The 144,179-nt window shown below is 35.1% G+C and overlaps 4 protein-coding genes across 14 annotated transcripts in view; 2 read left to right on the forward strand and 2 right to left on the reverse strand.

Annotated features, from left to right (window-relative positions):
- Positions 1-66, reverse strand: part of LOC131159285 (large ribosomal subunit protein uL15-like) — an 840-nt gene extending 774 nt beyond the window's left edge. Inside the window, exon 1 of the mRNA XM_058114039.1 lies at positions 1-66. This exon is cut by the window's left edge and continues 774 nt beyond it. Within this exon, the coding sequence (XP_057970022.1) occupies positions 1-10 (10 nt within the window). The 5' untranslated portion in view covers positions 11-66.
- A 44,632-nt stretch (positions 67-44,698) lies between these two features.
- On the forward strand, positions 44,699-77,803 carry LOC131159286 (uncharacterized). 8 transcript variants are annotated; one of them, XM_058114041.1, is made up of 12 exons: positions 44,699-45,149; positions 45,639-45,745; positions 56,016-57,323; positions 58,286-58,371; positions 58,504-58,985; positions 59,098-59,604; positions 59,734-60,562; positions 60,708-60,938; positions 61,165-61,289; positions 62,377-62,828; positions 75,338-75,382; positions 76,568-77,803. In XM_058114041.1, the coding sequence occupies exons 2-12, from the start codon at positions 45,698-45,700 to the stop codon at positions 77,492-77,494; spliced, it is 5,040 nt and encodes a 1,679-aa protein (XP_057970024.1). In that variant the 5' UTR covers positions 44,699-45,149; positions 45,639-45,697; the 3' UTR covers positions 77,495-77,803. The 8 variants fall into 8 exon arrangements, with proteins under 8 accessions (XP_057970024.1, XP_057970028.1, XP_057970025.1 ...); XM_058114042.1 differs by having other exon boundaries at positions 44,700-45,149; positions 59,773-60,562; XM_058114040.1 differs by having other exon boundaries at positions 44,718-45,153.
- A 9,122-nt stretch (positions 77,804-86,925) lies between these two features.
- Positions 86,926-113,323, forward strand: LOC131159287 (uncharacterized). Of its 4 annotated transcripts, none has more exons than XM_058114049.1 (6): positions 86,978-86,999; positions 87,042-87,098; positions 97,476-97,611; positions 107,555-107,648; positions 112,779-112,859; positions 112,966-113,323. In XM_058114049.1, the coding sequence occupies exons 2-6, from the start codon at positions 87,065-87,067 to the stop codon at positions 113,104-113,106; spliced, it is 486 nt and encodes a 161-aa protein (XP_057970032.1). In that variant the 5' UTR covers positions 86,978-86,999; positions 87,042-87,064; the 3' UTR covers positions 113,107-113,323. The 4 variants fall into 4 exon arrangements, with proteins under 4 accessions (XP_057970033.1, XP_057970035.1, XP_057970032.1 ...); XM_058114051.1 differs by having other exon boundaries at positions 112,969-113,323; XM_058114050.1 differs by having other exon boundaries at positions 86,926-87,098.
- Positions 113,324-116,728: 3,405 nt separating this feature from the next.
- Positions 116,729-117,616, reverse strand: LOC131159289 (putative gamma-glutamylcyclotransferase At3g02910). Its single transcript, XM_058114053.1, has one exon. It carries the CDS (start codon positions 117,519-117,521, stop codon positions 116,994-116,996), a length of 528 nt encoding a protein of 175 aa, XP_057970036.1. The 5' UTR covers positions 117,522-117,616; the 3' UTR covers positions 116,729-116,993.
- Between the last annotated feature and the right edge of the window lie 26,563 nt (positions 117,617-144,179).

Consider the following 144,179-nt stretch of genomic DNA (forward strand, 5'->3'; position numbering starts at 1 on the left):
TTGTTCGCATTTCGCTTCGGTGTCAGAACCTCACACAGCTCAAGCTTCGTGCTTGCCGCGGCGAAGACCCCCACCATGTTCATGGGTTATTGGGTTTAGCAGCCAAACAAACCGGGTGACCCGATCCGAATCCGGGTTGACTCGTTTATAAGCACGGTTACGGGTTGACCTATTTATAAACGGGTTGGCTTGTATAAACTAAAATCCATTTTAGTCGGGCAGGTCATGAGTCACCTGTCGGGTTTTGACCAATTTTGTCATCCCTAGTTTTGATGTTTGGGATGATTTTTATAGTTTATATGTAAATTCCATGTGTCCTGCTTATAATCACAGTATTCCTCCACCACAAGTAAGAGTTATCAATAAAATTGAGATTTTGTCAAAAAAAATAAAATAAATAACAATGAAAACAAGTACCCTAATCAATATATAATATTTTATTTTAATTTTTTTCCTTAATATTTCAACAAATATAGGAGTGAAGTCGACTTTGGTGACTCTTAGGTCCTAGGTTCTATTCACTACTAATTGTTTGCCTAATGAATTATTAGAGATGCGTCAATAGGCAAGTGGTAATATTTTCATCTCTCCAATTTGGTGTCGTTTGGGTAAGTCTAAAGGGCTCACCCCATTTTTTTTAAAAAAATAAAAAATTAAATAAAATCTACATTCATAATAACATTTTAATCACATTGATCAAACAAAGTTTATAAATATTTGGACATAACATTTTGAGTTAAATGAATGCAATTGACGTAACAATTTTGAAAAAGTAGCACCCTATCTCAAAAAAAGTTGGACATAACATTTGAGTTAAATGAATGCAACGAAAATAACAATTTTGAAAGTTAGCACCTATCTCAAAAAAGTTCAAAAGAAAATTTATTATGACATTTTCATTTTTCTTGTTGTAATTATTACAATTATTATAATTATCATGTAATTAATTTTAGTTTTGTATTTTTTGAACCATATGCATTCTTCTAGAAGCTACATTAATTGACAGATCAAACACACATATCATATTGGTCTAAGAACCCAAACCGAATCGTGGTTCCTCTATGTAAAATTTGGAACTCGCACAAGATGTCATATTAAAATCAATTTGGATTAAGAATTTTATTTTTAAGAAAGAAAATTCATTATGTTTTCTCTCCATATCATATACTATTAAAAGTAAAAAAATATTTTAATATGCTTAAAAAAATTTTAAAAATAAATGTTTTTGGTTTGTGATATTAATTTTTTGTCATTGATTTGATTTATTATTTATTAACTTTCACAATTTCTTTGATAATTATACATGAAAAAGTTGATTCTTTTGTGTTTTTTTTTTTTTCTTTTTCCTAATATTTTCTAAGTTCCAAATAGACCTTAATGTTTAGATCTAAAGGACTCTAAGGTCAATATTCTGCACCAAACCATACCTCTGACTATTGTGAGTACAAATAGTAACATTCTTATGATGGTGAATTCCAAATCTTTTTTTGTAGGAATCATCTAATCCCGAGCAAGTGTTTGGGCCATTTTTTTAACTTACTTAGTTATAAATTTGGAAGATAAACATGGCATACAGCTCCATGATTTCCAATTTCGAGCATTACGAACCACAAAAAGATTCTTGACCTATTAAATTAAAATGCATATTATTTTGTTTGACGTACAACTTTTTATAACTAGGACAAAAAAGAAATTGACTTATGATCTAAAAATTACAGTTCAAAAAGCTCAAAAGAAATGTGAAATTCTATACGAAATTATTGAAAAAAAAAAAATTCATTTACAAGAGACATTGAGAGGTTAGATTAATATAGTTAAAGAAAAAATATCAAAACCCAAGAAGTGTTAATCTAAGAAATGCCACAAACAAACAGCACTGAAAAAGAACAAAAGAAAAAAATTATTTTGAGTGTCATTAAAAATATGTAAGAAACCCATAATCATTCGTTGTCAAGCAATTACAAAAGAAGAAGGCGCAAGAAACCACTAGTGATGGTTTTGAGCCAAGGTTCAATGTGTTGGGTGTCCCTTCTTGTGAGGCCCTTGACTTGAAAGCTGCACCATTCTTTAATGTTATTGGCTTCCCAAAGAAAAGAAACAGTTGCAACACAATTTTTGAATTTAGGCACCAAGGTCTCACGCGCAAGGTCTCACGCGCAGTGGCTGACCCTTCATCTCCTTTTTCTTTATTTCCATTTTTCCTGCTTGCTGCCATTTTTGGACTCTCTATTTTTCAATACTAGCTCCCAACGCCTACAACAGCCAACACCTACAGCCAGCACCTGCAGGACGCCCATATCTGCACCGGTTATCTTCTCTAATGCAGCAGCCTGTTGCTACCTTTATCTTCGTGTGTCTCCGGCTGCATATTATTAACAGCATATTAAGTTATTCTGGTTGTGCTCATTTTGGTTGGTTCTTTGGAGCTTTGTTCAGAATATATGGTGAGACATTTTCATCTTACTACATTTGTTTATACACTCTTGTGTATTTGTAAGGCATATGCCTTTTGTATCCACTTTGTACAACATATTTGGTGATAGTGGATTTGGACCGCCGTGCCCCGTGGACGTACCTCAACATTTGAGAGAACCAAGCTAAATTTCTTGTGTCTCAATTTTTTTATTATTTGCATTACTCCATTGATTTACTTGTGGGAATTTGTTCTTATATATTATATTTTTTCCCAAAAGTGGTATCAGAGCCGTGTTATTTGTACGCATTAAATTTGTGTAAATCATGGATGGTAATGTTGGGCGTATGATTAGCTTCAATGGAAGCAATTGGGTAACTTAGAAAACAAAAATGCAAGATCTTTTATTTTGCAAAGATTTGGATGGGCCTATTGAGGGTGATAGTCGAAAGCCTAAAGACATGAGTGATGATGAGTGGAATAAGCTTAGTAGGAAAACCGTTGGTGTTATCCGGCAATAGATTGATGATAGTGTTTTTCATTATGTTTCTACTGAAACTTCGGCACATGAATTGTGGAAAAAATTAGAGGGTCTTTATGATAGAAAATTGGCTACAAATAAAGCCTTTCTTTTCTGAAAATTGGTGAATTTGAAATATAAAGATGGTGGTCTTATTACCAAACATTTGAATGAGATGAAAAATATTATCAATCAGCTTGCTACTATGAAAATAGTTTTTGATGATGAATTGCAGGTCTTAATGTTTCTTAACTCTTTGCTAGAAAGTTGGGAGACTTTGGTTGTGACTATTAGTAATTCGGCTCCCGATGGAATTGTTACTATGAACCAAGTAACTAGCAGCTTGTTGAATGAAGAAATTAGAAGAAAATTAGTTGGCTCTTCTCATTCAGAGGCACTTGTGACAGAAAACCGAGGGAAAGGCCGAAGTAAAAATAGATATTCTCACCATAATGATAAATCAAGAGGTTGGTCCAGCTCAGTTTCGAAAAAAGATATTGAGTGCAACTATTGTCATAAAAAGGGGCATAAGAAGCGGGAGTGTAGAAAATTGAAATTTAAGGAGCAAAACAAAGAAAAAAATTTTGAGAAAAAACATGAAGACACAACTTCAGTTGCATCTGATGGTGATCTTATGGTTGTTTGTGATGAAAGTTGCATTAATTTGACAAGTCAAGAGACTGATTGGGTTATTAATTCCGGTGCATCATTCCATGTCACTTCTCGGGGAGATTTCTTCACTTCTTATTCTAAAGGAAATTATGGAGTTGTTCGGATGGGAAATGAAGGTTTGTCAAAAATTGTTGGCATGGGAAATGTTTGTTTGGAAACAAATTTGGGATGGAAATTGGTGCTTAAAGATGTGAGACATGTACCCGCTATTCAACTAAATTTGATATCTACCAGAAAGCTTGATGATGAAGGGTTTGACAACCATTTTGGTGATAGAAAATGAAAGCTCACAAAGGGTAATTTGGTGGTGGTTAAAGGCAAGAAAACTGGTACACTTTATATGATGCAAGGTAAAATTGATAATGGTGTTGTGAATGCAATTGAAAGTCACTCTTCCACCGATTTGTGGCATAAGCGGCTTGGGCACATGAGTGAAAAAGGAATGCAGTTTTTGTTCAAATAGAAGCTCCTACCCGGAATGAAAGGTACCTCTTTTAAAGCTTATGTTCATTGTTTGGCTAGTAAGCAACATAGAGCTCCTTTTTCGTACAAAGTTTGTTACTAAAAAATCTAATGTTTTAGATTTGATACATTCAGATGTATGTGGTCCTTTGAAAGTTAAATCTCATGGTGGTGCACTTTATTTTGTTACCTTTATTAATGATTGTTCAAGAAAAGTTTAAGCTTACACTTTGAAGACTAAAGATCAAGTCTTAGATGTGTTTAAGCATTTTTAGGTTAAAGTTGAAAGGGAGACAGGAAAGAAAATGAAATGTGTGCGCTCGGATAATGGTGGAGAGTACATTGGCCCATTTGATGCATATTGTTACAACCAAGGAATTAGACATCAAAAGACCGTCAAGAAAACCCCTAAACAAAATGGTATTGCTGAAAGGATGAACTGCACTATACTGGAGAGAACGAGATGTATGCTCTCTCATGCGAAGTTTCCAAAATCATTTTGGGGTGAAGCAATGAGGACGGCGGTGGACTTGATTAATTTGTCTCCTTCAACTCCTTTACTTGGTGAAGTTCCTGAAAAAATTTGGAAAGGTAAGGATGTTACTTATGATCACTTGAAAGTGTTTGGTTGTCGTGCATTTGTTCACATTCCAAAAGATGAAAGATCCAAACTTGATGACAAGACAATGAAATATCCAAACTTGATGACAAGACAATGCAATGTATTTTTCTTGGCTAAGGGCATGATGAATTTTGGATACAGATTGTGGGATCCGGTTGATAAGAAAATTGTTAGAAGCCGAGATGTTGTATTTTTTGAAGATCAAACGATTGAAGATTTTGGCACAGTTGAGCAACCACAATCTAATGGGAATGATTTTGTTGACTTAGATTTACCTTCTCCACCTTTGGCACATGATGAAAATATGGAAGATGTTCTTCCACCTCTTGAAGATGTTTTTATATGATGAAATTCCTAATGATGTTGAAGATGAAAATGAGGGGGAGCAACAAGTTCAAGAGCAAGCTCAATTGAGAAGGTCTTCAAGAGAGCCAAGACCTTCATCTAAATGTCCATCAAGTGACTATGTTACTCTAATGGATCAAGGGGAACCCGAAAGCTATCAAGAAGTCATGAACCATTAAAATAAAGTTGAATGGATGGAGGCTATGCAAGAGGAAATGAATTCCATAGTTGACAATCACACTTATGATTTGGTTAAACTTCCTCTGGAAAGAAAGTTTTGAAAAATAAATGGGTGTTTAGGCTGAAAAATGATGGAAAGAATCTTCGGTACAAGGCTAGGCTTGTGGTAAAAGGCTTTGTTCAAAAAAAAGGAATTGACTTTGATGAAATATTCTCACCGATTGTAAAGATGTCATCTATTCGGGTTGTTCTTGGCATTGCAACATACTTGAATTTAGAAGTTGAGCAACTAGATGTGAAAATCGCTTTCTTACATGATGACTTGGAAAATGAAATTTGCATGGAACAACCGAAAGGCTTCAAAGAAAAAGGAAAAGAGAATTTAGTGTACAAATTAAAGAAAAGTTTGTATGGGTTGAAGCAAGCACCAGGAGATGGTACAAGAAATTGGATTCTTTCATGATTGATCATGGTTACTCAAAAACCTCTTCGGATGATTGTGTGTTTGTGAAAAAATTTTCGGATGACACTTATATTATTCTCTTACTTTATGTTGATGATATGCTCATTGTAGGACATGACTTCTCCAAGATTGAAAAATTGAAGTTGGAGTTGAGCAAGTCTTTTGCTATGAAAGACTTGGGACTAACAAAACAAATTCTTGGCATGAGAATTGTTCGTGATCGTGAAAAAGGGCAAATTTGGTTGTCTCAAGAAAGTTACATTGAAAAAGTGCTTGAAAAGTTCAATATAGATAAAGCAAAACCCGTTGGTTGCTCACTTGCTAGTCACTTCAAGTTTAGTTCAAAACAAAGTCCTACAAGTAAGAATGATTAGGAAGAGATGAAGAAAATTCCTTATACTTCGGCCGTTGGTTCCTTAATGTATGCAATGGTTTGCACAAGACCGGATTTAGCTTATGTTGCTGGAGTTGTTAGTCGGTTTCTCTCTAATCCAGGAAAGGAGCATTGGTTAGCGGTAAAATGGATTCTCCGATACCTTAGAGACACTTCAAAGGTGTGCTTGTGTTTTGGAAATGGTAAATCTACGCTCCATGGATTCACGAATGCTGACATGGTCGATGATGTAGATTCTAGAAAATCCACTTCAGGTTATTTGATGACTTTTGTAGGGGGAGCTGTGGCATGACAATCTTAATTATAGAAATGTGTTGCTCTATCTACTACGGAAGCCGAGTTTATTGCCATTACTGAAACTTGCAAAGAATTGCTTTGGTTAAAGAGATTCTTGAAAGAGTTGGGGATGGAATAGGAAAGGTATGTTCTTTGTTGTGATAGCCAAAGTGCAATTCATTTGAGTAAGAATTCTATCTTCCATTCAAAGTCAAAACATATTGATGTTAGATATCATTGGATTCGGGATGTGTTAAATAAGAAATTGTTGCAACTTGACAAAATTCACACTGATGATAATGGTTCGGATATGATGACAAAAGCATTGACTAGAGACAAGTATGTGAAGTGTCGAGTTTTGGTCGGATTGGTGGAGTCGTTCCCATAAGTCGAGAGGGGAAGATTTGTTGGGTATCCCTTCTTATGGGGCCCTTAACTTGAAAACTGCACCATTCTTTAATGTTGTAGGCTTCCCAGAGAAAAGAAACAGCTGCAGCACATTTTTTGAATTTAGGCACCAAGGTCTTACGCGCAGTGGCTGACCCTTCATCTCCTTTTTCTTTATTTCCATTTTTCCTGCTTGCTGCCATTTTTTGGACTCTCTGTTTTTCAATACTAGCTCCCAACGCCTATAGCAGCCAACACTTGCAGCCAGCACCTGCAGCATGCCCATACCTGCGCCGATCATCTTCTCCACTGCAGCAACCTGTTGCTACCTTTATCTTCGTGTGTCTCCGGCTGCATATTATTAACAGCATATTGAGTTATTCTAGTTGTGCTCATTTTGGTTGGTTCTTTGGAGCTTTGTTCAGAATATTTGGTGAGGCATTTTTAACTTGCTACATTTGTTTATACACTCTTGTGTATTTGTAAGGCATATGTCTTTTGTATCCACTTTGTACAACATATTTGGTGATAGTGGATTTGAACCACCGTGCCCCGTGGACGTACCTCAACATTTGAGGGAACCACGTTAAATTTCTTGTGTCTCAATTTTTTTATTGTTTGCATTACTCCATTGATTTACTTGTGGGAATTTGTTCGTATATATTATATTTTTTCCCAATACAATGCTAGAAGATTAATTATTAGTGGAGCATCTTAGATGTGTTGCAAATATATAATCATCAATATTCGTGTTTAGAGGTTAGAATTAAGTGTGGTTAATTAAAATATACATAATGAAAGAAACTTTCACTTGGAAAATTATTCTTCTAGTGATGCTTTAGTACTAAGGATCGCCAACACTTTATTTATTAACAATGCATATATAAAAAAAATACTCAAAAAAATGACTAATAGTGACTCTTTTATAGCTATGATACTTAAGACATATGAGAGTTGTCAAAGTCGGTTTAAATGTAGGTCAGATAATTACTAATACTCTAACACGTTACTTATATTTGTATTTATTTTATTTTTTAATTGATAATGTACTCGTTATACATTCATTCATGTTTAGAATTTTTTTCGTTAATCTAAAGTGCACCCATCCTTAAAGTCATCCATAATTCTAAAAACACATGCATATTCATGTAGAATATTAAAGAAATCACATAAAAGCGAAGTTTGATGTGTATTACAAACCAAAATCACTAAGAAAAAAAAAAAGCATATCCACCATGTATGAATTGTGTTAGAATCAACAAGCACCATTAAAACATTCCAGTTGGGCACATCACAAGGTCAAGGGTTAAGAAGATCAAGGAAGCAATGCAAGAATTTGTGCAATCCACTTAAGTCGAGTTTGCAAATTTATCGAATAAGACCCCAACATTCAGGATGGAGTTGAAAGAAGAAGAATTGGCTTTGATCCATGTGATACAAGCTATAGGGGGGGCATAGCCTAGTGGTTCTGTGTAGACTTTTTATTTCAATAAGTATAGGCGTGTGAGCCTATTTTATGTTTATTAGTCATAGGCTTTTAGGTTACGTTATTTGAATTTGAATGGAGGGGTTTATAAATAGACTTGTAGCCATATTTTATTTTAAAAATTAATGTTTACACAAAATAAACAAAACAAGTTAACTTCAATATGGCTTATTCCAAGAAAGAAATATTGATGTCATCATACTAATTGAGAAATTTGCAAGTAAATAGCTAAAGATCAATGTTATTAATGTGATTTTAATTTATGAAGTTTGGATAAAGTTGTAAGAAAATTTTTATAAATATATTGCAACCAAAGATCTTCAATTATCATGAACTTCACATCAATTACTTTATGCGGAAAATAAATAAATCATAAACTGTAAACTTTATATACCGAAATTGGCCATATCAAACCTATCAAGAAGAACACCTAGAGAATCTGAATAAATTGTTTCTCCCACTTCTCCTCTTTCTCTTTCCTTCATTCACCAGATCTATAAGATCTCCTGATGATTAGAGAAGTAGAGGCAGAGAGAGGACAATTCCTTTCTTCCTATCTTTTCTTTAATGCTAACACCACCATGTAGCTAACCCCTTAAAGCATAACTTGATGTATAGCATACCTTTATAGCTACACCCATAATAGTAGCTAATATATTTTATATATGTATATATATATATATATATTATATACATATATATCTATAATATTTATGTATAGGAATCCCTTCAAACTTCCACCATTAATTTCTCATATTAAATAAGCTAACCTTTTAGTTAACTTATACAACCATTAATTCATATCCATATCATATGGGACACATTCCCTATATGTGAGACCCACATCATTCATGTGGGACATATCCTTTGGGATATAAATCCTACATTCTCCCACTTGGCCCTTATGAATGATATTAATATGGATTAACAAATATCCATAATGTGCACAAAACATTAGCTTATTTATACTTTTCAATGAGATTAACATAATATCATAATCAAGCAACCCATTAGTACAAGTCATGGCGGTAAATATCATTAGAGCGACATCTTCCCTTCCATGTACCACAAAACTAATAAACCACTTAACTATGATCTATAATAGGAAGTTACCATACTGTCCCTTTAATGTCTTTGTCAAAGACCATTTCTGTTTAACAGTGAACCATCTCTATAATCACGTGATTTATGGTAAACAAAAATAATGTTCAGAAACACTTTTATTGATATCATTATACATATTATAGAACAAAACATAAAGATCCACTATTGTACATCAAGGATTACAACAAAGACCCATGTGATCAGCATGTTCTTTAAATGCCTTTGGTGTCAATCCTTTCGTTAAAGGATCTGCTATCATGAGCTCAGTCCTTATATGTTCTATAAGTACTATCTGTTTCCGAACTTCCTCCTTAACGGCCAAATACTTGAGCTCCATATGCTTAGCGCCATTAGAGTATTTGTCGTTTTTGGAGAAAAAGACTGCTGCGGAATTATCACAATAAATTCTCAACGGCTTGGCTATACTGTCGACAATCCCAAGTCCTAAGATAAAGTTCTGCAACCACAAAGCCTGAATCATGGCCTCAAGGCACGCCAAAAATTCAGCTTCCATAGTAGATGCTGCTATAATAGTCTGTTTGGCGCTCTTCCAAGATATTGCTCCTCCAGCTAACAGGAACAAATAGTCATACGTTGACTTACGACTATCAACGCATCCAGCAAAATCTGAGTCAGAGTAGCCAATCGCCTCCAACTGATCTGTTCTCCTATATGTGAGCATACAGTGTCTGGTTCCTTTTAAGTACCTCAAGACTTTCTTTGTAGCTTTCCAATGCTCCATTCCGGGATTACTTTGGTACCTCCCAAGCATCCCAACTGCAAAACTAATATCTGGTCTCCTACAAGTCTGCACATACATCAAACTCCCATCAATAGATGTAAAAGGAATATTTTCCATATTTTTCTCTTTGAATTCATTCTGCGGACAATCTTTTAGACTAAACTTGTCCCCTTTACAAATAGGAGCAAGAGTTGGTTTACAATCAGCCATAATAATTCATTTTCTAGAACTTTATTAATATATCCTTTCTGAGACAACCCTAACAATCCAAGTGATCTGTCTTGGAATATTTCAATTCCAATCACATAAGTTGCCTCACCCATATCTTTCATTTCAAAGTTCATAGAAAGAAATCTCTTTGTATCATTCAATAAGTCAAGATCATTACTGGCGAGTAAAATATCATCAACATATAGAATCAGAAAGATAAACTTGCTCCCACTGACCTTTAGATATATACACTGATCAACAGTGTTTTTTTTAAAACCAAAGATCGTGATGGTATCATGAAACTTAAAATACCATTGCCTGGAAGCTTGTTTAAGTCCATATATTGATTTCTTTAATTTGCAAACCATGTGCTCTTTTCGTTTAATCATTAAACCTTCAGGAAGATCCATATATACCTCTTCATCTAAATTCTCATTTAAAAAAAAGCAGTTTTCACATCCATTTGGTGTAACTCTAAATCAAAATGAGTCACCAAAGCCATAATGATTCTAAGAGAGTCCTTTTTAGACATAGGAGAAAACGTCTCTTTATAATCAACACCTTCCCTCTGAGTGAAACCCTTTGCTACAAGACTAGCTTTACATCGTTCAATGTTGCCATTACAGTCGTTTTTGGTCTTAAAGACTCATTTACACCCAACTGTTTTAAATCCTTCATGCAAATCAACTATGTCCCAGACTTTCTTCTGTTCCATAGATTTCAACTTATCATTTATGGCATTGATCCACTTTTCAGAATCATCACTTTCAATGGCTTGTGAAAACGTAACTAGATCCTTACTAGTTCCTAAATCATAATCAGCCTCTTGCAGATATACTGAATAATCATCAGAAATAGCTGGTTTCCTTGCTCTTTGAGATCTCCTTAATGCTATTTCTTGTGATTGTTCTGCAATTGGCTCGATGGTGACATTTTCATTACCAAGTGATACATCATTAGACTGTGGTTCAGTGTTATCATGCCTTTCAACAACTAAAGGAACAACAATGTCTATTAAAGGTCTAGATATCGGTAAAGGAATCTAAATTTCTTTAATGACCACATTTCGCGATATATCACTCCCACTGATTTCACCATTTTCAAGGAACTTTGCATTACCAGATTCAACTATTCTCATGCTATGATTAGGACAGTAAAACCTATGTCCTTTAGACTTTTTTGGGTATCCAATAAAATACCCACTCACAGTCCTTGAATCCAATTTCCTTTCATTTGGATTATAGACTCTAATCTCTGTTGGACAACCCCAAACATGAAAGTGCCTTAAACTCGGTTTCCTTCCCGTCCACAGTTCAAAAGGAGTTTTGTGAATTGCCTTACTAGGAATCCGATTTAGCACATACACTGTTGTTTTAAGGGTTTCCATCCATAATGAAATGGGTACTGAGAAATTACTCAACATACTCCTAACCATTTCTATAAGAGTACGATTCCGCCTTTCAGCCACACCATTCTACTGAGGCATACCAGGCATTGTGTATTGAGCACAAATACCATGTTGTTCTAGGAATTTAGCAAATGGTCCTGGACATTGTTTTATGCCATCATACCTACCATAATACTCACCACCTCTGTCAAATCTAATGATTTTCACTTTCCTATCTAATTGTCGCTCCACTTCAGCAACATATGCCTTTAAAGAATCTATTGCTTGAGACTTTTCATGCAACAAGTAGATATAGCCACATTGTGAAAAATCATCAATAAAGGTGATAAAATACTTTTCTCCACCTAAAGATGGTGAGTCAAAAGGCCCACATACATCAGTATGAACAACTTCTAGTAGATTCTTACTTCTTGTGGTTCCTTTCTTTGTATGTTTAGTTTGCTTTCCTTTAATACAATTAATACATACATCGAAATCAGTAAAATCAAGGTTCGTGAGAACCCCATCCTTTACCAATTTCTCCATTCTTTCCCTAGATATATGACCCAGTATTTTATGCCACAAGAAAGAGGAATTCTCATTTATTCTACTACGCTTAGTTCCAATATTATGATGCAGAGTGAGGAGTGTTTCAACAAACTTTTCATTAAGATTAAATTTATACAACCCCTCATACAAAATACCAGAGCCAACACATAAGTCACCTTTCATAATACGGAAACTTTTATGTTCAAAATACAAACCATAACCGTCATTGTCTAATCTAGACATGGAAATTAAGTTACTAGAAATATTTGGAACATACAAAGTATCAAACAGGTCTAAACAATGACCCGATTGAAGATACAACCAAACAGTCCCAACACCCATAACTGGCACTTGATTTCCATTCCCCAAGACTATCATGTGTTCATTTTCCTTTACACTCTAGATCGTAAGGTATCCCTGCATCGAATTGAAAACATGAACAGTAGAACTAGAGTCAATCCACCAAGTGTTAGAAGGAACTTGTGTCATGTTTGGTTCGAAACATACATAAGCTAAAGGCTTACCTTTCTTTTCGAACCATGCTTTACGTTTCGGGCAATTTTTCTTTAAATGCCCATAGCCATGACAAAAGTAACACTTGGGACCATAATGTTCCTGCCTACGAGCCTCACCACCATACGAAGTACTCGCCACCTTCAATGAATCTTTCTTTTTCTTTAAACCTTTCTTTATTTTCTTTCCTTTACTTCCAGCTGCGTGACTTATGACATTTACTGAATGTTGTCCCTGTTGTTTGAGTCTTGCCTCTTCTTGAACTAACATGCTTGCCAATTCATTCACATTCCATTTTTCTTTAATTGTGTTATAGTGAATCTGAAAAGGCCCGTACTGAGGAGGCAAAGAGTTCAAAATAAATTGAACAAGGAGGTTTTTTTTATTAACATTTATTCCCAAAGTATTAAGTCTAGCAGCCAGATTAGACATTTCTAGGACATGTTCATTCATTCCTTTGCTACCATCAAATTTCATTGTGGTTAGTTCAGCCATCAACCTTCCTGCAAGGGACTTATCAGCTGAATGAAATCTATCTTCCATTGCCTTAAGATATTCATTTGTGTTATCTGGTTGAGGGAGTGTTGATTTAATATTATTTTCTATACACATTCGCATAAACATCATACTTAATCTGTTCGACCTTTCCTATGACTTATACAAAACTTGCTGTTCCGAACTACTGGTTTCAATAATAGCAGCCGGTTTATCCATTCGCAGAGCTAAGTCTAGATCTAGAACACCAAAGTGAAACTGAATTTGTTCATTCCAGTCAGAGAAATTTGTCCCATTAAAGATTGGAACAGAAGAAGTCAGAGAATGCAATGAAACAGGAACAGACACTGCAATAACATAAAATGCTCACTACATTAAAGCTTTGAGTTTAGAACATTTCATTAGTAAATTGTGTTCAATCTTTGGATCAACTTATGCAATATACTAATCCTTACACTTACTGGTAATTTTCATTCATCAAGACATAATTGATAACCTTTATAAAGTTTGATTGGTCTGTCACCTTTGGGCAAGCATCCCAATCTCACCATCATTCATTAATTATCCTGATTAAATCAATGACTATTTGAAAGTTAGTGCACCTTTGGGCCAACCATAATATTCAAATAATCATTCTGTAATAATTTTTGCAAGATTATATCTTAATACAATGTTTATAATTTTTCTTAACGAAATCACTTTGGTGATAACAAGCTAATCATAATATAAACATTTAATGACTTCATACTCAGCAAAATTAATCCAAGTTCAAAGCAGATAATTAATTTCTCACAATGACAATTTTACTTGGATTAATATTTTATTTTATTTTATGTAAAATCTGGCAGCCCATGAATTAAAAAACACTGCAGCCCGTATATTAAAAAAAAACTTACAGCCACTGCCAGCCCATGTATTAAAAACAGGCAGCCCATGTATTAAAAACAGCAACCCATGTATTAAAAAAAAAAAAACTGCAACCCGTACATTTAAAAACTGGCAGCCCATATATTCAAAAACTGACAGTCCATACATTTAAAAACTGGCAACCCATACATTAAAAATAGTAGCCAATGTATTAAAAAACTGCAGCCCATGTATTAAAAACTGCAGCCCAATATTCATCTCAAAATACCAATCCATAATATACAACAGATAATCAATTCCCCAATATAAAAATTTTACTAACTTACTTTCATGTAAAATTCCCTAACTTATGCATGTATAATATGTAAAGACCCGAAAAATTTTAAAAAAAATTAAAATAATTTGAAAAAATAAATAAATAAAAAAAATAACAGACAAATAAATAAAAGGAATGACGTGGGAAAAGAAAAAAAATAAAATTGAAATTAAAGAAATTAAATTAAATTAAGATAAATTAAATAATTAAATAATTAGTTGTTAAATTAAATATTATTGTATTGGATTTAAAAATAATAATAATTAAAATAAGATATATATGTAAAGTTAAGAATCTGACAGAAGAGAAGAAAGAAAGAAGAAAGAAGAAGGAAGAAGAAGGAAGAAAGAAGAAGAAGGAAGAAAGAAGAAGAAACAAGAAAGAGAAGAGTCAGAGCTGCACGCCCCCTCCCCCCTCTGAAAATATTTCTTGCAAGTGCGCCAGCCACCTTCATCTCCGTCTCTCTTCTTCTCTCAATTATTCGGCGAGTTTGTGACGGATCGGGAAACGGAAGGTGCCGTTAGAATCCTGGTTCCGCTGCCGACATTTCTACCTGAGCATATTTTTCATGGGAACGGCTTAGGCACTGCTCATGGAGAAAGGTAATTTTTTTCCATTTTCTCAATTTCGCCGTTAATATGTGGTTAAATCGATGAACGGACACCACCACGGGGTCTTAGTCATCGTCACCGTCATTTTGATGTAGGTAATTTGTCAATTGGAGTTTTCTAGACCCTACTCCAAAGTGAGAGTGAGATTTGAAAATTTGGCTAAATTTAAGAGATAATTATTTATTGGGTATTTAAAGGTCTAGGAAGTATTAAATTAATATTTTATTCAGGAATAATTTATTGGAATTAGGAATTTAATTTTAGGGTCCAGGTGAGCGCCGCAGGTATTTTTCGGAGTCCTTGTTGGCGTAGTTCAAGAAACCAGGTAAGGGGAAAAATATATATTAAATCAAATTGTTATGAATTTAATGAAAAAATAAATTGTGTTATATGTACGTGTATATGTTTCAGTATGGGTAAAATGCCAACTGTTTAAATTATATTTTTTTTTCGAGTTTAGGGCTATTTATTAGCTATGTATGTGTGAAAATGAACTGATGAAAGTAAAAAAATATTTTCAGAATATTTATGTAAGACATAAAAGGTATTTTTAGTATATAAACATTAAATATTGGTTGGCTTATTTTACAGGCAATGTATGAATTTTACTATTAAATTGTGTGGTATGAGAATCTGTGCAAATATATGTTAAATATATGAGATGCAGGCTAAGTAAGTAAAACCATGAAAATAAAATATGATATGGACAATGTTGCCTATGTGTGTTAATGCAGCCATGTAAACAGTTGAAAAATACTGGGTAAACAGCTAAAATATGCTGGGTAAAACAGTTAAGAGTAGCTGGGTAAATGTGTCACAACTAAAAGTGGCTGGGTAAATGTGAAACAGGTGAAAGTAGTTGGGTAAATGTATAACAGTTGAAAGATGCTGGGTAAAACAGCTGAAAGATGCTGGATAATCTGTAACGCCCCGAACCCTTAAACCCGGGTCCGGTGCGTTATACCTAATCATATCCTCATAAATCATATTCCATAACATACGTAACGGAAAATATAATCATAATCTCCATATAACATAATACCAGAGTTTACTAATTCTAACTATAATCTATAATAAATCATCCAACACCTGCATTTCCATAATTACATATATCTCCAAAACATTTCAGTATGTTCACAACTTTCTTTTCTCCATATAACTTAAAATATAAGGACGTAAAACATAAATATTTGCATCTCATAATTAACATAGAAATATACCATTTTCTTTTACTATTTTCCAATAATGTTATAGAACCTCGAGCTCTCTAAGCTCGATCTCGATGAAATCCTGAAAAAAAAAAAAAAGATAAATTCATATTCGGGTGAGACACATCTCAGTAAGGGAAGAAACCATATATTAAAGTAGTGTGTGGCCAACATGAGTTTATATATATAACATAATATTTAACATTTGAAAATCCTTAACATAATTTTCGAAATCATTCCCTGATCCTAATCAAACACATGCAAATGTTTAACCCACGAGATTTCCCGTGGATAGGGGTGATTACCCACCCATACAAGTAGCACCCCTCTACTCTGATACTTAGGCAACCCAAAGGTCGCAGTTAAAGCATATCAGGGCACTCACCTTACTCAGTAAGCCCTTAAGTGATAAATTAATCTCGTACTCACACCGTTCAACAATAACTTACCGGCAAAAGCCCTAAGGATAGGGAAATCTATTCGTCCATACAACTAGGTTCCTTCTGCCCTAGTACGTTATGCGGCTACTGTCACATCTGTAGCTACTAGTGCACTCGCCTTACTCAGCAAGCCCTCAGGAGAAAGGTACTCCTTGCCCAATCGTAACATTATCTATGTACATACATACTTCTTATATCATAATACATCATTCTTTCTATCATTATTTAATCATACACATCTGTTTATATTCATGGCTTAACATTGCATTTCATTTCACTTTAAGTGACTCTTTTCCATTTTACATTGTTCATATTGCACATTTCATTTTCATTTCACTCATTTCCCTTTTCATTTCATTTCATTTCATACCCAACATCTTTCGGCTGTTTTACCCAGCATCTTTCAGTTGTTATACATTTACCCAGCCACTTTCAGCTGTTTCACATTTACCCAGCCACTTTCAGCTGTGACACATTTACCTAGCCACTTTTAACTGTTTTACCAAGCATCTTTCAGTTGTTTACCCAGCATTTTTCAGTTGTTTACATGGTTGCATTAACACACACAGGCAACATTATTTATATCATATTTTATTTTCATGGTTTTACTTACTTAGCCTGCATCTTATACATTTAACATATATTTGCACAGATTCTCATGCCACACAATTTAATATTAAAATTCATACACTACCTGTAAAATAAGCCAACCAATATTTAATGTTTATATACTAAAAATACCTTTCATGTCTTACATAAATATTTTGAAAATATTTTTCCACTTTCATCAGTTCATTTTCACACATACATATCTAATAAATAGCCCTAAACTCGAAAAAAAAATATAATTTAAACAGTTGGCATTTTACCCATACTGAAACATATACACGTACATATAACACAGTTTATTTTTCCATTAAATTCATAACAATTCTGATTTAATATATATTTTTCCCCTCACCTAATTTCTTGAACTACGCCAACAGGGACTCCGAAAAATACCTGCGGCACTCACCCGGACCCTGAAATTAAATTCCTAATTCCAATAAATTATTCATGAATAAAATATTAATTTAATACTTCCTAGGCCTTTAAATACCCAATAAATAATTATCTCCTTAAATTTAGCAAAATTTTCAAATCTCACTCTCGCTTTGGAGTAGGGCCTAGGAAACTCCAATTGACAAATTACCTACGTCAAAATGATGGTGACGACGACTAGGACCCCGTGGTGGTGTCCGTTCGTCGATTTAACCACATATTAACGGTAAAATTGAGAAAATGAGGAAAATTTTCCTTTCCCCAGGAGCAGTACCTAAGCCGTTCCCATGAAAAATATGCTCTTGTAGAAATGTCGGCAGCGGAACCAGGATTCCAACGGCACCTTCCGTTTCCCGATCCGTCGCAAACTCGTCGAGTAATTGAGAGAAGAAGAGAGACGGAGATGAAGGTGGCTGGCGCGCTTGTAGGAAATATTTTCAGAGGGGGGCGGCGTGCAGCTCTGACTCTTCTCTTTCTTCTTTCTTCTTTCTTCTTTCTTCTTTCTTCTTCTTTCTTCTCTTCTAATCTCTTCTGTCAGATTCTTAAATTTACATATATAAATATATATATATATATATATATCTTATTTTAATTATTATTATTTTTAAATCCAATACAATAATATTTAATTTAACAACTAATTATTTAATTATTTAATTTATCTTAATTTAATTTAATTTCTTTAATTTTAATTTTATTTTATTTTTCTTTTCCCACATCATTCCTTTTATTTATTTATCTATTTTTTTTAAATTATTTTAATTTTTTTAAATTTTTCGGGTCTTTACATAATATGTGAGTATTATATTATTAATAAAATTATTTGCATGCATATCATTCAGTAGCCCTACTTTAATATTACTATATAGGGGAAAACCGTCAACGATCCACATGAAAGAAAATTTTCAAATCAACAAAAACCCCATAAATCCATTAAAGGAATCATTTATCATATGAATTCTTCAGTTTGATTCCAAAAAATATCATGAACACAAATTTTCACACGAACCTATAACAAGATTGTAAGGGGTTAAAAGAAACGATCTTTATCATGAAAGAAAGATCATGATAATTTCAAACTTGGCTCTGGTACCACGTGTAAGAAAATTTTTATAAATATATTGCAACCAAGGATCTTCAATTATCATGAACTTCACATCAATTACTTTATACGGAAATAAATAAATTGTAAACTATAAACTTTACATACCGGAATCAGCCATATCGAACCTATCGAGAAGAACACCCGGAGAATCCGAATAAATCGTTTCTCCCACTTCTCCTCTTTCTCTTTCCTTCCTTCACCAGATCTATGAGATCTCCTGATGATTAGAGAAGTAGAGGCAGAGAAAGGACAATTCTTTTCTTCCTATCTTTTCTTTAATGCTAATACCACCATGTAGCTAACCCCTTAGAGCTTAACTTGATGTATAGCATACCTTTATAGCTACACCCATAACCCATAATAGTAGCAAATATATATTTTATATATGTATATGTATATATATATATATATATATATATATATATATATATATTATATACATATATATCTATAATATTTATGTATAGGAATCTCTTCAAACTTCCACCATTAATTTCTCATATTAAATAAGCTAACATTTTAGTTAACTTATACAACCATTAATTCATATTCTTATCATATGGGACATATTCCCTATATGTGGGATCCACATCATTCATGTGGGACATATCCTTTGGGATATAAATCCTACATAAGTTATATTAATGTATAAGGAAAACATTATTTTAAAAAGTAATGAAGAGAAGGTATAAATTAAGTATTATAGTTACCTTTCTAGAGCCAACTCTTGAACCACTTTGAATTTTTGGAGTATTGTCTGGTCACACACCTGTTTAGACTTTAAGGAAATGTGTTTCATGCTATTTGGAACTCATATGCTTAATTTAGACACTTTAATAGCACAATGTAAAGTTGTTTAAATTACATTTTCAACCTTAGTTAACTAATAACTCATGTTATTTTTTTTAAAAGCATATTTTTTTTTGGTTTGTTGCTAGCTCTTAGAAGTTTATTTAGCCCCCATTGGATTTTAGAACTCCTTTATTTAAACAATGAATGTCCATTTTTAGTACTAATTGATTTTGCAGATAAAACTATTATTGAAGTGAAGTATAAAGGTTAAGTTATATAACAAAATTAGACAAAAAAATTATTTCATAAAATGGAAAAAATATTGGAAAATAAACTTTACATTGAAAAGAACAAAAAAATATAGAAAATAAAAATTAAAAAAAATTCAGATTCTCCAATTCCATGTTGGTACCTGCACACACGCCCAAATGAAACAATTATGAAATCAGCAATAAAGATTGAATGATCTATTTTTAATTTGATTGAGTTGTTTTTTTAAAAAAATTGATTGATCAAGTTTAAATGTTGATTTATGTTGATCAATGCTCCCAAACATATAAATGGAAGTTTTTTTAGAGGGATATGACACACATGGAAGAATAAACAATTAGAAAATCAGTAATAAAGATGGATTGATTTGTCTTTTATTTTGATTGATCAGTTTTTTTTTTTAAATTGATTGATCAAGTTTAAATTTCAATTTATGCTGATCAATGTTCCTAAGCCTATAAATAGAAGTTTTTTTTTTATAGGGATAGGACACACATAAAAGAATAAGTTGTTAGGAGATCAACAATAAAATTGAGTGATCTGTTTTTTTAATTTGACTGATTTGTTGTTTGATTTGGTTGATCAAGATTAAATATTGATTTATCAATCAAATTTAATACTAATCAATGCTCTCGAGCCTATAAATTGAGACTTTTTGAGAGACACATTCCCACATTCAAAGAGACACATTCACAGGGAGAAATTGTATAGGCAATTGTGAGAAAATTAGAGAGTTCAAATTGAGGGTGAGCTAAAGAGTTTGGGAATTGGAGATACTATGAAAGAAAAGGAAGAATTCAGAGAAGCCCAGGCACTAGTAGTTGGAGTTCGTAAGTTAGAATTGTTAGAGCTAGAGCCAGAAGACAGCCAGGAAAGCTGGAGCTGAGTTGGAGACATGATCCATTCCTGGAGCTAAGTTGGAAAACGTGTTGCAATTAATCTCACGCGGTGAAATTAATCTCATGATTGCAACTTCCCATTTATGTTTAATTGTGATTAAATAGTGAGCCCTATAAATAGAGGGCTGAGAATACAAGAGATATAGAGTGCAAAAATAGTGAGAAGCTCAAAGAGAGCAGAGTGGAAGAAGGGAGGAAGAGAGGGAGAGAGAGAGAGAGAGAGAGAATTGTAATTTTTTTGGCGAGATAGTGAATATTTAGTGTGTGCTTCATGGACGTAGGTCGATATTGACCGAACCACGTTAAATCTTTGGTGTCACTTTGATCTGGATGCTCACAGGTTTCTAACAAGTGGTATCAGAGCCCGATTGGAGCAGGAAAGCCAGATTGAAAGTCATCCCGAAATCAGAGCTTTGTTCGGTGGATCGAAACCAAGTTTCGAGGCCACCATCGCATTCAGCTCACCAAGACAAAGAGAACCATGCAAGCTGGAGCTCGAATGGAGTTCAATCAAAGGCTCACGCGCCCTCACACGCCTTGCTGGAGTAAGACGCCCCTCCACGCACCAGCTATGCACCAGCGACCAGCTCCCTCATGTGCCGCAAGCGTTGCACACGTCATCCTCGCCCGGTCAGTCTCGACCCGACCTAACTCAGACGCTGACTCAAACTGGATCAACCCAAGACCCAGTCCGCGAGAACCAGATCCGATACGCAGGTACAGACCTGGGCACGTCAGCATTGCTGAGTCAGCTGCTGTCAGAGTGCCGCGTCAGTCGCCACGCCAGCAAATGGATCCCATTGCCACGTCAGTGGGTGGACCCCATGCCACGTCAGCAGGTGGGCCCCATTGGCACGTTAGCACTGCCACATAATCGTGCCACGCTAGCACTGCCACGTTATCGTGCCACGTCAGCCGCCACGTCAGTAGAATTGACCAAGTTTGACAAGGTTTGACCAAACTTTGACTAAGCTTTTCAGAATCATTTTGGGTCCATTTTTTGAGTGACTTGAACCATTTATAGGGTTTTCGATCGTTCCAGATCCAATCGTGTTATCCATTTGAGCTAATTCCATCTCTAGATCAGCGAATTGAGATGTCGAATGAAAAGAGCTCAAAATCGAAATGTTCAACGGAAACAATTTCAGTTTTTGGAAGATGCAAATAGAAGATTATTTGTTTGGGAAGGAATTGCACTTACCGTTGAAGGGTAAGCCAACATTCATGAACGAGGACAAGTGGGAGTTGCTAGATCGAAAAGCCCTTGAAGCCATCAGAATGACGTTGTCAAAATCTGTGGCATTCAATATCAAGCATATAACATCCACCAAGTCTCTGATGGATGCGCTCTCTAATATGTACGAGCAGTCTTCAGCCGCAAACAAGGTACATCTCATGAAAAGACTATTTACGATGAGCATGTCTGCAGGTGAAAGTTTCAACAGGCATTTGAATAACTTCAATGAGTTGTCTGATCAACTCGCCTCAGTCAGGATAATGTTTGATAATGAGATTCGGGCTCTATTGATTCTCAGTCAGTTGCCTGAAAGTTGAAATAGTGTCGTTATTGCCATCAGTAACTCCACAGGAAAACCAAAGCTTGTATACGATGAGGTCGTTAGCATGATTTTGACGGAGGAAATAAGAATGTAGTCGAACCATGACTCCACTTCGAGTTCAACCTTGAACATGGAGAGTTGAGGCAGAGGAAACAGGTATGGACAATCAAACAACCGCGGTAGATCTAGGCCTAGGTGGTCTAAATCCAAAAATCCCTGAGGTACTTAGGACATAGGTTCCCAGAGCACAAAAGTTATTGAGTGCTGGAACTGTGGAAAAACTGGTCATTACAAGAACCAGTGTAGGAGTCAAAAGAAAGAATTTGAGACGAGGGCAAAGATAGAAGCAAATATTGCTTCTGAAAATGATAAGATGTTGATCTTCTCTTTGGAAAACAAGTAGGAGTCTTGGGTCTTAGACTCCAGAGCCTCATTTCATGCCACATGCTGCAGAGATTACCTAAAGGAGTACACACCAAGTAATTTTGGTAAGGTGTACCTTGGCAACGATCAACCTTGCGACGTAACCAGCAAGGGAGTTGTGAAGATCAATATAAACGGGTCAGTATGGAAGCTGAAGGATGTTGTGTATATTCCAGACTTGAGAAAGAATTTGATCTTAGTTGGTCAGTTGGCAGATGAGGGTACACGACAAAATTCATAGGAAATGAATGGAAAGTTTCAAAGGGTGTACTAACGATTGTGCGAGGTAAGAAAATTGGAACATTTTTTCTAACCTCAAATGCCTCCATGTCTATTTCAGTACGGATTGACATATGTGAGGATTGTATAGTCAGAAAACAGAAGAGGGTTAGTTTCCAAATAAACACCCGTGCCCCAAAGAAGAAAGGACTAGAACTGGTCCACTCATAATGTATCAGGACACAACAGTAGAATACCAAGATTCCTCAGGCAGAGGAACATGTGGAGCAGATTGTTGCACCACCACCTCCTACTCCAGCACCAGAGCTTAGGAGATCTTCTCGGCAGCACGTACCAAACAGGAGGTATGTGAACCATTTACTTATTACAGATGGAGGAGAACCTAAATGCTATGTTGAATCATGTCAGGCAGGAGAAGCGAGCAAGTGGGAGCTTGCGATGAAGGATGAGAGGAAGTCTCTCACCTCCAACAGAAAGTTGGAACTAGCTGAGTTGCCCAAAGGCCTTCACAACAAGTGGGTGTATAGAATCGAAGAGGAGCATGATGGCTCCATAAGGTACAAGCCTCAGTTGGTAGTCAAAGACTTCGAGCAAAAGGAAGGGATTGACTACACCGGCATTTTTACACCAGTTGTGAAGATGACAGCCATCAAATTAGTCCGCAGGAATTGAGCAGACAGGAAGATGGTAACTATAGAGAAGGTGAAGTTATATTCAACTTCAGTTGGCCTTCATGCCTGAAGACATATGTTTTGAGCACATCATTTATTTATGATACTGGTTGAGGAGGCGTCTCTGTCTCCAAGTGGTAGATTGTTAGAGCTGGAGCCAGAAGACAACCAGGAGAGCTAGAGCTGACTTGGAGACGCGATCCATTCATGGAGCTGAGTTGGAAAACGCGTTGCAATTAATCTCACGCAGTGAAATTAATCCCATGATTGTAACTTCCCATTTATGTTTAATGGTGATTAAATAGTGAGCCCTATAAATAGAGGGCTGAGAATACAAGAAATATAAAGTGCAAAAATAGTGAGAAGCTCAAAAAGAGCAGAGAGGAAGAAGGGAGGAAGAGGGAGAGAGAGAGAGAGAGAGAGAGAGAGAGAGAGAGAGAGAGAGAATTGTAATTTTTCTGGCGAGATAGTGAATATTTGGTGTGTGCTCCGTGGACGTAGGTCGATATTGACCGAATCACGTTAAATCTTTGGTGTCACTTTGATCTAGATGCTTACAGGTTCCTAACAAGAATTTTAAGATTTGAGGACTGCAGAGAACCAAAATCAAAGAAGAATTGAAGGACTAACATTAAACCTGAAGACAGAAGGAGTTGAAGACTAAGGTTGGTTTCATTTTTGTTTTTGTGCTTAATTTTGCTTTTAGATTATACAAATTTTGGAAGATCCAGTGATTTGAGATGCAGAATTTTGTTATGAAATTGAGCCATTATTTTGACTCATCGACCCAAGGTCCAAATCATTGGATTGGATCCGACCTGTTGACCCATAACACAAGACCCATTGGACTAGATCGACCCATCGACCCAAAACTCAGGTCTAAGTTGGATTTGGGTCCATTGACTTGTTGACCCAATATTTAGCCTTGTATCCTAAAATAAATTACGCCTAGCTCAATTAGTTTTTTCCAATCCAATTAATTAGTTTAAGCCCAGAATCCCAAAATGAATTGGGCTAACCCAATTGATTTTTCCTTAGCTCAATTCCCAAATCAAGTCCAAGCCAAAAGCCTAAATTGAAAGCTATTCGACCCAATTATTTGAACCAAATTAATTCAAAACCAAAATTTTAATTTATTGATTGTTTGACTTATAAGAAAATTTGGGGAAAGCTTTCTCGAGAAAATACATGAAGCTGACGTCACCCTGCTACAGTGAAATTTTTTTTTTTTAAATAAAATAAAGTGAACCATGTGTCACCACTGTGGATGGCCACGTGGTCCACCAAGCCCAACCGGATCAAACCCGGTTCAGACCAGTTGAACCGGTCTATTTTCTAAACCACTGGTTTTATTTATTTTATTTTTACTTCGATTTTTAATTTTTAAAAATTGGAAAAAATATCAAGAAAACTATTTTAAAATTTAGTAAAAATAAATGAAAAATATTTGAGTTATTTTTACTTAAATAAAAAATAAAAAAAAGACAAAAAAATGAGAAAAAGCCTTTAAAAATCCTATAAAATTTTATAAAGATATTAAAAAATTTCAAAAATACTTTATAAAATTTTGAAAAAAATAATTTTAAAAGCTCTTTTGATTACTTTATTTGATTTTTGTGTATGTGCGTCCCAATGAATTAATAAAAAGTAAAAAAAATATTTCAAACCTCACCTATTAGTTCCAAAAGGGGTTTGTCTAACAAGATCCCTTCATTTAGAGGTCTTATTAGATATTCTTAAAGCGCACTGTTATTTTTATTTTTCATTTAAATTTTTATTTATTTATTTATTTAAGGAGTTAATTAAAGACCATTAAATTCAATTTATGGATAATGCATAATTAATTAGGTGTCGTTCGTCGAACGGGTGTGTAGGGGGTGCTAGTACGTTCCCCTCACATAATTAAATTCTCAATCTCAACTATGGTAAAAGCATATTTGGACTATTGCATCCTTAGCCTAATATTAGTCTAAAGACCAATCAAGAAGTATCAATTAGGTGATCTAATCGCACTTAGGTAAATAACAAGTTAGTGGTGATTTCATTAAATTTTTAATATTATTATTTCTTACCATTTCGGGGCCTTCTTTGAGATGTTGTAATAGTTTCTTTACAAAAGTTTGGGTTTAGATTATATCTCACCTATTTATTTATATCCCATAAATAGGTTAAAATTCATCACACATTGTTTACACGCCATATATCATATTTAAAAATTTACTACTTTGACTTGTTAGATGTTATAGGCTTCCATGCATCCATTTGGACTCCACCAAAGACTTTAAAACTCATCCCATAATTAAGGTAGGGTTGGACAAAGTTTGGTAGTTAAGTTCCAATATAATGCGTTATTTAAATTAAGCGTTGAACTTTTTTCTGCAAGTGCCTAACTCTTCAATTGTTTAAATTCTTTCAAGTGTTGTGGGCTTGCATACATTTATTTGGATTGTAGGAGATTTTAGAATTTAGGTAACTCTATTTGTAATTGATATGCCTAAGTTGGGCCATTCGGTACTAGAATGAAGAGTTGTTTAAATTACATTTTCAACTTTAATTAACTATTAATTAGTTTTTAATAGCTATATACTCATACTTGGTTTAGCCACAAATATTCATTTTAAGAACTTGGTTTCTTGAAGAAAGCTATTAAAATGAAGCATTAATATTAAGTTACTACTGTGTCGCCTACTCATTAAATAGCTGAATTTTTTAGGTATTGTAAATCTCACACATTTATTTAGATCCCTCGAAAGTGTTAAAATTCATCTCATATAATCTAGACTTTATATAACATACACTTTGGTTTCTGAATAAAAGTTCTTAAACTACACTTTCAATCTTAACTATTGAGTGTCTAATTTTTAAACGTAGATGCCTATTTGAACCTCCCTAAGGTCATAGAACTCGTTACGCATCATTTGAACCTACGTGCGTATTTTGTGCTACTATAACACCTAAATATCAGCTTGCTTAGGAGTCCGGTTCTTGCTAGCTGTATGTATGTCTGTATGTATGCATGTATGGATGTATAGACCACACAAAGATATTAAAAACTCATCCCATTCCATTTGAATTTCATATTTCTTGATTTGGCCACTTTGGTTCCCAAATGAAGAAGTTTCTTAAACTACCAATACAACCTTAATTGCTAAGTGACTAATTTTTAAACCACTTAAGTTTTTCTGTATATGGTTAGCTTTCATCCCGTAGAGATGTCGAACTTGCACCATAATGTTCGATTCTCAAATGCTTATTTTGGGTACCTAGTTTCTTAAAGAAAGAGTTGTAAAAACAAAGTTACTATTATTTTTTAATCCATAGAGTTTTTGCGTTATCTACTCCTACAATTATTTGGATCTCATCTGTCCAATTTAAATTTTTGGTTCTCAAATAAAATTTTAATTAAATTATTTTTTCAACATTAGGTACTCTAAGTAGGCCTGGCAAAACGGGCGGGCGGGTCGGGTTTGGGCGGGTTGTCAACGGGCCGGGTCATAAACGGGCGGGTCATAAACGGGTTAACATTAAATGGGTCACACACATCTCAACCCTAACCCGCCCGTTTAATAAACGGGCGAGTCACGGGTTACCCGTTTAATAAATAATTATATATTTTAATTTTTAAAATTTATTTTTTATTTTTAAAAATACTTATTTTATTTATTGAATCTTAAAAAAAAAAAAAAAAGATGAAGTGGGAAAAGAAAGATCCAGATCGGGTCTGATTGAGTGAGAGAACCGAGAGAGGGAGAGTGATTGTTGATGCTGTGACTTGCTGTCACGCCGAACTGAGAGCGAGAGGGAGAGTCGAGATCGTGAGAGGGAGGGGGACGGGCTGTATAGGCACTCAGGCAGACAGCGTGCGGCGTGGGTGACGGCGTGCGGCATAGGTGACAGTGACGACGTGCGGTGTGGGCAACAGCAACGGCGTGTGGCGTAGGTGACGACGATGGCGTGCAGTGTGGGTGACGGCGATGGCTGGGCTGCTAGATGCCTAGAAACCGAGAGGAGAGGACCGAGATGAGAGGTTGAGAGAGAGTGAGAGAGGCTGAGAGAGTGAGAGCTGAGAGGCTGAGAAGAACCAGAGGAGAGTGAAGCGCAGAAGGCTGAAGGCTACGGGATTTTTGGTTAGGGTTGGAGTCGGTGGACAGTGACAGTGAGTGATAACTGTGAATCTGTGATATATATGACATAAAGGAACCAAATTAACGGGTCACCCGCCGGGTGACCCGCCCAAACCCGGTTGAACCCGGTTATAAACGGGTCAACCCGTGACCCGCCCAATTATTAAACGGATCGACTTCTTTAAACCCAAACCCGTTTTAAATAAATGGGTCCGGGTGACCTGACGGGTTATGACCCGTTTTGCCAGGCCTAACTCTAAGTGTCTAATGTTTAAATTATTTAAATTTCTTAATTATATTTAGTTCCCAACAGTTCATTTAGATCCTTTAAAGATGTCAAAACCTATCTTACACTAGGGGTGTGCAAACGGTCAATTCGACCAAATTCGGTTAATTTACTGAATTAACTGAAATTTTTGGTTAACAATAATCTCAATCATACCCGATCAAACCAACTTTTCGGGTAATTCGGTTAACCGAATCTGACCGAAATAATTCAAAATAAATTTTAAAAACAAAATGTGATTGCAAATTTTAAAATTAATTACAAAATTAATGTTTACCCCTTTTTTTAATTGTAAGAGTTGAATTAGGAGAATGACATTGATTTAATAAATAAATTAAGAAAATCGAACAATTATATAATATATAATATATATCAGTTATATTTAATATACTAATTTTTATTTAATTTTTAATTACTTAGTAATTCGGTTAACTGAATTAAAATTTCCTATACCCGAACCAAAAATTGAATACCCAAAATTATTCAAATATGTAACTGAACTGAACCGAAACTCTATATTAACCGAATCAAACTGACCGAACTCGGTCAGTTAATTTGGTTAAACCTGAATTACGCTCACCCCTATCTTACACGATTTAGGCCACATATTTTGCTTGTGATTATTTATTTATTTTTTTCAATCGGTTTTACTTTGCATTTGCGAGTTGGCAAAGGAATAAGAACCTCTCCTGATGTTTCAAAATCCTAAAAATTTCTCTTGGTATTTAAAATATCCCACAGATTTCCCTTAATATTTGAATTTTAAGACACTTATACCCTTCAAAAAATATTTATTCTTTTTTTTTTCGTTAAATATAAAGAAAGATACATATCTTTTTGGTAAATTTAAGGGATGTTTATGAAAATTTTAAAACTTTAACAAAGACTCCTGAAGTTTTGAAAGCCTTAGAAAAGGTCTTTATCTTTTATCAAATCTTAGAATGAGCAAATGTCTTTTACCCTTTTATATTATATTTTATTTAAATTCACTCAAATTTAAATCTAAATACTCTTCCAAAAATAAAGTCAGAGAACACAACACACTACTTTACTCGCCCCATTACAAACATACCTTAGATATATCAAACACGCTACGCAATACCATCAATTAATAACAACATACATACGTACACATAATTTATTTGAATTATTGTTTGGCTCATTGTGATTATCGCATGATTCCAACATAGACTTAATTAGTTAAATAAAATATTATTTGTCAATGGCATGAACTAAGCTCTTATTGCATGGATTATCTTTTTTAATCATCCATACCAATTGTTGGTTTTGTAAATTTTTTATTTAGGCAGTTGAAAATTTTTATATTTTGGCCATACAATGAGGCAATGAAGGATTACGATACTTTTATTATTGTTGGTTTAAATCAGAATATTTTACGATGAGATGTGGCATAAGAATGTTATAAAAATCATTAGTCATATTCCAATTACTCTAATTAATTACACTAGTATGAATGTTGATGATGGTATTGAATGCTTAAACACTTAGAGGTTGTTTGGTGTCATTGCTAAAAATTATAGAAACAAAAACTAGAAACGAAAATAAAAAATCAGAAATAAAAACTAAAAATTAGAAACCAGCAACCTATTTGATTAATATTTATAAAACTAATACAAGTTAAAAACTTAGCTAAAAATGCTCATTTTCATCTTTAAATCAAATACTATTATAAAAATATGATTAAAATAATAAAATTACAAATATATATATATTAAAAAATACAATGATAAAAATAAAATTTATTATAATTATTTTACTTAATTATTCTACTTTTAAATTTTACTTTACAATAAAAATTTAATTGGGAATGACAATTGAAAAATAGTAAAAATATTTTGTAATTGGTTTTATTATTATTATTTAAAATTTATGTATATTTTCTTTTAATTATATTTAAATTCATATGATCATTTAATTTTAATTTTACTTTAAAAGTATATAAAATGAATAACGTAATAAAAAAAACTATTTATGAATGCTAAATTTTTTAGCAACTGGTTGCCAAAATAATTGGAAACCATAAAATTTAGCTTTCAATTTTTTAGGGTCTGTTTGTTATCATTATTGTATTTTGTTTTTTGTTTCTGTTTCCACACAATAAAGAAAACAAATTATAAAAACGCGTTTGTTTATGTTTTCATTTTTTTGATATGTTGTCAATTTTCTACTATTTGTCAAAAAAATTGAAAATCAGATTTTATGGTTTTCAATTGTTTTGAAAACTTGTCATAAATTTTAATATCCAGAAATAGTTTTTTTTATTAAATTATTCGTTTAAATTAAAATAAAAATTAAATAATCATATTAGATATATCATGTTAAATTACCATTTTACCTAAAAGTTTAAGCTTTTAATTAGGTTGTGGGCCAACAATGTATATTAAACTCTAACACGCCCCCGCATAAACCATTCGACAACACGTCGAAAGATAAACACACAATAAATAACACTCGTTACAGGGAACACAATAATTTTTTTTAAACATCACAGAATAAATACAGGTAACAAGACTAAAACCTAAGACTCCTGGAAACTGACTCTAATACCATGTTAGATCAAGAAGAATGAGAGAAAATTACATTATATATTATCAGTGTAGAAAGAATATTTATACATAAAGAGACTATACAAATAAATAAAGAATCACTGTACAATCTAATCAAATCCCCACAATCATTCCTATAATCAAGGCTAATCAAATCCCCTATCTAATCAAATCTCCACGATCGTTCCTATAATTAAGACTAATCAAACCCCTACAATTATTCATATAATTAAGACTAACAACAAATCACATGAATTTAAATATAATTAAAAATATACATAAATTTTAAAAAATAATAATAAAGCCAATTATAAAACACTTATACTATTTTCAACTGTCATGTCCAATAAAATTTTTATTATAAAGTAAATTTTGAAAGTTGAACAATTAAGTTAAATAATTATAATTAATTTTATTTTTGTTATAATAATTTTTTTAATATGTAGTACTTGTAGGTTAAATATTTTAATCATATTTTTATAATATTATTTGATTAAATATGACAATAAGAATTCTTTACTTAAGTTTTTAATTTGCATTAGTTTTATAAATGTGAACCAAACAAGCTGGTGTCTAGTTTTTGGTTTTTGGTTTTCGTTTTTCTAATTTTTGACAGTGATACCAGATGACCCCTTAACAAACAGCTAAAAACCGCAACACAAATAGAAAATTAACAACATAACAAATGCATTTTTATAATCTGTTTATTCACTATGGAGAAATAGATACAAAAACAAAAAACAACAATCATATCGATCAGACCCTTAAAAATTGATAAATGTACGTTTACTTATTATTTCTAGAAACCTTAAATTTAGATTTGTACTATATTTAGATAAAATATAATAGAAAATTTTATTGAAGTTTGTTCAAATCTAAATTCAAGGTCTAAAATTTATGCTCCCAAATGTAGTGTTAATCTTCTTTACTCAATAATTAGTATTATTAGTGGGTTGACCATAATAAAAATAAGAATGTGGAGGAAATGGTTGCAATATTTTTATGTCTCATCGGTATGACAAAAAAAATGAAAAACTAAATAAGTATTGTTATAAAAGATGCAGAAAATAAATAGAAAATTAAATAAGACGAGATAGAGATTTTACGTGGTTTGGATATATCTACTCCATAGACGGATTAGATCAAAGCTTCACTATTTCAGGAAGAATTACAATATAATATGGATTTTACCTTATACAAAATATCTCTTCTTATTTCTTTTATATCTCTCCTCTTTCTTTCTACTTCTTTCTTTCTCTTCTATTCTTTTTTTCTACTCTTCTTTTCTTACTACACTGGCTATGTGTGATGAGGTATTTATAGCGTCCACAAGCTAGCTAATGCTGACTTTATTAGTGCAAACATATGTGGTAGGTTCATATAAGGACATAATTAGTGCATACATATGAGGTGGGTTCATAGAGACATTAATTAGTCCAGACATATGAGGTAGGTTCATGGGGACATGAAGAGGTGAACAATATATGGATGAATGACAGTCACCCTCATCCATTCATAATACTCCTCTTGGCTGTCACTCAAATATTAACTTCTTCTGTTAAAATCTTTAAGATGTCTCATTCCGTTGAGATGAACTAATTTCTTGAATGTTGTAATAGGCAAAGCTTTGGTGAACAAATCTGCTAGATTATCACTTGATCAAATCTGTTAAACATCTATATCATCATTCTTTTGGAGTTCATGTGTATAGAAGAATTTTAAAGAGATATGTTTTGTTCTGTCACCCTTTACGTATCTTCCTTTTAGTTGAACTATACATACAACATTGTTTTCATATAAAATTGTTATAATATCCTTGATTGATTAAAGATCATAATTTTATTTGATATGAAAAATCATTGATCTGAGCCGCACTCATTCTCTACTAGCTTCTTGGATAGCTAGTATTTCCAAGTAATTGAAGGATGTTGCTGCAATCGTCTACTTTACTGATTTCCAAGATATAACAGTTTTTCTGTAAAGAAATACATATCCAATTTGAGATTTAGTATTGTGAATATCAGATAGACATCCAGTATCTGCATATCCTATTAGTTGAGATTTGGAATCAAATGAGTAGAATAGACTCAAATAAAATAATCTCTTAAATAGCGCAGAATGTGCTTAATTTATTTCCAATGTCGCAGAGTAGGAGCAGATCTATATCTTGCTAGTAGATTTACAACAAATGTAGTGTCAAATCTTGTATAATTAGCTAGATACACTAGAGAGCCAGTAGCATTTAAATATTATACTTCAAGGCCAAGTAATTTCTCCCCCTCATCATGAGGTCGAAATGAATTTTTCTTAACATCAAGTGATCGTACTATCATTGGAGATCCTAAATGATGAACTTTATCATATAAAATTGTCTTAATACCTTTTCAATATATTTCGATTGATGAGCAAGAATTTTGTCGTTTACATGTTAAATCTGGTAGGCCAAGATAATATTTTGTCTTTCTTAAAACTTTCATCTCAAATTTTGCCATTAAATAATTAGTAGCTTTAGTGATTTCTTCAAGAGTCCCAACCAAATTCAAATCATCAACATAAACAACAATAATCGCAAACCCAGATTATGACCTTTTAATAAAAATGCATAGACAAATTGGATCATTTATGAATCCCTTTTTCACAAGGTACTCACTTAATCGATTGTATCACATGTGTCCAAATTGCTTTAATCCATATAAAGAACATTGGAGTTTAATTGAATATAAATTTTTGAATTTTGCTTCACGCAATTTAAATCCTTCCAGGATTTTCATATATATATACATATTTATATATTTCATGATCCAATGATCCATATAGGTATGTTGTTATTACATCCATAAGACGCATGCTTAGTCGTTCAACGACTGCTACGCCAATTAAAAATCTAAAAGTGATTCCGTCCATTATGGCAGAATATGTTTCCTCATAATCAATTTTGGGTTTCTGCAAGAAACCTCGTGTCACAAATCTTACTTTATATCGAATAATTTCATTATTTTAATTTAATTTGTGTGACGCCCCGAACCCTTAAATCCAAGTCCAGCGCGTTATACCTGATAATATCTTGATAGATTATAATCGATAACATACGTAGCAGAAAACATACATCATAATCTCCATATAATATAATACCAGAGTTTAATAATTCTAACTACCAGTCATAATAAATTAATCATCCACCAGTAATCAAATATATACATGTTTCCAAAACATTATCCACAAATACCAATATGTTTCACAATCATCCATAACTTATAAAACTTAAAACATAAATCATAAAACATAAAATATACATATCAAAATTAACATAAAAATATGTCATTTTCTCTTTCTAGTTACCAAAAATGTTATAAAATCTCGAACTCTCTAAGCTCGATCTCTTTGAAATCCTGAAAAAATACATTTATATTTAGGTGAGACACATCTCTGTAAGGGAAGAAAGAATATATTTAACTTAGCGTGTGGCCATCATGAGATTTTACATATCATTTTATAATATTTGCAAATCATTAATATAATTTATTGAAACCATTTTCTGATCCTAATCAAACACATACAAATGTTTAACCCATGAGATTACCCAAGGATAGAGGCGATTACTCGCTCATACAAGTAGCACCCCTCTACTATGATATTTAGATAACCTTAAGGTCACAATTAAAATATACCAGAGCACTCACCTTACTCAGTAAATTCTCAAGTGTAAGATTAATCTCGTACTCACACAGTTCAAATAAAAGTTTATCGGCAAAAGCCCTAAGGATAGGGAAATCTACCCACCCATATAAGTAGGTCCCTTCTGCCTTAGTACATTATGCGGTTACTGCCACATCTATAGCAACTAGTGCACTCGCTTTACTCAGCAAGCGCTCAGGCGAAAGGTACGCCTCGCCCAATCGTAACATGTTCTACGTACATACATACTTCTAATATCATAATACATCATTCTTTCTATCATTATTCAATCATGCACATCTGTTCATATTTATGGCTTAACATTGCTTTGCATTTCACTTAAGTGACTCTTTCCCATTTTACATTGTTCACATTTCATATTTTGTTTCATTTCATTCATTTCCCTTTTCATTTCATTTCATTTCATACCTAGTATCCTTTAGCTGTTTTACCCAACATATTTCAGCTATTGCACATTTACCCAGCCACTTTCAGCTGTTACATATCTACCTAACCACTTTCAATTGTTACACATTTACTCAGCCACTTTCAGCTGTTACACATTTACCCAGCCACTTTCAGCTGTTACACATTTACCCAACCGCTTTTAGCAGTTACACATTTACCCAGCGGCTTTCAACTGTTACACATTTACCCAGCCACTTTCAGCTGTTACATATTTACCCAACCACTTTCAGCTGTTACACATTTACCTAATCATTTTTAATTGTTACACATTTACCCAGCCACTTTTAGCTGTTTTACCCATCATATTTCAACTATTTACCCAGAATATTTCAACTGTTTACATGGTTGCATTAACACACACAAGTAACATAGTTCATGTCATGTTTTATTCACAATACATTACTTACTTAACCTGTATCTCATACATTTAACATATATTTTCACACAACATTCTACTTACCTATGCCATACAATTTAGTAATAAAATTCATACATTGCCTATAAAATAAGCCAACCAACATTTAATGTTTATATATTAAAAATACCTTTCATTTCTTATATAAATACTCTGAAAATATTTTTCCACTTTCATCAGTTCATTTTCACATATACATATCTAATAAACAGTCATAAACTCGAAAAAAAAAATACAATTTAAACAGTTGACTTTTTACCCATACTGAAACATATACATGTACATATAACACAATTCATTTTTTCATTAAATTCATAAAAATTCTGATTTAATATATATTTTTTCCCTTACCTGATTTATTGAACTATGCCAATAGGGACCCCAAAAAGATGCCTGCGGCGTGTTCTCGGATCCTGAAATTAAATTTCTAGTTCCAATAAATTATTTCTGAATAAAATATTATTTAAATATTTCTTATGGTCATAATTTTTAAATAAATAATAATACCCGTAAATATACTCAAATTGACAAATTTCCTAAATCTCACTCTCGCTTTGGAGTATGGTTTAAAAAATCCTAATTAAAAATTTATTCACGTCAAAATAACGGCAATCGCGACTAAGACCACGTGGTGGTACCCGATCGCCGATTTAACCACATATTAACAGCAAAATTGAGAAAATAAAGAAAAATTACCTTTCCCCAGGAGTGGTACCTACGCCGCTCCCATGATAAATCTACTCTAGTAGAAATGTCTATGGTGGAGTTAGGAATCCAATGATACCTTCCATTTTTTTATCGGCGCTAATTAGGCCTACAAACTTGAAGAGAGAGAGAGAGGCGGAGAAGTGACGTGAGGTGAGGGTGGGCGTATGGAGAGAGGCGGAGAGAAAGAGGCAACTAATTTGAAATTGGATTGAATCAAATTTGATTTGGTGAAGCTTCCTAAAAAAGCTTTACCCAATATGTCAACGTGAAGAAGTTTTAGCCAATATGTCAATATACATATATATATATATATATATATATATATATATATATATATCTTTATTTAATTTTTTTTCTTTAATATTTTATTTATTTATTTATTTTAATAATATTTAATTAATTCATTAATTAATTAATAATTACTTTTTTTATACTATTTATTTTTATTTGTTTATTTAATACATTAATTTAATAGTATTTAATCACTTAATTAATTAATAATCTTAATTAGTTATTTTTTTGTAATAATTTTTTTTTCCGGGTTATAACATTCTTCCCCTCCTTTAAGATTTTGTCCTCGAAATTCGTTACCTAATCTTTCATTTCCATAATTCTACGATTTATTATACATCATACCATTCAATAAATATGTTTTACAAATAAATTTTTGCATCATAAATAATTAAATAAAATCATCATCATTTTCAACATAAATTCATACTTGCCCTCTTAGCTTTATCTACCTCATCCAAGACCATCGTATACACGTGCTCGTCCACCTTTATCTAGTGGTATCTTCTTATTTCCTCGATACCATAACCTCTAAAATCAACTAACTTCACCATCGAGTTCAAATCCCAAGTTCGAATTTCTCTGTTCGGAAACATCACCATCAATGGATTTACTATGATTTTCTATAGTTAGCAACTTATTCAGAAAAACACAGAAGACCATCAAGGAATTTCTGCCCCCAAACTTACTAAATATAACTTAGAATTCCTAACGGTATTTTAATCTACCCATTCCTATCCTTATCGCAACTCAATTCTATATTCTGGTATAAATCATTCCTAACCTAATACTCTAATATTTCCATATCCAGACGATGTGAATCTAATCACACGTTCGGCTAGACATTGCTCTGATACCATAATGTGAAGCCCCGAACCCTTAGATCCGGGTCCAGCGCATTATACCTAATAATATCTTGATAGATCATAATCGATAACATACGCAGCAAAAAACATACATCATAATCTCTATATAACATAATACCAAAGTTTACTAATTTTAACTACCAACCATAATAAATTAATCATCCACCAATATTCAAATATATACATGTCTTCAAAACATTATCCACAAATACCAGTATGTTTTACAACCATCCATAACTTATAAAACTTAAAACATAAATCATAAAACATAAAATATACATATCAAAATTAACATAAAAATATACCATTTTCTCTTTCTATTTACTAAAAATGTTATAAAATCTCAAACTCTCTAAGTTCGATCTCGAGGAAATCCTAAAAAAATACATTTATATTCGGGTGAGACACATCTCAGTAAGGGAAGAAATAATATATTAAATTCAACATGTGACCATCATGAGATTATACATATCATTTTATAATATTTGCACATCATTAACAGAATTTTCTGAAACCATTTTTTGATCCTAATCTAATACATACAAATGTTTAACCTACGAGATTACCAAAAAATATGGGCGATTACCCGCTCATACAAGTAGCACCCCTTTGCTCTGATACTTAGGTAACCCTAAGGTCACAATTAAAATATACCAGAGCACTCACCTTACTCAGTAAGTCCTCAAGTGTAAAATTAATCTCGTACTCACACAGTTCATACAAAAGTTTACAGGCAAAGGCCCTAAGGATAGGGAAATCTACCCGCCCATACAAGTAGGCTCCCTCTGCCCTAATACGTTATGCGACTACTGTCACATCTATAGCTACTAGTGCACTCGCCTTACTCAGCAAACCCTCAGGCGAAAGGTACGCCTCGCCCAATCGTTACATGTTCTACGTACATACATACTTTTACTATCATAATACATCATTCTTTCTATCATTATTCAATCATACACATCTGTTCATATTTATGGCTTAACATTGCACTGCATTTCACTTTAAGTGACTCTTTCTCATTTTACATTGTTCACATTTTACATTTCATTTCATTTCATTCATTTCCCTTTTCATTTCATTTCATACTCAACATTCTTCAGCTGTTTTATCCAGCATATTTCAGCTGTTACACATTTACTCAGCCACTTTCAGTTGTTACACATTTACCCAATCACTTTCAACTGTTACACATTTACCTAGTCACTTTCAGCTGTTACACATTTATTCAGCCACTTTCAACTGTTACATATTTACCCAGCCACTTTTAACAGTTACACATTTACCCAACCACTTTCAACTGTTACACATTTACCCAGCCACTTTCAGTTGTTTTACCCAACATATTTCAGCTGTTTATTCAGCATATTTCAGCTGTTTACATGGTTACATTAACACATACAAGTAACATAGTCCATGTCAAGTTTTATTCACGATGCATTACTTACTTAACTTGTATCTCATATATTTAACATATATTTCCACACAGCATTCTATTTACTCATGCCACACAATTTAGTAATAAAATTCATACACTGCTTGTAAAATAAGCCAACCAACATTTAATGTTTATATACTAAAAATATCTTTCATTTCTTACATAAATACTCTGAAAATATTTTTCCACTTTCATCAATTTATTTTCACATATACATATCTAATAAACAACCCTAAACTCGAAAAAATACAATTTAAACAGTTGACATTTTACCCATACTGAAACATATACACGTACATATAACATAATTTATTTTTCCATTAAATTCATAAAAATTTTGATTTAATATATATTTTTTCCCTTACCTGATTTCTTGAACTACGCCAATAGGGATCCCAAAAAGATGCCTGCGGCCCTCACTCGGACCCTGAAATTAAATTTCTAATTTCAATAAATTATTCATAAATAAAATATTATTTAAATATTTCCTAGGGTTAAAATTCTTAAATAAATAATAATACCCGTAAATATACTCAAATTGTCAAATTTATTAAATCTCACTCTCGTTTTGAAGTAGGGCCTTAAAAATCCCAATTGAAAATTTATTCACTTCAAAATAATGGCAATCGCGACTAGGACCATGTGGTGGTACCCGATCGTCGATTTAACCGCATATTAACAGCGAAATTGAGAAAATAAGAAAAAATTATCTTTTCCTAAAAGTGGTATCTACGCTGCTCTCACGACAAATCCGCTTTAGTAGAAATGTTGGTGGTGGAGTTAGGAATCCAATGACACCTTCTATTTTTCGATCGGTGCTCGTTAGACTGACGAACTTGAGAAAAGAGAGAGAGAGAAGCGGAGAAGTGACGTGAGGTGAGGGTGGGTGTATGGAGAGAAGCAGAGGGAAAGATGAGAGGTGCAGGTTGACGATCCAATTTGAAATTGGATTGAATCAAATCTGATTTGTTGAAGCTTCTGAAGAAGCTTTACCCAATATGTTAACCTGAAGAAGTTTTAGCCAATAAGTCAATATATATATGTTTATTTCATTTTTTTTTCTTTACTATTTTACTTATTTATTTATTTACTTTAATAATATTTAATTAATTCATTAATAATTATTTTTTTTCATACTATTTATTTTTATTTGTTTATTTAATACATTAATTTAATAGTATTTAATCACTTAATTAATTAATAATTTTAATTAATTATTATTTTTTTAATAATTTTTTTTTCAGGTTATTACAATTTGTGCACAAATACACTTTTGTATCCAACGAGTTTGACATATTCTGGTGTCTGGACTATAAGTTCAAAAACTTCTCTTTTTGATAGAGAGTTTAATTCTGATGTGATAACTTCTTTTCATTTTGGCCAATCACTTCTATATCCTCATTACTTCTAATAATGTTATCATAACTTCTGGTAATGTCATCAATACTTTTAGTCATGTCAGTAGCTACTGCATATGCAAATGTGTTGTTGACAATAATTTGATTCTATCTCACATTTCTTCTGTGTAATGAATTAGATCTTTTAGGTACCAGTTCCTTTTTAAGGGATGTCTCTTCAGGAGATTCCTCTTCAGGAGGTTCTATAATATGGATTTTATTTTCAAGAGAAATGTGTTTGTGAATGTCGAATGAATTGTCCACCACTGTAGCCTCTTTTGGAGTATTTACAAATTTCAATTTTCTCATTCCAGGAGTTTTATCTTTTGCACCGATAGCCTTCTATGCTTAACTTTCAGTTTAGGTTCTTTAGCCGACTGTTGACTTTCAGGAACATCAATACATGTTGAAATATTTACAGTAGATATATGAGATTTTAATATGACTTTGGTATCTGTAAAATAATATGATAATTGATTTGCAACCCCTTGCAAATGTATAATCTTCTAAACTTCAAGTTCACTTTGATTTGTGTGAGAATTTAAATGAGATAAACTCATGGCATTCCATGTGATTTCGTGTTGTACTTTAGACACTAATTTTTCTTCCTTTAATGTAACGAATATTGTTTCATTAAAATGACAATTAATTTCTTTTGAGAACAAGTAGTACACATGAAATTAGTTGATAAAATAATCTTCTAGTTCTTTAGTTGATGACAATGTGAATTTTCAATGATTCTTCGCATCGTTACATCTCTAAGATGTCTAAGATGATTATGTCAAAGTGTAAATAACTTTGAGTAATTGCACTTTTGTTGTAAGACATTATATGATTCAGCTGTTTCAATCTTTGTATAATATAATCCAAAAGATAAAATTGATAGTTTTTCTAAAATTTGTTTCTTCCCATAAACAATATAAGTAATATAAAGAAATTATTTATTGCCTTCATTTATAGTTTCAATGTGATATCCATTGAGTCTTAAATCTTTAAAGTTCAACAGATTTATTATGGATCTGTTGGAATACAAAGTTTAATCAATTTGTACTCTTCAGGAATATGACTCCAATTTACAATATTAAATTGAATAATATTTTACCATCTCTTTCGAATATTAAATATACTACCTCATATGGAGGTTAAATGTTTCACCTCTTTAGGAGGTCGATTTAAACATCTTTTCGGCAGGTTAAAAATATACCCTATTCATGATGTAAATATTTACCATCTCTTTTGGAGATTAATCATTTTTAGGAGGTATATCTTTTCGGGAGATTAAATATGTAGACGAAAGATTGAAATATATTGCCTCTTTATGAGGTTTGTCTATTCGGGAGATTAAATATGTAGACAAAAGATTTAAATATACTGTCTCTTTAGGAGGACTGTCTCTTTGAGAGGTTTAAATATATAGCCTCTTCAGGAGGACTATCTTACCATCTATCTTGGAGATTGATACTCTTTAAATTTTAAAAAACATATTCTCTTATGGAGAATATTATATTTTTGTGGAGTAAAATTGACAAGAAATAAATAAATTAAATAAGAATTAAAAAAATAACTCAGTTGGTTAGAGTTTCATACTGATAGCGTGTTATAAAAGATGCAAAAAATTAAATAAGACGAGACAAAATTTTTACGTTGTTCGGATAAACCTATTCTACGGGCGGATTGAATCAAATCTTCACTATTTCAGGAGGAATAACAATATGATATGAATCCAAACTTATACAAAATATCTCTCAATATTTCTTTTATAGCTGTCATCTTTCTTTCTATTTCTTTATTTCCCTTCTTTTCTTTTTTCTACTCTTCTTTTCTTACTACACTGGTTATGTGGGAGGAGATATTTATAACCTTCACAAGCTAGCTAATACTAACTTTCTTAGTGCAAATATATGAGGTAGGTTCATATGAGGACATAATTAGTGCATACATATGTGGCAGGTTCATAGGGACATTAATTAGTGCAGACATATGAAACAGGTTTATGGGAACACGGAGAGGTGGACAAGATATGGATGAATGACACCACCCTCATCCATTAATAACAAGTATGTCTTTCAATGGAGAGATGACAATTAGTAGACATTTTAATGGTGCTATGAGGGCGTACAAATGTATGGAGGCCTTTATTGAAGGTAGAATCAATTGATGAATTGAAAATTGAAGAGATGAAAATTATTTAAGGTAGATGATTTTATGTTAATCCAGAGATGAAAAATGAAAATTACTTAAGGTAAATGATTTTAAGTTAATCATTTATTGATTTTTTGGGGTTGCGGGGGGTGTTTACATTGTTATAGTCATATCCCCTAAGTTAAATTGCTGATAGAATCTTTTGTTAGTTGACCTTTAGATAATTATTAATATATGTAAAAAGAAATATATATTTTATTTTCTATAAAAATGATATTTTAAAATTACATCATTTTAATAAATTCAGTAGTAAAAAATGACTAACATAATGTCATGAAAACTGAATAATTAAATAAAAAATCTAATTGATCCTCAAACTTGTCTAACCGATCCGATCACTTTAAGTTATCCAATTGATATTAACACAAGAAAATAATTTTATTATTATTTTAAATTTTTTTAAAAATATATTTGAAAAATAAAAATTAATAATACATTATAAATAAATCTAGTAATTATAGTATTAGAAAATATTTGTTAGATGTAATTTTCATAAAAATTGAATTACTAGACACTTCAAAAAACAAAAAAAGCATAGTTCGATATTTTTAAATTCAAGTAACCTATCAACCATATTGTTTAAAGAACATAAGCTAAAATTTCAAAATTCAATTTTCATAAGAATGTCGGTTTTTCTGTGTATATGATTGGTAAACAGATAATTAAAATTCAAGTTTATATTAATTGGTTGACCTTTGATCGAGTCAATTCACTAACTTTTTTTGATTTTATCCAAATGTGTTATTAAATACAGGATTCAATGAGACCTAAAAAGTGAGTTGCAATTTGACCAACATATTGATTTGAAATAATTTTTAAACAATATTTTATTTTAAAAATATATTTAAGCATTTAATTTACAATTTAAAACATAGCAAAAATAAATTGTAAACTATTAAAATCATGAAATAATTTTTAAACAATATTTTATTTTAAAAATATATTTAAGCATTTAATTTACAATTTAAAACATAGCAAAAATAAATTGTAAACTATTAAAATCATGCTTTTGTACACTACCAACTAATCTTGGGATGCGTGCAATTGCGAATAAATGATAAAAAATAAAATTGATGAATAAATGTGCATCTTGAAAGTCATCTAGTGGATGTATTTTCTTTATGAAAGGAGCTAAGAATGCATATTCATTTATACAAAAAATATTTTAATTGATTCTTATAATTTTATTTTATTTTTAATTCAAAATTATTAAAAATAAGTTTCGTAGTTTTGGAAGCCCGAGACCACCTCTTTTTCTGATTTTACATATATAATTCATGGTCTATGGACGTCTTAATTTTTTTATTAAATTCTTTTTCATTTAATCGAAGTAATAAAATTTTTCATTTAGTAAAAGAATTTGCTTAACTATTTTGTTCCATCTATCTTATTGGTCAGACGTGTTTAAACATCTTTTTGTTTAAATATTAGACTCAATAATTTTTTTCCTAGAAATTATGAGTGTGAGACTTTCATATCAAAGATCAAATTGAATTACCTAAAAAACCATAAGATGTTCAAAATAATATGACCAAATTTTACTTCATTATCATTTTCTTTTATTTTTTTCCAATTTCAAAAATTTCTTTTAGAACACGGACGACCCATTTTGTGATTTTAGCTAAATTTTCTAACATCACATTTAAATACCTACCCCTATAAATCATGTTTTTTTTTTAAAATCTTATGAAGGAATTGACTAGACCACTTGCTTAACATAATCTAATAATGGTAATTTAAGTTAATAAGATTGCTGTTTTTTTCAACTTGACTCTAATAAACCAGACCACACGAGTGCTACATTATGAAACAGAAAAAGATTAAATATATTACACAATAAATTTGAAAAGTACTTATTTATTAATGTAATCAATACTTGACACACTTGTTACATTGTCAAGAAACTTTGGTTATATTTTTTTGATTAAAAAATAGATAAATAAATCATTAAAAAAAGGATAAAAATAAAAAATAATATTTGAAAAATTATTTCCTTTGATAAATGAAAAATAAAAATAAAAATAAAAAAAGTAAAATTTAAAATTGTTATTATATTCTAAACTTTTTGCAAGAGTCATTTTTTCCTATTGTCTTTTTGACTTTTTCTATTTCTCACATCGAAAATAATATTAAAGAAATTTAAGAATAAAAAAAGAATTCTCTCAATTTGATTGAGACTGATTATCCCTAACTAAAAAATAAATTATATTAAATGAGATTAATGAATGGTATATCTCAAATTATCTTTGAGGCTAATGTAAAAAGAAGATTAGTGGATTAAAAAATTCAAAGCTTTTCTTGCCAAAGCGGTCCATGGCTGCCACTGTTGGAGACGCGTGTCGTCTTCCCATTCGATTTCTTGTATCCGTTTGCTCTTCCTACGAAAGAATTGCCGAGCTGCTGATGGCGAAGCATCCCTCACTGAGGGCGGCACGCACGCCCAGGGCGCACGATAGCGGGAGAGGCGTAACCTGACCCGACCGACGTGCGTGGGTACACGTGCCAGGATCTCCGCGCGTGCGACATTCGACGCACGTGCGACGGCCCCTCCCTCGCCCCAACCCCAGTTGGCCTATATTCCTCCGCTGCTCTTGCAACACGCGAACGTAACCAAACAGCCCCTCCAGAAGGCCCCAAACTACGAACTTGCCACGGGCTTCCCATTTTAGAGAGAGAAAATCTAGAGAGAGAATGGGAGAAAAAACCTAGAGAGAGAAAAACTAGAGAGAGAAAATAGGGAGATTTTAAGCTAGCAGAGCACAGATCCTCTTGCGATTCACAGCACTGCGCTCCCTCTTTTCATGTTGAATTCTCATTTGGATTTTGGACCTTCCAGTTTCTGGTAGCATTTGCAACTGCAATCTGTTTGTTTTTACCTATCGGTTCTAATTTTAGAGAGAGAAACTAGAGAGGTAGGGGGGGATTTTTTTCCTCTCTCTTGCATGGGTTGATGACTCGATATTGATCGACCGATCGTCCGGGAGATGGTGAAGCGGAAGGAGCGAACCCTAAAGGAGCTGTACAATGTGACGCAGATGATTTCGGAGCCGGAGGCATGTAATTTGTTGCCCTATTTGTTGTTAAATTTGTTTTTATAATTTATGGTTTGAATTGTTCTGGTTTATGTTGATTGGATGTGCTTTGAATTCGAAGTCTCAATTTTGATTTCGAAATGCTATTGGATTGGTGTGAATTTATAGGGGAGTTACGGTCTCGGGTTGGTTTTGTGTGAATTGGGGGTAATTTAGTCTTTATTGAGTTTGTTTGATTGTGTTTGGGTTTTGAATAAATCTAGCTATGCTGGGCCTCAATCTGCCCTTCGATTCTTCGTGCAGGGGCGTATACAGACACGCGCACATCTGAGAAGTGATTTAATTCTCTCTCTCTCTCTCTCTCTCTCACTCTCAGTGGGTTCTGTTGCATCTGCTGGTGTTAGGCAGCATGCCTTTGGATGGGATGCTTTTTGTTTATGCAGTTGATAGTTTAATTTGGTTGCTAGTTGATCTGATTTTTTTTTTTAATGTTTTGCTCTTCTGGAACAGCATTATTTATATCGATTTAGGATGCTTTTTAGACCACTCCAGTCTTGAGAAGCTGTCACATGCAAGGGCCTGTAGATGAAACAGATTGCAATAATTGGATGAATACGGTGAGATAATAGGGTCATTTGTGTATTATCGTTCACATATAAGTTTTGTTTTGTTTTTTGTTTTTTGTTTTTTTGTTTTTAATTCATTCTTTAAGCTTACACTTATCTTCGTATTTACTGGTTTTCATTTTTTTACTGATTGCACATTTGGAACTTTATGATGTTGTGTAATTTGTAGCCAACTTATGGTATGTCCAAATAAAGTACCAGAATATTGGATTCTTTAGATGAAGAAACTCATATATATGCAAATACTTAGATTCATAAATGACTTTTATTCGACATTTTTACAATGTATGTTGACCAAACAAGGTCATATGAAATACTTAAAAGCAGATGTGGAGGGAATGGATGGACTAATTTTTTTTTTTTTTTTGGGGGGGGGGGGGTGGGGTGTTTAATAATGGTTAGCTTTGAAAAAAAAAGTAGTTGTGAAGTTTGAAGAGCTAGAGATAGGAAGAAGACACTTGAGCTGGCAATTGCCCCTGGTCTTATGATGGCTATCAAATTTTTTAAGGAAGATGCATTGAGTGATTACTGTGGTTTGATGAAAGAGGAGGTGCATCGATTTTATGTACTTTATAATAGCTTATTGGTTATACAATTTGGCATTGAGAGGTGGAAACTTGTGATCGAAAATTGAAAGGGCCAGTGCAGTCAGTCGATTAGCAATCCCAATAAGTAGTCATGTATTTTGCCATGTGTGACTATGTTTCTTGGTGGGGGTCGTGCAACAGGCTAGGCTGAGCAGGCCAAGTTCAATCAATCCCTAAACCAATCATGGGATGGGGTGGGGTGGGGATATTATCCAAATCCAACCATAATAGTTGGTTGTAAATAACTTGCTTGAAAATTTTGGCTTTGGACAATTGACTAAAACTTAAATGTACTTATGTTTGTACTCCTGAGTTAATGTAGCACTGTGATCATTATCTAGCTACCTGTCTTAGTGTCACGGACCCCCAAAATGGGACTCAAGTAAGGGCCGTGTGGCACTCGTTGAGAGCTCTCCCTTGACAAGTTAGCCAAGTCTCACATGTTCAAGCCTGCAATCACGAGCACCTGGTGAGTCTCAATACTCAAGAAAACCAAGGAACAATTGGATATCACACGAGCAATAGACTATAACAATCAGAGGCATCACAATCCAAGGCAACAAAACACCACAATGAAAAGGACTACTTGTATTATTCGACTACAAGAGAATAATTATACAAACGATAACACAGATAATCATATATTCATTCCAAATCCCTGGAGAATGCAATTATAGCAGTATCTCACTCCCCCTTTTTCCCATTACATTGTCATTCCCGAACATCCTCCCCCACTCATTTTATCGACATCCTCGTTGATGTGTTGTAGAAGGGCTTCGCACTCGGCTGATGTCGAAGTAGATGTCGTTGACTACGAATTTCTGAAATCTTCAATCTTCTGTATGGCATGCTGAAGGTTTTCTGCCTTTTCTTAACTATTCTCTTCTTCCTCCAGCCGCAGCTACTGAACCAGAAATTGTTGTTGTTGACGACCTTTTGCATTGACGACTCTGTCTACAATGATCTCCTAGACTTCCTTGTTGACAGGCTGCCTTTTGAAAATTGTTGATCTCCTTGACTTTTGTCGGTGCGGATCTGCTGCATCTGTGTGGAATGACTTTAAATTGCTTACATGAAACACGGGATGGACTGGACGTCTGTGGCTTTTCATCCACTCAGGTTGCTTAAGCCGATAAGATGCATGTCCCACCTTCGTGATCACTCTGATTGGACCTTCGTAACGGCGTAACAGTCTTTTATCCTTGCCGCGAAGGAATCGAAATGTCTCCGGCGGCACTTTTACAAGAACCAGATCTCCAACTTCTAATTGTTGTGGTCGTCTCCTTTTGTCAGCCCATTTTTTCATACGTTTCGATGCTTTTTCTAACTGAGCTCGAGTGACTTCGATGTTTTGCAACCAATTTTTCGTGAATTGGTATGCTTTCGGGCAATTTCCTTTGTATGGACCATCTAGAGTGTGCGGGAGAGTCGGTTGTTGACTTGTCACAATCTCAAAAGGACTTTTATTAGTCACAGAAGATTTCATAGAGTTAAAACAAAATTGTGCCGTGTCCAGTAAAGTAACCCAATTCTTCTGATTGGAGTGAACAAAATGTCTCAAGTATTCTTCCAGCATCCCATTAAAACGTTTGGTCTGACCATTTGTCTGTGGGTGATAGCTGGTGGACAGATTAAGGTTTGAATCCATCAAACGAAAGAGTTCACCCCAAAATCCCCCTGTGAATCTAACATCCCTATCACTGATTAGGCTTTCTGGAATACCCCAATAATTCACCACATGCTTGAAGAATAGCTGAGCTGTCTTCTCTGCTGAACATGGCTTTGAGACTGGTACGAAAGTAGCATACTTAGAGAATTGGTCAATCACCACCAAAATTGTGCCGTACTCCTCTACTTTTGGCAATGAGGAAATGAAGTCCAAAGAGACACTCTCCCATGGCTTGGCAACCACTAGCAATGGCTCCAATAAACCTGAGGTCTTCTTTTTTTCTACCTTGTCTTGTTGACAGATCAAGCAAGTTTTTATAACTCATCACATTATCTTACATATTCGGCCAATAGTACCCCTGTGTAATCAATGCCTGAGTTCTTTGCCATCCCGGATGACCAGCCCACAACGTATCATGGCACTCCTTTAGTAAGGTTTTCCTCAAGTTTCCAGCTTTGGACACATAGGCTCTCCTGCCTTTAGTCATTATCAGTCCATCTGCTACCTAGAATTGTCGTGTCTTCCCTTCTTCTATTAGTTTGCTTAGTGACTGCGCTTGCTGGTCTGTACTTAAATGTTCCCTGATGAGATTCTTCAAAGGTAACGCCACCCTACTAGTTGATAGACGACTGATGAGTTTCAATGCTGCCAATTCGGTTTTTCTACTTAAAGCATTAGCCACTTCATTCGTCTTCCCTACCTTATATTCAAAATCAAAATTAAATTCAGCTAGCTTCTCCTGCTAACGGGCTTGTTTTGACGTTAGTTCAGGTTGTGACAAAAAGTGAATAACTACCACATTATCGGTTTTCACCACAAATTTGGACCCCAAGAGATAGTGCCTCCACACCCGAAGACAGTGTACCACTGCAAGAAACTCCTTTTCCTGTGCTGTATAGTTCCGTTCGGCACCCGATAATTTTCTACTTTCAAAAGCAACTGGATACCCTTCCTGCAAGAGAACTCCCCCTAATGCAAAGTCTGAAGCATCTACTTGCACTTCAAACGGTTTTGTCACATCAGGAAGGATTAGCACAGGATCTCCTACAATCTTTTCCTTTAATTCAACGAATGGTGATTGACACTCTTCTGACCACCCCCATGGTACCCCCTTCCTCAGTAAATTTGTTAACAATACAACTCTTCTGGAGTACCCCTCTATAAACTTTCGATAGTAGTTGGCTAGACCCAAGAAAGATCGCAGTTCTCTAACGGATGTAGGTGCTTGCCACTCCTTGATAGTTTTTACTTTAGCTGAATCCATCCGTATCTGGCCCTCCTCAATGATATGCCCCAAGAATTTAATACGCTTTTGAGCGAAAGCACACTTCTCCCCTTTTACACATAACTGATTTTCTTTGAGTTTTTGAAAAATTTTCCGAAGATGATTTTTATGTTCTTCTAAGGATGCGCTGAAAACCATTATGTCATCAAGGTAAACAACCACAAACTGATCAAGGTAGTCCTGAAAAACCTGATTCATTAGAGAACAAAAGGTAGCGGGTGCATTTGTTAGCCCAAAAGGCATGACAAGGAATTCAAATGCTCCATACCGAGTGACACAAGTGGTCTTCGGTTCATCTCCCTCAACAATGCGCACTTGATGATATCCCGACCTCAAGTCCAGTTTCGTGAAATATCTAGCTGTACTTAACTGGTCAAAAATATCAGCAATCAGTGGAATGGGATACTTGTTGCACACCGTTACCTTATTAAGAGCCCGATAATCTACACTCAAGCGCAAACTACCATCTTGTTTCTTTTGAAATAACACTGGGGCCCCAAAAGGTGTTTTTGAAGGACGGATGAACCCTGCTGCAATAAGATCATTCAGTTGCCTTCTAAGTTCAGTTAACTCTGACGGCGCCATTCGATAGGGGCACGTGCTGGCGGCTTTACTCCTGGCAAAAGTTCAATTTCGTGGTCAATCTGTCGTCAAGGTGGTAAAACCCTCGGTAGCTGTTCCGGGATCACCTCCTTGAACTCTTCTAAAACTTCCTTAATCTCAAGTGGATATTTCCCTACCTCTGCATCTTCTGAGACTATCGGTAGAACCAAGAAAGAAGATTCTCCCCTTTTTACTCCCTTTTTGAATTGGAGGGCTGAAAGCAACTTCCTCTCATCGAAATTGTTGTAGGCTGCGGGGACCGCACAAGGTGCACTTCCCATTATCACAAGACAATCCGCAGCTGGGATCGGCATTGAGCATGTCACTTTAAGAAAATCCATCCCCAATTCCACATCAAAGTCGTCAAGGGGTGCCACAGTGAAATCAATTGTTCCAGACCATGATCTCATTTGACATGCCACTTTAGGTGCCACCCCCACCGTGGTTAACGCTTGAGAATTCACTGCTTTTAACTTGCCCACATCCTTATCTACTTGCAATTCTAACCGTTGAGCTTCAGAATCAGCAATGAAATTATGGGTGGCCCCTGTATCAATCATGGCCTTGATTTTCTTTCCATTCAAAAGTAGATCAACGTACATTAGTCCCTTCTCCTGAGACTTGTTGTTAATTACTTGACGCTCTAATGCCTCCAAAAATCTCAATGCTCCCACCATATTCGGTTGTTCTTCTAGGGTTGCTATCGAGGTTTTGATTTCCCCTCGAAGGGCCTTTATAGCATTCAAAGCCTTACGTTCAAAGCACTTCGCCACTCGATGTGGTCCCATGCAAAGAAAACAAGCGATTGGTTGACGCTCTCCACTTCCTGTTCGTCCGCCCCTCCACTCCTTAACCATGGACGCTCTTTTATCTTTCCAAGAACTATTTGTCTCCCTATCCCTTCCCCCATTTGTGGGCTTATACACTTTATTGGGTCTGGAATCATTATTGGCGGACGTAGGGAAATTTTGCTTCCCAGAATTATCTGAAAAATCATCCAATTGTTCGGCAGCAGCGAGGGCAGAAGAGAGATCACCAGCACCCTGCCGACGCAATTCATTCCTTGGCCATGTCTTCAAACCTCGAAGAAAATGAAATAGTTTGTCTGATTCGGTCATGTCTATAATGTCCAACATCAAGGTTTGGTATTCTCGTACATAGCTCCTTATTAAACCGGTCTGTTGCAATTCCATTACTTTGCACTTTGCTATGTACTCCACATTTTCGGGATAGAATTGAGTCTTCAATGCCTGTTTCAACCCCTCCCATGTGTTGATAACACATCTATTGTGCTGAATATCATTCCATTTAGTTATCCACCACACTTTTGCATCCCCTACCAGGTATACCGTTGCCAGATTTACCCGGTCAACTTCTAAATCCACTCGTAAGCACGTGAAGTAGTGCTCCATATCAAAGAAGAAATTATCCAGCTCCTTGGCATCTCGCGTATCCCCAAAACTTTTAGGTTCCGGTACCTTCAATCGAAAACTCTCAATTGGATCTGCAACTGGCCTTTGGGCTATCTGTGCCACTGCATTCACTTTCACAGTGATCTCTTATAAATCCCTCTGGACTTGGACCACCACAATTTGGACATTGCCCATCTCCTTCAAATCTTCCTTCAAAGCAGTAATGGGCTCCTTAACATCTTCTGCAAGGAAATCAAAATTATTCGGTAGCTCCCGTAAGGAGGCCTCAAGCTCTATTGGCTCTCCCCGTTGGGACGAAAGAGATGGCAATATGCCCTCAATATGTTCTAGCCTACTCTCAAAGGCTTCCAACTGCTCGATACTCTTCTGGAAGGCCTCAAGCTCTCTTGGCCGTTTCTCCATGGATTTCACACGTGGAATGAATTTTTCAAGTTCCTCAAGTCTCTCTACAACTTTTGATACCCCATAGAGATTTTCTCTAGGGTTTTCTTCAGCGGCCTCAAGCTCTGTTGGCATGCTTTTCTCTTTTATCAATGTTGCCACCAACCCTTGGAGTTCACCACACGTTCTCTCCAGGGTTACAAGTTTTGTCTCAAGTGTCTCAATGCGTTACACTTTTCCTGACTTGTTTCTCATATTACCACTCATGGTGCTCGCACACACTGTGCTCTGATACCAACTGTCACGAACCCCCAAAATGGGACTCAAGTAAGGGCCGTGTGGCACTCGTTGAGAGCTCTCCCTCGACAAGTCAGCCGAGTCTCACATGTTCAAGCTTGCAATCACGAGCACCTGGTGAGTCTCAATACTCAAGAAAACCAAGGAACAATAGGATATCACACGAGCAATATATTCTTATACACCGAATAAGACTATAACAATCAGAGACATCACAATCCAAGCCAACAAAACACTACAATGAAAAGGACTACTTGTATTATTCAACTACAAGAGAATAATCATAAAAACGATAACACAGATAATCATATATTCATTCAAAATCCCTGGAGAATACAATTATAGCAGTATCTCACTCCTCCTTGTCCCCATTACATTGTCACTCCCTAACACTTAGCTTAATTCTGTCAAAAGTGATACTGCACCCATCACCAAACTGTAATATACAATCTCTAGGTTCTTTTGCGCTGAATTGATTATTTTCATTTTTCTAGAATTTTTTGGGGGTTTAATTAATGGTGAGATCCCAACCTACACTTCAAAACCTTGGGTTGGACAGGCAAGCCCAATGGTTACAGTAAATTTATGAAGTTGTATGAAAATATTTGTTTTAATTTTATCCATATTTTTTTCCTTGAATATCTTTATCTTATGGATGATTGAATCCTGATACTGTTTCTCTTCAGCATCCCTTGTTCATTAGTCTTAATTAACCCCTTTTTTCCTCATTACAATAGTATATTTTATAGGGATGAAACAACTACTTGCCTGGGGGAACCTTGCAATTCTAGAGAAAACCTCTGTGACAACGGTAGCCTATAATACATAGTTCTTCTTATGTCTGGTTAGTTCTTTAACACATCGTAAATGGGAAATCTCTGTAAACACTGCTTAGTCATGCTTTTTATTTTGAGTTGTATTTAAAGGTGAGGGATAAAAATTCAAGTAATTGTGTCTGCAATGATATTTTTTTTTACCAATTGAGCAAAGGCATTTGAGTAAGTGAAGGAATATCTTGCTGTAATGTGCTTGATTTTCTGGTCTTTTTGGGTGCTGTGAAAGGAAAGAAATGAGAGGATTTTTTGACAACAGTTTATACTGGGGCGTTCGATTTGTGGTAGAGTTGTTTTCCTTTTCTCTTTTAGCTTTGGCAATAAGTGTTTCTATGCATATTTACTTTAATATGTCAAGTGCTTGAATGGTGATGGTATAATTTTGTTTTTCTTTCCTTTTGAAAGGGACTTTTTTATTTTTTTTGAAATAACAAACCACCTCACCCCACGTGGAAAAAAAATATTTTATTTATAATATGCAGTCAGCTAGGATCTCCTTAATGGGTGGAAACAAAATAGATATTCTTGGAAATAGCCCAAGTCTTTATACTCCTGAACCATTCTATATTTAAAAGCTTTTTCACTTGACCACAAAGCCTATCGAGGTGTATTTCTCAGATTTACCCCTTCTTTGTTCCTGACCTTGATTTTGTCTTGGGTAATGGCTCTTGAATTCATTTTTGGGAGGACATTGGGTGGGTAATGTTGAATTCTTTTCCTTGTCATTGTTGCTTGCGTGCAGGGCATAATGAGGTTATTTCCTCCTTTTTGATTCCTGGTTGTCATTTGTTTTCTGGGAATTCCATTTCTTGAGAAGTGTAGAACTCTTGATGGTGGGGAGGTCGAGGAGTTGTCTTCCTTGTTGATGGTATTGGGGAATTGTTGTCCTTCAGGGCGGATAGTTGTTCTTGGTCTTTGGATTAGTTGGGAGTTTTTTCTTGCAAATCCTTCTTTCGTTATTTGATTAATTGTAATATTTCCTTTCCACTCCATAAAATTATTTGGAAGTCCAAAACTCCCTCAAAGATCAAGGCTTTTATATGGTTGATTGTTCTTAATAGACACGCCTAGGAGGGCTTCAGAGGCACTTTCTCCTGATATCTTTTCTCTTTGAGAAGTTTTGAAACAGCGTCCCATTTGTTCCTGCACTGCCTTGGAATATATGGAAAAACTTTTTCGTCTTTGGAGAAAATTGGGTTTGTTTGGAGTTGGTGGAGGATATGCTGGTCTCCTCATTTTCAGGTTTTGGTAAAAGGAAGGATGCACATGCCCTGTGGACTTGTGCAGTTTTCGCAGTTCTGTAGGGTTTATGGCTGGAATAAAATGCTCGTATCTTTATGGGAAAAAGCTGAATTTATTTTGCTTCACTTTGGTGTGCTTCTGCTGGTTGTTTAAGGGAGTGAGATTTTCTGATATTCAATGGGACTGGCTTGCATTGTTATTCTGATTGTTGTTTCTTGATTTATTGTTTTATTTTTAAATTTAATTTAATTTTTCTTCCTTTTTCTGAGGAGGATTTCTCATTTTCCTTCTTGTATATTCTTCCTATTCTATTGAGTTTGTCTTCTTTTGCTATAAAAAAATAGTTATGATAACCATGCATCTGCTGTAATTTGGCTATAATGTGCTCAATTTTTTTAGATGACAACATCAGTGACGTTTTTATTTGATTAATTTTTCCTAAGAAAACCTTCAATAGCCATTTGAGAGCCATTGGGTCTATGATGCCTCATGCAGTCTTGCATTCCTCGTGTTTCCTTTTTGAGTTTTCATTGTGGATGAAGATTACATATGTTTTTTCCTTGAGGTAGTGGTAATCTTGGTTAGACTTATCCATATTTCCATATGTGGCCTGGTGGAATTTGGGTGTTTAACTGAGAAATTTGGTGGAGACGAAGAAATGGATTTGTTTTGAGTTGGCTTATGTGTTGAAATGATTTAAATACACAGTGGATGATTGAGTTGGTGTTGGATGAGATTCAGGAACAATATGGATATCATGTTTCTGAATCCTGTGATGATCTTGGGGACCTATCGTATGTTCATCCAGCACTGTTGCAAGGATTGGAGGGGGTGGAGGTGGGGTTCTATTTTTTATAATAAGGGGTTGGGTAATAAAATGCAGTGCAATGATGGTATTTTACCTACAACAGAGGAGGTGATTTCTAGGAAGGATTTTGAAGCCCAAGAGACATTGGATAAATTGGATTTGAAAATGAGTGATGCTGGTGGAACTGAAGTGTGTTTTGTTGGGGGTATGTTCAAAGCGAAGAAGGGTCAAAGGGCGCTAGCAAATCTGAAGCGCTCAGTGAATTACGATGGGGAGGGATTGAAAAGGGGTTTCCTTGGTTAATTGTTATTTTTGTTTTATTTTTTACCTTTTTTTTTAAAATTATTTTTTTGTTTTTTTGCTGTCTTTATGTTTATTTTTTGCGGTGGGCTTCTTGTTCCTTTTGTTTGTAAATTCTCTCTCTCAACCTAATATACCTTCTTTTATTGTCAAAAAAAAAAAAAAAATCAGTAAATGTACCAGAATAAAGCAGGCTATTTAATAATGTAAAACAAGCTTAGATATTGTTGATAAAAAATGTGATGATATGAAACTTGTTTGAGAGAGTTGGGATGCAACTATCCAGGGATTAACATGAGACTGGACTTCCATAAAACCATCTTAGCTTCATGCCAAGTAGGCTTAAGACAAATGAGATACTTGATTGTTGAAAACTTAAAATCTAGTGAGGCAATAATATGGTGAGCATTTTCTTATGAGGATAGGATAGAAGTATTGTGGGAGATATTTCAGGTAGAATTGGCTTAGGCTGCTAATTTTTGGGAATTTTCTTGCAGGGCATTAAGTGACGGCATATTAATTACATGATTTCACAACAAGAATTTGTATGTCAAACAGGGTTTTTACTAGTTTTATTGTGTCAAGAAGTATGTAATTATTTAATACTGTTATGCAGCATGCATGGAGTGCTACATCTGACTTTGATTTTTATTTATATTCGTCTTATATTGACATTTTCTATCTTCTTTTGAGATCATGCTTCCTTTTTATTACATAGCATTGTGACGATGAGGGATAAATGTGTATTTGTGGAAGGTCTGGATTGTTTTCTTGATCCTTCTTTCTTGCTTAACCAAAATTTCCCCTACTTTATGATTAGTAGGTGCAATCTCGTGTTGAAAGAGAATTAAATTGGTCTTCCATGACTGGAAAAGTTCAGGCAAGAGTAGAGTCTGGGACTTGTAACGTGTGTTCCGCTCCTTGCTCATCTTGTATGCATTTCAACCGAGCTCGCATGGGGTCGAATACTGATGAGTCATCTGATGAAATTTGTCGTGGAAATGCTGCTAGTCAGTTTTCAGTGAATGAGGTTAATCGTTTACCTTCTTTCATGAGAAGGGCTTGTGACAGCCTACAGCATGCTACCAGTGAAACAAGCAACCCTTTCAGTGTCAATTCAAGTCATGATTCTTTCTCTGAAAATGCAGAAAGTAAAGCAAACTTTAGGTTTTTGGATATGTCTGAGGCATCTGAAGATGTTGAGATGCTTCCAAAATTGTCTGCTGGTGGAGCAGTTGTGGAAGATCAGCTTCCTCTGAAACCAGATTGCATTTCTGATCAGAGAACCTTCTCAAACAAATATGAGGATTCAAAAGGAGAAGAAGGGCATGACGATAACATTTCATGCATTAGTGGCACTAATGACACAAATAAATCAGTTGGTTATGTTAGCAGGAATGATGACAGAAAGAATGTAGCATGTAGTTCAGCTTCAGTTAGTTGTTTAGGTCTGGAAAGATTTGGAAAAGTTATTCAGTCCCAAACTGCTTCAGGCAGTCTAGATATTCAGTGTGACATTGGAGATAGCCACAATATGTGTAGGAGGCAGACTGGTTATGCAGAAGATTCAATGCGGGAACTGCCTATTAATTTATCAACTAAACTAATATCCCGGAAATTGGATTCATCAGTGATTCCTTCGCCAAAATATACAGATGCTGGTATGAGCTCCTCAAGGGTATTAAGTCCTTGCTTTCATTCCCGAAGTGGCAACTCTCCTTCCAGCAGCCCTAGTATGAAGGATTTGGAAGAGGATCCAATTTCTCATCATCAAGAAAAACTGCCTGAATGCGCTGTAAATCCTTTGAATTCATCATTGACAGAAGGGGTGGCATCTGAGAGCATTTTTAGACATAAATCTGCTGCAAATAATTGTGCTGAAATTGTTCAAGATAGAGAATGTACCCTTACTGGAGGCGGTTCTGACACTCCAATAAAAAATTATTCTAAGCCAGTGTCAGATACTAAAAAGAATAGTGGGGAACCATTGGATGAAGCTTTGAAGTGTTCTGATCAAAATGAACATGTTGAAAAGCTCAATGAGTCAGTTGAGTTATCTAATATGAAGGATCCTACTTTACAAGCTGCATCTGGGGATGAGAGTGATGAGTCGGACATTGTGGAGCATGATGTAAGTAAAGATGTTTTCACTGTTTACCATTAGAAGTGTATGTTTGGCTTTGTAGTTTGTTATGATTTGGATTTGTTTCTTTTTATTAACACACACACACACACACACACACATGCAACATGCTTATGTTTCATGTATTATGGTTAGCCAAAGGATTCATTGGCCCAGTTTAAGTAAGTTGTGCATTTTATAAGCTTGCCCTTGCCTAATTTACAGTATCTAGCTTATTTTCTAGGATGGTTTTTGAATACATGAAACTGTGGAACGATCAAAGGAACAATTTTTACCAATGTCACCCACTGGGTGTCCACTTCCAAGTTCTTTGAGGGCATACCCCCTTCTCTTGATTTTAAGGGATTGAAAGGAGATTTCCTTGGTGAAGTCTAGTCATGGTTTGGTTAGTTGCTTCTGATTGTGCTCTTTCCAGTTTGCTACATTTTAATCAAGCTTAATTCTGATGGATGCATGTTGCAAAGTCTGTGGCAGTCTGATATTTGGAGTCTTTTGAGTTCGTAAGGTTAATTTTTATGTATAAAAAATTCTCCAATGTGCAAATCACTTACAGAACATAGATAGGTGCCTTTTGTCAGTATGAAAGAAACTAAGGTTAGTAGCATAATTGAATGAGTACATTGTGACTAAAACGAGTAAAGAATAGAAATAGAGGTCATTGGAATTATTATACGTTTGTTGGGATCTTCTCCAAGATTTTAATCCTTTTTTTGGAACATAAGATTGGCCTAATTCTAACACTGAGGATGCTGCTGTTTAATAGAGAAGTTTATCAGGGATTACTTGCTTCTGTAATTTTTTTTCCCCTTTTCTTGTTGAGCCACCTCCCTGTGCCTTGTTTTCTATTTGATTTGTATCTTATTTGTTTGAATTTCTTCCTTTATATTAAGGACTTTGATTTTCCCTTCTACAAAAGATCTTTCTGAAGTACTTGTGCTATCTGTAAACAGGTAAAAGTTTGCGATATTTGTGGGGATGCAGGTCGGGAAGATTTACTTGCTATATGTAGTAGATGCAGTGATGGTGCAGAGCACACGTAAGTATATGCGATATGCAATGTTTTCATTTATTTTTTTCTGCTGTTAGGCTTTATTAATTATCTATTTTATGTGAATTATTTATTTATGGTTGAGATGGTTCTTTATGCTTTTACTACTGTCATAATCAGCTACTGTATGCGAGAAATGCTGGATAAAGTTCCAGAAGGTGATTGGTTGTGTGAAGAGTGCAAGTTTGCTGAGGAAACTGGAAACCAGACGCCAAATAAACTTGAAACGGTGGATGGAAATGAAAAAAATGATACTGTACATACTGATCTTTTTGACCAGTTGGATACTAAAGACTCAGATGTAGAGGTTAATAGAACTAACAAAGTTAATTCAAGTTCACAAGTCACTGGCAAGAGAAATTCTGACAATTTTGAAGTTGCTCCAGCAGCCAAAAGGCAGGCTGTTGAGACAACCTTAGTTTCACCAAAGCCGTCTAGCCCCAGCAGACTAGGTTCATTATCTCGAGATAGTTCGTTCAAAAGCTTAGATAAGGGGAAAGTAAAGTCAGGCCATCAAATATCCTCTGGTGCTCGTGCCAACAATGATGTTTTGGAAACTGTACGGTCTTGTACTGCAGCTTCACGTTTTCAAACACCTAGAGGTATTTTTTTTTTTTCGGAGTTGGATGGAATTTAGTTTCTTATTGCTGCCAATTTTTTAACTTCCAAAATTTTATATTTTTGAATGCTAATTCATGTTATTTTATTTTACAGGTGTATTATTAAAATCTAATTCATTCAGTACCTCAAACCTTCAACCAAAAGTTAAACCTTTTGATGAAAATCTTCCCCAAAAGCAGAAGGGGCCCAGAGAATCTGCTACCATTGACTTGAAGGAGGGGCCCACTAGAATGATAAGCAAATCAATGTCATTTAAAGCTGCAACCTTGGGTCGTACAAATGCTACTGAAGCAAAAGTTAAAATGCTTTCTTCTAAAGTTTCTCATGTCCAGGATCAAAAAGGATTCAGACAAATGAAGGAGAGGAACAACCTTGAAAGAAAGAATCCTTCTAAATTAGATCGCTCTCTGGTTAGCTCAATAACTTCCAGTTCTACCGTCTCGATACCAAAAGGGGACCAAAAGCTCATTTCTCGTGGTGAAATTATTTTAAGCAACAACAGGGATTTAAAGGCTGTGCATTCTGATGGAAAATTAACCACTTTGTCAAAACAGATGAGCAATCCAAATCGAAAGGGTTCAGAAATTCCTCTTGTTTCAGGTATGGTTGTACTTTCTTTAAGAGGATATTGTAAATTATATTTTTCTTTCTCTCTCTCTCTCTCTCTCGCCCCCCCTTTTGTGTTTTTCTTTTTAAATTTATTTTTATTTTGCTTTCTCCTTGGATCAGTTGAAATTAAGAAGCAGCCTTCATGTGTACTTAATGCAGTTGGAGCTACATCTGCTAATGGAACCAGCAGTTCTTCTGCTGAACAAAAGCTAAGTCAAGTTAGCCTTAAGGATGAACCCTCACCAAGTTCTTCTTTGACTGCTGAGAGACCATCCAATATTGTTAGTGGAATTCTGCAAGATGGGTTGCCTCAGTCACGGGAATCAATAAATTTGGGGGAGAAAACGAGGGATAATTCTGGTATTCGCTCCAGGTCGAGTATTACAACTGGTGGGAAGGGTGTTTCTGGTCAAAAAAGTAAAGAAATTGGTCATGCTGCACAATATTCCACAATTGGCAGTCCTCGGGTTTCTACCGTTGATGTCTCTGCTGGAAAAGGTTCGAGAGAGGAGATAAACAAAGGAAGTAAATTGAGAGCTGCAATTGAGGCAGCTATGCTGAAAAAACCAGGAATATACCGGAAAAACAGATTACCTGATCAATCTGATGAGTTGTCCACATCAAGCACAGACATGAACCCTGCAACGGCTTCTCAGGATCAATTATCAGGTCCAAGTAAAAATGTGATTTCTGGCGAAGGGATACATGATCCACATGCAATTCCCCAGATCTGTACTGCTAGCTCTTCTAAACAGCCTGCAATTAGTGATGTCAAGCAGTTCAATGTGCACCTCACTGAGACTGAATGTTCATCCAGAGTGGGGGATTGTGATTCCAATGCCCTTTCTGATGGAAAGTTGACTATTAAAGACTTGCCCAGCCATGCTTCAGCAGGACTGGCTGTTCCTCTGAAGATGCCTGCCATTCCAGAGCATGAATACATCTGGCAGTATGATTACTTTTATTTTTTCTGATTTATTACCCTTTTATATTGCAACTTCGAATTCTTTCCTAATAGTTTCATTTAATCATTATTGGCTGCATTTTTCAGTTTGAAAATGTTTTCAATTTATGCTTTTGTCATGTTTGTGCAGAGGGGCTTTTGAGGTGCGTAAAAGTGGAAAACTTCCAGACCTATGTAATGGAATTCAAGCACATTTATCAACTTTTGCATCACCAAAGGTTATTGAAATTGTGAGCAAGTTTACCCACAAAGTTCCTCTTGATGAAGTACCTCGCTCAAGTACATGGCCATCCCAGTTTCATGACAGCGGCACCAAGGATGATAATATTGCACTGTACTTTTTTGCTAAAGATATTGAGAGGTAGATGTCTACGTGGATTTTTCTTTTTACTTAATTGACCATGATTTTTCTGATGCCTATATAAATATAGATAGATAAATAAACAAAGAATTGTATGTCAAAAGAAAGAAAGAATACAACAAAAAGATGCAAAAAAAGGGGAGAATAAGATATTCTCCAAATGCATATATTTTTAGCTCTTTTTCTTTAATTTAAAATTTTTCCTTTTTGGTTGCATGTGATACAGCTATGAGAGGAGCTACAAATGTCTGTTGGAAAGTATGATGAAGAATGATTTAGCTCTGAAAGGAAACTTTGATGGTATTGAACTCCTGATATTTCCATCTAATCGGCTTCCCGAAAAATCCCAGCGTAAGAACTATAATAAATTTCTCTTATGGTAGTGCAATAAACCTATCTACTTGTAATGATGGTTTTATGGTAGATTAGTGGTAATAATGGTTTTGGAAGAGGCTTTTGTGCTTCTTGTGGTTTACACAGGTCTCATTTGGAAACTGGAGTCTGAATGACTGAATGAGTTGGAATGGGAATCCCAATCTAGTCATTCCTATTCAAGCATTTGGATCATTCACGCTAGAATCAAAATCATTAGAGCATATGAGGTACATATGTTTTTAAAATAATAGTATTGCCATATTGAGGGATAAAAACCCAATCCCCAACCCAGATTGCCGATCCCACCCATAGGAATTCTAATCCTTAAATCCTAGACAGGGATTCTCACTATGGTAGTGGGGCACCAAACTCGTTCCTATTGCTGGCCAACCACCCTGTTACATTCTCATTACCATCTGATAAGGGGGGCAGCCCGGGGCACAAAGCTCCTGCGTATGCGGGGTTTGGGGAAGGAGCGGACCACAATGGGTCTATAGTACGCAGCCTTACCTTGCATTTTTGCAAGAGGTTCTTCCCATGTGTCGAACCCATGACCTCCAGGTCAGCCTTAGAGGCTTTTGTTGTGGAGACTTTTGTTGGTATGGTTGAAGGTAATAATCTTTGCAGCAATTTGTTCTTATCCAAATCTGAGATGAGGTGAAGTTTTTTTGTACTATTCCTTGAGCGTTTGGCCAAAATGGGTTTAAATTTGTAAAATGAACTGTTAAATATCTATTGGAAGTTGAATAAACGAGAGTGCACTAAGGAAAGTTCTATCTTTATTTCGGACGTGTAAAGCCTTTTTTTAATACCAAAAAATCTTCCTGTTATTCATCTTGTTCTTATTTTTCCTGTTGAAAATTAAAACTAGTTCAAATGAATGATATACTTTCTCCTCCTACTTTTAACCCTGGCTTCAAAAAGACTTTGCCTTGACACTCATCATCCAAGCTTTTGTAAGTGATAACTGTGCTTGTAACTACTTGTAGAGCAAATGAACACTAATGTCATTCCTGGTTATTTTTATTGGTGAATTCTGAAGCTTTTGTTTTGTCATTGGCAGGTTGGAATATGTTATTTTTCCTGTGGGGTGTATTTAGAGGAAGAAGAGTGAAGTGTTTAGATCATACATCTGGGTCTTTAAATAAGCTTCACATTCCCAGTTTGAATGCAGTGCCCCATGACAAAGACCCTCCTACTGCTGTCATGTCTATCTCCGAGAACCTATGTACAGTTGGGCGTTTAGATAAGGATTCATCTGAATTGGAGAGGTCTGGAAGCGTAAGCAAATCATCATTCAATCCTGTTGCTGGGGTCAAGCTACCAATTTTGTCATCATCTGAAAAAATAAATGGGGATTGTGATATAAAAATATCTGACATTGACCACATACATGTTGATCTAGAAGAAAACGCAAGGCAGCCATATTGTGAACTTAACTCACACTCATTGTCAAAGAGTCCAACTGGGAGTGCTCAAACATGCCCAGAAATAAGATGCACGTCTGCTCCACTGGTATTTTTTTTTTCTTACTCATGCATATAACAAGATTTGTTAAAAAATCAACTCTCAATTGATACAGAGGATTTCTTAGTTTCATTTTGGTGCCTTTATTTTGACACTGACATTATTTGGTTCTGTTGGGCAAATAGCCTATCTTGGTTCTCTATTTTGTAGTTGGAGCATCTAATTTCTGATTATGATAGCAAGATTTATTTTTTCTGTCCCGCTAATCTTTTGGATCTGATGGCGACTTGTAGTGCTAATGTTCTGATTTGAGAAAGAAAAATGTGAGACTTGATTGAAATAGATGGCAATTTTTAATTTATCTGGCCTATGTATTAACTTCTAGGGAAGAAAACAGTATTTTGGAATAAAGAAAAAAAAAATGCAAAGTTTATACTCAAAAGTATTTGATCTGTTTTGGGGGGTTGGGGGGGGGGGGGGGGGGAATCAATGTCATCTGGATGGTGTTCGGGCTGACAAGGAAAAAAAGTAATGCATAATTTTGAAATCTATTTTTTTGTTGTTTAGTTAATACTAGTATGAATTCTCTAATGAAGTCCACTCTCAATACATTCCAAAAGAAAGGGATTTGTGCTGATTCTTCCCCTAACTAGTGAAGAGATTTCAAAGAATTGCTACTTAAGTAATGTCTTTGAATTTCTGATTTTTTATGAATAATACGTCATTGTTGGAAGTGAGATTTAGGTGGCATCAATTAAATATTATGCTTTCTTTTGAGGGTGAACCTAACCCAATGGTAGGATTTTCTACAGAAACTTGAGGGTTACTGGTTCAAGTCACATAAACAATTCTGCAATTGTGAAGGTGAGGCTTCATGGATTATGCTATCCCTAGACTCCCGATATGGTATAGGAGCCTTTTGAGCTGGTATTGCATTTTTTTGGGCTCCTAGATTTAGTTGAAGTCATTGCAATCATGACAAGGAGTGACTATTTTGTCTAGAAAACTAACTTTTGACCTCAGGAGTGGATATGAAATGCTGATTTGCTGAGTTCAAAGTTGGAGAAAGGTCTTCTATGAAAATGATTTTCTTTGGGACAGAGTGTTGTATTTGGCTTCCCTTTGGGCTTATAGTGCAGGCTGTTTTAAGGGTTGCTGTTTTCTGGAGGTTAACTGAGTGATGTAGAACAAGAAGCAGGGAAATGGATGGACCCTCATTGGCTGATTAAGCAGAAATGGATTAAGGAAGTATTGGATTTCAGCCCAACGGATTTAGGAGCAGTTGTTAAGGCTTATAGAGTGTTTGCTTGTAATATGTGTGTTTTTGGGGTTTTTATGCAATTTCATGTATTCTTAGGGGTATATATGTAATTTATTGTATTTTAGGCTTTCTTATAAATAGTCTGTGAAGCCATGTAAGAGGTGGTTATTGTTGAATTTGAAATTCAGCTGAACCTGGATGTGTTCCGTGCTGATTATATCTCTTTCCTCTCCTTCCTTCTTCCTCCTCCTCCTTTTTGCCCTCCCCTCTCCTTTATTTCTCACAAATTCTCTCTTGGATGTAGTTCCTTGATGCTATTCTACATCATTTAGTATCAGAACCCAAATTCAATATCCATTCTTCCATTTCAATCAGCCATTTTCCCCTTTCATCCTTCTTCCTCTTTTTTACATCTTCAATTCCAGCCCCCCCTTTTTTTACCTCTGTAGCAATCAATTTCCTGCTGAATTCTTAAGCCAGAACTTGTCTTCTTACGTCTTTCATTTTCTGAATTTATCACACACACTTTCTCTCTGTCATTTCTTCTCTCTGTCCATGAAATCAATTGCCAATTCCAGACTTCAGCCGCTGCAGTCATCTTCTTGTAAGATTTCAGCAAAAAAAAAAAAAAAAATGAACCCTGCACTCATGTTTCAAACATCACTCTGCTGGAAAATTTTCACATCACAAACCACCACCAGCTAGAAATAGAGATTGCCCAATTAGCTTTTCATCTAAAATGCATTTCCGTCTGACAACATATGTGGTCCCACACGTGGGAGAAGACTTCCTGGCTGTCAGCTTTTCAATATCCTTATTTTGTGTGTATTATTATTATTATTATTATCATCACACCACCACCACCATCAAACTTGCCACACCCTGACCTATCTACATGCCACATCTCATTGCCAGAAAGTCACCACCGGCTTGTGAGTCGCTAGCGACGTGCATGTGAGAAAAATTTCCCCTGTTCTGCAACTTCCAAAACTGTAAAATATCTGCTACCAGCCACTTTTTCCTGCAAAAAAACCAGAAAATATTTTAAGTACTTGGAGAGAGTTGATTGTGAAGTTTAATACACATTTTGAGGGGACTCATCTGTGCTGCCAGAACCAGAATCAGACCAAATTGTTGGCATTTGCAAATTGTATTTGTGGATTGGTTTAATTTCATAAGTTACTCTACAATAATGGAAAATTGTAGATAGTTCTTGAGAAATTGAGAGTCAGGTTTGTGATTTTACATGAGCAGATTGAGCATTGTGGGCAAATTGTGTTTAGGGCCTTTGGTGATATATGTATATATATACATGTAGTTGCTATATATATGTAGTTGCAGCATATATATATATAGTTGCATTATGGTGAGAAATTGTTAGAAAAAGGAATTTCTTTTGATGTATTTTGGACACAATATATTTCATGAGATACCATACAATTACATAGAAATTGAATATATAAAGGAGAAATTGAAGATGGTTCTTGAGAAATTGAGAGTCAAATTTGTGGTTTTACATGATTATATTGAGCATTGTTGGCAAATTGTGTTAAGGACCTTTGGTGATCTTTATATAGTTGCAGCAATTATCTATATAAATCCTGCAACATGGTGTCAAATTGTTGGAAAAAGGAATGACTCTTGTCATACTCTAGGCACAACCACAATATCAAGCCATTTCATTCCTTTCTCAAGGGTGGAGAAAATGTTTGCAAAATCATCATTGATGGAAGAGATCGTATGAATATGGATGTGGTTTTTGGAAATGGTCTCACTCGTATGCAGTTTCATTCGTAACCCCACCCATTGTCTTATGAGAGATATATGTTGGGTTGTGTTGAATGAATGACCTAACTCGAAGATAGGTCTCTCCCTTTGTTTGTAACACAAAACAAATACATTCTAATGACCATAACACCTTTACCAACTCTCACTAATTAACATACTAACACACATAATAATAATATTAGAAAACTAAAATAATCATGAACGCTTCCCCTTAAGTAGGAGCATACAATATCATATGCTCCTAGCTTGTTACAAATAAATTTAACATGAGCACCCCCCCAAAGCTCTGGTAAACAAATCTAACAAGCTGCATATCGGACTTCACATAAGTGGTAGCAATGAACTTCTGCAAAAGTTTCTCCTGAAGAAAGTAACAATCAACTTCTATATGTTTTGTTTGCTCATTGAAGATCGGGTTGGAGGCAATATGAACTTATGAAGAGCAGCTTGATTATCACACATCAACTCCATAAACTGAGAATGTGGAAAACCCAATTCTTCCAACATGTTCTTCAACCAAACAAGTTCACAACTAGTGTGAGCCATAACTCTATACTTTGATTTAGCACTTGACTTGGCAACTGTAGTTCATTTCTTACTCTTCCAAGAAAACAAATCACCACCAACCAAGGCATAGTACTTGATTGTGGATCTTCAGTTGGAGGGCGACCCGACCCAATTTGCATCTATATATCCCTAAATATAAGTGTGACCCTGATCTAGATATAAAATACCTCTCCGAGATGCACCTTTGAGATATTTCTAGATGTGAATTATTGCGTCTCAGTGACTTGCCCTCAGAGAATGCGGAAATTGACTCACAAAACTTGTTGCAGAAGACACGTTCGACTGAGCGACTCTGAGATTATTTAGCTTTCCAACAAGTCTCTGGTATTGTCTAGGATTATGCAACAAATCACCCATATTCGACACTAACTTCTTGTTAGGATCCATGGGTGTCTAAACTGGATTGGATCCCATTAGTCCAGTCTCATCCATTAGGGTTGACTTTCACAATGTATATTTAGCGACAACAAACCACAACCTTGTTAGGAGGAAAAGATACCAAGTCCCGAGTATCATTGGCCTGTAAAGCATTCATCTCTTGAACCATGGCATTCCTCCGCCCAGAGTGGGCTAAGGCTTCTGAACCAGATTTAGGAAGGGCAGTAGGCGATATCGTAACAAAAAAAGAATAGGAGGGTTATAAGAAGTCATAGCTAACATAGTTGGAAATGGGATGTTGTATATATGTGCGCTTGCCTTTCCGGATAGCAGTGGGAGGATCAATATCGTTGGAAATATGATCATCAAACAAGGAAACTGAAGGTGTGGAAGTAGAAGCTACATGGGACTCTCTTCCTTGGACCTGCCGTCTTGAATACACACGCAAATTAGGAAGATTGAGACGATGAGAAGGACTCAAACTACATGGAGACACAGGTGGTTGATTGGGTAAGGACAACAAACTAGAATCTAGAAGATTAGGTGGAGGAAGAGACTCACTGAGATCAAAAGCACTTAGGGACTTAATGTAGTAAGATGTGGACTCAAAGAAGGTAACGTTTGTAAAAACAAAGAAGTGATGCAACATCGGACTATAACAATGATATCCCTTTTGCGTATATGAGTAGCCCAAAAAGACGCATTTTATAGCACGAGGATCCAACTCATCCACTTTGGGAGTTTGTTGATGAACAAAGGACACACACTTGAATATACGGGGAGGAAGAGAGAATAGAGGTGAATTAGGAAAGAGAATGGAGTAGAAATTGTACACTAAGAATAGAGGATGGCATCCTATTGATAAGATAACAAACAATAAGTACAACATCACTCTAAAACACTTTAGGTACGTGCATTTGATAAAGTAAGGTGCCAGTGGTTTCAAGGATATGTCTATTTTTCCCCTCTGCAATCCCATTTTGTTGAGTAGTGTGGGCACAAGATGATCGATGAACAATGCCAAACTGAGTCATATAAGTAGTGAATTGAGTACTGAAATACTCTTTAGGGTTATCACTTCGAAGTATTTGAATTGGAAAACCAAATTGAGTCTTTATTTCAGAACAAAGGGCACAAAATATATGAAATAGTTTAGAATGATCTTTTACTAAATATAGCCAAGTCATCCTTGAATAATCATCCACAAAGGTTACAAAGTGCTAGAAAGCCAACTTGGACACAACTCTACTAGGATCCCAAACATCTGAATGGACTAACATGAAAGGGCTTGCAGCCCATTTATTTACTCGGGAAGCAAAAGAGACACGATGGCATTTTCCCAATTAACAAGATTCATAATCAAGAGTAGCCACAAAACTCATATTAGGAACTAGAAGTTTCAATTTTTCCAAAGAAGTATGACCAAGCCGACAATGAATTTGGAGTGGTGTAGCAGTAGCAATGTAGGTGGTAGAAGAATATAGCGGCTCGAAATGATAAGGTCCACAAGCTTCATGCCCACCGCCAATCGTCTTCAAATCTTGAATAACCACATAATTAGGGAAGAATGTTATTGATAATTTATGGATTTGGTAATCTTACTAGCATACATAAGATTGAAAGGAAACTTGGGGATATACAAAATTGAAGAAAAATAGAAGAAGTGGGATTTTCAATCCTAATTCCCTTTATAGCCGTGTTGGATCCATCAACAAGAGTAGCATAAGGTCAATTTTTCGGATACTGAAGAGTAGATAAGAAATTAGGTTTACTTGTGATATGATTAGTAGTAGCGGAGTCTATAACCCAAGAACTAGGATGAGAAGTACTAGATGATAGGCATGCTGTGGGATTACTTGTTTGGGCAAGAGATGCAATGGGAAGAGAAACTTGTTGTGACGCTTGATGCTATTGAAACTTGAAACACTCTTCCTTTGATATAGATATGGTATGGTTTAGACTCCAACTATGTGAGACACCTTTTATGTGACAAATCCGTGAGGTCAGTGGATCAAAGCGGACAATGCCTCATCAGAGTTGGGTCTAGAACCATTACATTTGGTAGTGTAGAGCTACCTTGGGGGTACTATCATGTGGGGTGGATCTTACGTAGAGGTGTAAGCCACTCTGGCGAGGGCGTTAGAGATCGGACAGGAGAGCTTGCCACGGTCCCACATTGGATGTATACTGGGGAAATATTGGGCTTAGAAGGATGGTTTAGACTCCAACTATGTGAAGCACCTTTTTATAGGACAAATTAGTGAGGCCAGTGGGCCAAAGCGGACAATACCTCACCGGAGTTGGGTCCAGGACCATTACATTCTGTCCCACATCAAATATGTATGAGGGAGATTTTTGGCTTATAAGGATGGTTTGGACTTTAACTGTCTGAGACGCCTTTTATAGGACAAATTCATAAGGCTAGTGGGTCAAAGCGGACAATACCTCACTGGAGTTGGGTCCAAAATCATTACATTTGGTATCACAGCTATCTTGGGGGTACTATCATGGGGGTGAATCCTACACAGAGGTGTAATTCACTTTGATGAGGGTGTTAGAGATTGGACGGGAGAGCCTGTCACGGTTCCACATCAAATGTATATTATGGATATCTTTGACTTATATGGATGGTTTGAACTCCAAGTATGTGAGACGCCTTTTATAGGACAAATTCGTTAGGTCAGTGGCTCAAAGCGGACAATACCTCACCGAAGTTGGGTCTAGAACCGTTACACTTAGCATAATCCCAAATCTCCTTGCATGTATTTGGATGCATGCACATCCTTGCAATCTAGAGCTCCATCAAATTTCACAAGAGGGAAACAATCAAGGCATCTTCTTGAATCCACACTTCTTTTCTCTTCTCATTAGAAGGATCTGATTGGAATAAGTGGTTGGATTTTCCTAATCTTGCTAAATAAACCCAAATAGCCTTGGACCATTGAACATAATTCTTTCCATCCAACTTTTCAGTTGTTATTTGTGGCAACGATGAAGGAAACATGTTTTTGGGATTCATAGACTCCGTCCCAACACTCCCAAACAAGCATCCACACGAATGTCAAATAAGAAGAACTATCAAAATTGATCGGGACAATAACAAATGAGCTGAAGCACCGAAACAACCATGAACGAGGTGAACCACCTACAAACTAAGATAATACCGCCACAGCCTCACAAATCAACTTATGAACACTGCCACTGCTCCAAGAAACTCACAAAAAGCTTTTACGAACACTGGACAATACCACGAGTGCATGGTCGAAAAAGGTTGGATTTTTGAGCAAAAAACATGCCCAACAGCTTGATAATATGGTCTAGGGAAGGAATTAGAACATGGTGGAGGAAAAAAAATCAGAAAAGGTGGCCAAAATCTTTCTCATGTGCCGGCGTGTGGGATCAGGACTGCCAGCAGTCAGCCGGCGCTTGGTGGCGCATGGGGAGGTTTTTGGCTATGGGATGTTGTAGGGTTATGTTTTAGAGGGTTTTTTTTTTCTGGCTATATGGTTGGTTTTGTGAAATAATGAAGGGTTTTGGTGGTTCTAAGAAGGGCAGCGATGGGAGGGTGTTTTCTGGCAGCGGGGGAGTGTGATAGGGTTTAGGTTGGATCGCACTCTGATACCATGTTGAGATTTTGATTAAATGAATGACCTAACTTGAAGATAGGTCTCTCCCTCTATTTATAATACAAAACAAATACATTCTAATGATTATAATACCCTTACTAACTCTTACTAATTAACATACTATCACACTCAATAATAATACTATAAGACTAAAATAACCATTAACAGGTTGATAAGAGTACTTTACATGTTAATGAAAGGTTTTTGGTTCCTATCCAAATGGGTGACTATTTTGATAATGTTTGGTGTGGCATCAAACCCATGAATATTGGCCATATGCTCCTTGGTTCAATTTGGTTAGATCGTTTGAGTGACGCAAGGATATGAGGACACTTGACTTTCACTATATTGGTAAGAAGAGCATTTGAAGCCTAGTTTACAAACCAACCAAGATAAGGAATCTGACAATATTAATTATGTCAACATTGTGCTGCTTGAAGACCCTAAAAGAAAGGAAATGCATGTGTTTGAAGAAATAAAAAATCTTCTACACTCCCATTGTTGAGTTTGTTATTCCCAAGGCATTCATTGACACCAATTCTCAAATTCAAGTCTGTGGTGCTATGAACGCAGTTTCTCACATCACTAAAGTAGACAAGCACCTAATGAGGTCCTGTCCACTGACATTTGTGTCATTTTCATGAGGAGGGAAGAGACTAGTGTACATCTATTTCTTCATTGCCCTTTCACGTAGGCTATTTGGAATAAGGTATTTGGTATATTTGGTGAAAATTGGGTCTGGTCATATTCTTTGAAGGCCTTTTATGCCATAACTTTTATGGTTTTTGGGAAAGGAAAGTATAGGAAAGTACTATGGCATTGCACCATTATGGCTATTATTTGGTGTGTTTGGTTGGAAAGGAACACTAGAGTATTCAAAGGTGTGGCTTACTACCTAAAAATTTGCTTTGGAGTAGAGTGGTATATCTTGCACCGCTGTGGGTGTCAGCAAATAGGTTTTTTTGTTTCTCTGGAACACTTGCAGCGGGATTGGTTGGCCCTGTTACATTGACTTTAGTTCCCTGCTTAGGTTGCATTCTTTGTAACTAGTTTTTATTGATGTAAAGGGAGGATTCCTGATTCTCCCAGTCTTCTCTTTTTTATTTGCCTTTCTCTTTCTAATTTTCTGTTGTACATTCTTTTCTCTTTTAATACAATTCTTTGTTTATCCAAAAAAAAAAAAGAAAAGAAAGAAAAGCACCGACTTTCAAAGAGTTAAGTTCATTGCTTCTTACTTTTAATCCTCCAACATTTCAAAATTTGTGGCCGAAACGTGGTTTCTTACATCACTTAAGCGCCAACTGTTAAAGAGTTCAAGTTCATTGCTTCTCACTTTTGATCTTCCAACATTTCAAAATTCAAGGCTGAATTTTTTCCAACTGGAGGTGGGAGATTTGATGTAGAACAAGTGGGGGCAATTGATGGACCCTCATTGGAGGCTGATCAAGGAGTGTTGGACTAAGGAATTATTGGATTTCAGCCCAGTAGATTTAGGAGTAATTAATGAGGCTAAAGTATATTTGGTGTTTTGTTTGTAGTACTGTATATCTTAGGGGTTTGTAATTCATGTATCTTTAGAGGTATACATGTAATTTCTTGCATTTTAAGTATTCTCATAAATAGTGTGAGAAAGCCATGTAAGAGGTGGTTCTTGTTGAATTTGAAATTGAATTGAACTTGGTTGTTTCCCCCCAATTGTCTCTCTTCCCTCTCCTTCCTTCTTCCTCTCCCCTCTCCTATATTCTCTATTTGCTATACTTCCTTGATGCTGTTCCACGTTACTGAGATTGGTTGGCATTATTATTAAGATGATACTGGTTTTTCCTTTTTTCTTTACTTATGTTTGAGGAATTCTTGTTCTGTGTCTTTTTTATTTTTCCCTGCATTAAGTCATGGACATAAAGCCAAATCCCTCATTCTAGTGTAGTGGCATCTATACAGGTCCAGAAAAATTGATCTATTCATCTTCCTATTAGCCGAATGGATTGAATTCAAATAAACTTCTAACTCCAAGGCTTGTGCATGCCAACATACAGATAGATCTTATTGGAACTCATGCGATAAAACTGTGCGGTCTTAGCCCATTGTTTCTTATTCTAAATGAATTTAATTGAAACAAATACTTCTAAGTCCATTCATTTGATGTGTCACTGCTACTTCAATCCATTGGTCACCACCTTATTAATCTAGGCCAATATCTCCTTGCTTCAGTATATGTCCTTTGGTTTCTTGGGGGTTGGTAATAGATTGAGTTTTGATTCTTTTGAGGCTTATTCCTACAAGCTTTCTCATTTGTTTTATGATCATAATGTTAGTCCTTTTTGCTCCTTGTTCTTTAATTTGGAAAGCTAAAGTTCCTTTGAAGATTAAGGCAAGTTGGCTCTGTTGCCCAATGCTTGTATCTTTTCCTTTATGAGTGCAGAGAATTGCTCACAATTTGATGTAGGATGAGTAACAGGTATTTGGATGGATCATGTAGACCCAATTTGGAAGCCTATGTCAAAGGATCATTGGGTCCTAAATCAAATGTCAGTTAGTTGTTTGTTATGTTTAGTTTTCTTGAAGTAGAATTATGTGTCTTGGGGTTTTTTTTGTAGCATTTGTGTATTTTAGGGGCACACTTGTAACTTCATGTAGTTTTTAGGGGTATGTATGTAATTTCTTGTGCTATAGTTTTCTTTATAGATAGTGTGTGAAAGCCATATAGGAGATGGTTTTTCTGCATAAATCTGCAATTGTGAAGTTATTTGATCGACAGATTGATTACCTGAGTTTGATATACATTTTGAAGGATCTACAAGTGCTGCCTACATCAGAATTAGACCAAATTGCTGCCATTTGTTAGTTTATGAGGGTTTCTTTTACTTGAAGTTTGTTCTTGAGAATTGAGAGTGGATTTGCATGAAAAAATTAAGGATTATTTGCGAAGTGTTTTAAGGGTCCTTAAAAAAGGGCAGCCCGGTGCACAAAGCTCCCGTGTATTCAGGGTCCGGGGAAGGGGCGGACCACAATAGGTGTTGCAACATGGTGACAAATGTTGAGTTGTCTGCAAAGGTGGAATTATTGTTCAGCAGGGCACAAAACATGGAGAATACTTTGGAGACTATTAGTAATGCTTTTGAATAGGCTAACGACCGAAGTTGCAACCTTAGGTAAGAGGCCCATGGATTTTCCTACCAAACTGGAACGTGGTATAGCTGCTGTCCCTTATACTTTTTGAGTTGCGTGAAGGCTGAAATGATCATTTGAGTAAGGGAATTAACTTGTAATTATCGGGTCTTAATAGTGGTGGTTGTCGTAATGAATTTGATGATTGGGTGTATTCTTTGGAGAACTTTTTCCAATGGTATGACATGAATGAAGCTAGAAAATTGTTTTTGGTTGAATCAAAATTAAAGTGAATTCCACGAATTTGGTGGATTAAAGGAAGGAGTTGGAAGAAGGAGATTCAGTGAATTACAACATGGGATGGGATGTAGTGACCCAAGCAATTTGTACCTCCCAATTACCAGCAATGTGTTCATCTCCAACTCTTTGATTTGAAGCCAAAACAAAAAAAAGTGGTGAAATGCAAACTAGTAGGTTCTGTTATTTAGCTGTTTGTTTCGACATAAAATATATGAGGATGTGATGATAGCTTTGCATAGGAAATGGCTGAAGCCAGCTATTCCCTCCAGCCTGCTGCATGTTTTGTCTTTACAGTTGTGGATGCGATAGAGGCTGCCATCAGATTGAGGAGGATATGCAGCGTAATCCCCCTAGAGCTACATCAACCCTTTAGTTTGAGAAGAGCACTAGTGGAGTTGTGCGAAAGAAGTCAGCTTGGAATACTACTGAGCTTTCTTGAACAGCTTTGAATATCCAACCATCTATCAAGAGCTTCAAATGTCAAGGTTTTGGGCATCGAGCTACACAGTGCCCTAACCAAGTGATTGTTGTAGAAAAAGAAGAAGAAGAAGATGATGATGACATTCAAGTAGTTGAAGCAGAAATAGAAATCCCAAGTGATATACTAGATGATGATGGCAACGTGAAAATATGTTTAGTGCTTTGACCTATGCTCTCTTCCCACAAGGTTAAAGTAAAAGATGATTGGAGGCGGACTAACATCTTTTTGAGTGATTTGTCAAAAACAGCTTCATACTTTGGTTGGTTGATCGTGGTAATTGTGCAAATGTAGTTTTAGAAGAAGCCATGAAGAAGTTAAGTTTGGTAGAGGCAGAAGCTTTGTGGCGATACACTGTCTTGGCTATTTTGTGTACTTGGTTGGGGGGATATGCTAGAATTTTTGAGGGTGTGGCCACTTCTATTAATCGACATATATCTCTGGAAGACTCATAGTGGGATTGGTTGGCTTTAATTTATTAGAGCTGTCGTGCAATTATTTTCTTTCTTGTCTAGCTATTTTACTTTTGTAATGGGAGGATATATTGTCCTCCTTGTTTTTTATTTTTTTCTTTGCTGCACTCTCTCTCTCTCATACAATTCTTTGTTCATGAAAAAAATAGATTCAGTTTAGGTTATTTCTTTTATTTCATATTTTGACTAGTTGGGAGCACACTACATGTGCACCCAGATTTCCAAATTTACTATTTTTAAGGGAATGATGGAAATTTTTTAAGATTAAAATTATTTTATCAAATTACTTATATACCCCTGATTTGTAAATGTTATACTTATAACTTTTAAAATTATGGACATTTTAGATAAAGTAAGGGAAGAAAATGCAGGTTTGAATATTGCCTCTTCTCTTGATTAATAACATAGACGAGTTTGAAGTAGTCTATGTTGCTATTTGCTAATGTCACCATTAGTGGTGAAGAAACTTTAAATTTCAGGGCGTAATTTTGAGCCTGGTAGATTGTGGCTTCTGTGCCTTTTCAGCTGGAAGTTACAAAATTCAATTTCGAAATCATGTTTGTAAGTTTTGGCCTCAGGAGTCAGGACTGATCCTCAAGCCTGTTGTTGACTTCTGGTTCGTGGTGAGTTTGGGTTTTGTTGGATTTGATTATCATGGTTATGGTTAAGAAATTAAGTTTTTAGCATTTTCTCTAGGGTATGATTCAGTTGGTCCAGTTAATTTGGTATGATTTTGGCCAAACTAAGTGAAATGGATTTTCTAAAATAAATTGACTGTAACAAGCAAACTGAGCTGAAAAACAAAAACTTCTAATATTTTAACTGAAACAAACTTTTTAATTAACAAAAGAAGTGTGATTTGGTTGGTTAATTAAGTTCTTATTGAATAGTGCACTGGGCAACCTTTTCCAACATGTTATGAATATTTTATTGATTTTTTTCTCGACTTTGCAAAATTGAAATATGTAAGTATTAGGGTTTAGCACCCCTTGCAAGGCAACATCACTTTAGAATTGTAAAAGTAAATTAAAAACAAAGCTTATTAGTGGCTTGGTGTGGCATAAGCTTTCATTGCACAGTTGTGAGATATCTTTAATTCTTATCATGCTGGATGGTGCCCACTATTAGAAGACTCATTTGCCCTATAAGATACACCAGCATTTTCAAACTAAATTGGGAAGTATATATGCATGTTTTATGCAAGTGCAATTTGTCATACTTGAAATGCTCAAGGAATATTTAATGAAAATTCAAATTGGAGCAATAGGTGGGGTCAGCTGCATGAGTCATTTTCCATCAATTTTTATGATCTTGGGCAATATCTGCCGGCAAAGGAAGGGCTGTTGAATTCTTAATCACTATCTGAATCTAAGTTATTCCAAGTCCACCCCTTTCCCTCCTACTGCCACTAACATTAACTAGCTCGCTCTTGATGGTGTGTTAAAAGGACTATATAATTTTAAATATTAGCAATAAGTTATTCCAAGTCCACCCCTTTACCTCCTACTGCCACTAACATTAACTAGCTCGCTCTTGATGGTGTGTTAAAAGGACTATATAATTTTAAATATTAGCAATCTCCCCCCTAAAACTGGTCTGAAATAGGCATGTGCAATTTATAAGATGTTTCATCGTGGATGAGTTTGTCTTTATCAAAGAAATATTTTGTGGTTATGGGATTTAATGGGAAAGAAAGCTTAAAGTTTAAGCGTATATGCACACACTCACACACACAATTATTATTATATCCGTGAATATGCAAGCATTTCTTTTGTATTTACATTTAACTTTTACCCTTCTCCTTGCAGGAAGAACAGAGTTATGCAGAATGCAAACTGGAAGCTGAGCTCCAACATTTTGTTACGGTGACTGGAGCAGTGATGAGTGCAGGTAAGGAGGAAATACTAGACAAAAAGGAATGCAAAATGAAATTTGAGAAGAACTTGGAGGATGATGGGTTAATGGACACACAAGCTGCTGAGCTTGATGGTACCCAGACTCGGGTGGCAACCATGAAAGAGCTTGATGGTTTGCAGTTAAACCACAAGAAACGTCTGCGTCCGGATTCGGCAGAGGTAGACTTGCAATCTTCTTCTAATGGTACAATTCAAGCAATGCCATGGAATGATGCAAATAGTGCATTGGTCGATGGAGGAAATGCAAGCAAGAAACTGAAGACAGCCTTCAGTGAAATGTATGGATGTAATAGTACTAGAACCACTGGTTTTGTGGCTGATCTAAATGAGCCCGGGAAAAGTTCTCCTGATGAGGGAAAGCAATTTGGAACTTTTGATGAAACAGCTAGCCCCGAGAACTCTGGAACTAGTGAAAGGCACTTCTTTCCCGTGGATTCATGTAACATGGAAGAGACTCAGTTGGGGGACATCTCCATCCCTTGGAAAGTGCCGCTATCAGCTGATGAGGATCAGCTTCATGATGGGTCCCCAAATCTTGAGCTTGCTTTAGGTGCTGAAAAGAAACCGCGAAAGCGGGCAATGGTGCCTTTTCTGGTTGGGATAGTAGACAAGAAGAATGAGCAAGACAAGCCTCCAGATATGCTGATGCCCAAGGAAGACGAGGATGATGCTTCTGCCTCTCTTTCCCTTTCCCTTTCGTTCCCCTTTTCCGACAAGGAGCAGACCGTAAAACCTGTTTCAAAAACAGAGCAGCTCCTGCCTGAAAGGCACCATGTGAATACATCTCTGCTCCTCTTTGGGGGCTTTCCTGATGGCTAGATATGGGATGATGCTCACATTTTGTACATTGTCGTCGTGCACCCCATGGATGCGTGTAGTTATAACACAGATCATGTATGATGATCTTTGATGGGTTTTAAAGGAGAAACCCTCCATCTGTTCATAACCTAAATGGTAATAATATTTTTTTCCTTTTTCAAAAGCATTTAGATTTTTTTTTTTTTTTTTGAGTGCACAGTCACAGTTGTCTGTATATATTAAAGACAATGAAAGCCAGCAGAGTTTTCGGTTCCCACAAGGGGTTTTTGGACCATTGCATGTCTATTTATATATTTATTTTTTCCTTTCTCCTCGCTCTCAACGGATTTGTTTAATTGGTTAAGGGCAGTGCAACTTTCTACATTTGAACCTTTTATTGCGTTGTGATTATGAATTTGGGATATATAGTACAGGCAGTTGGGGAGAAGTAGCTGAGCAGGACGTTGTGAAGTTGGAACTCTTTTCCTGCATCTTTACAGGGGGTTCCTACACCGATGGTTTCTTCAATGAACCTCTCCTCGATTCTCCAAAAAATAGTCCCTCTCTTATCTCTTCCTCCCCAAGGCTAACTTGCAGATCGCATAGAATTCGATCCCCGGCCGCCTTGCATGGGATCACGCAATGAACAAAATATGCCAGTCCGTAGTGAGCTTTTAGGTGGATAATTGCCAAATGATTTGTTTTTTATTTTTTATTCCTAGATTATGTTTAGTTTAGGAAATGGTTATTATAAAATAATTGTAATAAAAATGTTTGATAGTTGCCATAAGAAAATGTGTTATTGTCCTAAATCAAATAACAATACAAAAATTATACAAATTCATAACAAGGAATAGATATAGAATAACTAGCTTCAAATTTTATGATGGGAGCGCGTATTTGTTTCATAGTCGATACTGAATGAAAGAGCATAAGCTTTCGCGCCAACTACCTTTTTTCTAAATTATTATATCCTTAGATAATTTTCATTATGATTTCATTTTAGTATGTTCTATCCCTAAAAATAGGTATTCTATAAACTGAAATAACCTAATTTTTAAAAACTATTTAGGTGAATTTGGTTGTAATAAACTTTCTCCTTTCTAATTCACTCTTAAAAAATATCTCAATAGCAAAAAATAGAGGTCAAACTCCTAAAATAATTTCAAATTTTCTTGACCCTCTTTCCTTCTTCCTTTTCCCAACAACTACTCTATGTACAAGTATATGAATGCTTAGATTGGGAGCAATTGTTGAAAGTTAAGGAGTTGTCACAAGAGGGAGGGTGAATTGAATTATTAAAATTTCTTTTAATTCTTTTTATGAATTCTTTGACTTCTTGTTAATTTATTAAATACACAACAAAAGCTTAAGTGAACAAGCAATCCTCAAAACATTATTCAGTCAAATCAAACAATCCAAACCAATCAACCACAATATATTCAATCAAGATATGAAATCCAACTCTGATACAAGTTTCAGCTTTTGTAGCCCTATATATGTGAATTTGATTAGAGCCCTATAGAGAATGAAATTGGTCTTTCAAGATGATAAGCAATACAACATCCACACTCTTCCCAAAATTCAAATTTCAAATAAACCTTCAGTTAATAGGTTTTGGGTGTTGACCAATCAACGTACTCCCTTATGTTTTCCGCAATTAATATTGATCAACCAACGTACTTCCTTTTGGTTTCCTCAAGTCCCAAAAACAAATCATGTTGGGAGAGATATCAACAAACAACCACAGTATATCTCTACTTTTATGTGTGTTGAAAATATTAAGAAAAATAATCAATCACACCAAACCACAATAACACAAACAATTTTTTATGTGGAAAACTTCCCTAGTGTGAGGAAGAAAAACCATAGGACCTAGTCTAGTTGAAACCTCTTCTATCAACTAAATAATGGGTACACCTAGTCTTCTCTAATCTATTTCATTAAGAGGCTACAAATATATTTCATTAAGATATCAATAATCTTGGCAAATATAAAGAGAATTGGAGAGAATATATCAAATTCGTGGTTACTGTTCACGGGCAAAAATCCCAACTCCCAAACTCAAAATCCGATCTCCATCGTTCAGATTGTAGCTCTTTGAGTCGTGAACCTCTATTTCAAATTTCAGCTCAATTGGACCACAGACGAAGCGGGTTAGAGTCTTGATGAAATCTAGGCAGCATGATAAAAATCACGTTTTTCTCTCTTGCTTTTTAGAAGTGACGGCTCCTTCCTTCTCCCCTCTCTTTTAATAAAGCCCACTAGGGCTTTCCTTCACATGGAAGGAAATAACCCAACAAATCTCCCCCTTTTTGACTATGTGGAGGGAATCACAATCCCGGTGATCAAACAACAAACTTCAAGCTTCTCCCTTGGTAGTGTCTTTGTCAACATATCAGAACCATTATCATCAGTGTGAACCTTCTCAAGTTCTAGTAACTTATCGTTCAACGCATCTCTGATCCAATGGTATCGTACATCAATGTGCTTTGATCTTGCATGGAAACTAGAATTCTTAGCAAGATGAATAACACTTTGGCTATCACAAAACAACACATACCTTTGCTGCTCGAAACCAAGTTCTCTTAAGAACTTCTTTGCCCATAGCAACTCTTTAGTCGCTTTCGTTGCTGCAATGAACTCTGCCTTTGTCATAGAAAAAGCAATACACTTCTAAAGTCTCGATTGCCAGGCTATAGCCCCACCTACAAAAGTTATCAAATAGCCCGAAGTAGACTTATGAGTATCCACATCCCCAACCATATTTGCATTTGTGTAGCCAACTAACAATGGTTGTTCGTTTCCCAAACCAAGTCTTAAACTGGAAGTGCGTCGAAGATACCTCATGATCCACTTTACTACATTCCAGTGTTCTCTTCTCGGTTTTGACAAGAATCGGCTAACTACACCAACTGCATAGGTTATATATGGTCTTGTGCAAACCATTGCAAACATCAAACTTCCTACCGTTGAAGCGTAAGGAACTCTTTCCATTTCTTCATTTTCCTTATCTATAGAAGGAAATTTCTTTGTACTTAGTCTGAAGTGGGTAGCAAGAGGAGAGCTAACCACTTTAGCTTTGTCCATATTGAACCTCTGAAGCACTTTCTCAATGTACTCCTCCTGTGACAAATATAACTTCTTGGCACTACTGTCACGACTGATCCTTATGCTAAGAGTTTTCTTTGCTGGCCCCAAATCCTTCATAGTAAATGACTTACTCAACTGCTTCCTCAACTAGTCAATCCTTGAAGCATTCCTACCAACAATCAGCATGTCATTCACATAAAGCAGAAAGAAAATAAAATCATCATTAGAGAATTTCTGAACAAATACACAGTGATAAGAAGTTGTCTTCTTGTAGCCTTGCTCCCCCATAACAAACTCAAATTTCTTATACCACTGTCTCGGTGCTTTTTTCAAACTATATAGGCTTTTCTTCAGCTTGCACACACAATCCTCTTTCCCTTTCACTTTGAAACCCTCTGGCTACTTCATATAAATCTTTTCCTCCAAATCACCATGAAGGAAGGTAGTTTTCACATCCATCTGCTCAACTTCCAAGTCAAGACTAGCTACTAAGTCGAGTACTGTATGGATCGATGACATCTTTACAATTAGAGAGAAGATCTCATCAAAGTCAATACCTTTTCTCTGACCGAATCCTTTTATAACCAATCTAGCTTTGTATCATGGCCGTGAAGAGAACTCATTTGGCTTCTTCTTGTAAATCCACTTGTTCTCCAAAGCTCTTTTTCCTTTAGGTAGCTTCACTAACTCAAAGGTGTGGTTATCATGCAATGGCTGCATCTCATCTTGCATGGTCTCAACCCACTCTGTCTTGTGTTCATTTTCCATGGCTTCTTCAAAACACTGGGGCTCTCCCTCGTCAATTAATAACACATACTATTCTGCTGAATACCAAGTGGAAGGATGTCGGTCTCTGGTTGACCTCTTAGATGGAATCTTTGGTGGAATCTTTGGCACTGTCAACTGCTCATTAGTCTCAACATCTCCCGGAGCCTGTAAGAGAACATCCACATCACCTCTACCCTGGTGGTCATCCTGAATCTCATTCTCAACCTGAGATGAAAAATTCTTCAAAGGAACTAGATCCACATCAGTTAAACTGTCACTCGGCTAAGACATAGATTTCTCTGCCTTCTCAATATCCTGAATCGTCTGATCTTCTACAAACATGACATCTCTGCTTCTCACTATTTTCTTCTCAACTGAATCATAAAGCTTGTATCCAAATTCATCTTGATCGTAGCCAAGGAATATATACTGTTGCGTTTTCTCATCAAGTTTGGACCTTTCATATTTTGGAATATGCACAAATGCTTTGCACCCAAAAACACGTAGGCGATTATAGGAAACATCCTTACTTGTCCAAACTCGGTCTAACACATCAAATTGTAGAAGAACACATGGTGTAAGATTTAACACATGAACAACCATGCTCAAAGCCTCCCCCTAAAATGATTTTGGCAATTGGGTTTGTGAAAGCAAACATCTCACTCTCTCAACCAGTGTTTTATTTGTCCTTTCTGCTATGCCATTCAGTTGAGGAGTTTTCGGAGGAGTCTTTTGATGTCGAATACCCTGTTGTCTACAATACTCTTCAAATGGACCAGAATACTCTCCACCGTTATCAATCCGGATGCACCTCAGTTTCTTTCCAGTCTGTCTCTCAACTAGGGCTTGAAATTGCTTGGATTTAGCCAACACTTGGTCTTTTGACTTCAAGGTATATACCCACAACTTCCTTGAATGATCATCTATGAAGGTCACAAACTATTTGGAGCCACCAAGTGTTCTCGTCTTCATAGGGCCACACACATCCGAATGTACCAAATCCAGTATCTCTGATTTTCTCGAATGAGGGGAATTCTTGAAGGAAACACTGCTCTACTTCCCTGACAAACAACGAGTACACCTTTTCAGAAGTGTACTTTTTAGTTCACATAGTTGACTTTTCTTCCCCAGTAGAGCTAATCCTTTCTCACTTATGTGAGCTAATCTCTTGTACCACAACTCTGTTGTACTATTATCCTCCATTGCATTAACTATGTCGTTGGAGATCTTTGCTCGCAAAACGTGCAATGCAGAGTGCTTCATGCCTCGAGCCACAACCATAGCACCCTTGGTGAGCTTCCATTGGCCATCACTGAAAGTGCTGTAGTATCCTTCGTCATCAAGTTTACCTACAGGAATCAAATTCAAACGAATGTAAGGAATTTGCTTCACATATTTAAGAACTAAACTCGTGCCATTATTTGTCTTCAGATACACATCCCCAATTCCAATGAATTTAACCAAGCCATCATTTCCCATCTTTACTGTTCCAAAATCAGCAGATCTATAGGATGTAAAGAAATCTTCTGAGATGTAGCATGAATGGAGGCACCACTGTCAATCACCCAGCTGGTCTCATGGTATGCAACATTTATCATCTCATTATCATAAACAATGAGGAATTCTGTGGGAGTGGTGGTAGCAACTCTATCATCACCATCTTTGTCATCTCCATTCTTTGTTCCCTTCCCTTTCTCATTCTTGTTTTCTTTCTTCAATTGCCTGCAGTATTTCTTGATGTGTCCCTTTTTCTCACAAAAATGACACTTAACATTTACAAACTTGTTGGACTTACTTCTGTTGTTATTTTTGCTCTTCAGACCTTTGCTTTTAATTTTTCCCCTTTTTTCTATAACCAAGATCTTTGACTGTGAAGAGGATCTCTGTGTTTTTCTTCTCATAACTTCATTTAGCAAATAGCTCTTAGCCATATCCATTGTGATCATACCTTCTGGAGCGGAGTTAGACAATGAGGTTTTGAACGTCTCCCACGAGTTCGGTAATGAGCCAAACAATCATAACCCTTCTATCTCATCATCAAACTTAAAACCCATTCCAGCCAACTGATTAATAATTTCTTGGAATATATTCAGGTGATTAGATAAAGGAGTCCCATCCTGGTACCTCAAAGCCATCATTTGTTTAATCAGAAACAACTCATTATTTCTAGTCTTTCTAGCATATAACTCTTCAAGCTTACTCCATAGAGAACATGCATTTGTCTCTCCACTAATATGGTTCAAAACATTATCATCATTGCCTGATATACCCACACACTTGTCGATGTAACAAAGTCCATTCCACATCAGACTTTTTTTTTCTGGTTTTTCAGCACTAAACACTGGTAGGTAATAATCTTTCACTTAAAGAAGATCCTCCATTTTTCCTTTCCATATGTGATAATTTGAACCATTGAGATTAATCATTCTACTAGTATTTGTTTCCTTAACTCAAACTGCCGACCTGACAATCTGTCAACCGGGCTCTGATACCACTTTGTTGGAAGAGATATCAACAAACAACCACAGCGAAATAATTTTTCTCCCTATATGCAAGCAAATATAGTGTATCTCTACTTTTATGCATGCTGAAAATAGTAATAAAAATAATCAATTACACCAAATCACAAGAACACAAACAATTTTTTACGTGGAAAACTTCCTTTGTGTGAGGAAGAAAAACCACGGGACCTAGTCCAGTTGAAACCTCCACTATCAATTAGATAATGGGTACACCAAGTCTTCTCTAATCTCAATTAGAGGTTACAAATATATCTCATCAAGATATTAACAATCTTAACAAATATAAAGAGAATTGGAGAGAATATACCAAATTCGCCATTATTGTTCATGGGAAAAAATCCTAACTCTCGAGCTCAAAATCCGATCTCCACCGTTCAGATTGTAGCTCCTTGAGTCGTAAACCTCTCCTCCAAATTTCAGCTCAATCGGACCACAAACGAAATGGGATCGGAGTCTTGATAAAATCTAGGCAGCATGAGAAAAATCACGTTTTTCTCTCTTTCTTTTTAGTAGTGACGGTTCCTCCCTACTCCCCTCTCTTTTTTTATAACTTGCTTTAGGTTTTTCACACTAAAAGGCTAGACTTTGGGCTTTTAATAAAGCCCACTTGGGTTTTCCTCCATATGGTAGGAAATAACCCAACAAATTAATCTTTAGTTTATTTAAAATTCAATCCATGTAGTTTTTATGATTAAGTAATTTAAATCATCCATGCAGTTGATATATACTGGAAATAAAAGAGAGTAAGGAAAGAGAGTGACACCACATTTTTTATGAGGTCCTGCTTATTCTCAGCTTACGTCCTCACTCCTTAAGTCGGCTAGAGCAACGCCTCTTTAAGCGATACCCCACGCTCGGTCACTCCTTCAATAGGTTAGAGCTACACCTCTCCAAGTGATACACCATACTTGGTCAGCGATCCAATAACCAGGAATCATCAAAGAAACTACAAGAAACAATAGGTAACCTCTGCGTACAATAATACTCTCACATAGAGCAGATTAGTACAAATTCAATTACTATAATAATTAAATATCAATATGAAATACAATGAAGCTCAAGAGAATTTATCACCGAGTTCCTTCTAGATAAGAATTAACAACTCAAAACTCAGAGGTAGGATGAATCGACAACTCAGAAATTTAGCAATTTAGATTTTGCAATGAGTGAGCAAGAGACAGCTTTGTTTGCAAGATAGCTTTCAGCAGATTTTTCAATTCTTTCTTTCTTGGTGTTTTTAACTTGATTTGCAAAACCATGTATTTATAGACTTAGAAAAGTAAATTCGTGTTGACCAAGTTTACTTGGAATATTTCCCAAATTTTCATTAATTTTGGGGCATAATAAACCTTTATTTGAAATTTAAAACATTTAAAATTTCTAACCATTAAAAGTATTCAAACGACTGAAGTATCGGGTTCAGTCTTCGGATGTTCCTTAAAGTACTAAAAATTATAGTCTGGACACAGGGTCAGACGACTGAGCTGAAAGTTTAGTCTTCTGAGGGTGTTCTGTCTGTTCTGTGTTTTAACAAATAAATCTTCAGTAGATTGAACTAATTTTTCAGTCTTCTGAAGAAATTTTTTAGACGTCTGAAGTAAAACTTTAGTCGTCTGAGGTACATCTTCAGACTTATGAGCGTATACCTCAATCGTCTGGGTAAACCAACTTTAGAATTTTCATTTTAGGTTTCAAAAATCCTTTTTGTTCTCTTGTTTTTATTTCTTATAAAACTTTTTCCGAAATTTAAAATAAGGTCTCTAAGTCCATAATTTACCTTAGAAGAGTTTCAAAAATATTTCAAGAGATATTTAAACAAGAAGTACCTACATAAAACTTCTTATGACTTGAAATTCTAAACACTTAAGTCTTCATACTTGTCTTTTTTCGAGTTCTCTTGCTTTGTTTTTCTTTAGCTTTATGTTATTTTCAATCTTTAAAATACTTTAAGCTTTAAGCAAGTTCTCTTTAACATCCATGTTCTCATAATCTTCAAGCTTTATTAGATCATCTTTAAATCCATACTTTGACTTTTTAAGTTTCATTTGATCATCTTTCTTTGAAGTATAAGTTTTCAATAATCCTTATGAGCATTTGACTTTGTATTCACATGCTTGAGTCCTGAAATATCATCGCTTGACCAAATATGTTAAGTTTATCTTATTTGTTATCATCAAAACAACATTTTAAGCCTTGTAAGGCTAACAATTGCATGTGCATCAATGTAGTAATATTGGTAAGTGGGAAAGGTGAGAGTGAGATTTGAACTTTGTACACTGTCCAAATGCATCATTATTGGTTTATGCGTTCAAATACTCTTAATTGAGCTTAAGTAAAGGTCTATAGTATTAATAAAAAGAAGTAGAAATAATTTTAAATTTTTTCTTGACTTATTCCACAAAAACCATTAAAAATTTCAAATCATAGGCACATTTTAAATAAGTAAATTTAAATATAATCTTCTTATTTTAAAAAAATATTTTCTTATTATAATGATCTAACGATCATAAATATCAAAAAATTATTTTAATTATTTAAACATCTTCTTGTGACTACTGAATGCTACAAAACATGCACATTATCTGAGATTCAAACTAAAACAAATAAAAGACTAAAGATTTTCAAAGGCCTTAATTTCATCTATACATAACATATTTCACAAACACATGATAAAGATTAATCTCTTACATAAAAATTAATTAAGACTTATTAAATTTTTTAATTTTTGTTATTTCTAATTTTTAAAAATTTATATCTGATTACGGTTAGTGTAACTTAAGGTTTCTTGTTGTTAATCGTTGTTTTTGTGGCTGATATTTAATTTTTAAAAATTTATATTGATTTTTGAAATTTTGACTACTTGAATATTTAGGTTGGAAAAAAATTAAAAAATACTTTTTTATTATTTTCCTCTTTTTTATACAAAATATTTAAAAAATTTAAAACAAAACAATATTTTTATAATTATTAGCGAAATTGAAAATGAGAACCAGACGGCTGAACCTGTCCAATGGGTACGAACATTTGGCAGTGAAAGGGTAGTTTTGTAAAATTAACTTGTATATACCCGCTATTCTTCGCCACGTCGTCGGATAGTTTTCACCTCGCCTTCTCCGCCCTCGCTCTCTCTCTCTCTCTCTCTCTCTCTCTCTCTCTCTCTCTCTCTCTCTCTCGCTCTAGCTCTAGCTCTCTCTCCATAGCTGATTAAATGGCGACCTCCTATGCTCCTCTTTCGATGTCAGGTTAGTCTTCGAACTTCACGCTGCCTGCAAGTAACAGATTTCCTGATCGATTAGGGTTTTCCTTTTTAACATCTTTGATTCTGCTCCGTTTGGTTGCTGAGAATGTAGAATAGATATTATAATCTTGATTTTATGATTTTTTCTCCGTCATTATTTTCGTTGATTGGAATAATTATAAAGGCCACTAAGCTCTGTGCAGCTGTTTAATTCTCTTCGGCGTTGTTTTTTCTATCATACGGAAAATTTTCATTTCATTCATTTCGTTTCTTTTATTCTCTTAACCAAGTGAAAGATTTTCGTTTTCAAAATTTGCATCTGTGAGCGCACGTTTTTGTTGCTCAGCAGTTTATGTGCTCTTGTTGTTTGTTTCTTCTCTCAGAACCTTTTATTTGCTGTAAGTGATTTCATTCTATTTTTCTACGATTGAGCGAAACAAACTAACTTAGCAATAATCCCCCCCCCCCCCCCCCCCCTTTTCCAAATGAAGAAAGAAAAACTGAGCAAGGAGTTGCTGTATCGCGATGGCAGACCAATGGTGTAGATTGGCCTGGCCTGATTGGTTACTTTATTTGAGCTACTGTGTATGGTTCAATTGGCGTTTGGCTTGTATCATTAGTATCCTGTAAACAAATGACGCATTTATGTGCTCCACTTAGTTATCTCTCATCATTTTTAATATGAAATTTTATGCTAGCTTTCAAGAATGATTTCAATGCTTGTCCTTGCATTACTTGTATGCTTTACCCTTTAACATAAGTTTAAATCTGCATGTGGTCTAAAGGCTGTGTGAATCCATTTGATTAAATTTCATATTGCTGTTTTTTGTTGACTACTTAGGCGAGAGAGCCTTAAGTTGCAATTTTTGGATGAGAGAAGATAATTTTTTCATATTCAAACAACAGAGTATGATGCTTGGTGGGCAAGGAGTTCTCTCCAAAGATCCCAAGAATAGAAAATACAGGTCTTTGAATTACTAAAAGTCTTGCCTTTCAATCCCTTTTGAGATTGGAAAGTGATAAACCCAAAAAAGAAGCTGAGAAGCCTGAGATAATGCAGCCAAAGGAAGTGAGGAAGATCATTCTATCCTGTAAAAGCCACGTGCAGGTTGTGCGACTCGTAAAAAATTTAGCATCTTTCAATCTGCAAGGTCCAAACAATGGGAAATTTTGCTGCGCTCCAAAGTGCACTACCATTTCTATATTGCCAAAGCCCCTATACTTAATTGGTAAAAGCTTTCCCACATTCCGTGGTGTCACCCACTCTCCACCCATGTAAGAAAAGAGAGCGTTGAGAAGCTGTGCTGCTACCCTGCATTGCAGAAAAAGGTGAGCATTTGTTTCGTTGCACTCAAGGTACATGATACATATGTTGTGTTTGAGAGCCTTCTACCTATAGGGCAGTAGGGCCTTCTTCAGTGAATCGGAAATTGCGTGTTTATCCTATCCTGGATCATAGTCAAGACAAAGTTCCCAATCTTCTTAGGAATCGTAGCGCTTAAAAGGATGTGGCTCCAAGGGAAAAGATTAGGGAATATGGTTTTCAATGGGTGTGCGAAAAAAGATTCTAAAGTGAACATACAAAAAGAATCACCTTACCACACTTTTTTATCTTTCCTAGTGTAAGGGATATAATGGTCCAAGAAGGAAAGTTGGGTAGTGCCATAGGGAGCTCATTGATCTCTCTTTAATTGAGATTTTTGAAAAGGTGGAAATCCCAGAGGAACCCCCTTAGAGGAAATGAATGAGTTGATGGGTGTATTATGTAAAGAGGTAAGTTTAAATATTTGAGGCATTTTCAACTCTAGTATATTGAGCTCTGTGCGACTATTTAATCCTCTTCGGCATTGTTCTTTTTATCTCCCAAATGATTTTTCATTTCATTTCATTTCTTTAATTCTCTTTACCATTTGTCTTTCTAACAACCAAATGAAAGATTTCGTTTTCAAAATTTGTATGTGGGCACATGCTTGTGTTTTTTGGCAGTTTGTGTGCTCTTTTTGATTGTTTCTTCTCTTAGAACTTTTTATTTTCTTTAAGTGAATTTATTCGATTTCTACAATTGCACAAACAAATCTACTTAACAACCCCCCTAAAAAAAATGAAGAGAGAAAAACTGAGTAAGAATTCATCAAGGTTCTACTTTGAGTCTGTATTATTATTATTATTTTTTAAACTTTGGTGATTGATGAACTTACTAGGAATATCCAAAACAAGATACCTTAGTGTATGTTTTTATGCAAATGATATTGTATTGATTGATGAAAGTAGGAGCTGAGTGGAATTTAAGTTAGAATATGGAGAACCGAATTTGAGTCCAAAGGGTTTAGGATAAGCAGAAATAAGACAGAATATATAAAATGTAATTTTATTAATGTAAGGTGAAGTAGTGGAAAGAAGATTAAACTTGATAATCAAGAAATTAATAATAATACTAATAGATTTTGATATCTTGGATCTATCATGCAAGTGGAAGATGAAATTGAAGAAGATATAATATATGGAATTAAAGCAGGTTGGGTAAAATGGAGGAGTGTGTTGGGTGTGTTGTGTGATTGTAGAATACCCTTAAAATTAAAAGGAATTTATAAGATGACTATAAGGCTTGCTATGCTTTATGGTTGAGAATGTTGAGCAACTAAGAAAGAACATGTGCTAAAAGTAAAAGTTTCCAAAATGTGGATGTTAAGGTGGATGAGTGATATAACATTAAAAGATAAACTAAGGAATGAACATATACTCAGTAATTTAGGCATAGCATTGGTTGAAGACAAGATAAGGGAGGGGTGGTTGAGATGGTTTGGGCAATTGAAATGTAGATCTAGTAGGACACTTGTGAGGAGGAGTGAGTTGGCTATTGTTTTTGGCATGGAAAGGGATAGAGGTAGGCCTACAATAACTTGGAATGAGGTAGTGAGGAAGGATTTAATGGCTAATAATCTAGTAGATGAAAATCCTTTCAATCAGGTGAATCGGCGGAAAATGATTCATGTAGCTGACCCCACCTAGTGGGACTTAAGGCTTATTGTTGTTGCTGTAGAGAAACTAAGCAACTGTATCTCAGTGGCAGACCAATGGTGCAGTTGGCCTTATTGGTTTGAGTTACTGTGTATGGTTCAATTGGTGTTTGACTTGATAATTAGTATCTTGTAAACAAATGAGGCATGGACCTGCTAAAATCTCTCCCCTTAGTTAACTCTTCATTATTTTTAAATATGAAATTTTATACTAGTTTCTAGAAAGATTTCAGTGCTTTTCCTTGCATTACTTGTATACTTTAACCTTTAATATAAGTTTTAATCTGCATGTTGTCTAAAGACCATGTGCATCCATTTGATTGAATTTTACGGTGCTGTTTTTGTTGAATACTTAGGCGAGAGAGCCTTAAGCTGCAATTTTTAGGATAGAAGAAGGCAATTTTTGTAATACCAAAAAACAGAGTACTAGGCTAGGAGGACAAGGAGTCATCTCCAAGGATCCAAAGGATAGAAAATACACGTGTTTGAATCACAAAAGCCCTACCTTCTAATCCCTTATGATATTGGAAAGTGTTAAACCCCAAAAGAAGCCAAGATAGTGACCCCAAAAGGAAGCAAGAAAGATCATTCCATCCTATAGAAGTTGTGAGTGCCTGAGTGGGTTGTGTGACACCTAAAAATTCTAGCCTTCCTCTCATTCTACGAGGTCTAAAGAATGGCAAAAACTGCCATGCTCCAAAGAGCTCAACCATTTTTGATTTTTGCAAAGCCCCTATACCTAATAGGTCAAAGATATCCTGCATTTCATGACAGCCCACCCTTGACTCGTGTAAGAAAGAATAGCATTCCAGAGCTGTGCTACCACCTTGCACACATTCCACTCACTTTTCACTTGCGTAAGAAAAAGAGAGTGTTCCAAAGCCATGTTGCCACCCTGCATTGCAGGAAGAGGTGAGCATTCGTTTCGTTGCATTCATGGCACATGATACACGTGTTGGGATTTGGAGCCTTGCAGGGTAGAAGGGCCTTATGCTGTGAAGCAGATCATGCATGTTAATGATATCTCGGTCTAGAACAAAGGTCCCATTCTTTTTAGGAACTTTAGCCCTCTAAAGGATGTGGTTCCAAGGGAAAAGATTAGGGGTCCTGGGGATGAGGTTTTCAATAGGTGTGAGAGAGAAGATTTTGAAGTGAACATACTCATAGAATCACCCTCCTACACTTTCTCATCCTTCCTAGTGGAAGGAATATAATGGTAACAAGGAAAGTAGAATAGGGGGATGATCAACCTCTCTTTCATTGAGATTTCTAAAGAAGTGGAAATCCCATAGGAAGCTCCTTTAGAAGAAATGAATGAGTTGATAGGAGTGTTATGTGAAGAAGAAAGTCCAAATATTCGAGGCACTTTCAGCTCCAACGAAGTCTCTCCCATTCATACATCCTCCCAGAAACCAACCCCATCACCATTAGCTGCATTGAACTGGATGATAGGAAAGAACTGACTAGCCACATGGGACTCGGATTTTGAGGGATCCTCTCATTTCCCACCTATTATGTTGGGTCTCATATTTACTTTTGATTACCTTATGTCATAAGGAGTTAACTTTTGGAGGAAACCTTCAAAGCCACTTAGTCACATGGGACACAAATTTTGAATTTCTAGGGACATGCATGAGAGATGATACCCCTTCCTCTTTTTTCCCACTTGTACCCACTCGTATGTTGGGTTCCATATTTGCTTTTGATCACCTTATGTCATAGAGAGTCAACTCACACATGTTCCCAAAGCGTTTCTTATGCATCACCTTGTTAGAAACTCTAATGGATCATGTCATAGGGTTTCTTGAAGTCCAATTTAAAGAGAAGTCCCTTCCTTTGAACCTACCCCTCCTCCTAACATCCTTTGCTAAAAACCATTTGGTGTCGATTTTTTTTTATTAATTTTGGTTTGTTTTTCTGTTTCGATTTTAATTTTTTAAAAACAAAATCGGTTTTTAGTTTGATTATTGGTTTTAATAAAACTGAAATATTAATAGTAGTTTACATTTTTTTTTTTTTGTTTATATATTTATGTAATTATAGAAAGGAAAAAAGGGGAAAGGGTGTCCTCGGGCCACAAGGCTCCTTGTTTTGCAAGGATAGGGGAAGGGTTGTCATAATGTACGTAGCCTTACCCCTGCTTTTGTGTAAAGAGGCTGTTTCCTTGGACTCGAACTTGTGACCAACCGGTTACAAAGGAGCAACCTTACCATTGATCTAAGGCCCAACCTCATTAAATTTTTATATAATTTAGAGTTTTTGAATATTTTAGATTTGTGTAATTTTATTTTTCATTTTGTTAGTAATTGTTGTGTATAGCAGTTGTCGAAATACCTTGGAAGGATGGGTGGGTTTCTCATGGAAGAAAAGAGGCTTCCCTAACTTTTCTTTTTCTAATCTGGGATGAAGTGAATGCTTCTCCATTGTCTTGTAGCCTCCTTCTTGCCTTGCATTCATCCCACATTGGACAAAAAAGCATGCTTTCCCCTCTTATAAATTAGTGCAAGCGTCAGCATGTTGGAGGCCTTTGGCCCAATCATTCCTCTTGGCTGATCAAGTCCTCACAAAGTGCCCAACAAAGATAACATGTTGGTTAGAGTATTATATTTACACACACACACATGTTGTTTAGAGTATTATATTTACACACACACACATATATTTTCTGAATAGTTCAAAGATCATAAAAATTGAAAAATTACCAGACTTGCTAAATAGACAGCAATCATTTCAGTTTGGTTATTGGTTTTGGGCAAAACCAAGCCTAATAGGACCAATTACACCCCTATCTATATTGAATAAACGCAGATTGTGCTGTGGTGGCACCATCCCCTAAGACTAGTCTGTCTATTAACTAGGACTTTGGATAGGATTCTGTAAAGACTTATAACGAGGCTAATTGGTTAGTACTCCCTAACGTTTCAGGCTCTCTCCTTTTCAAGGATAAGGATGGTGAAAGTAGAGTTTGCACTAGCATTCACCACACTATTACGATGGAATTCTTCCAGGAAAACTATAGGATATCAACTTCCAAAACTTCCCAATTGTCTTGAAAGAAAGCCATCGCAAAACCATTAGGGTTGGGAGCCTTGTCTTAAAAAGAAAACTATCGTGAAAAACTAAAGGATATTAACTTAGGGCTTGTTTGGTATCGTTGTTGTCTTTAGTTTTCTGTTTCTATTTTTCCATAGTGAAAAAAAAGATTATAAAAACGCGTTTATTTCTATTGTTAGTTTTTTGTTTTTGTTGTCGGTTTTCAGCTGTTTGTCAAAAAATTGAAAATCAGATTTTATGGTTTTCATTTGTTTCAGCAACCTGTTACTAGAAATTTTAATATTTTAGAAATATTTTTTTGGATTAAATTATTCATTTTATACACTTTTAAATTAAAATTAAATGATCATATGAATTTAAATATAATTAAAATAAAAATATACATAAATTTCAAAAAATAATAATAAAGCCAATTACAAAATAATTTTACTATTTTTCAATTGTCATGTCCAATAAAATTTTTATTGTAAAGTAAAATTTGAAATTAGAACAATTAAGTAAAATAATTATAATAAAAGTTATTTTTATTATAACAATTATTTAATGTGCATTATTTGTAATTTTATTATTTTAATCATATTTTTATAACATTTTGATTTAAAGATGAAAAAGAGCATTTTTTAAATTAATTTTTTAATTTTTATTAGTTTTATAAATGTTAACAAAATAGGTTGCTAGTTTTTAGTTTTTAGTTTCTATTTCTAGTTTTTGGTTTATGTTTCTCTAATTTTTGATAGTGATACCAAGTGGCCCCTTAAGTTTTGTATGATGAGAGATGGACACAATTTGGCTATAAGGAATGCTACCAAGCTAGATGAAATAAACCTTTTTTTAATAACAAAAGAAGATATATTAAGAGAGAGAGAGAGAGAGAGAGAATATACAATCTAGGTGAGGATATGAAATACTTAAAAAAGAAGAATAAAATAGAAATAAAAAGGAACAAAAAAACTAACCAAGAAAACCCCTCTTTAAGCCCTTCCCATAGTATTTTTTTTTTGATAAAAAAATAAATTTTATTAGAAAGGGCAGAATGTACAAGATGAAAAAAAACAAAAACGAAAAAACAGGAAGAATAAGATCCTCCCTTTACATCAAAAGTAAATAATTACTAAGCTCACAATCTAGGTGCAAAACCAAACTCAATGCAATGGAGCCAACCTGTCCCGCTGCATGTCTTCCAAAGAGATGTGGCGAAAGAATCCAATTGCTGACACCCACAATGATGAAGGATAAATCACTCTACTCCAAAGCAAGTTATTAGATATAGCCACTCCTAAAAATAATCTAGCATTCCTTTCCAGCCAAACACACCAAATAATTGCCATAATAGAGCATTGCCATAAAGCTTTTCTATTCTTTAACAAAGCCTCTAAATGTGATGGTACAAAATGTCTTCAATGTTGATAGGCAAATCTAGTTCTTGCCCAGTATACCAAATAATTTATTCTAAATAGCCATCGTGTAAGTACAATGAAGAAAGAAATGTGCACAAGTCCCTTACCATTGTAATTCGCTGAACACTTTAAATTTGCTAGTTCTCTTTGACACTTCTTTACCTTAGATTTACAACCATCAAGCTGATCTCTGTTTCCTACATAATCAGACAATGAAGGCCCAATTTAACCAACAAAGACTGAGCTTGAAGATCCCTCCCAGAAGTCTCTTGACGTGGGTGGGCAGTATTCCATCACTACCTATTTGTTCACTGTCGTCTTCATAAATATGAATCCCCTCCAATCCTTCCACTGGAGGCGGTGAGACATAAGCCAAATCCCAAAGACAATTAGAAGAAGAGTTAGAAACATAGCCATGTTGATCCTGAATCTCGTCCAAAAGTAAACCCCTATCACATTTAGAATCACTAATACTTTCACCATCATTGTCTGAAACATCCTCCACTTCTTCTCTTTTTCTTTGCAGACGCGCTAACCCTCCCACTAGCAACAACCCCTTTTGGCCAATTGGCACTTCCACTATGCTCAAATTTCCTCTTGAATCTCTTGTAAGAACATGTTTTGTTTTCTCACTAGAAGAATCTCGATTTTCTTCAAACTGCTTCCTCATTTCAAAGCCCATTGGCATTTCCTCCTTTCAAAGCTTGTTTGCGTTTCCCTCCAAACCAATAATAATACAATGTCTCTCATCTTCTCATGAATTTTGATTCTTAGAGGAACCTTCCCCTTTTTCATTTTGGCAGATAGCCCATTGAAGATCCTCTCCTCTACTGGAAAAACGCTACCTCTAGGAACTGATTTTAGAAACTAACCTTTTGAAATCCGCCTCTTTCCCTCTACTATTTCCGAAGTTGCTGCTCCTATCCTTTTGGCCACCATGAATTTGCTTCATAGACAAGAGATGTTCCATTAGATTAGTGTCTATATTCTGCTCAGAGGCCTAATCAATTCCAGCCACCTTTTGGATTTCTAAAGAACAGATAACAGATTTGGGCTTCGTTCAAATGGGAGGACTGACATTGATGGCTTCCTTGAATGCAATAATACTCCGGGACTTTAAGATGGGGTTTTGGGCCTACAAATTAGGGTGGCTAATGGAATAATTGTGGGTTCCTCCATATCATATAACAGGCTCCAAATTGTTACCTTTATTTGATCATGGGCCTGCTCCAGCTCAATCGACTAGCCTCACAATGATTTAATGATGCCTATATTTCTAAATTCAGTCTAGGTCCAAAATAATCATTAGAGACCCAGGCACAACCCACTGAGCCTTCAATGCCCCATCTTCCATGAAGGAGACCCTAGCTGTCTTTAGAACCATCAACGCCCCATCCAAAACCCTAACCATCTTGAATTTTGACTAGTCGTTGCTCACTCCATGCAATGAAACGGAAGGACTACCCCTTGCATCTTCCCCCAACAACAAGCGCAAAGAATCTGTACACATGTGATCCTCTGACTGATTGTTTAGATGGAGGTTTTCATTTCCTGCCACTTCATTTCTCCTCTAAACTACTTGACTCCAAGAATGAATATCATTAATCCCTACCTTTAGCATCAGTGCTAAGAAGAGATCCCACCATTGCACTAAATTCTTCCCAAATCGTAGCCAACTTTTCACATGTAGAACCTTTAGGGAACAAAGATAGAAAAACCTCTTACTTCTCTAGCCATGCCCTAGCTCCGCAAACTTCCTACCCATGTCACACAAATCACCATCCAATAAGTCACACAGCCTGCCGTGAAAGCTTTGAATATCCTTACTCAAACTTCTAGAAGCATCGAAAATCCATTAGAGAACTAGTTTGCCACAACTGATGATAACATCTCCCACATCTCACACACCTGATTTTTCTCAAGAGCAAACAAAGGGAGAACATTCCCCACTTTATCCAATCTCAAATCAAAGATCTTCCCTTCAAGTTGGATTGTGCTAGTGAAATTCAAAATGATAATTACCATAAGACATAAGAATTAAAAAATATAAAAAAAATGTAAGAAAATTTCTTCTTATTTTACTTGTTGAACACATTTTTGTTGTACAAAGTTTTCAAGTTTAAAATTCATGTTGGTGCCTTCAAATTTTTATTGATATAGGCTTAAAAAACCCCATTTATTGACTAATATAATTTAGGAAACAATATTTTGGTGCGGTGTCATGTTTTATGATTTTTGAGGCTTTCCAATGAGAATAAAATGCTTAACATTAATGCACCACTAATTGTTTGTAACAATTGTGCATTGCATCTTTACAACATAATATGAATCCCAAGGTATAAGATGATTTTTCATTTACAAGAGAAGAAGATGATTTTATTAGATAAGAGAGAACATACAAAAAGGAGAATAAGAAGTTCTTTTAAAGAAAAGAAAAGAAAGAAAAAGTACAGAGAAAAAACAAAAGGAAAAAAAAATAACTTACCAAAGCAAGCCTGTCCTGTTGTATATAACAGAATCTCACTCCTTTAAAACACAGAGTGTCAGGTGCCAGCACACCAAAGTGATGCTAAATAATGGATTTGTGTCCCATAACAAAGAGATATTCAACTTTTTACCCATAAAAATTATGCACATTATGCTCCAGCCATAATCCCACATCATTGCAAGAACTGCATGTTACTGAAGTGACTTGTTCTTTTGAGGGCTTTACGTGTTTTTCGTTGGTTGAACTTTAAAGCAAGCCAAAAGGATTATGCTTCGCAAGGTATTTGAAATGATGCTTGTGCCTTCTTTGATTACATAATGTTTTTTGCCTGAAAATGTGAGACTTTGTCATCTACTTGCAATATTTTGTGTTTGTTCTTAAATATGGATTTGTGATATCGTACTTGTTTTTTGTTTTGGTTATAGGCAGACCTCGTCTTAAGGAACGTGAGCTTTGGTGCAAAAATTCCCATTCGTTTGGGAAAACACCAATATTGAAAATTCAAAGGAGATCAAACCAGTTGGGAACCAATCACAAGTTATCTGTTTGCGCTGAGTACAAGTATGACATTCCAACTCCAATTCATGTTTTGTTTGTACAAAACTTCAATTTATGCTGAAAGGAGAAAAAAATCTATTTAAGAAAGAATGCATGTTTATATGGTTTATAAGACAGATGTTTGATAATGCGATACCCATAAAAAAAGAGTTTGGTGATGTGATTCTAAGATGGGTAAGACCTTGGGTGTAGCGTAGGCTGAATATTGTAGTAACTATTTTTGCTCACCTCACTGCCAAAATTTGGTTTGAAAGTTTGGACCTATTATTTAAAGACTATTAGTATAATTTCTCTACATCTTTTTGAAGACTATGAATATCTAAGTTGGCAAGATCCTAGGATAGGTGGTTTGACAGGGTACTTATAACCAGGGTCTTCACCTCACTTGCAATCATTTTATCAAAAGCTTGTAATCTTTTATTACAAGATAGTGAATTCTCTTTTTCTCCTACATTTGTTTCTTTTACCCTTTTTCTGACTTGCTTGGGGATCTTGTTGCGGTGCGGGGGGTGTTTTGCATAGGAAGGAAAGACCATTGAAGGCATTGGAATGGCTTGCCTTAGTGCTACATGAGATTGGCCAAAAGGGTTGCCAACTCTAGCTTTATAACAGTAAGAGGAAGAGAGAATTGACTGTGTTGTAAGGAGACTACAAGCTTTAGGTAGGTGATTATGAATGGGGTGGAGACCAATTTATAGGCTCCCATGGCAAATCACTTTTCTTAGGATTTTGCCACCTCAAGCTCCCTAGGATATTCTGACAAATATTCCTTCCCAAAAAAATATGCCAACAAATATTCCTCTCTCTCCAAACAAGAACTCTCTAGATACTTTACATTTCTCCATGGAAGAAGCTAGATTAAACCTCTCCCTTTTACAATCATCTCCATGCAAGCTGCCTGTTTGGCACCTAATTGCCAATATGGCCAGTCTCTGCATGGCATGAAGTTTGATTTCATGCTCAACACATGGAATTTTACCTATGAGGTTTTTTTCTACCCAAATTGATAAAATGAAACTAGACTTGAGTGTGGTTCTCTATTTACCATGCATTTGGTTCCAGTTTGGTTTGTTTCTAAAACTGAAAGTTTCGGTTTAATGGAATTTGGCTCAAAACCAACAAAATTGAGGTAAGGTGACCTGGTTGCACCCCTTAGGTGGTGGGATTATTTTTTCATAGCCATATTGAGTGCAAAAATAGCCCTCGTTGTTGTTGGCGGATACCGTCACCAATGAAAGAAGAGGGTAATCGTATTGTACATCTAATCCATAGAGAGAATCCATAGAGAGAGAGGATGACATTTGTTTGCTTCTCGCTTTTCCATGTCTAATTGCAAAATTTTTTTAGCACAAGGGAAGATCATTTAGAATTATGGAAGAATTATTGCTGATAATATTTTATTATGTTTCCTTTTAAAGAACAACAATGGTAGAGTTGCATTCCTTTCTCTTTACAAAAATTGAAAATCTATGGTAAAGAGATACTGGGCACCTAACCAGCTGATTTTTGTTTGCAAGCCAATGATTATGGATGATTCTTATCACTGGAGAAGTTTCCATACATAGAATATAGAGGCTTCGTGTTCTTGACGGCAAAGGAGGCAATGTGTTGGAAAGTGTTTTTTGCAAGGTGAAAGGATTAATTGGATGTGATGTTTGTGGCGGGTCTCTGACAGGGAGAAATTGAATGAGGCATAAGTGGTGACAAGATGTTTAGATTGTAGCTTAGTGAATGTTCATATAAGGTTGGAGGCAATGGAAAACCACACAAGGTTACTGGTGGTCAGTTTTCATAAAGGTTAGAACCTCAGAATTGTATGAGGGGGGATGTTTTTTGGTGAGTTGAGACAAAAGGGGCAATTTCCAGTTATGGAAATTATGGAAGAGAAATCCTACCTGGAATCATGGGATGAGGTTTGATTTTTCAAACAATTTGAATTTGAATCTTGAGGCAACTTTTTGGAACTTGCAATCCACCTCAATCAACTTTTTGGAACTTGCAATCCACCTCAATCAGGAGGATGTTTACAATAGCAGAAATCACAATTTAATTAGTGAAGGAAATCAAGGAAGGCTGAACCAAGATAATGAGGGAGAAGGATTCACTTGTAGGGAGATCGTTGGGACCAAAACATGTGTGCAAATGTATTGATCTTAGTGTTAGAGGCCCAAATGAGGACATGTTATACTCCACCCAAACATCATATGAGTTTTTTTTCTCATGGGCTAGGAGCAAATGGGCGTCATGTTTGAAATGGAATAGTGGAGGAGATCCAACTTAATTCTTCAAGGGCTCAATCATAGTTTTAAATCGCGGTAGTGGGTAGCGTAACGTAACGGTAATGGGTGTAACAAGAAGCGGGAGTAGCGGATGTTACATAATGGGAAGCAAGTGTAATGGCCGTAGATTTTTTTGAAGCACACACAACCTTGTGCATATTAGCGTACTTGCATGTTTTAAGCTTTTAGCCCTTCTTGGAAAGAGTTTTAGTGTATTTTGGATTTTTTAGTTCATGAAAGTAAGTTATTTGGTAAGGGCAACAAGTTTTCATTTGTTTTAAACCACCATTGATAGAAAAATTATGTGTGTGCACGTATTTACACTTTTCATTGTTCTTATTTGTGACAAATTCTTATGTGCGCTAAATTAATTAATAAAACAAAATACATTATACACTACATTAATTTATTAGACACATAAGACATACGAATAATACAAATATGAAATAGTTAGAAAAGAAAGAAGGTTGAAGTTGAAAAATATAGAACATAAATATCACATTACTAATATTATCAAAATAAAATATTTTTCTAACAAGTTAGTATTTTCAAATTGCTAATTAATGCATCTATTGTTATTATTTAAAGAAATAGTAAATTTTGTATCATTTTCATCCTCATTATAATCTTTTCCCCCTCTTGCCACTAGGTATATTGAGAATGATATATGAAAGAGAGGAAAAAAGTGAGAAGAACAAGTAAAAAATAAAATAATTTTTTGGTGTAACAGTCCTATAGCAGTTATGTAACGGATGTAGCGGCCTTTACGTAATGGTTGCGGTCCATAACGGCTGCTACGGCTGTGATTTTTCTGCCTACCGATTTCGCAGTGTGTAACGGTATCAGTAACCCAAAAAACTATTACGTAACGGCGTTACGTAATGGTTGCGACCTTTATTTAAAACCATGGGCTCAATACAAAAATGTAATGGAGTCTTCTTCCCTGGGTTTCTGCCCGCAGCAGCAAGGTGCTGCTATGCCAGAAGCAAGGTAGTTGCAACTTGAGGATCTTGGGAGGCGTGGTGGAGGCTTGAGGGAGATTGGTGAAGACGACTTTGTTGGCTGTAGCTTAGGTTTGAGACAAGATTAGAGTGTTCAACATTGACTTTTGGAAGCTTATGCAAAAGCAAAGACAATAAAAGGGTTTGCAAGGGATTGAGCAAAGGTAAAGCAGAATGAGATTCTTGTATCAAAGGAAAAATGAAGAGGAGGATGCCTCCTCTGTGTCTTATGATCTTCAAGGAAAAGCATCTGTTATTGCCCATTGGCGCAATTGAGATGTGACAAAGGTCTGGATTTCCATGGGAAGGAGATTTTACAAGTGAAGGTCAGTCCAAGTTGCAGGTATCCGGTGTGACATTGTTTTACTCCTATGGAGGGAACTCAATCTTCAAATGAGGATCAGGTTTTTTTCAAGAGTTTGTTATTGGAGATTTAACAAAGGTCTGGATTTATATAGGGAAGAGATTTTACGAAGAGAAGGTCGGTCCAAGCTGCAAGGTAGATAAGGAAGGGGAAGGACTGTCTCTTCAGTGGTACAATGCTGTGTTATTCCTATCGAGGGAACTTAATCTTCAAATGAGGGTTGCAATTTCGAGGGGCCCAGCCATATTCCAATAGGTTCTAATCCAATCGCTGTACCTCTTGTGGTTTCTAGTTTCATTCCTATTTTCATTTCTGGAGAACGAGGTGTGCAATCTTGGTAAAGAACTACTTGATGTGCCGCTGAGTAGTGCTGCAACTTTTGAAGGTTTTCTTTCTACTCCTATGGATGCTATTTCTAATTCCATATCACTTTTGTGCCAAAAGAGGTTAACCAATGGGACTTGCGTACTATGGACCTTCAGGGATGAAAGGGATGATTGGGATGCTTGAACACTGCTAGATGAGTTAGATCTTGGTTGTGTGGATCCTAGTGATGAAATTGTTAAATTTGTTAAGGGGTTGTTGTTCTATAGAATGGGGTGTGCAATCTTGGTAAAGAACTACTTAGTGTGCCACTGAGTAGTGTTGCAACTTTTGAAGGTATTCTTTCTACTCCTATGGATTCTATTTCTAATGCACATCATTTTTGTGCCAAAAAGAGGTAACGAATGGGACTTGCACACTATGGAGATGCTCAAACGTTGCTTGATGAGTTAGATCTTAGCCCTGTGGATCCTAGTAGTGAAATTGTTAAAATTGGTAATCCTGTTTTTTTTCCAGAGAATGAGGTGCAATCTTGGTGAAGAACTACTTGGTGTGCTAGAGTAGTGTTGCAACTTTTGAAGGTATTTTTTCTACTACTATTGATTCTATTTCTAGTTTCCTATCACTTTTGTGCTAAAATAGGTTAATCAAGGGGACTTGCATGCTATGGAACTTCTAGGGGATGAAAGGGATGACTGGGATGCTCGACCCTTGCTTGATGAGTTAGATCTTAGTTGTGTGGATCCTAGTGATGAAATTGTTAAAATTGTTAAGGGAGTTGTCAAGGAGAGGAAGAATGTTGTGAAGCTAAGTATAGAGTTAAGAAGACTTGCTTCTCCCTTTAATTTTGGTAAATGTGGTAGAAGTTTTGGTGATATTAGTAATGTCACGAAATGAGGCTTCTATCTTGGAATGTTATGGTGCTCAGGGATGTTAAAAAGCTTAGAGTGGTGAAAGAGTTAAAATTAGTGGAGTTTCTCTTAATATTTTGTTTGGAATATAAGTTGATGTTTTTATGGTTAAGAGTATTTGGGAGTTTTGTATTTGTGATGCGGTGTGTTGCCCTTCCTCTGCACAATTAGGGGTGCAAATGATAGTGTGGGATCCTAGAATAGTCTTTGTTAAGGAGTGTTTGGTTGGATCCTTTTTGTTGTTTGTTCTTCAGTTTTGGTAATATTAGTGATGTTAAAAAATGAGGCTTCTATCTTGGAATGTTATGGTGCTCGAGGATGTTAAAAAGCTCAGAGTGGTAAAAGAGTTAAAATTAGTAGAGTTCCTCTTGATATTTTGTTTGGAATATAAAGTTGATGCTTTTTGGTTAAGAGTATTTGGGAGTCTTGTATTTGTGATGCCGTGTGTTGCCCTTCCTCCGCACAGTTAAGGGTGCAGATGATAGTGTGGGATCCTAGAATAGTCTTTGTTAAGGAGTGTGTGGTTGGATCCTTTTTGTTGTTTGTTCTCTTAGAAGTGAGGGGCTTTAGGGATTGGTGGGTTATGTCAGTGTATGGGCCTATACTGTGCTCCTTTTGGGATTCTCTTTTTGTGTAGTTGGATGGTCTTTTTGGCCTTTGTAGCCTATATTGGGTTGTTTAGGGTGGGGGTAGGGGGGTTGGATTTGTCGTCGTTCAGTTTGTTTGTTAGAGATTTGAAGGGATGGGGGTGCTAGCAATATGAGAGAGTTCAATTCATTTATTTGAGATTTTGTTCTTAGGGATGTTGCCTTGGCTTATGGTCTTATTTGGGTGGATTTGGGATAGAGGCTAGCTTCTTGTCGTAGTTAATAGGTTTTTGTTCACTGATGAATGAGAATATTTATTTTTGAATGTTGTTTTGAAGGTTTTAGTTAGGCTAGGATTATGGCCCAAATGATGAACCTAATAGACATCTATTTTGGACTGAGCTCTTGGAGATCAAAAACCATTGTGGCACGCCTTGGGTTATTGGGGGAGACTTTAACATGGTGTTGTACCCTCATGAAAGAAGTGGGAGCGGACGTGGAGCGGAGCGGAGCGGAGAATGGTTGTATAAGAGAATTCTTGGACTTCATCAATGTGAATGCCTTTATTGATCTCTCACTCATGGGTGCACTTTCACTTGGTCTAACTCTAGAGAGCTGCCTTCCTTCTCGAGAATTGATAGATTTCTCATTTCGGCGAGTTGGGACTCACTTTCCCAAAGCCACCTACGATCTCCTTCATAGGCCCACATCAGACTGCTTTGCTATCCTCATTGGCATGAGAGGAGTCAAATAGGAGCCAACCTCCTTCCGCTTTGAAAGCATGCGGCTAAAACAGAATGGCTTCGATGGCCTTATTAAGCTTTGGGTTTGAAAGAAAGCTAGCTTTATGTAGCTACAAAGCTAAAGGGTTTGAAAGAAAAGCTCAAGGTGTGGAATAAAAGTACTTTTAGAAATATTCAAGGAAAAAAACCACCACTCTTCATGAAATCAAGGTCCTTGATGAGCAAGAGGTAAGACAAGGGCCCAACATCGAAGAAAAGGACAAAAGGATTTTGTTGAAGAAGGAGCCAACTGACATTATTAGTGTAGAAGAGATCTGTTGGGGGCAAAAATGTAGAGCCTTATGACTCAACGAGGGAGAATGGAACACCAGATTTTTCCACTGAGCTGTGAATGCTCACCGTGTACTGAACACCATTTCCAGCATATGAAATTGAGGGGTTACACCTTAACAGAGGAAGAAAAAATTAAAGGGGGCATCTACAACTAACATAAAACCTCTTACTCCAAACCTGTGGAGACCTGTAGTGGATGGGATCAACTTTAAATCTCTCAGATCCTCCACTATAGAATGGGTAGAGAGACCTTTTGAGGGAGTAGAAAATCTCCATGCCATCAATGAGTGCAGTGGAGACAAAGCACTAGGGTTAGATGGTTCACTTGTCGTTCTTTTAGTCAAATTGGGCCATGCTCAAGTAGGACTTCATCAACACCTTTGAAGAATTCTTTAGATCAGATAGATTTGTAAGCAACATCAATGCCACTTTTCTTGATTCTGAAGAAATCCAGGGTAGCCAACATAAAAGACTTTTGCCTAATTAGTGTACTAGAGTCTTGCAAAAAATCCTAGCCACAAGGATCAATAGAACCATACCAAAAATCATTGGGCAACATCAGCACACCTTTGTGGCCGGTAGACAGATCATAGATGCAGCCCTTGTTGCTAACGAAGTGTTGGATTCTTACCGGAGGGAAAAGAAAAATGGGCGGTGTGCAAGCTTGACATGGAGAAAACCTTTAATCACTTCAACCAGAATTTTCTCCTTTATCTTCTAAGGAAAATGGGCTTTGGGAAGAGCTGGTGTAGATGGGTCACTCAATTACCTTGGGCTACCTCGTGGCTCCAAACCCAAAGACATAAGAGTGTGGGATCCCATCATTGAAAAATTCGAAAAAAGGCTGGTAGGATGCAAAAGGAATTTTTTGTCAAAAGGTGGTAGACTCACCCCCATTAAAGCAACTTGACAAATCATCTTGTTTACTTAATGTCCCTCTTGCCCCTCCCGGCTTCTATTGCCAAGAGACTTTGAGGGAATTTAAAGGAGGTTCCTTTTTTTTTTTTGGGGGAGGGGAGGGGAGGGGGGGGGGGGGGTGGTCAAGTTCGACCTTGTCAAATTGGGTATGGTCAAACAACCCATTCGTTTAGGAGGCTTGGTTTTGAGATCTCTCAACTTTTTCAACAAAGCCCTACTTGGAAAATGGTTATGGAGACTCATGATTGAGAAGGAACACCTTTGGTGGGGAATCATTGCTGCGAAATTCGAGCTTGATCCTAGTTATTGGACCCCCCAGGCTGGTGAAGGACCACACGGTGTAGGGGTGTCGGACTTCATCATACTTGGGGTGATTTCTTTTTCTCCACTAGATTCCATGTGGGGAATGAGGGCAACATTTATTTTCGGCATTATGTGTGGCATGACCAGGAGATCCTTAGTGTCTTGTTCCCTGCCATTTATAACCTGGCTTGCGACAAAGATGCCTGCATCAGCCAGCGCCTCCAGACCTCAGATCAGGGGCTCTTTTGGAGCATCCCCTTAAAAATGTGGAAGATTGGGGACTCCACCACCTCAGAGACTTCTACAGCTATCCTTACAACTTCTAGCATCAAAATAGCACAAATCAGCCAGTTTGGACCTTAAGAAGGGGGTCTTCACCGTTAGATCCTTTTACAGGAAGCTCTGTCGTTCGGAGTCTTACCGTATTGGTTTCATTGAACTCAAATTTGGAAGACAGCTTCCCCCACAAAAGTTGCCTTCCTTGCTTGGTAGGCAACTCATGGTAAGATCCTGACTTTGGAAAACTTGTAGAAAAGGGGGCTATCTGTCACCAATAGATTTCCCCTTTGCATGGCTGATCCTGAATCAGTTGAGCACATCCTCCTTCATTGCTCTTGGACAAAGAATATGTGGAATTTGACTCTGAATTTGATCGGACAATTTGGGGTGAGGAAAAATTTTTGGGGGGGGGGGGGGGGGGGAGAACTCTGGGCCTGAAGAGGGATTTAGGCAACAAAAAAGAAGAAAAAGGCTATCTCTAATTCCCCCTCAATTTTCTGGTGTGTTTGGAAAAGAGTGTTTAGTAATTCAACCTTAGTCATCAGACAAGCAAAGGGCAGTGGTTAAAGGTAGTTACTAGCTGGCATAGTGGAAATTTTGTATATGATTTTTAATGTAATCTTTGATTGTTGTGACACCCTTCAGGGTGGTTGATTTTTTGTAATTCGGGGAGTGGGGGCATTTCCTTGTTTCCTTTTCAATAAATTCCCTTCATATAAAAAAAAAAAAAAAAAACCTCGATTGCTACACTGCAACTGTTACCATTATGTGGATTGACACCATTTTTGAAAACTTTACTTTTGAAGCAAGTGCAATGTGGAAAGCTATTGAAACATATTTATTTTTCTTTTATGTTTATAGAATAATGTCCTATCCATTTTTCTTATTCAATATAGGAAAAACAAATCCTTTTAAGTTACAGTTCAACTTCTAGCCAAGGTCTCAAATTTCAATGCAACTAAAATTTTCAAGATTTTGAAAGTATGAAAATTTTGAAGTTGATGTGTCAATTGATTTTGATTTAAAAATGGTGGAAATATATTATAAAAAAATGATGGGATATGTAATAAAACATAGATTGTTTTATGAGACTTAGGAAGCTATTAATAGACATAATAATGCAAGTTTTAGAATTCAATATTATAAATAAAATATACCAGAGACAGGAATGTGATGCATAATGTGCAATAACTAACTATAGTATAATAATGATATAAAACATATTTGATTAATATAAATGAATTCCATAAATCTGTTAAAAATTAATTATTATACATATACATAGAATTTGGACATAGAAGGTCAAATATTGTTTTTTAACTAATGTGAAAGTTTAATTTTTTTCACATAATTTCAAAATTCTAAAAGCTATCCATGTCCTTGTTATAATAGTATTTGCTTTCAATAAGAAAAGAAGATGAATTGAGAGAGAAATTTCAGTTTGGGTTTTGAATCTGAAGTCTGAATTTTAAGGAAATTTTATTCTGTAGTTAAAATTTTGACAAATTTTGCTGAAATTTTGAGATTTCAATAAATTTCGGGTGATTTATGGAAAGTTGTATGGAAATTTTCTAAAAGGAAATTGATTGCCATTTTGATTTTGAGGGTGGTGAAAAGTGGTATTTTGTTGAAACTTAAGATCATGCTTCTATGTTAAAAGATAAATAGTTCACCCTTCCAACAAATATTCAAGTGTTAGTGGCATATCACAAACCATGGTGTTTTGTGGTTGGAGATAATTATGGATAGTCTTTATGTTTATGAAGCTGATTAACAAATCTTCTTATATTGCACATTTGTGTCACAGATTTTATATATTCTTTTAAAGATATTTTTCAATATTAGATTATTATTATTTTTAAAAACAAGATTTTTATAGTTTGTTTTTGCACTCTGATGTCCAGTGAAGGCAGTAGAGGAGGAAGTGGAGATTTTCTTGCTGGTTTCCTCATTGGAGGTGCAGTGTGTGGAACCTTAGCATACATTTTTGCTCCGCAGGTAATTAGACATCTTCCTTGAAGCTTTATTGTGTAATATCTCAGTACTGACACTCCCATCTTTTTTTACTGTATGAATTACATATTTGACTGTGTGGTCTATCATTGCATAAATTAGAAATAATGCCTTTTAATTTAGGATTTTTTTTTTTTGGGATAAATAAGGAGAATGTATCATTAATGGGCACCAAAGAGTTGCTGTCCATGTACAAACTAAAAATCATATTTACATGGAAAAAATAAGTATAGTATGTTTGTTACATACAATAATGTATGCATTTCTGCATGAATACCCCACCTTATCATGCGCGTGTTGTGTTATAAGATAAAATCCCCCTTTTTATGACAAGCCTTCTGCTGTTCAATGGCTAGGAAACTGAAACACCTTTAAAATTCTTGGGTTCAATTCTCTCTTTCTTCCATTCCTCTTTTTGCAAGCAAAAAATAAAATACCTATATGCAGATTCAAATGGACTAGGTATTGTTTAGTAACCACTTTGCCTAAAAGCTTAAGTTTTGTGTCATTGGCAAATAATTTATGTCAAGCCTTAACACCCGCAACCCGAGCAGCCTGATTGCTTGTGGAGAGGTAAACAGACAACAACAAGATCCAGCATGGGGAACAATGCAACTTTTTTTCACAAATAGATATAAACACAGGCAACAAGAATAGAACCTACCCGCTGTAACCATGGCTTTGTTACTATGTTAAGTGACCATTTTACCTCAGGGCTCAAAGTGGGGGTAGCAAGGGTGTAAAGGAATGTAATCAGGCCGAGGATATGAAGGTATATAAGCGTGTCTATCAGAGGGGTGGGAAGGATCAGATAAGAACAGATTTCTTGTTAGTAATTGGTTGAACTCAGGTCAGCAGGGATGCAAATTTTTTTAAAAAGAGATTCTGCGGGGAATTTCTTTGTTAAAGAATCTCAATACTGCTCTCAGTCAGTCTTAGAGAAGGGCAAAGGGAGAAATCAGATTGAAAAGGAAAGCAAATGGGGTTTCATGTCGGACAATGACAGTGAGTTTGCCCATGATAGTGGATTATTGTGTTGGATGAATTGAACGGTCTATCTGGTCATGATTCCAAAGAAAGATTATTGTTGTATGAATTCAACGATTTTATCTGGTTATGATTCCAATTCTTCTGAATTTCTTGGGGTTTTTTCTTATGCATCTCCTCCTCTGCTGGAAGGTTTGCACGTTGTTTCTCTATTTGTGGAGGGGGGATATGGGTAAGGACTTGATAGGAAGTAATAAATGTAGGGTTGGAATTCTCCCTACTGCTATTGAGGAGGTTAGGGTGAAGGATGTAGAAGCTCAAGATTTATTGGATAAGATGGATTTGGGCTTTGTTGATCCTGGAGGTAATGAAGTTGGCTTGGATGGTGCTAAAAGAAAAATGAAGAAAGCTTAGCATGAATTGGCAAATGTATAGAGTTCTGTCAATTATGATGGGAAGGGCTTGAGTAGGGGTTTCCTTTTTTTTTTTGGTTACGATGATGTCTGAGGTCCTTTGGACACTAGAATAATCCACTGGGACAACAGGATCGTCCCTCTACCTGTCTCCACTTAAACACCGAAGCTTAATCTCAATTGGAAAGCGTTAGGCCCCAATACTCAAACCATGGCACCTAATTAGGAAAACCTTGAGTTTACCAAGGCACCCTTGGGGGGCTTGAAGAGGGGTTTTCTTATTTAGAGTTTGTCAGGTTTAGTGTTGGTATTATTTTATTTTCATTTTTTCTTTTTTATTTTCTAGCTATAAAGTTATCCTCTCCTAAGCTGTATTTTTTCTAGTCTCTTCATAATTTTTTTGTTATAAGAAAAAAAAAGTTGTGTGAAACAACGTATACCTAGTCCTAATAGGTGTCCTAGCAAACTCTTGAGCCCAAATTTGGTGTCGCACATTTTAAACTAATTGTAAAGGGAATGATTGTAGTTTGATTATGAGCCTAGTAATTGTTAAAGTACCATTCAAGCTCTCTGGTTTTAGCATTTTATTTTTTTTTAAAAAATTGTGTAATGTTTTCATATGTGATAACTTGACTGTACTTTGAATTTTGCTCTCATGATTTGTTTTTATTTTCCTTTTAAACTGTTAACTTGATTATATGTGTTGCATTCTCATTTATGATGTGTTCGGGGGTTCTTTTCTTCTTTTGGTCGTTTCTCTGAGCTTGAGTGGCACTGGCAAATAACATCAATAGCACTTAAAATTTCTAGAAGGGGGCCATTAAAGAGAGCACAATTTTTTATCAATCTGATGGTATTATATCAGCTTTTGGATCTGATCAAAATATTTAAAATTTTCATCATCATATTTAAGAGTGGCTGCCATTTCTACTAGCCATAATGGATTTGTACATGAAATCAAAATAGCAAAACAGGACACTACAATTTTTATGAAAAGTCTATACAAACATTCTGGACTTGAGATTCTCTGCTTTGTCAATTGTTGCCGTGCATATATGGGAGGATCCATGGATTGCCACCCATTGCTGCATTAGGGAAACAAGAATTTACTTTAGGAAACACTAGGCTCTTCAGTCATGTATTGTAGAAAGAGTAGTAATAAAAAGTTGTAGGATGTGCCCATGGTTCTGTTATCACCTTTTTTCTTTTTTCTTTTTTCTTTTTTGGGTAAGCAAGAGAATTGTATTAGTGGGCACTAGGATCTTGTCATGCATTATGGAAGGTTTTCATAAGAAGTTTAGCTGCTTAGGATAGTGGTTGCAGGAATTTATAATTTAAAGAATGTTTTTCTGCGATTATTTAAGTAAGAATATTAAGACTGGATTTTCGGCTTCTAGGTGGTTACAGCAAGGAGATCCATGAATCCTTACCAAATAAGGATTCATGTAGTCGAACCCACCTAATGGGACTTAAGGCTTGCTGTTGTTGTTAGTAGAGTTTTGAGTTGGTTGGAAAGGTTGTTACTACAGTTTCTCTGCATGGGTTTGTCATAGGACCATCCTCCTTTTACCTGACAATTTTAAATTGTCTCTTTAGTGGGCTGTGGTGTTCTAGTGGCTTTGACTTGTCTAGTTGTCTAGGAGTTCCTTAAGGTGTCTAAGCGCCTTGATGGATGGAAGGATGCTGAGATGCTCGTGGGAAATTTGTTTGGCACTTGGAAAATAATTCTCTTTTGCATAAGGCAATAAAAACAAACTGGTTTGAGGAGAATAATTGGGACACTAATATTGACAATGATGTTTTTGATGCAGGATCAGAGTCCAACAGTTACGAACATAATACACAGGGGTCTTTATAGGCTTTCAATACTTGGAAAATTGAGAAAATAATAACTAATTTTAGGATCTTAAATATACCAACATCTGACTGTCATGAATGCTAAAGACCTAATCTTAAAGGTAATCACTGTCAACCAAATCAAAATAGTGGCTTGTTTAGGGAGAATCTAGGAACTGGCTCAAAACACTTGTTGCAAAGGGCTGTTAGGTCGTGTGACTGTAAGGTAATTTCACTTCCGAACAAGTCTAAGATCGTCTAGGTTAGCCAAGTCACCTTCATCTGGTAATAATTGTCTGTTAGGATCCTTAAGTGTATCAACGGATTTAGATTCCAACTGCCCAGTCTCATGTAAAAGATCTAGAACATGCTTTCTCTATGACAAGATGGCCCCATATGAGATCTTGATACTTCTATATCTGAGAAGTAACGGACCTAGATCTTCAGTCTGAAACTTTGTATGGAGAAACTGCTCCAAACTTCAAATATCCTCATTATCACAATGTCATCTACGTACACAAGCAGCAAAATCCTATTGTCAGCAGTATGGCAAAAGAATATAGAGTGATATACTGCAAATGGGTTAAGGCCAAACTCAAGCAGCCAGAGCACATTGAACCTGCCAAACCATGATCTTGGAGATTGCTTCAGATCATACAAGAATTGTTTTGGAGGACAAACCCAAAAAATCCAAGTATATAGACCTCCTTGAAGATCACTGTATACGAAGGTATTCTTCACATCTAACTAATGCAAGGGCCAATGGTATGTATTGCTCAATTTGCTGCATTCTTTTTGCCCTCTATTGGGTTTTGAACCTTGGATGGTTTCGAACTTCTTTCTTGTGAGCCCTTGTCTTCCTAGTTATTTGAATTTTTTTTTTGTTCTTTTTGTTGATGGATTCTTTATCCTTTTTCCCTCTCTTTTTAGTTTTTTGTTCTTCTGGGAGGATCATACATACATACATACATACATTTATATCTGTCTGTGTCTCTGTGTGTGTGTGTGTGTGTGTGTGTATTATCTTAATAGATTTTCCTTTTTCTACCTAGAAAATTTAGGTTATGTTTGGTTTGTAGAATGTCTTCTTAGGAATAAAGTGGGATAGGGTGTAGAGCTCATTTTGTTGCTCAATTTGCTGGATTCTTTTCGCTCTCCATTAGGGTTTGAACCTGCGATGGTTTGGGAGTTTTTATTGTAAGCCCTTCTACTTCCAGTTTGATGGATTCTTTTTACACTTTTTTCTCATTGGATCCTTCATTTTTTTTATTTACCCCTTTTGATTTTTGTTCTACTGGGAGTATCCTCTTACATAAATACTCTACACATGCACAAACAGAAAAGGCATTTGATACTTAAAAAATGTTATCATATAGTAATGACAATGCAAAATTTTTTACTAATTCAGGACGTCTACAAAGGAATGATTATTCTCTAATTTCACCATGGAAATGTCTATTCCTATCCTATTCCTATACCTGAGCTTTTACACGAGCAATTTTTTTTTTTTTTTTAAATTTATAATTTCTATTTTATATTTATATCCCCGCCTTATTTCATTTCATGAATCAAATGCAACAGTAAACATGTTTGGAAGCAGACAACTAGTTGTAGGGAGTGGTTATGAGTTACACAGAAATTTTTTTACCATAACAAACAGAACTCTTAATCCATTTGTGTTAAATATTGAATGGTAGTTGATTACTTAATTTTTTATGGGGATATTGAAATTTATTTTTTTTAAAAAAAAAGAGGAAGGCAAAGCTGGGGGAATGCCCTTAACAGTAGTATAGATGTCATTCCTGCTTTTGTTATTGGTGGGTGGACCTTGGTTTTCTCAAATTATTTCTTATCTCATATATATTTTTTGGGGGTACAGATTAGACGATCCTTGCTGAATGAAGATGAATACGGGTTTAGGAGGGCGAAGAGACCAATATATTATGATGAAGGTTTAGAGGTGACTAAAATGCTATTTTCATATTGCAACTTCTGCTGCCCATAGCTACATCCATTTATCAGTGTTCATTTTTGTTAATACTTCTTTTCATTTTGTTATTGAAAAGCAGGAGACCAGGCAGACATTGAATGCGAAAATAAGCCAGCTCAATTCAGCCATTGACAACGTATCTTCTCGCCTGAGAGGTGGCAATAATTCACCTCAAGTTCCCGTTGAATCTGATCCTGAAGTTGAAGCTACCATGTGAGGTTTTGTTCTGCTCGCTTTGCTTATTAGCTATAATCTTTCTTTGAATTATTTTCTTGAGTCTTAGTTGGGGTAAAGAGAGTTAAAAAAGAGTGCCACATGATATTTGTAGACTGGATCTGAATCCCATGTGTGCTGTTTTGTTTTTTGGGTTGGATTTTCTTCTACAAGTTAAATTTCCAAAATTTCAGTTTATTGAAAAACTACATGTGGCCTCAGATTTGTTCCTTTTTATTGCAATGGTTATTGATATATATATATATATATATAAAATATTTGGAGGATTTTTATCCCCACCTAGTGGGACTTAAGGCTTGGTCTTCTTGTTTTGTTGTTGTATTTGGAGAATTCCTATGAAAAATATAGGGCCCGTTTAGTTGTAAAAAACTGTTTTTTTATTTCATTTAAAGCTTTCAAAAAATTATTAAAATGTTATGTTGTCTCAACTTGCTGACTATATATAAACTTGGAAAAGAGTACAAATTATTTTTTCAAAAGTTTTGTATAACAGTTGAAAAATTAAAAACGATGTGATTTTTGTTTTGAGAAATATATTATTATATATTTCTTGCAACTAAATAGAATTATTATGTATTGTTTAAGAAAAAAAACGTGAAGTAGAAATATTAACCAACTAAATTCACCTAATGAGCTACACAATGATGGTTTGGGTACTCTTACTGGGATATCCAGTTTTCAGCATTTCAAGGGTGGAAGCAAGTAAGAAACCTTTGTGGCTTTGTTAGTTTAGAAGTAAACTGATCCTTATTATGAATTTGAATCTGGAAGTTAAGTGTTTGGGATTTCAAGATACTCAGAATTTCATTAGAATTTGGATTACTTGTGAATGATATAGCAGATTGTTACTTTTTTATGATTGGGAGTTTGAATTTTAGATTTGGAATTCTAATTTGTATAGATTTAGATAAAATTTGGTATAATTTTGTACTGATGAAAATTCAAATTAGGTCCAAACTTTAGTCTTCCAAATAATTTAATGTTGGGTTAAGATTTGTTGTGTATGCCTACTGAGGATATCCAGAAGAGGGTAGGGAACAGGAGGGAGCATTAGCTTGACGATGGTACAACAGTGCATCAATGCGTGTCATGTCCTCAACCGCATATGGCCTTCTGTCTTCTTCGTGCATTTTCTCTAGTTTGAGCGTGGCATTGCTATATGGGAGGATGATTTAGATGCCACAGGATTTTGTATTTATGTCCAAGTTCGCAAACAACCCTCAGGCTTGTGGTCAGATTTCGTGCTTGCCTAATGTTCTTGAAGATTGGTGCCCCAATCTCACATCAAACACGTACTAGAGAGATATTAGTAGATGAGGATGGTTTAGGCTTTAGTTATGCGAGACTTCTTTTATAAGATAAAATTGAGGCAGTGGGCTAATGCAGACAATCCCATTGGGATTAGGTTGAGATCATTATATTTGGTATTATAGTCCGTAGGGGGTGTTATCGTGCGGATGGATCTCTTATGCTGAGGTGTGATTTCACATGAGGGTGGGTCGCAGAGGTATGAGTTTTGATGAAGAGATTAGAGATGATGCGGGAGTGCTTGTCATAATTTCATATTGGATGTATTTTAGGGGATCTTAGGCCTATAAGGATGTTTTAGAATTTTAACCATGTGATGGCACGAGTGCACATGGCAGGATTTTATTAGGTTAAATAGTTATCATCATGACCTATATTGTATAGCACGATTGTTTTGAAAGTCTCTTAAAAGACTTGTATAAGTGTTTAAAGTCTAAAACTTTTATGTTTAAAGTATTAATTTTGAATTTTAAAAAGGGTTGGAGAGGTGGTATGAGATGGGATGAGTTTTTCCCATTGTTGTCTAGCCTAGCATAACCCTCAAATTAGTAGGAGAGAGAGAGAGAGAGAGAGAGAGAGAGAGAGAGAATGTTCTTCAAATTATTTGTTTATTTTCATTAATAATGTAATTTTTTATTTTATTTTGCATGGGGATTACTTTTCAATTCATCTAAAGCTCTTATGTGCGACATGTAAATGCATCATGGCTCAACTTAAATATTATGCAAAATCCCATATTGAAAGATACGACCTAACCAAAGTAAATAATATGTTTAGATTTTGTTTTTCCTAAAGCCTAGACCTATTCTTAAAATATGGACGGACACTTCGGCTCTTCCCCAATTCAACCAGCTGAAGAACACTTCTAATGAACAAAAATCAATATCGTTGATGAACTTGTAAGATACTATATATGACGACAGTTTATTTTATTACAAGTAGGTCAGTCTTGTATTCATTATGTGAGGCTGTGGGTTTGAGATGCTAGGCCTGCCTCCAAGGTTTGGTTGGTAAAGATTAAAGACTAGAGAGCTCCGGTTTCCCATCCAATGAAATCAATTTCCATGAGTCTTACTGTATTGGATACCAAATGACAATTTTATTCGACAAGAAAGCTTCAGCGGCCCGATCTATTTTTATTTTTTCCTCAAAGATTAGGGCTTTCTTGACCCACAGGTCTTGGATAATAACTAATTTTTTCTCAAAGATAAGGGTTCTCTTCTGCACCATCACTCAATCCCACTTAGACCAAACCAGAGAGAGAGAGAGAGAGAGAGAGAGAGAGAGAGTTGGATGATGTTCTCATTCCAACCAAGATGCTCAATGGCATGGGAATCCTATTCTTCCAAACTAGAGGATGGGGTTGGGGTTTTGGTTTTGCCACCGAAGGGAACAAAAACACAGCTTTTGCCCACGCACTGGCCATGCTTCTCTTAAGATTAAAAAGAAAAAAAGATTCTACCAAATCTATCACTCATCATCATGCTTATTACCACTACCACCGCTGCGAACTGCCAGATATCACAATATAACTTTGCATTCTTCTCAGAATCTTTTAGATACCCAAAAAGCAACCAAAGAGTATATAGCTTTTGTACACAACCCATCTCAACTTAAGTAACGTTTGGAACTTAGGTTTGAAATTGTATACTATGTTTTCTTCAAATTTACACATTAAAGTCTAAGATCTCAACTCCATACGCCTAAACATAAGGTTAGTATATTGTAATTAATATTTATAAGGGTACTGTTGTCTAAAATTTGAAATAATGACAATTTGATTCAATAAGTAAAATTTTCATGAAACTTCCTCATGTGGGTTCAAGGTGTCCAAGTTTGAGGGGAATCCTTACATTCTCAAGAGAGTATGAATATGTCTATCATGGCAAATTCTCATGCTCAAAGAAATGTGAAAATAAGCATAAATATATATATATATATATATATATATATATATATATATATATATATATATATATATATATATCAGCTTCTTATCACTTGCACCTTAATCACGAGATCCAATTACAAATATCATTTGCCCCCCAAAACCCGCAGATCTCCTTGCGAAATGAAATGATAGTTGAGAATCTTGAATGGGTCTATAATCTTTATTTTGATTTTTGAGTCTAAAAAATCTTGACTGGGTCTTTATTTTGATTTTTTCACAATGACACAAACAAATAAAAAATCCATCGTCACTTGTTCATACTCTCATTTATACTATGCCAAAAATTAACCCACCCACCCCCACCCCACAAAAAATTGTACTTGAAAACTAGTTTGAGAATGAATCATTCATCTAAATTTTCTTGGCTCCATTGATTTTCTGCTACTTGACAATCTTATTTTCCATAATAATTCTTCTTCTCCTACAAATCAAATTCGTTCACAGATTATCCCCCAATCCAAGAAACGATCTCCCACCCCAAAATGCAGAGATCCCTCCTCTTGTTTCCTCCCCATTTCTTTTTCTTTTCTTTGCCCTTCTTTTTCTTCTCTTCTCCGAACGAAAATTCTGATCTAATCAACAACTCAAAAAATCCAGAAAGAAAGAATCAATCAATCAGAAGAGGCAACAAAGAGCCTAATCTGATCAAGGAAGGTAAGATTCTGGGGCCTATCCATGCGCTTCACGTACCCTTTCGCCTCCTTTTCCGAATACGCGCACAGCCCCTTCTCCCCGCTCTTCTTCCACAGCTCGGTCGCGTAGCTCCCGTGCGCGTAGTACGCCTCCGCGCACGTCACCCCGCCCCCATCGTCGCCGATGCCGCCGGCGACCTCGATCGGCAGCCGCTCGTAGTGGCCGCAGCTCGTCCCCTCCAACTCGTCCATGCGGGCGAGTCCCCGACTCGACACGGCGTACAGCTCGCCTGATACCCTGTCGCCGGAGCCCGAAAGGTTCAGGAGGAACGGCACTCTGTACGGCCCGCAAACCAGCGGGTACTTCTCCACCGTCCGCCGCGGTCCCAGGTACACGGCGTCTCCGGTGAGCGCCATCGTCTCGATGAGCGTGTGGTTGAAAAATCCCCTCTTGAGGGTTCCGTAGGTGAAGATCAGCGTGCGTTGGTCCTCGCCGTCGACACCCATTTTCAGACGAGACGAGACTCGACTCGACTCGTTGGTGTGTATAGATTTGTAAAGAGAGAAAGGTGAAAGTTGTGGAGAGAGAGAATTGGAGATTTATAGTGAGAGGGAGAGAGGCTTGGATGGTTAATATTTGGGCGTGATAGTTTATTTGGACTGCTGCGATTGGTTCTGGTTGGACCTTGGAAATTAAATTTATAACGTGGGAAAAAAAATAAGGGCACTTATATCTCAGGGAGTGTTTGGGTTTATACATGAAAAAAAAAAAAAATGATGGGAAGATGGTTTTTAGAAATAGATGTGTTGTTTTAACTTTTAACAAAGCAAATGATAACATAAAATTGAATTTGACATCATACTTAAATAAATGCATTGTTTGTTTCTAAACTTGGACTATAGAGAATGCAAATGAGCCGTAAAACCTAAACTTGAAGTTGCTAAGAATATTTAGGAACATTTTAAGTTGTTGAAGTAAATACTATAATAAATATCTTTTAAAAAAAATGTAATCATTTTTTATTGTTGATCATTATGAAATTGTGCTATTAAATATCTCATAATAATGATGGCAGCTCATAGAGACATTTTTGCCCCCATTCATTCGATTTCATAAGAAGGTATAGATTTATTCGGATTTAAATAAAATATATTATAAAATCATATTATATTTCTCTGAAATATACACAAATTTAAAATTAAATTTAAATTTTGAAATATATATTTTCTAACACTATCTTCATAATTTAGGTGTGAGCATTCAGTCAATTTGGTGAATTTGATTAATTAATCGAAAAATTTCGGTTACAAAGTCGAAATTTCATATTTAACTAAACTCAAAATCGACCGAACCGAATTTTGGTTAAATTGATTAATCGATTTTAACTGATTTAATATTTTAATATATATATAATTCATAAAATATAGATTTTCAATATATATAGAATATAAATAATATATATAATATATAAAAATAAATAAAATTTTAGTATATATATAATTATTTATTGTTAATTTATACTACTCGATTAATTCAATCAACTCAAAAACCGAACCGAAAATCAAAAATTGAAATTCAACGAAAATAAAAATCAAACTGAATCGAATAAATTTTTAACCGAACCAAACCTATCGAATTTACTCAATTAATTTAGTTTTAACAGAATTATGCTCACCCATACTTCGTATGATAATTTAACTTCAAAAGCCCTTTTAGGATTATCACTTAAAGCATCTAAATATACTTTCAAAAGATGCTTAAAGTTGTTAAACCAAACACACCCTTGTGTTGCATTCTGAACCGATTGACATATTGAATCTTGTATGCAAAAACATTCAATTATGTTATATTTGGGAGTATGAAGTTTAGATCATAAATTTGGATTTAGGTAGTTTTAGACAAATTTTAATACAATTCTATATTGTATCTTATTCAAATCAAATACAATTTCAAATCCAACATCTCAAATTAAGGGAGTGATGCTAATATAATTTATCATATTGAATGATTCAATTCTTAAATTTTTCTTGCAATTTTGTCTTAACTTAATAATATGATTTCTTCGACGCGCGTGCTAAATATCAGTGTTGTCATTTAATTATTATTTTTGTATATAATAGATTAATTCTTATATTTTGGTTGAGGGGCACTTTGTATTCTTACCTTTCAAATAAATGATAAGATAAATTTTTTTATTTTTTAAAAAGAGGGTGACACCTCCATTTATTTATTAATATACCGTCACTTTTGACGGAGGAATACCGTGATTACAAGATAAAACAAAAGGGAGAGCATAGAAAAACCCTCCCAAAACTAGCTACCAACCAAATTAGGACAATAAAACTAAACATAACTAACACAGAAGATAAACACATAGACACAACCAAAATCAAAACAAAATATACCAAACAAAACTCTAGAGTTGAACTAATGACGCACGGAAACGAGATTTCACCTATCCATCTGAAGAATACTTTTCAGATAACGTGATAAAATAATACAGGATATAATTTATAGTCATCTGGAATCTATATAACTTAGTTTGGTCTAATGTATTTGTATAAATAAAATACTAAATATTCATCAAAGATATTAAGGACTTATTTGAATCAATGATTTTATTTAGAAAAAAGGTAAAGAAAAGAAAGAAAAATAAAAAGAAAAGTCTTTTTTTTGCTATTTTTTTTTTAGTGTTAATGATTCTAAAAATAAAGAATTATTTTAATACGATTGAAAAATTAGAAAAATTAAATGCTAATGATGAGTAAAATTAAAAGCTTGTTCATAAATTTTTCACATATACTTTATTTCTCTCACTTTTCTTATGGTCGTATGGATCAAGAATTTTGTTTGAAAAAAGAAAGGAAAAGAAAATAAAGAGACTATATATTTTCTCTGAATATCAAAAAGCTAACAATATTTTATCAATTACTTTTTAATCTTGAGCATTACAATTTTTCTTGCTAAGACACATTCTATGGAGTCTTGTAACTATTGGGTGAAATATGATCATCAAATGATAACAAAAGACCAAACACTATAAAATCTCAGAACTACTTATTAAATATTTATTAATAGTATATATATATATATATATATATTTAAAATGATGGTATTTGAAACTCCTTTGAATACTCGACTAATCTAGCAGGATAATGGGTCGACTGTTTTACCTTTCTTCCTTTAAATATCAATATATTATCTCAAATAGAAAGTTGTAACCTTAGAGACTCGAACTATAATAATTTAATTAGGAGAGTCTTGGGTTTACCACATAAGCCACTCTTAATATATTTTTATGAACTATTATTGTTGTTACTATTTTGGGATCGATTAGACTCGTACCCTCACAAGCTATAGAAAAAAATGTTATCTATCTCTTATGTCGTACTCCTTATTCATAAAATTTGAACTTAATACTTTCAATAACTTTGATCATTGAAATGTCTTTAGCTTTACTTACTATTAATTAATATTTAAACATACAAGAATTCCTTGACAAATAATTAGCACTGAAAAAAGAAATAATATTACCTATTAATACTCTTTATCTTATATTTTACACATTTTTAAAATAAAAATTGAGTATGTTTGTTCAGTAAAAATATTAATTTAAGAAGGTTAACAGTTATGAAATAATTTAAAACAGAAGATGTGAAGGCAAATCCCCAAGTCATGATCTCGTGCAGCTCACGTGCGTGAAAAATTGGAGCAATCATGAGCCGTACATACCCTATCATCTCATTTTTGTCTTATTGCTCATTGGGCTAAAGTAGCCCAATTTAAAAAGCCCAAGAATAGTGGGCCTGGGCCCATTACTGAACCATCATTTCCAACTCACGGCACTCGTGTCCACTTTTATTATTTGATTATTATTTAAGATCAAACATCAACAATCAATCCAGAGAGTTCTATATTATATATGAGGGTGAAAGTCACTTGGAGATTTGGAAGGATCTGTTTTGAGATTTAAAAAATACTGAATTTTCTTTATGTTCAATAGAAAAATGAGCTTTTCTGAGATACAAGGGTTTTAAAAATTAAATATTATGCATTGGAGATTTGAAATTTTAGCAGAGATTTATGAGATTTATTAAATCTTAAGAAAAGTCTGGGCCTTTTTATTGAATCTCAAGGAAGGCAAATGTTTTTTACCCTTATATAATTTCATATATATTTAAAAATATTTTTATGTTTTTTTTACAACATGATTATTGTTATGGTTCGGGATTCTGGTTAATCTTTTTATATAGTGTTCTATGCATGTTTAGAAGTAAAAAAATTCACTAGGTTTGTACTTCGGAGAATAAAACTCGAACTTTAGAATTGAGTCTGCGTGAATTTGGACAAAGCATAATTTTATATAACTTCTTTTTTCTCTTAATTCTGAAAACTATACTAAAAAATATTACTTAAATAGGCATTTCCAATTAAAGTTTTAGGATTTTTATATTAAGAGTTTTGAATTCAAATCTTATTCTAAATATTTTGTGAAAAAAGCATAACCAAGAGTTTTACAAATTTCAATATTATATAGCACTTAAAAGTTTAAACCTAACTAATGAAAAACAAATTAAATATGCTCGTATTTGTATTAGTGTGTTTGGCTGGTTTGGAAGTAGGGCCTCCATGGCACTAAACTGAGGTTGGGGGTGACCTCGGAAGTCAATCAATTAAGAAAATAATCTAAAGAGAAGAGTCTCCCACTCTCACCCCTGCGTGAAGGTTGGGGCTTTGTACATCCTAACCCTAATTTCAGCTTGGTGAACCAGTGGCGGGGATGATAGTAGCAATTGCTCCTTGGATCCACCAAGAAAAAAAAAAATAGTTCCTCCTGGATGACTTGTGTGGTTCTTCGATCAAGTCTTCTGCATAATGAAATCATTTTAGAAACTAAATTTCATGTGGATTCACCTGATGTTATTCAATATCACCACTATTTAATTTAATTTTATTGGACAGGAGTTTTGACTCGAGGGCAATACTAGTCTTTTCGAAAGACCTAATTTTTTTCCCTTTCATACACCCTCTTCGAATTTAGTCATTTTGAGGAGACTGCATAAAGACAGCGTGAATAAAATAAAAAAATATTATGAAAATGCATATAATAGCAACCACGACAACAACGACAATAAAATTATAAGGTAATGATCTCATTCCTGAAAAAAAAAAGAAAGAAAAAAAAGAAAGAAGATTTTAAGAATATCACTCAAAATTTAATTTTAACTTTGGTTTTCATTTTTTTGAATATTTGCTAAATTTGTTTTCAGATGCTTCCATGGTATATTTTCTATTTCCGTCACTTTTCAAAATGGTCTGACATATGTAAACTTTTTAATATATAAATTTAAGCCATAGACGAAGGTGAGAGAGACTAGAAAAGCGGGTGAGACCGTCTCTAATCCAGCCCCACTCATACCCTAATATATACTTCAATCAACCAAGCAAATCAGTCAAGATCAAAACAATGAAAGAGAAGAAGGGATTTGAAAATAGGACTATCCCGACCTCCAAACCCTAGTTTGATACGCACTTCAATGAACCAAACAAATCATTTTTAACGAATAAGCAAAAAAAAAACAATGTTAAAAAGCTTGATATACATTGTTGGCCCATAATCTAATAGTTTAAATTTGTAAGTAAAGTGTTAATCTAACACGGTTTCAGAATTGGTTACCAGGAGATCTTGGATTATAATCTCGTCGCCCGCATTTATTTTATGGTATTTAAAAATTTTATTATGTGTTATCATTGCATGTGCTGTGTGAGAGCTTAAATTTTTAGGTAAAGTGATAATTGAACAAACAATTTAAACTATATTTTTTATTTTTCAATACTTTTTCTTGATGACACCCAACAATGTGAAAGCCCCTCTTTGTCAATTTTTTTATTTTCACCAACCCACCACTCATTCCATGTCAAGCTTCTTTCTTCCCAAATTTCCACATAATTTCTTTAGTTGTATTATAAGCTGTCTCTCTCTCTCTCTCTCTGTTCCCTTAAAATATTTGTGTTTTAGCTGGACTCCATAGCCATTTCAAACAAGCAGATCATTGATTTACATGACATTTTCTTTTTGATGGCCCATTTGTTTCATGTTAATTTAGAAAGCATATATATATTTTTTCACTAAAAAATTTTCAGGTATGTTTATTTTTTAGCTATTTATTTTTATGTAACCCATTAATTAAGGAAGGCGTAGCCCCATAGGGAAGCAATGGCAATCCAAATGTGGCCCGCCGCTCGTCCTTTGGGCACCTAAAGCTAGGGCGACCCTCGGAAAAGGCGGTTCAGTCTAGTCCACTCCCCTGTACTCACTCCTAATCCATATCCTGTTCTGGCCCCTTTCTTGGGCTGAGTTGAACTTCTTAGTTACTTCTTGATAATTTCCCCACAGTTTCATACTAATTTTCTCTCTTTATATACGTTTTTATTAAGAATTAAGCTGTTGAGAATTTCACTTGTGAGTTTGTCACACATTTAAAAAAATGAGTGGATGATGAATTCTTATATACATGGTTGGGCTCAAAACCCAATACGTTTAAGCTTTTGGGTCAAATTGGTGTTCACCCATATGTATCAAACACATCTATGGACTCCTCTGATACTAATAGACAATGTTTATTTGTAAAATTAAAAGATGTTGACCTTTCTTGAGGTTTAAGAAATTTTTTCTTATATTTTACACAAAAAAAAAAAAAAGTCTTTGAGAAGTGTAAGTATACCAAAAATCAAAGGACAGAGGAGATCTATAGTATTTTTGAATCAAGGTTAATAAGATTTTTGAAATCTTAAGAAATGTTAATATATTTTTTCTTTATTTCTATGAATATAATAGTCATAACATAAAATTTTGATAACTTATATCATCCTAAAATAAATGACAATGCAAAACTCATGACTCTATTAAACCGAATAGGTAAGTAAAGTTATTTCTTACTAAATTTTATCATGAGAAAATATATACATATCATTTTCATGTCGGATGGAATTATTTAAGATTTCGCTTGAATTATTATACAATTTTTATTACAAGCACCTCTTATTCCACTCTATCCCTGAAAATAAACATTTTGTGAACTAAATATAATCTTATATATGTGTTAAGTTAATAAATATTATAAATTTTCAATGAACCACTCAATCTTCTCTAGTTGCAAATCAAAGTTTGTATTTTTTTTTTCTTAAATCCAGAAAATTTAAACTCCAAACTTCTAAATTTTTTTTTTGGCAATGCTAAATCTTTGCAAAAAAAAAAAAAAAATCAGCAGTAACCACAACCAAACAAACCCTAAGTTAATTAAAATTTTGAGGCAGGGGAATGATGTACTGTTATTCCCACATGTGCAAAGAGAATGTTTTATGTGGGAAGAGGTACATAAAAATATGTTGTAAATTTCTGACCACACACTTCCTTTCCAATTGAGTGGCTGTTAAATATTTTCTCATTCCCCAAACAAAGGAGAAGGGAAAAAAAGAAAAAAAAAGAAAAAAGAAAAAAAAGAAGCACCTTCTCACAAGCTGGTTACTATCAAAGCTCACAATTGCCAGCATCTTTTTCTGTATAAAACGCGCCATGATTTGTTTTATTCTGAGGCCTGTTGGCAAAAGAAACACTCTTCTCGAATATTATTATTATTGTTATATGTTTTGTCTCAACTCTCAAGCCAACTTTTCTATTCATTATCTATATTCACATTCTACCGAGATATAATAATTTCTAGGGAAACAAACAGAGGCACAGAGCTCAATATCAAATCAAATGAAACCATGTCAGATATACACATGCAACAATTGGATACAGTGTAATTAATTATGTACTTCTTAAAATCTTTTTACTGTTTAGTCACAGGATTGAGCTTTGTTTACACACCCAAACATGTTATAAAGGTAAATCACAAGGTTTTAGTGTTAGTACTTTTGGGCCGAATCAAATCCTTTTTTTTTTTAATATTTTAAAATATTTTTTTCTTTTCTCGCTTTAAATTTTAAATATTCCTCAAAACTGGTCGTCAAATTCATCTATTTTATAAATTTATAGGGTAAAAACAGATCAAGCTCATTATAATCTTTAACTACGTGTTTGAACTGATATCACTATTTATTTACAAATTTGAAAATCTTGAATTTAGATCAAAAAAATTATTTTCGTTATTAGAATTCCTAACATAACAAAAAAATTTTATAAATGAGATTGGTGCATGCAAGAGATGGATGAGGGTACGTACTTATACATTTTGAGTACGAGATTTTAGCATCCAAAAAAAGACCAAGGCCATAATTTATGGTAACTTTTAATTAAGCAATTTTGAAAGAAGGATGATTAATAAAATTCAAATGCTTACATATGAGTGTCATGACTTCTAGCTCGAGGTAGGCATACACATACCTCACATTTTGTTACTTTATTGTGAGAAAGAAAGATTAAGAGTTCTTAATTAACTTTCCTTCTTTTTTTTTTTTAAAGGTTATTTCTCTCTTATAGACTATGAAAACACAAAGTATCATCAGTTGTAGGGAATGGTTATAATAAGTTATGCACTTTTAAAATATATCGTAGAATACCCTAATACAAAGGACTGGTTCTTCATCAATCTCAAGCCATAACTCAAATGAAACGTTGAGTTCAATCTATATTTAAGCAAATAATGGTGACAAAGGTTACTGTTTGGAACTTTCATTTTAGAGGGTTCGAGTTCAAATCTTATCAAGGTTGAGAAGAGATACGGGATAGAAGATGAGACGCCTCTTGTCTTCTAACTTAGACCCATGGGCTTTCTAATCAACCCAAAAGAAAAAAAAAAAAAAAAAAAAACTTTTGTAATGTCTTCCCAATTAAGAAAAGCAATATAAAAACAAGAGAAAAGAGTATAGAGTGGGAGCAAAGTCATACGGGTCTTCTTGTTTCCTTTCTTGTCTGTTTTAATTATGTTGAGAGGCTATGTTGCCAAATTGATAATAGGGAAAGCAATGGAAGATGGAAGATAGGGCATGGTGTGGTCAATATTGTCATAGAATTTATAGCCACTGGTGACCACATGTTCATATTCTATTCTGGAAAATGGTAGAAACAGAGGATATGCGCGTCCCCTCATGCCATCCTTTTGCTCGACTGAAAGGGTTTCCTCCACAATGCATGGTCGCCCTGCAACCCCCACTCTCTCAATTTCTGCATTCCTAAGGTCCACACGGCTGCCACAATTCATGCGCCCCAGGATCGATTTCTAATTTCTTAGCCTAAAATTTTGTGCAAAGGTAGTGTGTCTGTGTGTGTATGGGTTGTATCTTCAAATATCATGACGGAGGAAGTCAAAATTTTAAGTGGGGCTTGTCAAAAAGTAATAACTTACGTCGCCTTTTGAGAGTTTCGATTTTAGGGTTTGAATTTGAATTTGTGTTGATTTTAATAAAACGTAAATAAAATTATATCGAGTTTCTTTCAAATTCACACAAAATTAAGTACAAGATTTAAAATTCATACTCTCAAACATGTTTAAGAAAAGGTCATACGCCGTGATTAATGAATTCTATATTATCAAGTAAGAAAATGGACGCTCGCCGGGTAAAGATGTATATCGAGTGCACTTGCATCATTTTTCACACCAAATGCACTCCTCTTACTTCTTCGAAAAAATATTATTTGCATACCTAGTGCTTAACTCACTCATTTATTTGATTATGAGAGAGTTAATGACTTAGGCTTGGTTCTTGCAAATGGATGATGAAAAGGAGTTGACTTAGTGCTACAGAAATTTTTTTGTCACTTTGTGTTATTTGTGAAAAAAAATTTTTTTGTTGAAAAAAGAAAACTAATTTGAGCTTTTTGAAAGTTGTAAGTTAGTTGAAAATGTTTAAAAGTGACTTAAGTGGATATATCATTAAGAAAACATAAATAGGCATGGATAATTTTGTAGTTCAAAAAAACTAAAAATGGTAATGAAATAGGATATAACATGATACGAAAAAAAAACAGTTTTAATTTTTAGAATCTCTAAATTTGTTACTCTTTAGAATACTCTTAAAGAGAAATAAACAGTCGACTTTCGAAAAAATTGTTTAATAAAATATGTTACGGTAACTTTTACCTTTCAAAAGATGAAATTCATCCGAGACAAAGGTCACAAGGTCCTAAATTTGCCCCTAATAATATCTCTACTTTTTATTGCCTTCTTTACTCCTTTTCTTCTTCTTGCCACACATTTTTTCTCGGACGGATTTGTAACATTTAAAAGATAATATATAAAAAGCAATTTCTTCTAATGCTCTCTCTCTCTCATCCCTAATATTTATGCTTCAATTTTATATAAGCATACTTATGAGGAGGTGTAACGTCCTAATCCAATTTAGTAGTCCAAAAACACGAATACTCTCTCCAATATTGACATGAAATTTGGATTGTGATAGCAGAATGCCCTTAAAATTTATTGCACGACGCTTTATTCCTATACCTGTGATTTACAGACTTTAATATTATTATAATGTCAGTGGCTAAGCCTATTGACCATAACCTTTTAAACTTAGCAACCCAAAAGCTTGAGCCAAGTTGCAGAACAGCAACCTTCTCATATATGAATTATGGGCTTCCCATTTAATGCATCATAGAAATTGGAGTATCACAAGAGGGACCATTACGATAGTCTCCCCTCCCCACCTCTCTATCTCCACCAATTGCTAATAGGGACTCTAGAATTTTTTCAATGATTAGTGAAGCCATATTGAAAATCGAACTCATTTATTTACTGATCCAATTAATTTTTACAAAAATATGATTTTTTTAATAAAATATTTAGATTTTTTAATTAGTTTTTGATTAATTAGGTCGACATATTAAAGAATATATGAGCAAAGAAATTATCCTCTAAACATCCATCCTTAAATTAGTAGTGTAATGTATGGTGGAGTTTGGGGGAAAAGCTAGTCAAGGCTTTTGTATTGATGTGGGCAAAAGATATTTGTTTTCATGCCTCTTCTTCTCCCCTTCAGTGTCAATATTAGTTCTGAAAATGATGGAACAATGTTGATGCATGATGAGTGAATGTCATGGTGACACATCAATATAGAGAAAGGAAAAATTCGATTGATTTTCTTATTAAAAAAGGAGAAATGAGAAAAATATAATTTACGAAAAATAACACCATCTACCACGTTATCTCATAGGTATTTTTTGGATGGATAGGTGGGGTCTCACTTCCGTTCGTCGTTAGTTCAACCCTCGAGTTTTGTTTGGTGAATTTGGATTTGTTTATGATTGTTTTTGTCTCTCTATCTTATTTGTTAGCTTTATTTATTTTTGTTATCCTAGTTTGGTTGGTTGCTAGTGTTGTTTTTGGGAGGGTTTTATTTTATTTTTCTGTAATCTCCCTTTTGCTTATCTTATAACTACGGTATTCCTCCATCAAAAGTGAGGATTTATTAATAAATAAATGAAAATGCCGCCCTCTTTTAGTTTTAAAAAAAAAATTACTGAGATAGCTTAGTTCAAGAAGATATTATATTTTGAATTGTGTACACATTGCTGACATGATGTGAAATTGAATTCACCTAAAATTGTATTAAAATGAAATACCAATGGTTAGATTTTGAAATTTTTACGCTACAAGTTTCGGGTTTAAAGCACGTGAGAGGGTGAAAAGAAATGCGAGACGTAAAATGATGTACTTCCTTTTGTGTAGTCCATGCTTCATTGGTATAGGTTTTATTAGCAAAAATAAGGCAACAAATGAAACCAACGCGACAAATAAATCTTTTCCTACCAATAAATTAGTGAAGAACAAAATATCTAACAATAACAACCAACAATCTCAGCAAAAAATTCAATTGAGAATTTGCTTGGAGCAAAAAAACTCCTTCAATGTGAAGGGTAAAAATCACAGGGTAGGTATTTGATTTGGATTATTATTATTATTATTATTTTGATTACGTCGGGTGTCTGGCCATTGATCTTCGGCACTTTCCACGTGCATTTTACGCTTCGTGGTTGCGTCTCAGGGTGCACCGACTAGTCCCTCGCTTGTGGATCCGGCCCCACATCACCATAGGTTGGTAAATCAGGAACCCAAGGGCGAGAATCGAACCCGGGAGGATAATCGTCAAGTGGCGTCCCGTCAGTTGCTCTCACCACCTGAGCTTAGCCCTGGGGGCTGATTTGGATTTTTATTGATTTGGACAAAACTCGTAATATAAAATTTTAGTAAGGTTCTTCCAAATTCACACAATTACAAGTTCAGACTTTGAAATCCATGTTTCTAAACACTATCTTAACCTTAAGTTTGGGGAGAAGTCTTGGTTTGGATTTATGTAGACTAGGAAACAAAAAATAATACAAAGTTGTATTGAATTTTGTCTAAATCAACCAAAATTCAAATTGAAAGCTCGAAGTCCATGCTCTTACATCACAATTGTACTTGAAAGCCTGGATTTCAGACGAAAAAATTTAAATTTGTCTGTATTTCAATAAAAGTTTAGTAAAACGTTGTACTTCATTTGGGAGTATGGATTTCAAGTTTTAAATTGGGTTTGTGTGGATTTGAACAAAAGGTAATATAAAATTATATCGAATTCGTTCCAAATCTACACAAACTTAAATCCAAAACTTGAAATTCATGCTCTCAAATACTATAGCTAAATTAATAGGATATAGTGACGTATTCAAAAAATTTACGTATATTTAGATTTTACCCTAATATTCAAACTCAAAGCTTAGAAATATGAAATAGGTATTCAAATCTTAATAAGTCACCAGCTAAGCAGCATATTTGGAAATTCCCTTTTTTTTTTTTTTGGTGCTAAGTACTTCAGTTGTCAATTACTGTGGGAATAGAATGATATTTCTGAGATGAAGTGATTGGGAGTGTGAATTTGTGGAAGACTACAGAGTGGAGTTGGGGATATGTGTTGGGCTACAACGAATGCCTATAATGCAATTGGAACAAAAAGTCAAGCAAAATCAAGTTGATCCAGAAATGAGAATTGAAACAGAGAACCCACAAAACAGAATTTAATCATTAATCCTGGGGTGTATGCCAAAGATTTGTAGTATCAATCAGACTGACAATAACTAGAAGAAATATTGGAAGCATAAATGATCATACATAAGAAATGTACAATTGAATTTGTTATCAAATTATTTCTCCTCTTTCTTTTTTCTTCAAGCAAGCAATCAAATTTCTTGTTTAACATTTTCATCTTCCAAATAATATCCACAACACACTTGTTTTTAGGGAAAGTATCAAATCTTTCGGAGACAGAAAGAGAGGGAGAGATCGATAATATCTTTTCTTTTTATCTTGGTTAAATTCGAGCTTTTTGCCTAACTTGTCATTTTCGAAAAATTTACGTGTGATTTTTCATCCAATTTTAATGTGAGCTACTATTTATTTATTTATTTTATTAAGAGTCCTTATAAAGTATTGTGAATACCTCCAAATGATCTCAATTGGTTGTTTTAGGTTTTAAGAATGAAAATTATAATACATATATTAAACTTCAAAAGAGTTCATGTATTTGTCGAAAATGGGAACTTAGTGAATGAAATTTTTTTTTTTTGAATTTTTTGCATGTTGTGAAAAATAAGGGCGGCCTCCCCCAACAATGCGTAGCGGAATGAATATTGTATAAAGGATCATACATACATACTTGCAACAAACAAAATGGTGATAAACAGAAAACATTCCAACCCATAGCAATATAAAGAGAGTAATAATAAAGGCAACGACGTCAGGAATTACGTGGTTTGACAAAGCCTACGTCAACGGGAGCAATCGACAAGTGATTCATTATGAAAATCAAAGTTTCACAATACAATGATTGCATTATTTTAATGTGATTATTGAAAGTGACTCACGAATTATAGTTGATTGGTTTCAGAAAGGTAGATGTACTTCGTGGTACATTTGGGATTTTTGAGAGAGGCTCGTGGTGGAGCTAGAAGGAGTGAACGTCATGATGATGCATCAATATAGGGAAGGCAGTAGTGCGACTAATTTTCTTACTAAAGAAGGAGATTTGAGAAACAATGTAATCTACGACGAACGACAGCTTCTACCACGTTATCTGAAAGGTATTCTTCGGATGGATAGGTGGGGTCTCGTTTCCGTTCGTCGTTAGTTCATTTCTAGAGTTTCGGTTGGTGAATTTTGATTTGTTTTTGGTTATGTTTATGTTTTTATTTTCTTTGTTAGTTATGTTTAGTTTTGTTGTCCTAATTTGGTTGGTTGCTGGTGTTGGTTTTTGGGAGGATTTTTCTGTACTCTCCCTTTTGTTTTATCTTATAACCACAGTATTTTGCAGCCAAAAGTGAGGGTATATTAATAAATAAATGGAGGTATCACCCTCTTTTAGTAAAAAAAAAAAAAAAATGATCTTCTCTCCTTCTCTCACCATCTTTTACTCTCTTATTAGTTAAAATATGCCCAGAATGACATATATAACAATCACTGAAAGGTTTCCCTCCAAATACCTAACCACACCAACGTTCAAATTCAAAATTTAAATTCTTTCTCGCAGCCCAGTGACCACTCGTCGACGAGAAAAGGGCTCTCATCGAAGAGTCATAGAAGGCCGCTCATCGACGATTCTATCCAATCGTTGATGAGTCTTTGCTGCTGCCCTGCACCAAGACCACATCCATATGTTTTTTCATTTGTTTATAAACTCCTGAAGTATAAGAGCCACACCGTAAACAACAATCTCCACCTTGGCCATTATACGCCCCTTAGGAGAACCCAAAAAACATATCTGACTACTCCACCTTGAATTATGAACGTTTGATTAGGACCGTCTCCCTTCTAGCACTTGGAGACATGCATCAAGTCCAAGTAAAGTCGCTTGAATTTGCTGATGGCAGCTTAAACTTCTACCATCAACCCCAATACAGTTGTAGATATAACACTCAAAGACTTCACCCTAGGCTTCCAATAAGACCATCTCACAACAGTAAACACAAAAGCTGCTGCAAACCTTATATTACCAAAGCCCCTACATAGTCTTCCACAAAACTAACAACTGACGGTCGACTCTGTTGCCTGCTGAAACACCCCATTGTACAATCATGGAGGACTTTTGACATATCTCGAACATCACAGCCTGTCCTTGGGTACTAGGCAATAGAAATTCCATATAGATTCTCCACAGAGTTCCCTTGAGACAACAAACAAAAGTTTCCCTACAGTTCCGTCCATAAAGCCACCCTGAGATAACACCAATCTCCCTGTAGCTCTATCCACAAAGCCACCCTGAGATAACACTAATCTCCCTGTAGCACTGTCTACAAAACCACCTTGAGATAACACCAATCTCCCTACAGTTTTGTTCAAGCAAATCAGCAAACCAAGACCCATCTTGGCTGTACCCAACACATTCATGTCAAAACCTTCCAATAGAGTATCCAACTGATTTGCCTCAGTCAAAGCCTTTCCAGCCAATAACATGTCATTCACACACAACAGATGCATCACTCCACGACATCCTATCACCCTCTTCCACATTGGAAGCCTCACCAACTCACACACCTGAGTAGTCGTCTGACAGTACACATGAGCCCACTGTGATCCTGCTGGTCTTCCGAGCTAAAAACTTCCTGCAATATGAACAATGTCATCTCTTCCCCGAGTCTGTTGCTCCACCTGTATCACATGCCCATTCAAACCATGATACTGTTGACCTGAGATAGAACTGTTGACTTTTTAAGTTCGATCCCTGTTTTGATGTTGACAAAACATATATATTTCATGTGTGCATTTAGTGTGTGAACAGGTCTATATCTTAATATGCACATGAGGTAAAAGTAAAATAGAAGCCAAAAGGACCTCAAGATCATACATCCTAGTGTATTCCATGAAGTTTGAAGAGTAAAATGGAAGAAGAAGACATCTATTTTCAATTGTATTGCATTTTGTTTTATATTTTGATCTGTAATAATGCATTGCATGCATGGTATGGATGATAAGTTCAGATGACCGTAGATAGACCCTAGGGTGGACACACTTCATAGAAAACCTTTTCCTTAACAATTAACTTCATACAAAAAGGTTTTAATTGGTTAGGGTCAAAATCGGGGCAAAAGCAAAGCCTTCAGTTAACCGACGTCAGGTTTTTAGGCTTAATTAGAAAGCCTCGGTCGATCAAACCCTTCTAGTTATAATCAGCTTAGTCGACCAAACTCATCGTAGGCCAAAAGTCAAATGTTTGACTAAGCCTCGGTCGACCGACCATATTTTGAACTAAGCTTCCACGGTTGACCAACCATTGAATTTGACTTTTTCTACTTGCCTCGGCTGACCGAACTTTCAGTTCAAAAACTCTTCGGTCAACCAAACTTACCCACTCGACATACCTAAACATCCAAGAACTATAGTTCACCATAATTCTTACTACTACATATATTCAGAAACGAAACTGAAATCGGACCCTTACCTTGGTTTTGGGTCAAAACCCGAAAATCCTCGAAACGACTTTCCGATCCGCTAAAAACGTAGAGATTCTCCTCCTGATCCACGTGGTAACATCTGATCATTGATTATAGCAACTGACGGCCTGAAATTCTAGAGAGAGAGAGAGAGAGAGAGAGAGAGAGAGAGGTTTTTGGTTTCTTAACCATTAAGCAAGTGAAAAAGATATTTATAGGCCTTTGACTCGGCCAGCCTCGTCGACGAGACGACGTCCTTGTCAACGAGTCGCATAAGGAAGTTCGTTGACACCAAGATGGCCTTGTCAATGAGCCCGAGATTTCAGAATTTCCCAAAATCTCTCGGCATCTCCTTGTGACAAGCTACTGAATATCATTGCCGAACTAAACAAGAGGCTTCGTTGACAAGCAAAGAAGCCTCGGGTCGGGTTCTTACATTAAGCTTGGGTTAAATTGAAATTGGGTTGAAATTGGAAATTTTGGATTGGTCTTGGGTTGGTTTTTATTAATTAAAGTTCAATTGGACCTCAATTACAAAATTAAGAGTCTAATTAGGCCTCAGTTCATAGGCTCAATGCGAAATGGGTTCAATGTCCATTTTCTCTCATTTTGTATTTTTGCAATGTTTTGGGATTTCGAATGCAAAAAATAAAATGAAAAAGGGTGGAAAAGGGATATATCATGTTTTTGATAAATTGATGCCTACACAAAATATGACGTCAACAATTATTATGAGATTCTTTTTAGTTTTGAATTGTTCATTTTATTTACTCAGGTTTACAAATAGTAGTCAACTTCCTAAAGTTATCAATGATTTGTATAAACTGAAGAAGATAGATACGACTTATATGAGGTATGTTTAACTAAAAAAAAAAATTTAATCAGGTTCCCTTATCACGTTCATGTAGGTCTGAGTGATGTCGTGAGGTTGTTGAATTTCTCCAATTATGTCAACGTACTGGCTTATGGACTTTTAATCTCAATTCAAGTTTTTAGGTTTTTTAGTTTTCAACAGACTCTTGGGAGTATCTAATGAATATTGAGCACTTATAGGGTCTTTTAAGAACTATTGGAGTGATCTAAGTTTTAATACTATTTTTGTGTGCTTAATTTCTTTCCTTTTTTTTTAAAAAAAAAGTGTTTTATTTTTCCAACACTCTCTAATATATAATTTCTTCAACTTTTATTCCTTTTTCAGTTTCCATATTTTGATTTTTGACCTTTTGTATTTTATTTTATTTTTGGATTTTAATTTTCAAATATTTTGCATTTTTAGTTTTGATTTGTTTTTTTTGTTTTCATTTTCTTTGCTTTTCATTTTTTGATTCTCTTCTATTTTCAAAGCCTATTATTTACTTATTTTTATTTTATTATTATTATTATTATTATTATTATTATTATTATTATTATTATTATTATTATTATTTATTTTTTAACTTTACCTGGAGATTTTTTAGGTTTTTATTTTTAAAGAATTATTTTTCCTATTTTTTCAATTTCAATTGTCTTGTATTTTTTATTTTTTATCTTCTTTTATCTTTTTCTTATTTTTGGATTTTATTTTTCATTTTCTAAAATTATATTTCTATTTTTTAATGGAATTTTTATTTTCTATTTATATTATTTTTAAATTTTGGATTTTAATTTTTTATAATTTTTTGATTTTTTTTTTTCATTCTTTCTAGATTGTTTTTTTGGGGTATTTTTTAAGTTTATTTTATTTTTTAAAATTTTAATTTTATAGTATAATAATAACAAAAATAACAACAAAAACCTAATAACAATTAGATAAAAGTTAAAAATTGAATTGAAAAAAGGTGAGAGGAGGGCTTTATCTTGCTCTACCTAGAGGTTGAGAGTTCTCTAGGTTGGTGATGTTTTTCCCTTCCCTATTTTTGGAACATAATTTTGAATGATATTAATTTGTAATTTTCTAAAATGAAAGAGAAATTTTTTAGGGTTAAAAAAAGTCAAACTCAAGAATTTTAATTTTTTAAAATAAAAAAGAAAAATCTTTAGAACTAAAATGTTGCATATCATCCTTGATCTTTCTGCTCATCTATATTCTAGGCCATTAAAAAGGGCTAGAAATTAGTACAAGAAAGTGAAATTTTGCTAAAAAGAAAACAAAATGCAAGAAAAGTGATAGATATGAGAAAGAGAGAAAAAATGAAGAAGCTTTATGTCTAGTTTCAAGAGCGGCTCCTAGTCAATCCATGACGGTATGTGTCATATTCACTTTGCCTCACTCTAGACAATGAAACAAAAAGAGAAAATACCAAAAAAAAGTGAGAAAATACCCAAAAAAAAATAAAGAAAGAGGGAAACAATATATATATATATATATACACAAACACACACACATACATGGAGAGAGAGAATGAAATGAGAGGAGTTTCTCGAAAGAATTATGGTTCCATACCAATTAATAATCGAGTTTCTCGAAAGATCAATCCCGATTAAAAACCCTTATATCTTTTTTTTTTTTTTTTTTTTTTTATTACATAGGAATTCCAGCCATGAACAAGCCCTTTAGACCCCTTGGTACGGCACCAAACCTACGGATCAGCGTCCTTCGCCCCCAGGTCTCGTTGATCAAGGTAAAGTCTGGATGCGGACACGACTTCTATGCATCAGTTGGACGTTCGGCCAACCCGACCTTCGGAACACATCTCCATTACCATTTACGGTCTCCGCAGGCTCATAGAGCAAACTCTCACCATTCACGGTCCCCACTGGCTCACAGAATAAACTCTCTTCATCCACAGGTACTGTTGATTCTGTGAGTATATTTTCTTGGAATTGAACCTCCGATACTCCGTCTTACTTGCTAATGCCTTTCCACCGTGCCATGCTGTGGGGGTGAACCCCCCCCCCCCCCCTATTTCTTCCTAAATCACTCAATGAGAAAGGACTGAGATTAAAATAGAGGAATACAAGTCCAGAGAGACACCATAGGGGAGAGAAAAGTGAGAAAATGAGAGTTACATATTGCATACAAATGATCCCAAACAAAATAAAAAAGGCAACCTTGAGGGCTTAGAGTTGTATTAGACAAATTGGATGTCAATAGTTACCTCAATAGGCTTCTACTATTACTTCTAATTTAATGAGGGCAATAAATAAAGAGTCAATGATTATAAAAATAAGAATTCTAATTCAATTTTGAATCCTAATGTAGATGTACTATAGTTAAAATCTCAAATTGAATTATCTAAGTGTCAATTTTTATTTTTTTCAAAATTAGAAGAAAAAACCATAATTAACAATTGATTGTTATTTTTTATGGAATTAAAATTATGGATGCTGGTAATTTTTTTCACGCGTAATCATAGTTCAAACAATGTATAAGCTTGAGATAATAATTTAAAAACTACTTTTTAGTAAATATTGATTAAATTCATATTTCATTGAAAATTTTAGAAAATTAAAAAATAAAAAAAATTATTGTGACAATTTATTTCATAACTTTTTTTTTCTTCTTTTAGTCAAATGCAAAATCTCCTCTCTCAAAATTTACATAATCAAAATAACCAAACATCATTGTAATAACCCCAAAAAGGGATATAGAAGATTAGTGGAGTGATTCCAAAAATAATAATAATAATAATTAATTAATTAATTAATCAAATTTAAAAAAAAGAAAAAAAAAGAAAAAAAAAAGAAAAAATACTTAAAATTTATTTTTATTTTTATTAATAAAATATATTATTAATATTAATTAAATATATTATTATTATTATTATTCTCCTGAAGCTAGAAGCTTGAGGAGATTCATTTTTTTTTTTTTCTTTCTTTTGGTTTTCTTTCTTCTTTTTCTTCTTTTCTTCTTCTTCTTTTTTCCTGTTGCGTGTAGACACACACACACACACACACACACACTCTCTCTCTCTCTCTCTCCTTAGTTACGTGGCAGATTTCTGCCCGATCGAAAATCGGAAGATACCGCTAGATTCCATTCTCCGCTGTCGTCATTTCTACTAGAGCGGATTGATGGTAGGAGCGGCGTAGGCGTATCTCCTAGTGTAAGCCAAATTTCTTTTTTTCTTTAATTTCTTACAAATTATAAGTCCAATCGACGAACGGACACCACCACGAGAATCTAGGAATGATTCTCTACAAGTCTAGTGAGACAGAATTCTCATGGGGTCGTCGTGGGCAAAACCCCAAATTTTGGGTACAGGGGTTACTAAGGGGCTTACTTTTAATTAATTAGTATTAATTTAGAAATGCTAAAATATTGAGCATCTGGGGTTGAAGTAGGATTTCTGAAATTTAGGATCCGGGTGAGCGCCGCGGGTGTAATTTTGAGATCCGCAGACAAAATTCAGAAAATTAAGTGGAGGTGTTAAATAATAGTTTAAATGATAATTTGGGGTATATGGAGCTTAGGGAAGGTTATTTGAGTATTGTTTTGGGGAAAATGAGTTAATTAATCTAAAAAAAATGTGAATTTCAGGATTTGAGTTTCGGGTGCTAAGGGCATAGAATTTGGGTCCTAATGAGACTCTCAGTAAGTCAGGTAAAAGGAATAAATTTTAACAATATTTTTAGAATTACTGTTTAAATTAATATGTGAAAATGTGCTTATGATATTTTATCTGAAAATTATTACGATATAAATATTAGATAAATTGTGTGACATTTGAGTGATTTTAAATTGTGTATTTTGGAATGTGAAAATAATATGTTATGAATATTAGATGAAAACTGTGTGGCACATGACATGTATTGAAAAATGTGAAATATAACGATGAGTATTTTTTGAAAAAATATTGAAATGATAATGATTGATGTGATTAGTGAAAAATAATGAAATGTGGTATTTATTTGTGAGTGAAAATTATTTGTATGAGAAATGAGTTTATACAAATTACTGGTATGAGTATTTTGGGAAAATGTGAAAGTACGTGGAATATGATATATATTATTACGAGATGATGAAATGTGCACAGAAAATGATGAGAATATTTATGTTGAATTGAATTGTGATATACTGAAATATGATTGATAAAATGCCAATACCGCATAATGATTGCAGGTATGTGGTAGTAAACCCTGATGGATGGTTATGATATTGAGTACGGTACCGTTGCTAGTGGTGTTAGTGCAACCACACGGACTCTTAGAGCGTGTGGCGTGATAGTCAACTGTGCCATTTTGTAGGGTTGTTGGACCCCCTGAGTCCGGATCAGGGTTATAGGCCGACCAGTCGTACTACAGACGCGTTTTGTGATATGATATTTTGATCTAATCGAGTCGGCCAACCGCCGTTAGATCCAGCCTTTGGGTCGCACAACCTTGACCATGGGGGCAAGCATGACGTGACTAGAAAGATCCTTAGGGTGGCCATGAGTTACAGACGCGATGTTGGTATTTGATACCGAGTATACTCATGAGCTGGAAAGTAAAATGGAAACGGAAAGTGAAAGAATGATAAAATTGACTAAAATGAGAAATGAAAGAAAGAATGGAAATTGAGAAATAAAGAATGTTAAATATGAGAAATGAACTATGTGAGTTAATGACATAAATAATCGAGGCGAAGTGAAACTCTCCGCCTGAGGGCTTACTAAGTAAGGTGAGTGCCCTAATAGGTACAAGATGTGGTCATACCCGACTGCATAACGTGTTAGGGCAGAGGGAAGCTACCTGTATGGGCGGGTAATCTTCCCTATTCTCAGGAACTTCGCGGTAAATATGTGTTAGAAATTATTGAATTTAAGAAATGGTTTTAAAACTTATAAAACCTTGTTTTGTATATCTATATGATTATGAGAATGTGTATATCAGTGTATTTTCTGAGATGAAAGGATGGTTTGAAAAGTAAAGTGTATTATAACTGAACTCATATGGTCACACATTGTAAATAATTTATTCCTTCTTATTGAGATGTGTCTCACCCAAATTATCTAAATTTTTCACTCAATAGGGATAGATTGGGTGATAGAGCTCCGTGATCATAGGGAGCTGGGACCCTGACACACACAGGGTGAGTTTTTGATGGACTAGGGAGGTGTGATTCCCTAGGGTTGTATTGTTTTTGGGTATGAAATAGTATTATGTAAATAGGTATATTAGTACTATGGATATTGTATTTTGGATAATATGAATATACTGTCTTCCGCTGTTAGGTTTTATAAATAAAATAACTTTTTTGACCTGGTACCTAGTGCGGGTCGGGTCGTATGAATGGTAGTAGGATTGTTGACATAGCCGATTTATGGATGTTGTCGATGAGTGATTATTTATTATTAAGAAAAAAAATTGGTACAAAAATCGGGGCATTACAATCATTCTATGGATGGAAGCGTAAAATACCACTAGCCCACGATAAAAAAAACAATAAAAATACCATTTTAGAGATTAGCAGTATCTAAATATAGGTTGAAATTATTATCACAAATTTTATAACACATTGATCTTAGAATATATAATTTACACACATACCCGAACAATATTAATCAAGAAAAAATTGGTTTGAATTAGTATTTTTTTTTTTCAACATATTCCAAAACCTCCCTCAAAATCATAGAAATAAAAAAAATTAAAATATAGAAAAATAAGTATTTTGACACACTAGTATTTTATTTTTTTATAATCTGGGGACTCTAGCCACCATCGCGCCACTTTGAACATTATGATATGATACCAAATCTCGGGGGATGAAAGCCATCCGCCCATTGACGCACCCTTGGTATTCACCAAGATAAACTCTCAAGGGTGAATTGAACTCGTGACCTTGGGATTACCAAAGTGACAAGTCGCCCTTACCACTTGACACACTAGTATTAGCTGACTCGAAGCATACACACTTTTTTTTTCGTTGCTTAATTGCATCTCTTTTTAAAACATCTCAAAGCTCACTATTGTATAAACGCAATGTCATTTTAGACAAATAACAATATGTTGGTTTATTTAATAACTTATGTGTGACCTAAATTATACTTGTTCACGTACTTAAAAGCTCACATAAGACCCTCTTGTGTTTGTCAGCATCAAAACGAAGATTAGACTCAAAAAGCCAACAGTTTAGTATTAGTTCTGGAATGGAAAAGTGGTGGAAACCTCTAAAAGGTGATCTTGTGACCCGATTGAAACCCTCAAAACAAAAAAATTTGAGCCTTATGATCCTTTCTTCTTTAACCTACAACCATAGCCTACATTACATGTAACAACCCGAATTTTAAAATGAAATTTAAATAATAAGGAAAGGGAAATGGAAATCGAAAACAGAAGGAGGTCGACGACATTGCATTTCAGAAAGGAAAAACAAAAAGGGGGAGTTTTAGGGCTTCGTCGACAAATCCTATGTATTCGTCGACGAACACAGGGGCTCGTCGATGAGAAAATACCGAGAGGGGGGTCCGAGGCAGCCTGAATTTCGTCGACGAATACAAGAACTCATGGACGAAATTTGTGAAGGACTCGTCGATGAAGGTCGGGCTCGTCGACGAAATCCTGTTTTATAAGAGTGAAAAATTCAGGACAAATATCATATTTTTAAGAAAACTCTCTCTCTCTCTCTCTCTCTCTCTCTCTCTCTCTCTCTATGGTTCTCTCTCCCTTCTCTCTACATTTTCGGCCACACTAGTCGTTAGATCGACGATCCGAAGCTACCACAACGATCCTGGCAGGGTTCTCCACAAGTCTGCCGGGGTGGATCGTTAAGGAAGTGAAGTTGGATTCCATCCCAAATCCAGGGTAAACCTTTTTACTCAATTTTTGGATTTGTGATAGTTGAGAAAAGTGTTTTATATGTTAAAATACTGAAGTTTAATACTGGGGGTTTTCGTTTCCAAAAGTGTTGGTTGGAAATGTTGGGAATCATCCCTAAGTTGAGGGGAGGCTTTTAAGCCGAATTTGACTTAATGGCAGTTATAAGAAATGTTATACACGTTAAAATACTAGAGTTTAGTTCTGTGAGTTTTCACTTTCAGGGTGTTGATTTAGGAACCCTACGGGGGCGCGGAAGATTTTCTTAGGGGCTATTCAAGAATCAGGTAAGGGGATAAACTAAGTTAGTTCTTTTTGTAATATGTATGTATATATTTATGACACTCGTTTTCAGGAAAAATACATATGTTTATGTATATGTTTTATACTTGAGAAAACCCTATTGAAAATAATGATATGTTGTATACATGGAAAACTGGTTTAGTGTGGCATGAGTAATAATGATTGTGACATACTGTTGTTTTGGGAATGTGGTGATATGGTTATTATGATGGGAAAACCGGCTTATGGGCCGAGATTTTTATGATGAGATTTTGCGTGATTTGCCGGCGTACGGGTCGTGCGATGTGATGTGAGTTGCCGACGTACGGGCCGTGCTATGTGATGAGATTTTCTGACGTACGGGCCGTGCGATGTGATGTGATTTGCCGGCGTACGGGCCAAACTATGTGATGTGATGTGCCAGCGTACGGGTTGTGCTATGTGTAGCTGGTGTACGGGCCGAGCTACGATATAATGTGTAATACCGGCGTACGGGCCGATGATTTTCATGATACACTTCTATATGTAAAATGATACGATTAATATGAAAATGAAAGATATGATATATCTCTATATCACAATTTCAGTATATGTATATGATATCAGAACCTGGTTGGCTTGGTTTAGACTAGCACTTGCATGGTACCGTTGCTATGTGTCCATGGTCCTCGTGATCATGATATCTGTGTTAATGCCGCTATACGGAGTGGTGTGAGATTGGATGGTCGATGTGGTTATGTTTGACGAGTGTGCTGTTATTGCCCCTGGTGAACGGACCAGTCTGGGTAGACCCATCGGACCTACAGACTAGACTGACTTGACAGTAGTCAGCCAACCATTCTCAGGTCCCGCCTTCGGGCCACACAACCCAGTCATGTGGGGGTAATACATGACAACAGCCAGCTAACCTACTGGGATTATTTTATGTTATTATTATTATGATATGAGATGAGAAATGTTTATGAAAATGCAGTATGTTCTGCCATGTTTTGATATGCATGTGTTTTCCTAGATTTGATAAACAGTACTGAATATGATATGTATGGTATATGTTGTAACGACCCGGCCCTTTACACGGACTCAGGTGTCACTCACATACATCAAATACCTATACCTGTTCAAGATATGGAAACAACCCGCCCTAAACAGGGATATACGGGTGTAAATGATACATAATCATGATGTAAATGTCGCGGAAAAACATAAACATCCATTGGGATTACTACTAGCCTTATACCAGAGTTCACTAATACATCCATAATTTACATACATTCGGACTTAGAGTAATCGTCATATTACAACCCTCCAAAAAGGACTTTCATCAAGTTTAGTACAAAATTTAGATGCTTACGTAAGCTAACCAAAATAACCAACCTAGTCCCTTTATCTACTGGGACCGACGCACGGACGGACCTGAAAACAAAGGTTGTAAGATAGGGTGAGACACCTCTCAGTAAGGAAGAAGGAGTTACAACAGTGTGTGACTGCATACATGCATATTTTCGTTCAACATCTGGAATATAAATCAAATATTTTCAATACAGTAATGCATCAGGTATATCATCATTCATAGTACAAAATTGCCACATTTGTCTTTCGACCATTTAATGATTTATCAGATGACCAACAACAAAATATCCCTATAACCAGTTTTACCCGTGGCTCGGGTTGTGCACTAGTACTCGTCCAATGCCCTGTTCGTGCAGACACTGCCGAGTACCTACATACGATCCGACTGCCTCCATTGGCCCAATATCAGCCAATGGTTTCACCCTGCTAGCCAACCATCTTGGTACCCACATCGTTTAGTACGTGTGGTTGCACGTGTACATCTAGCTACGATATCGTGCCGTATCATATAACAGTAGTTTATTTCAACTCTGCAAAGAAAGTATTTTTCAACCCTCCCGGGACTCTCAAGCTGTGGTTCCGTGTATCATAAATTCAATTTATACAAATATGATTTTATCTCCCATAATCTATATCAATAGTATAGAAATAATTCCAGCGGGTTCAAATCGGCGTCTTTGCACCTAGTTTACCCCTCTTTGTTTACTGATGCGGCTCGGTGTATCACCAGCCTCTGATTATCACATTGTCAGTATAACAAATTGAAATTTCATTCCCATATTCTATATCAGTAGTATAGAAAATACATTCATTTTCATTTCAACATATATCACACAAGTTTAATACAAAAACTCGCTAAATGATAGAAATTCTATATACATAGTTTAACTAAATAAATAAAGGAATCGAGCCTCTCCTACTATAGTATAAACACAAATAACGATGTTTGTAAAATTTGGAGATCATACGTCGAAATCTTCGTTTTTACCAAAAACCATAAAATCGTCAAATCGGCATTTCTACGCGGTAGAATTTCAAAAATAAGCATTTAAATCATACATAATAACATAAACTAGTTTTTTAGCGGTTTAGTTTTCCAAAATAGCTGTTGTAATCAAGTTCCCCTAACCTTATATTCGAAATGAAACTTCGTACGAAAACGGTCCAAAACGACAACTCGAGATCCTGAAAACCTAAAACCACAGAACATAACCTTAGTATGTTTTCTACTGCTATCCAAATATCCAATCAAAATTAGGATCAGATTCCTACCTCAATTCTTGGGAAAACCCGAAACTCTCTGAAACGACGATCCGATCTACTAAAAGTGTAGAGTTTCCTCTTCTAATCCACGCAGTACCCTTCGTTTTTGGAAACGGATGATGAACGGCGAAGGATCTTAGAGAGAGAG

The sequence above is a fragment of the Malania oleifera genome, chromosome 7 (genome assembly GCF_029873635.1).
Source record: "Malania oleifera isolate guangnan ecotype guangnan chromosome 7, ASM2987363v1, whole genome shotgun sequence".
NCBI lineage: Eukaryota > Viridiplantae > Streptophyta > Magnoliopsida > Santalales > Ximeniaceae > Malania > Malania oleifera.

Coding starts and splice junctions, on each gene's coding strand:
- LOC131159286 (XM_058114041.1), top strand. CDS start 45,698: ATGCAAGGGCCTGTAGATGAAACAGATTGCAATAATTGGATGAATACG. Junction 57,324..58,285: donor CGGACATTGTGGAGCATGAT/GTAAGTAAAGAT, acceptor ATCTGTAAACAG/GTAAAAGTTTGCGATATTTG. Junction 61,290..62,376: donor GCTTCCCGAAAAATCCCAGC/GTAAGAACTATA, acceptor TGTCATTGGCAG/GTTGGAATATGTTATTTTTC.
- LOC131159287 (XM_058114050.1), top strand. CDS start 87,065: ATGGCGACCTCCTATGCTCCTCTTTCGATGTCAG. Junction 87,099..97,475: donor TGCTCCTCTTTCGATGTCAG/GTTAGTCTTCGA, acceptor TTTTGGTTATAG/GCAGACCTCGTCTTAAGGAA. Junction 112,860..112,965: donor ATTATGATGAAGGTTTAGAG/GTGACTAAAATG, acceptor GTTATTGAAAAG/CAGGAGACCAGGCAGACATT.
- LOC131159289 (XM_058114053.1), bottom strand. CDS start 117,521: ATGGGTGTCGACGGCGAGGACCAACGCACGCTGATCTTCACCTACGGA.